The sequence below is a fragment of the Protopterus annectens genome, chromosome 10.part0, assembly GCF_019279795.1.
Source record: "Protopterus annectens isolate FY-2018-M chromosome 10.part0, PAN1.0, whole genome shotgun sequence".
NCBI lineage: Eukaryota > Metazoa > Chordata > Ceratodontiformes > Protopteridae > Protopterus > Protopterus annectens.
This window is the reverse complement of record NC_056744.1, coordinates 968,601,972-968,746,150: the sequence shown is the minus strand read 5'-3', so window position 1 is coordinate 968,746,150 and position 144,179 is coordinate 968,601,972. Positions and strand designations below refer to the sequence as shown.

The 144,179-nt window shown below is 42.2% G+C and overlaps 1 protein-coding gene across 1 annotated transcript; it reads right to left on the bottom strand.

Annotated features, from left to right (window-relative positions):
- Nucleotides 1–31,326: 31,326 nt before the first annotated feature.
- On the bottom strand, nt 31,327–133,073 carry IER5 (immediate early response 5). Its single transcript, XM_044086827.1, has 2 exons — nt 131,791–133,073; nt 31,327–32,312 (listed from the first exon to the last, which is right to left on the bottom strand). The coding sequence occupies exons 1-2, from the start codon at nt 132,571–132,573 to the stop codon at nt 31,518–31,520; spliced, it is 1,578 nt and encodes a 525-aa protein (XP_043942762.1). The 5' UTR covers nt 132,574–133,073; the 3' UTR covers nt 31,327–31,517.
- Between the last annotated feature and the right edge of the window lie 11,106 nt (nt 133,074–144,179).

The window sequence follows — 144,179 nt, the reverse complement described above, 5'->3', positions numbered from 1 at the left end:
CTATTGAAATGTACCTCACAAGACATCTGCAGCAGCTGGAAAGGCCGCAGAAGTACATCCCAAAGAGAATTACTGGCCTCAAACAAATACCCTACACTGACCGTCTCAAAAAACTCCAGCTTTACTCCATAGTGTATCGCCTACTCCGAGGTGATCTCTGCCCAACATAAAGCTATGTCAAACCCAGAGCTGTTGGACATGCTACACCTAAAGAAATCCCAATCCCTCCGAGCTACATGCTCTAGAGATCTAAACCTTGTCACCACAATAAACAGTCAAAGCAAAGTTCATTAGCACTCTTCGAGAAAAATCTTGAGTGGATGGGAAATAGGAAATACACCCCGGGGATCACTTCTGTGTCTCTGCTCGACAGTGGCACAGGAAAATAACTTGGCTTACATACGCCCTCGGTCCGATAGCCTAGTACCTACCTATGAACATATGGTTAGCAGATCTTACAGAACCAAAGGAAAATAAGGAAGCTGGCAAGGAGACAGCTAAGGAAGGGACTTCCAAGCCATAAAATAACAGTTTTAAATGATGGGGAGAACCCAGGCATTAGCTGTTGCCAAACAGGAAAGGAGGGTTAGCCTGAGGGACAGAGGGATCTGGCTGAAGGGAAGGGGAGACTGGATGTAAATAGTGGTAGACTTGTCAGGAAAAGAAGGGTTTTGGCTTCCATAACTCCAAGGGGTTTGTCTTAGAAAATACACTTAGGAACCATCTTGCTCAAAGCAGATTATTTAGGCTGTCTATTGAGAAAAGAAGATTTAGATGGACAATTCCTCTGGAACTTGGATACGGGTGAAAAAGATTTGCTTCAGATCTTGCATAACCTACCCTTACCATGTAGAGTTTTAAAACATTCTGTGGCGGCAGTGCAAAACAAGTTCTGGAAAGACCATCTGTACAAAAGTTTAGACAAGCTGTTTCAGTGGCACAGAAGCACTGACGTCCCACTCACCAGGCTGAACAAGGAGAGGGTCACAGTAAGCTGCCTATCTGGCGCTAGAATCCGCCACATAACACAAGCACTCAGGTCACTCCACGGCAAGTACAAATATGACACAGTCATTGTCCATGCTGGTGTGAACAACCTGAGATGTACCTCCCTGGACAACATGAAAAGAGACATAGAGGAGCTCTCTGATTATGTAGCCCAGGCAGGTATGACCATGACCCTGAGCAGTATCCTTCCTTCACCAAGAATGATGCCACAATATAGAGACAAGATGATCAGCTTTAACAATTGGCTTAATGTCTGGTGTCATTCAAAGGGGATCCAGTGTCTGTCTGCCTCGGATGACATGCTTGACAAGCCACGCTGCTTCGCAAGGGACGGCTTGCACCTGTCACCCCTGGGATTCCAGATATTAGCTAAGGCTCTTGCCACCCCCATAGTGCCTTTTTTAGGCAAGGCTCAAATTCTAAACCTACCACCCTAGAAAACAAAAATGGGAAGAAACTTAGGGTAATGCTGCTCAATGCCAGAAGTCTAAATCTCAAAATGCACGCACTCGAGGCCCTTCTCAGTATGGAGAACATCGATGTCTGTGCTGTAACTGAAACCTGGTTCAAGGCTCCTGAGAGCACCCCGGCACTATTAGGTTTTACCTCATATCATGCGTTCCGCTCCCAAAACCTGGACCACACCACAAAAGGAGGGGTGTATCCATATTCATAAAGGATACCCACACCTCCAGGTTGGTGGCAATGCACGAAGCTTCGGAAACCATCCAGGTGCAACTAACCATAGGCAAAACTGCTCTATAAATTGTAGCATGCTACAGGCCACCCTCTCAAACTCAGGAACCCCACACAGCCTTCCTGAAGACACTGGAGGGTATAAATGTATCTCCAAACACCATCATATTGGGTGACTTCAACTACCCGAATATAGACTGGGAACATTACTCAAGCCCTAACTTTCTAGCCCAACGGTTCCTGGAGTTCATAAATTCAAATGCCATGGAACAGCTAGTCACTGTTCCCACGAGAGGAGAAAATATACTAGATCTCGTTATCACAAACATGGGGACATAATGCTCCACACCGGAAGTATGTCCCTCATTGGTGAGATCTGATCATAAACTAATCTCACTGGAAATCCACATCCCGCCCCCACCCCAAACAAAAAAGACCACAGTGAAGAACTTCTCTAAAGCAAACTTCACACTACTCAAGACTGGTTTGGTATCCTTCAAGGCCCCTGAGCCAGTGGAAACCACAACCCAAGCTGAGGAAGCCCTTACAAATGCCCTCTATGAACACCTCCAGGACTGCATGGATCAGGCAATCCCAAATAAAACCAAGACTGTTTCCACAAAGGGCAAATGTCCAGTCTGGTGGACCCCAGCCATTAACAAACTTTACAATAAGAGGAGAAAGCTATTACATGATAGAACAAAATCCATAAAAGGGAAGTCACCCCTGATCATTATTAGTAAAAAAAATACGAGCACTCATAAAAACAACTAAGGCCAATTTTGAGGGAAAAATTGCCATGGATTCAAAGGACAATCATAAGGCCTTTTTCGGCTATGTTAGGAACCTGGGTGGAAACTCCCAGATATGGTCAGAATTAGTCCAAAATGATACAAAAATCACTGAACCCACAGACATTGCCAACATACTGGCAGACAGGTTCAGTGCAAACTTCACCCCCCTCTCCCCCCCTAAAGGAGAGATAACTATCCCAGCGGAGTGTAGCCTCCCAGACATCTCAAATGCACAGGTGAAAGCTGCTCTCTCTAAAGCTAAAAACACAGCATCAATGGGACTGGATGGTGTCCCCGGCTGTGTGCTACACGAGCTAAATGAGGAATTAAACCCGCACATAAGACAGCTGTTTAATCTCAGCCTTACCACAGGATACGTGCCCAAGGAGTGGCGTACGGCAACTGTGGTCCCACTCCACAAAGGCGGTGCCTCTACGGACCCTGGTAATTACCAGCTTAACTTAACAAGTCTAGTCTGCAAAGCTATGGAGAGGATCATAATGGAGCTCATAAACAAAGATATAGGGGACTTGCAGACATTGGACCCGACCCAGTTTGGCTTCGTCAAGGGCAGATCATGCCTTTTGAACTTGGTCGACTTCTTCGAAAGTCACCAAGGCCATTGATGAGGGAAAGGCAGTCCATACAGCCTACCTTGACCTTGCAAAGGCTTTCGACACAATACCCCACTCGGGTATTGTAGAAAAACTTACCAGCTTAAATGTAAACCCATATGTCACAAGATGGGTTGCAAACTGGCTTAAGGACAGAACCCACAGGGTTAGAGTTGCTGGCGCTATGTCAGACTCAAAGCCGGTCACAAGTGGTGTCCCACAGGGCTCGGTCCTTGGCCCCCTATTGTTCGGCATCTACTTCTCAGAAGTACAGGCCAACATGGGAGGACTTTGGCTGACAAAGTTTTCAGACGACTGCAAACTGGGTGCCATAGTGGAAAGTGCATCAGACACGGATATCCTTCAGAAGGGACTCACGGAAACAGATAGCTGGTGCCAGAGCCATGGCCTGAAGTTAAACGCCAAAAAATGTATAGTCATACCCTTCGGGAAAAACAAGGTAACCCCAAGCTACCATATAGGTGACAATCCACTAAGCACAGAAGAGGTTATCAGGGACCTGGGGACCCAGGTTGACAGTGGCCTTTCTTTTGACACTCACGTTGCTAAAGTGGTTAGAAAGACCTTCTACATTGCCCACCTGATCATGAAGGGATTCACATCCAGATCGAGTGAGGTCATTGTTCCCCTGTACTCTTCACTTATCAGACCAATGATAGAGTACAATGCCCCATTCGGGATGTATCTCACCCGACATCTGCAGCAATTGGAGAGACCCCAAAAGTTCCTCACCAAAAGGATAAAGGGACTCCAAAATCTGTCATATGCTGCCAGATTGAAGAAACTCCAGCTCTATTCAGTTGCATACCGTCTGCTCAGAGGTGACATGTGCCTGACATACAAGGCCATGTCCAACCCGGAATTAATGGATGTGCTCCACCTCAAAAAATCCAAATCCACCAAAACCACTAGAGCAAGCGACTTAAACCTTAGCACGGATATAAATAGGACGTGCTGGAGGGATAGATTTATCACTCAGAGACTCCCTATGCTGCGGAATAAAATCCCGGTCCATGTGAGGCTGAGCACCTCACTGGCTCTGTTCAAGAGAAATCTTGACCTGTGGATGGGAGATCGTAGGTTTACCCCAGGAATCATCTCTGTGTCACTGCTGGACAGAGGCACAACAAACTAATGGGCACAGTATTTTTTCATATAAGGGGTGGCGTAAGCCACAAAACTTTAGGCTAGGCTTATAAATGCCTTAGGGCAGATAGCCTAGTATAAACCTATAAACCTATGAACCTAAGAAGGGTAAAATCACGAGACACACTCAATATGGTCCAGGCTGAAACAGATGAACAGGAAAGGTGGGATTAAGTAACTAACACCGGCAGCACATCCTAGGGGTAGAAAGACAGCATGGTCCACTGAAATGCTAGAAGGCAGAAGACTGGTTACTGCAGAGATGCAGCACAGGACCAGAGTGTGCACATTCACCAACATATGCAAGCACGCACAGAAGCAGGCATTCAATATGACCCCCAGGGTAGTGAGAGTTAGGGCAGTTTGGCTATCTGAATGATGGCATCTACAGGTGGCACTTATCCAACAGAATACATCGGTCAACTGGTCACAGCAGGGCTGATGGCTAGTAGGTACAGGAGAAAAACTGCCAAAAAAGGAAGAAAATGCTCTGACAAGCTGCTAAAAATACAGATGCCAATTTCCATTTCTTGTTAGGTAGATCTCTAATCATCATTCAGTAAATCGAGCAATATACAAAATCTACACACACTTTTTTTTTTTTTTTTTTCAAAATACACAAAGAAATAAAACTACTCTGTTCTGTTGTCCATTTTCTTATGCCAGAGAATTTTGCATCTTAAGGCATGACTTTGCATGGAAAATGTAACATCTGTGAATTTTGTTTGAATAGCAAAGATCAGTACACAGTCACAAATGTAAATGAAAATCTACTTGAGAACTGTACAACTGACTGGCCTTAACTGAATGCATAAAGCTATCCTTGACATAGCAGTCACAGCATATCACAAAAAAGAAGCCAGTAAAAGCCAAGCCACTTATGCCCAAGCAAGTTTGTATAATGTAAATTCAAGCCTGTTAGACCAGTAATATTACCACAGTTTTAAAATTCAGTGTGTTAACTGCAGTGGGGGAAGGGCAGACAATGACAATACATCCTCAGGTTTGTGACTTCAGGTGGGGGGGAAGGACAACAGCTTTCAGAACTCCAACGTGCAAGGTTTCAGTTCCTAACCACACACATTGATTAAAACAGAGCCCAGAGCTGTCCGTATTACTAAGTGTTCAAAATCTAACCTTTCAAGTGCATTGGCTGTGTTGTTGCTGAATACAGTTAACTTTGTGGATAACATAAGCTAAGGATAACCCCGAGCCTCATTCCAATATCATTATCTTGTCATCTTTGAGAAGTTCACTGTTCAGGGGCTACATTCTCTTCATGCATCCAATATAATTGGATGTCTGATGGGCTCTAGATTAAACTTGTTCAGTTTGTGATGGCCTAAACCACACCTCCCTCATTCAATGTCTGCACGTTATCAGCTCCTGAACTGTACAACTTCACATATCAGATTCCTTACAAAGCCTCTCTCATTAACTGTTTCTAAGGGAAATCCAACAGTAGAATGTCTGATTTGCTGTGACGATTCTTGCAGGAAATCTCCCCTCCCCCAACTCATTATCCACCCATGTCAGCAGCTTGGAACACAGAAGCATTGTTTTGCCGGCTAGCAGAGGTGGAGTCTGCTTCTAAAAGAAAGGAGGGAGGGACATGGAAAAATTGCCAACAAGGCAGCAGTGACAGCACAAGCTTCATAATATAATGCATGGGAACCTACACAAATCAAACCCAGCCTAAGATTTTACTTTTCAAAACATAACACTAGATACAGATTTCCTGTTATTAGGTTTTGTAAAGGTATAGAATGGTAACCACAGAAACTTGGCTTTCTGCTTACTAAGATTTTAAGCAAAACCCATGTGTCAACTTCTCTGTGTGAAGTGATACTAGAAATTTCCACCACTTGGAAATGAAAGTTAAACCACACTGCATAATTTGCATATGATATCCATGTCTCTCAGCCTAAATGTATGTTACAGCAGTACAACCACCAGGTCTGCAACAGAAAATGTTCCAAGAAGGGAGTTTTACAGCTGAAACAATGGGGTGTGCAGTATAAAATGTTAGTCTCATATTACTGCTAGCTTTTGGTTATAAAGTGTTTGAACTTATTGTATATGTGTTTCAGTTACACAACACTCATTTACACTGTAAATGGGTACCAAATTACCTGAAATAGTGCCTATGTATGTGAAATAAATATATTTGCCTGACAGTACTTCTACAGCTAAGACCCCAAAACAGTAAAATGACTGTCAAACATTATGACCGTGATGAGAAGGAAATTTGTCTGGGAAAGACCATTCATAACTGCCTTTCTCTGATGCACACTTTCTACTGTGGCAGCAGATTAGCACCCCTGGGAGGCCCCAACCAGTGCAAAGGATGATCAAGCCAAGTCTTAAACAGTAGCTTACTTAAATGTTTAGGCAAATCAGTAAGGGCTGATTATAGGTACAACTACAGCAATGCAAGGACACAACACAATGACCAAAGGGTGGTAAAGGACAATCAGACTCAAAGCAAGAAATGAACATAAAAATGCAGAAAAGCATAGGAGTAAGCAAAAAGATCCTGAAAAAAATTACAAATACATGAAGAATAGTCTCAGAGACTATAATGCAAATATTGAGTTGGCAAGTATCTTTATGATGCATAGCTCTCAATCCATTTGTTCAAGAATTAGGGGCAAAACTAAAAATGAGGAATGCCCCCCCCAATCAGGGATGCTTTTAATTATAGATATTAAAGCAAATTCATTTATAATGGATTTCCAAGTTAACATGCATTTTCTGAAGAATGTTATGCCTGTAAATATTACAGCCACTGATTTTTATTCCTAAATCCCTCATCACTTTTGCTACAAAATCAAAACTTTTATGAAGGACAGAGCAAAACTCTGCATCAAAATCAGTGATGTCCCCTAAAATTAAGGGACACTTGATGGCCATATCCCCCCCCCCCCCCAAAATAAAATTTAAAAGAAATGGTGCACAGATGTACACTGCAGTTATCTAAAAGAAACAGCTGGTGCTATACTGTGGGGCACTGACTGGGCAGAAACATTTCTAGTGCTAAAGATCTAAAAGCAAACCAACCTACCAGGGGGAATAAAAAAAATTTAAGGAGAAATCTATTCTAGTCTTGCTATGATGTGCAGAAGTTTCCATTTTTAGGAAACGGATATATATACTCTGTTGGCAGCTAGCTGCTGTTCCAGTTCTAATTCAACATACAGAACGATTTTATATGAAAATAGAACTTAAATACACTTTCACAGCTGATGCTTCTACACTTTCTGATGAGTGTCTGTGATGATCATTACTTTGTGATGTGATATTAGGAGCAGGAGCTTCTGCCTCTTATAGCATTAGTTTTAATAATTTTTATATTGTTACCTGCTGTTTCCATAAACAATCATTTTACTACATTCCTATAACTCACCAGTTACGGGTAGAGGACTCCAGCAACAAATGCAAAGCCACAGAATGGGCACAAAACACCTAATGGATAAGGCTGTCCAACTTGCCCAAGCAAATGTGTAAACATCTGGCAAACTCACAGAAACATGCTTATTAGTTTAAATATAAACTATTAAATACCACAAGGTTTTTATTAAGTATGTATTCTTCCAGTAGAACAACCCTATAAGGGCAGTAAAGTTTCAAGAAGTTTGCCAGGTAGGCTATACCGTTGTATAGTATTTTTAAGTGATGCTATGTACAGTTATTTTTTTAATTTAGTAGCCACCAGATATACCAATTACAGAAGCATTATTAGGTGCCTGCACGCAAATACTAGCTGTTCCCTTAAAATCAGCAGGAAAGAACAAGCACAAAAAATAAAACCTGAACAAATGGGTCAGCATCCTGCAATAATGGGAATACTTGCAATACACATATTAACAAAAGAACTGTACACCAAAATCCTTACCTGCTAGAGAGAGACTTGTTTGTATTCATCATCTTAACTCCCAAGGCTAAACAACACTGCGAAGTAAAGATGCAGGGGCCCAGAATTCTTCAGATCTGTAGCAGCAGTATCTGCATACCATTGACAATTTTGGCTTGGTTAAGGGAGAGCAAATAATTTTCACAGCACTCAGGTGAGTTGTAACGAGGAAGTGTGTTTTTTTTATTTGCAAAGTCAACAGTGGTACAACAGTTTAATATTTAAAGAAAGAACATGATCTTCCACAATGAAGAAATTATGCAGCTCCAAAGGCCACAGGGAGAAAAAAAAACTTGCCTATTATCAAAAACTGCTCCCATTCTGCCCTTGAAAGAATTTTAGACCACTTGTCTAAACACAGACATCTCTCAGGATTATCTTCTGTTATTTTGATACTCATAACAAGGACATACTGAAAATGTACTACACGCTCTTCTAAAACACCTAACAACGAAGCTGTTTGGTTTTGATAACAGTAAAGCTACTGCACAGGCAAAGCCATAAGTCGTACTGGTGAACCCAGCTGAGGGGGATGTGAAATCCCAAAAGACTCAGTGTCCTATAACAAGAGAGGCAGGAGAAGGGTGCACCAGAAAATCTACCTAGCACTTCCAGTCCTGAATTTGCAACCTTATAATCAGTGATGGGCAAGGAAGGAGAAGGGTCTGAGCTCCCTACCTGACTGAGCAGAATTTCTTGAGACCCCTCAATCAAACCTACAAGAATCTACAACTACTGCAGGAAACGCAACAGTTTTGGAGAAGTCAGTGCCCTCAATTACAGCTCGAGCCACTGGTTAGCCTCAGTAACAAATGTCAAAACAGAGAAATGTGATAGAAACCATTTTGAAAGGCATTCTCTTTACAGTAAAGAGGAGGAAGCAGCTCCTCATTCACAAGAGGATATAAACACTTTCTGCTTTTATTTGTATAAAAGAAAGGATGACTAAAGTCCTTTAGACTCAAAATTGTGCTGACAGATTGTTCAAGCAAGCTAATATGTAGTAGAGCATTACAGTCTGAAAGTAGCCTTGCTTAATTTCCACACAAGCCAAAAGCAACTGGCCGTTTATCTCCATTAAGCACTATAAACCCTGGTCTGCCTCTCAGTGGGAAGTATTGCCCTACCACACAGGTAATCTCAGAAAATATGTCAGCGGTATCACAAGGATTGAGGAGAAAGGCCATGGCTGTAAACCTTGGAAAACAAGAAATACTTTTTGAGAGAACATTTTTCAAAGGAATGCAATTCTTGTGATGAGCAGAAAAAGGGCAAATAGAAAGACAAACATTAAGACTCATAACAGCAGCAAACAAACAGCAGTCTGTGCTCTTTTCTGCTTACTGACTGAAGCATGGTAAAGAAGATATGAAGAGAGTCATCATAGATCATTCATGTGTAAGGGGGAGTGGTCCATGTAGCCTGGAAAGGTTTATCTGCTCAGTGCTAATGCCTGCAACATCAGTCCTACTGGCTAAGGTGGATGGATCTGTTATCAGACCCAAAGTTACACATGCTCACTATATTGGGGGGAAAAAAGTGGTAATAGGTCCACCTGCAATACACCTTCAGGACTGATGCCCCAACTATTACAACTACTTGGTAATTAAATTTTCTCAGGCTGCTAGCAGTCCCCCCAATACCATGTCACACCACTTTGCTATCACACCCCAGTTCTGGATCGAACAAAACCTCCAGAAGGTCAGATATTTTCATACAACCCAGATATCTGAGCTACAGATATAACAGGATGGAGACTAGCACATCTGCTATTGACTCTAGCTTCTTTCCCAAAGTATTAATTCACTGATTTAATCCGTACAATGTGTCTCTCTGACGCAAGTTTCCTCAGATTATATAGGTGGAAACTCTGTAGAGCTCTCTAGCGACACACTGCCATACACTCTTCCCTCTCCCAAGATTATCAAGTAATGTGCTCAAACAAATTCTGGCTTATCTCATTCAAGAAAACCTCATCACCCCTACCCCAGCATGGCTCTGGCCCCACCACAGCAAAACTACTGCTCATTTCCTCTTAGATCCCTCCAAAGCCTCTGAAATTCTCTCTCACTCCATCCTCCTCTCCAAACTTTCTCAGCTCAACCTCACCCCAGCAACCATCTCCTGGTTTATCAGGTACCTCAGACAATCTGCCAAATGTCTCTTTGCTCTCCCAGTAAAACTAAGCATTTCACAAGGCTCTATTCTAGGCCCCATTCTTGTTAACATTATTAACCAACTTCACACATCCTGTCCTCAGTCATCCCTCACACAGTATACAGACCATCATCTCCACTGCTGTCAACCCCTCTGACCTACTTACGCTGACTCAAACTTCTTTTACACTCACTGAAACATGGCTTACTAGCAACCAACTCATACTAAAACCTAAAAAGACAAAACATCTCTTCCTACCCAAATCTCTCCACCATCTTAAATCTTCGTTCACCATTTCTTCCCTTACCACCACACTATCTCAGCTGAACCCCACATTAAGCTCCTTCAGGTAACTGATGACCAACAAATTCGACCTCCATGTACACCACTGTATCAAGAAAACCCACCAAAAACACAGCCTTCTGTATTAAAAAAAAAAGCTTTTTACTCCAGAATCTCACTTGCCCAAGCTTTTCTCCCTAACCTCTTCTACAGCTCTTAAATAACCCTAAATAACTTGCAGTTCTCTCTACTTTCCAAACTTGAAACCACTTACAACAAAATAGCTAGATTTGCAGCTAATCTGCCTATAAAGTAACACCACTGTCATGCTCTCTAAACGCTCAGCTGACTAGTTTCCTAATCAAATCTTACTCAACTTCTCAACATACACTACCCTGAACAAGCCCTCCTCTTGCCCTAGTAGATCCTCTCTAGTCTCCCTCTACAACCCATGCTCCCTCAGAAGCTCAGACCAATGTCTACATCAGATTCATACACCTAAAAATCTAGCGGACAAAACCTCTACAGCTACTTCCCTGCCCTTTCATGGAATAAGCTTTCCATGACTCTCAGAAAAATGACATGCTCATTAAATCAAGGAAATTACCTATACAGCACCTGGCCTGTCACTAATAATCCTGCACAAAACTTTTCCTGTGATTATGCTATCTATTCTAACCTCCTGTGCATCACAATAATAATCAACTGCTCTCCATACCCCTTCAATTCCTAGCTTCTTGTAATCTGTTAGGTCTATATTAGAAGAGTGAAGCGACTTGAGTGAATACTCTTTCGTCGACACATAAAACTCAAAATCTGAAAAGAGCAAAGTTACAAAACAGCAATTTGTTCCCCAGGGGAAAAAAATCACTGTTCCACAAAAAAAAAAAATAAGTGGAGGGCTGTGCATAATATAGAACAACTCTGAGATCGCACCACAGTGGAGAAAACAGCAAAGACCCAAGAATGGCCCAACAATTTTTCCCCTTGGGGGGGGGGATCACTGTTCCATAACTTCACTGTTTTCAGACTTCGGGCTTTACGTGTGCATTCACTCTTAAGTCGCTTCCCTCTTCTAATATACACCCAATCCGTTACTTGTATCCTCAATTCTACCTTTCTATTTAATCAAGCCTCACACTGCATCTTAAAATGCAGACTTTTAATAGATCACCAATAGCAATTTTTATGCAGTCACTTGCTTATCTGCCTCAGTACTTGCTTAGTAGAAACATCTTGCTAAAATCATTCTCGTACTGTAATGGACACCTGCTTAACATTTTATTGTATAAACCTTTACTGCTTATTGTATTTCACTTCATCTCAGTGAATTTTTTAGTTGTATAATTTGTGCTGTGGAGCTTTCTCCTCAGGCCTCCACTGAGGAAGGGTGCAAGCCCATTCTGACTATCCCAGTCAACAGATTCTGTAAAAAAAAAAATGTGACTTTAGTCATTTGGTAGCTTTTGTTTGCAAGTCTGGCTGAATTACAGCTGAAGAGGTTTATCTTGTAGACTGTCTTCTACTGATATTATCCTTATATCAGAAATGTAATTACTTTAACCTCTCCCAGTGTGTAAATGGAAACCAAGATAAGGGCTAGTAAATCTGCCAGTTTTCGTAAAATTCAGTTAAGCCAGCATAGAAGAAACAAAGCCCAAAAGAAAAGAAAATAGAAAAAGTGGAGAGAAAACAAGGAAGACTCCCACAGCTATTCAGCAAAAGCAGTTCAAGCTCCAGCTTTGGGACAAGAGATGGCTTCCAGTAATTTATTAGGAAAAAAAAATAAACCAAATGTGCTCTGATAAAAATAAAGCACTGGAGTATATTAACTCAAATAACAAAAAGGATGGAAAATGGATTACCTTGAGCTTGAAACAGAGTCAGATTGGGAAATGTAGATGAACAGGAAAATGTTTATTCGGGGGGAGCAACCAAGCAAAAAAAAAAGTTATGCACTCATAACGTTCCATCCGTATTGTCAATCTTTGTTGACGAATGGGACACTGTTCCAATCTCCGGAACCGGCTTGGCTGTTAAACAGCTTGTCCCAGCCAAGACTCTAGCCAGAATGTCCCTCTCTCCATTACTTCAGATTGAGTCTGCAGACTATGGCAGGAGTGCACACAAGTTGCAAGTAGAAGCCATGTACAAGGTAACCAAAAAAAAAAACACACCCTTAAGGAAACTCAGGACACAAGGGTTCGATTAGATTCCCCAGATACTTCGGTCCCTGGGTGGCCTTATGGAAGGATATTCTTGAGAACCAGAGCGCCAAAGGATGCTCTTACCCTGGAGATCATATCCAATTTGTAATGATGGATATAGGTATGAGGCGTAGCCCAAGTTGCAGCTGCACAAATTTTGTCCATAGGAGCTTTTGAATGAAAAACTGCTGATATGGCAACTGATCTGATTTGAATGCACTTTAACAAGTACAGGTAATTTGTGGTTATGTGCATAATTAAAGGTAATCTCAGCCATTTAGAGAAGGTTACTTTTGATACAGCTTATCCCACTGTTGGAAAGGAAATGAACAATTGATCTAATTTCCTGGTGTCTACTCCTGTTCAGGTGAAAATGTAGTGGCCTATGTACATCCAAGTAAGTGTAAGCAATATTCACCTTTGTTGGAAAACTTGGGAAAGAAAAGTGGCAACTCAATAGTTTGATTAATATTGGATTCAGAGACCAGTTATGAAGAATGGAAGGGTTAGTTCTCAATGACACTGTCTATGAAAAATAGAGGGGTTTTAACACAATGCCTGGATCTCAAAGACTAGTCTGGAAGTGATTGCAGTTTTCCAGGAAAGAATTTGAGATGGCAAGTAGCCACTAGTTCAACCAGTAGTACTAAAGATTGCAAAACAAAGGTTAGATCCCATGGAGTTAAGGGGTCTTCGAATGGAGGTTTTAGATAACAAGGCACCTTTGAGAAAGACCATTCTTAGGCACAATCTATCTTGCTTTTTTAAAAAGTGACTCCAGTGAAACTCTACTTTTTAGACAGGTAAAACTCAAGTTACCTACTTTCACATCTAACTCCTCTAATGCACACTGCAGAGTTTAGGATAAACCATTTTATCTTAACTTTAAGCATGCAAGACCACCAGTTATTGGAGAGCCCACATTCTGCCTCTCATCCATCTTAGGATTAGTACTTCTGTTTTAGCCTGGTGAGAGGAGTGCAGTTACATTCTTTCCTGGAGACTATCATCAGAAAGCTTAATTGCTTTATAGGTGATAGCTTGGAATCTGTGCTCGTATTCTGATCCTGGTGAGAATATGAGTAGAATGCATTGAATCCCGACTCTTTCTGGTTGGAGAGTGTCTGCCTAATGTACCCAATTGGTCTGGTTATTCGAGGCATCTACCAGAAAAAGGCTACAAGCTTGCATACCCTTGCATCATCTGGGATAAGACTGTGGATCACCAAATGGTTTACTATTAGAATATCGAAACGAACTCAGTCGACTGTACTATTGTCGAACACGGAAGTTCAAAAATGGTAATATCGATGACAAAAAAAACCCCTAGGAACAGGTTTTAACATGGGTCGAGATAGGGACTCAAGCAGCCAAGACCAGAGGAGGTGGTCAACACCTGCACCACACGAAAAACACAGCCCTCCAGAACACCCACCATCGCAGCTCTCACAAAAACACACCCACCTTTGTGAAGGCTCTCAACAGAAATCTACCCAAACAGCAGAGACCTCCAAGGCAGAAACGCACTCTACCACAAGGCACACAGCTCACCTACAGAGTATGCTCCTCAACCCAAGCCCCTAAGGCAAAACAGCTTACCCAATACACTAATCATAGGTGACTCAATAGTAAGTCCCACTGAATGACCTGAGACGCACCTCCCTGGACTACATGAAGAGAAATGGTAGAGCTCTCTGATTATGTGGCCCAGGCAGGTATGGCCCTAGCCATGAGCAGCATCCTACCATCGGGCAAAATGATACAGCAGTACAAGCAGAAAATGATTGACTTCAACAACTGGCTAAGTTCCTGGTGTCATTCTAAGGGGATCAGGAATGTCTGATTGGGATGACATGATTGACGGATGTCAATGCTTTGCCAGAGATGGCCTGCATCTGTCACCCCTAGGTTTCTGGATACTGGCTAAGGCTCTTGCCACTCCTATAGTGCCTTTTTAGGTGAAATTCCAAAGACCAAATTACCACCATAACAGCTACAAATGCAATCTGAGGGTGATGCTGCTCAATGCTAGAAGTCTAAATCTCAAGATGCACTTGCTCAAAGCACTCAAAATGGAGAACAGACATTTGTGCTAATGGAGATCGGATAGTAGCAGAAAGCGCAACCAGGCTATAACACCTTGCACACCTTTCGGCCCAAGAATATGGACCGAAGCTCCAAAGGCAGTGGTGTCTATATTCATAAAGAATATGCAGACCTCCAGACCAGTGCCCCAGCACAATGCATCGGAGATGCTTCCAGTACAACATTGGGCAAAACAGCGATCCAGGTTGTAGCCTGCTATAGGCCCCAACCATGTCCCAAGACTCTCATTCCACATTCCTAAGCACCCTAGAAACTATTAGGGTCCAACTCACTCTCATACTAGGAGACTTCAACTAACCATCAACTGGGAAAACTACTCATGCACCAATACACTGGCCCAATGCTTCCTAGAATTCATCAGTTCCAATGCCCTGGACCACCCCATTCTTACCCCCAACAGAGGAAGCAACATCCTTGACCTGGTTATTACAAACATGGGAAACTGTTGCTCTACACCAATAGTCCCTTCCTGCTTGGTTAGACCAGACCACAAACTAATCACCATGTTAATCCACATCTCACCCACACCCCCAGCAAAGGGAACCACCATGAAAAACTTCTCCAATGCTGACTTTGGGCTCCTAAAAAGCAGAGGCAGCTAACTTAATGACATCCATGTCAATGGAAAATAGATACGACTTCCGAATCATACACCAATGCACTGAACAAACACGTACATAAATGCATGGAACTAGTCATACCCAACAGAATCAAGACGCTCTCCTCAAAAAGCCAATATGGTAGTACCCTGCCATTAATAAATTCTACAACAGGAGGAGGAAACTGTTGCAGAAAAAGGTAAAGTCCCAAGCCTGGAAAAACTCCCTTATTAGCCTCAACAAAATGTTGAGATCCCTCATCAAACTACTTGACAGAGGCACTGGGAATTAACGTCGGGTGGCATGACACCAGAGGCACTTCTATGGGCTAGGCTTGTAAAGGCTCCAGGGCCAGCCTAATACACACCCATGAACCTAAGAGAGGTATGAGGGGAAATTGGTGAAACGCATCAAGACCACCAGAGGGCCAACTGAGGACAGCATCTCGGGACTCCAAGGCAGATTTAGGGCAAAGTAGCTGCTGCACTTGTTGGTTGGGGATGCAAAGAGATCCCATCAAGGCTGGCCTCAGAGGAAGGTTTCTTTCGTCACTGGATGAGACAGAATGGACCATTGGGAGACGAGAAGCCATTTAAGTATCCTCATGTGAAATCTAAGTTGATGGCTGCCACCACCATAGATACTAGGGCTTGAAGGACAAGTAGAGGGGGACAGTTTTTTTTTTTATCTTTCGAAGCCTGTGAAAGGGTGGAGAAGCTATACATGAAACTGTGCTGAGACAGGCTCGTATGAATTCTAGGTCCCAAGTGGGAGACAGCTGTAACTTCTCATTGACTGTTATGCCCTGGGCACCAAACAAGTGTATGATGAAGTCTGTGGCTTGAAGCAGTAGAAGCCCAGTAGGGGCAGCGAGGAGCCAGTCATCTAGATAAGGAAACACCCAGAATCTGTGTAGTCTCATGCGAGCCATGACTGCTGCCATGCATTCGATTAACACTGAGGGCTGTGGTGAGGCCAAAGATTAGCACTAACTGATACAGGACCAGCCCCTAGCCAAAAGTGGAGATAGAGTGTTTGCCCATCTTTATGTGGTAATGCGCACCTTGAATGTCTATAAAACATCCATTTTCCCCTAGAAAGGGAAGAGGCTGAACTGACGATCCGAAATTGTGTCTACTGAACAAACTTGTTCAGAAGTCTGAGGTCCAATACAGTCCTCCAATCCCCCCTTCTTTGGTACTAAAAAGAACCTTGAGTAAAATCCGGATCCTTTCTGGTCTGATGGGACTTCTTGGATGACTTTTTACTACCAGCTTACAAACTTCTATGGCTGCTGGATCCCTCTGATTGGCTGGAACATCAGGGATTTTTCCCAGTGATCTTTTGGAAAGGGGTGAAGTGGATATGATAGCCTCTCGTAGTGTGAGATGTTATTAGTCACCTGGCTGAGTGCAGTGACAGTCTTCCCAGACTGCTTCCAGAGGTAAGCAAGCAGGCCTCCCTTTTAGGAGTGCTGGTAGGGTTGTCCAGAGAAAGTCTCTGGAACTCTGGTTTCGCAGGCCACTTCTGCCTCAGTCCGTCTTCCATCTGAGACCCCCCCCCCCGACCCAAGGGGAGCCACCACCATGTGTCTTGGAAAACCTCCTGGGACTTTTTGAACCACATCTTCCCACTTTTCCAATTCCTGGAGTAGGATCTCAGAGTAGAAAAACAGATGCCCACAGCAGAAAGGGTCTTACTATCCTTCTTGCAGCTGGTATGTCCTTCACCTTGGCACCAAAGATAATCCATCAAAAGGAGCACTAACAAGGAAGACTTGAAGGACTCTGAAGTCAGAGAAGCACATCCAAGAGTAGTACCTTATGGCAACACCAGAATCTGCTGATCTGGTCATGCATTCCACTGCATGTGCAATAAGCCAAACAGATGAGTTAGATATAGACTACAGGGTGGCTAGCTGAGAGGCAACCTTATACTGCACCTCTTTAGACAAAGCTCCAGCGAGAGCATCTCACAATTTCTAAATCAGATTGGAGTCTAGCAAAATGTGCCATAAAGTTAAAGGACCAGAGTGCAAAGGTAGACCATGCATAGACCCACTTTCTAAACCTGTTAATCATCCTAGACCCACGGTAAGAGAATGTACAGTAGGACTCTCATTGGCCAGTTCCCTCTTGGTGATAGCCGCCACCACCACCAAGACAGCTATTGCTAAACCCACGGCCCTTCAGCTGAGGAAGAATTTTGTCTGTTCTCTGGGGAATAGACTATGGTGTCTGGAACCTTCCAAGTCCAATGCATAACCAGCTTAAGATAATCAGCGCATGGGGTCACCCAGGAAATAGATGGTTGAGCACCAAATGCTTGCAAGTACATGGATTCCTCAGAAGTCAGGTGTTGGGGGACTTCGTTACCCCCTCTGCTTGAGACCTCTAGGAAGTCTCCAAAGGAGAAGTCTTCAGGGGGTGACTGGTGGGAACCTTCCCCTTCATCGAAATCCAGGTTCAGTGACAGATACTTCCAGTGAATCTCTAGTCACTCCCACTTTCACATCTTACCGGGGTGGGGTCTTCAGCAGAGACTGAGGAAGACTCAGAAGAGGGGCCCTGTGCGGGGATAAAGCTTCAGTGCTTGCTGTCCTGTTGGGGAAATTGGTGTCAGCTCTGGCCCAGAGCACATGTGACACTGATGCAGGCAGAACCAGCTGACAGCCTGCAAAGACTAAATCTCTCTCCATAACCTGGAAGGAAGGACCTCCTGAAGGGGAGTGGGAGCCCAGAACTGAGAAAGACCACATTGGAATAGAGGTCACAGTCCACCCTCCAAATAGGAGCTAGGGAAGATCAAAGTCCCAGAAGTCAAGGTCAGCTTCAAAAGGGAGGACCGGCAGCGGAGTCTCAGCCCAGAGAATTTGTCAGTTCCAAGGCGGGAACCAGAGAAGTCAAAGCAACATCCAGTGCCAAGGTAGGGTTGCCTAATGGCACCAGAACAGCTGGTAGTGGGAGGAATTGAAGTGCTGGGCACTGAAGCTCCACTGAAAGTCAGAGGACTCCTACACAAACACCAGGAAGGAGAGGGGTCTGAGAAGGGGCAGGAATAGCTGGCCTCCAACAGCCGATCTATCAATTTCACATCTACATTAGAGAGAATCCTGGAGGGTTGAACAGGTAATCCTGAAGGAGGCTCAGGTCATTCCAGAAAGGGAATTTGCAACTGGCCGGCAATAGGGCCTATGGAAGGTGAATACACCCTGGGAAAAAGGTCCGGACTTGGTTTCACCACCAAAAGGGTATAGATCAGAATAGTCCAATTAGTCAAGAATGAACAAAGACTGACGGATCAATTTGTTCTAAACAGTATTTATGTATAAACATTTCTTGACATGAATTTGTTAAAGGATTTTCAGCGATTGTATGCAATAAAAATAGTAAATACTTTAAGTTTTAAAAAATGTTGGGATGGGGGTGTAAGTACATGAATTATATTACTTTCGCATAGGTGAATCTCTGGATTAATGCCTTTGACTTGTGTAAGCTTTGGGGTTTTAAAAATAGCATGTAGTGCAAAAGTGCCAGTTGAAAAATCTGCAGCTGTACATTCTGTTCTTATGGTTCCATGGACACAAGTTGGCAGGCAACAAACATCAGGAATTCTGGACACTGCTTGCTGACGAACAGTTAAAAGGGCAAGCAGTTTAGTAAAACTAAAAAAAAAAGCAGCTTGAAATCAGTGGAAGTGAATCAGAGATGGCAGCTTTCCTGCTACCAAATACTTCAACGCATTAACTAGAAGAGTGGATAATTTAAATTTTATTAAAGATGCCAGTGCAAGGTTTGCTGGAAGCATACAAGCAGTTTTTCACATCTTAGAGGAGAACTCGGTAACTCACCTATACAAATCAACTCTGTTGGTCACATCTCTGTTGCACAACACCCACTAAGATCAGACAGCAATTAAGTGTAACTAACAGCACAGGGTGCAACATGCATATTGGTGTGGATAACCCAATGCCTGTGGGCACAGCTATTGATATGGGAGTTTGTCAGGAGGATTAAACTACATAATCTGAAAGTGTACATAGTTGTGTGCATTTAAGTTATGTCCTGGTGTGCCTGCCGCATACTGTTGGGTATGCTGGAACTGGACTCCAAAAACGGGCACACTCCAGGGAATCTAGGATAACAACCCTGTCCTATAGCTGACTCTTTACATACTATTTGGGTATGACCCATCTTGGTATCAATTCAAGGTAGTACATATGTTGTAATGTCATACTGCCAAGCATACCTTTCAACTGTCTGATTTTGACTCAAATGTTAGCTATCCCTCCTAACAGGTGACATTTGGAGGAAGGTTTTGAATTACACAGTAAAAGTGACAGTTAAGGGGTTTAGACTTTTCACTTCAAAAGATGTAAATTAATTCACCTCTTATTCAAGTTAATGTATCAAGTTAATTTAAGTGTCCCCGATTTTCTCTGGATTTGTCCTCTATTCTGTTGACATTTGCCCCCAATTGGTTGAGAGCTATGCTGCCAAGCATCCTCATATATACCCATTTGAATGGCAGTGGTGCAGATTTAAGTCCTGCCCCCTTTGTAGGATTTCAAGTGCATAGCAGTGGTGGGATTCAAACATCACTAAGATCAATCTGAGGAAAGGTTCCACAGGAAAATGGATTTTTAGCCATCACTGATATCCCAGTGAAACTAATCAGGCCAATTTGAGGAGACTCAAATTTTAGCAGTGCACAAATTAGAAAACTACCCAAGATAAGCTAGAATTTTATAATGTAATTACAACCAACACAAAAAAGGAGCACCTGCAGGTGTCATGCAGAGGATCAAAACAGCACAAGCATTTTGGTAAGATTTACCAAGTCAAGTATAGACAAAATTAGAACATTGATGTGAATTAAGCAACATCAGATGGTGATACCTGGCATCTTTGTAATCAAATAGTACAAATACAGAACTGGCTGTCTGATTGGTAAAAGTATATGGTCCTAAAATGCAGCTCTAGTTGTGTTACAAGATGGGGAATAACTACAACCACAGAATGGCACATAGGCTAGCTTAACTGACCTGCATATAGCAGTGGTTCATTCTCAGGACTCAAATTAAAGGTATTTAGTCATGACACTGCATCAACATTTGTAGGTTCTAGACAGATTAACTGCTTTAATGTGTCAAATCAAAGTGAAGGAAACACAGATGAACATGTTTGGAAGCATTAGGTGTACCATTTTGTCTGCATTTCATATAAAGTACATTTCAGAAAGAACCGAGACAGCCTTCAGGAGAAAGGAGTGTATATGTTGGATTGAACCAGAGTCATAATCATGGCGACACTGATGACCACAGAGCTAATATTCCTAGATTAGGGAGCTACACATACATATGGTGGTGCACAAGAGTTACAGGATTAACAGAGGTCTCAACAACCATGTCTAAAATATCACAAGGACATGAATTTACTATCAAGCATCCTTATACATCCCATATGGGTTTTTAATCACATCCTCACTGGAATACCAAGTGCATGCTAATGCTGGAGGTATCCTACTTCAATACGGGCGACAAAATGGGTAACCTACAATTTAACATCCAGTGAAGCAACACACTGAACACTTAGGTTCACTGAATTGCTCTGAATGTCAACCATGGCTAGGTCACACAGTAAGAGCGGTGTTGAAACTTGACAAGACTGACTAGGTGTCATCAATGCTTTCACTGCTTTCTTAGAGTGTGTAGATTTCAGATATGCAAGTGTAAATATACTATATACCATGTCATCTAAACTAGCAAAAAAGGTACATTATAAATGTTTTGATTGCTGGTATGAGGTTGCTTAAAGATGTATAGCAAATATTTATTGTAAGTGTGGGGGTGCAGGGGACTTGCCCCCCTGAAAACACATTTTGGGGTTGGTTGTACAAGTTGCATTTTAGATGAAATCATGTACACTCATTTTTATCACATATGTATATATTATGCATATACACACATACAAAAATCAATGCGTGTGCAGACACTATTACATACATATACACAAACAAATCTTAGTTCAGGGTGGGGTCCGCCTGAATCAGCCTTATGACCTTGGGCACGTTTCTGCTTTGCCTTGTGACCTCAACATAATAGATGCATCACAGAAATCCCAAGGAAGATGCCTTGCAACCATATAAATCTTGCCAGTACCCACTCTCAGACCATACCCACTTTATTCGGAAGGGCTAGGCCAGTCATTCCTAGTGTGAATTTGCCGACACTTACTAACCAGCCTAATCAATACTGCAAATAAGGTATTTGGCCTCTAGATCTGGACATTATCTCCTGTAACAACTCGCTGTAATCAGTACAAGGATTTTCTGACTACTGTCGTCACCAGTAATACCTTCAGTTAAAGTCTACTGTACTGATCTCGGTTTTGACAACTGCTGCAAATGTTATTTTACTTATTTACATTTGTTCTACTGTGGTGCTTGTACTTCGGTAGCGTTGTCACCTCCCAGTAAGATGCTGTCAGGTTCAATACTCAGCTAGAGTGTCTTCTGCGTGGAGACATGCGTGAATGGGCGCACCTTCGTTGAAGGTTGTGCGTCAGAGCTGGCAACTCGTCATGTAATAATCTGCCAATCATTAGCGGACCAGAGTTCCACTGTGGCGACCCCTAAAAGCCGAAAGACACAACTTATTTACATTTGTTGATGGGGAAAGTCTAACTGGACTCCTGTCCATTTTCAGTGAATGGCCCAGGGAGAAAAGCTCCACAATTAACATATTACAGACAGTTACAGATAAACATAGTACATTCAGTAGACAACTAGAATCTGTCATCCTTGAAGTAAATAGCAGTCATTAACTGCTACAATAAGAAATTACTGCTGTATAATAAGTAGCTAGGCATACAAGCATCAGAACTTGTTGCAATCAAAGGCAGTTAGTGTGGTGGAAGAGAGGTACAGGGTAAATAGAGTGGGCGAAATTAGAGGGGGGAGTTACAAGGGCATAGCCAGCATGTTTTTAGGTGTGCTTTTAGTAAAGCTTTGAAATGGGTTAATCACACTACCAAAGGAACTTCTACAGCTGAATTCCACCTTCAGTTACACAAGTACAAAGCAATACCTTCAGTTAATCTATGCAAGGGTAGCTTCCAGGAATCAAATTACACTTTGTTTTCCTTTTCTGGACCAGCGTCTCCTGTACTGTGGTGCTGAAGGGACACCCCCACCCACAGGGCTTACACTGATGAATGTGAAGCATTCTTTTTTTACCATAGCAGTGTAAAATTTCCCCTGAAAAGGCAATAAAAACCCTTAATAAAATTTAAATGCTGTGACTCATCAGGTATTTAGAATTCAAAGACCTCTTTGCATCCATAAACATTCTACCTCACTGACTGTATATGGTGATAAACCACTCCAGTCCATTGAAGTACTCGATTGATCCCCCCCCCCCCCATCATCTCAGTTCAACAACTTTTGCCTTTGGCTGGGGGGAGGGGAGGTAAATAACCACAGTCCATTGAAGTACCTGAATTGGTCCTCCCCTCAGTTCTATTTTTGCAGTTTACCCCATGACCCAAGTGAACTCTTCTCCATCCAGCTACTTGTACAGCACACTGCATTTTTGATTTTTTTTTAACAAATGGTCCATTATAAATGTTGAGTGCTGTACTACTGCATTATATGCATTAACCACCAACATTCTTACAATCACAGACTAAGTCCTGCCCAGCTTATGAAAATTCAACAGTACTGAACAAAAATCAAACACCTTTTCCATCTAAAAGTAGTCCAACTTTCATTGACCTAAACGCTAACATTTGTAATAATCACACAACCCAATGGATTTGACATCTGATCAAAACCACAGTACTCCAGCCATAACAAAAACATGACTACAGCCAAATATTACCACCAAACTACAGCAATCAAGAATGACAGAACAGAGGAAATACAGTGATGTAGCAATATACCCAGATAGCCTCAACCTGTCCCATTATAACACCACCCTCCAACAATATAAAATCTTCATAACCAGGCCCGAAATACACCATCTCTGACAAAGGTGATAGTTCTACAGACATCAGTAATTTTAAGACCAATAAAATGCATACATAAGCAAACATTAACCAAGAAAAACTTACAACAAACCCGGCATGGTTTGTGACCCCCCCCCCATTGCACAAATACAGCGAACAAAGCCAGAGACAGTGATTAAATGGTCTCTGCCATGGTCTTTGACCAAAGGCCTTTGATACAGTCAGACTTACTAAACTACTACAGCAAATGTCAGCCTTAGGTCAACACCAAACACCATAAACTGGGTCAAGAGTTCATTGAGAGATACCAACCAATAAAACTGCAAACAGTGCTTGCATCTTTTCACCTGGTCAACATTGGTATCCCTCTGCTCCTCTAATATCCTTAAAAATTCTCTTCATGCTTGCAGACTGCTTCTCATACAGTATGCCGCTGGTGCAACACTTATGTTCTTCCAACAAATCATACATACCTCAACCAAATTACACAATTACTACTCAATGCCACAGAAAAATGGTTACAGAACTCCCAACTCCCCAAAGACCAAACTTATCCTAAATCTGAAAAAACACTTTAAAATATATGCCCTCAATACCATGACAGGAGTGGTCAATACAAATCATACCTCTCAACCTCTTACAAGAAAAAAAAAAAAATAAAAAATTGGGGGAGTATTTAAATATTACTCTTACAGATTCGTAAGTGTATGAAGTCTGAAATTCAAATGTAATTTTGACAGTTCTCACTTTGCCAGATTTGTAAGAAAACAAAATTTTACGAGAATCAGACTGAATATGGGTATTCTGCAAATATCTGAACATCTGAGGTGTATGATACAAATCTAAGACATGACCACAGACTACCTTAAATTTGAATTACACATACAAAATGCCAAAAAAAATTCCACCAAAAACTAGACATCTACAGAGATTAAAACTTCACAGCCTGGCAAATAAGTTAACTTCTGCCTTCTGTCCTTTATGGAGGAGCCCTCATATAATATTCAGACCTCACTTACTCAAAAATAGCCAGATTTGAATCAAATTATTACCGCCACCTACCAATGCACTGCAATGAAAACACTTAACTGGCTAGAACTATCCACCTACCTAAAATATATCCAGTCAATCACCACACACAATTCATTACCCAGCCACCGGCCCAACCTTAAATTCTATACTAGAAAAAACTCCCCTAAATGGCCCCTGTGATCAAGTAACCAAGATTAAGTCACTGGTCATAAATCAACTAAAGCAGGGTATTCTCACCCCGTAGCCAAAAATATGGAAGAATATTGCCCACATCTACAAAGGGCAAACACTCCCCTAAAACTCCTCTCACAAAATAAAATACAAAACAAATACATGGATTTGCTCATGTTCTACATCAGATCAAATAGCTCCTTAAATACAGCATTAACCTCCACCTCGCTATTCATACAATTTGTAATTTCTTGCCTCTTTTACCTATACTTTACACATCACTAAACAGCCCCCTAACTTTTTTTGCTTCCCTATCCATACCCCACAGTTTAACACAAGTTCCTCCTACTTTCTCTCTCCTCCTGACTCACTACAACACATGTCCAAGTACATTGCAATAAAACAAATCAGTTATCAAGCAGAATCGTATCAATTGTAAAGACCACTAGTCTCGTATAGTTCTCCTTAGTAATATCCAATGTAATTAGTGTGCAAGTATGTTTCATCTAACATGAAAAAAATGTGCATGTATATTTTTTTGCATGTGAAAACGTTCATTGCTACGATATAAACAAACTAATATGCTAATTGTGTCTGGAGCTTTTCTCCCTGGGCCTCCACTGAAAATGGGCATCCACCCAGTTGGGCTTTCCCAGTAAACAATTGTCAAATATAGCATATTCCATTAAATCTGAGCCCTTTTCAATACAGCAGACAAGTATGTGCATCTTTAATGAAGACAAGGCATCAGCGGGAAACCTGAGAAAAAAATCCCAGTCCGCAGTCAATTTCCACAGATCATCTGCCGCTGTATATTTAATTAACTGCTGTGTTCTTTCATATTTCTGCCAAGTACTCTACAGCACATTTGGACTACTCTAGGTAACATAGGATTACCAAATTGCCTGCAACCACCTACCAGCAAGCACCAGAGTCAAGATTTTGGATAGTGTCATACTACTGGATCTTGTTAGGGGGAACTGAAACCTGTGAGGTTTGCTGTGCTTATTCACAAGAAAATTCTATTGGCCATGGAACTTTTTTCTTAATTATTCTGCAGCCCTCAATGCTACAACAAACACACCTGGCACTTTGGATTAATAGACTGTTACACTCTGAAAAGCTGGTATTCCCCTCCCCGCAAGGAGTGTAAACATAGCAAATGAAGTGTTATTCAGCATTCCAGTCATGGACTAAAATGGAATAGGCACAAAATAAAAAAAGAAAGGAAACCCAGTCTTTAAAGAAATATAACTCAGACATTCTACTTGTCAAGACAGCCTTCTGGGGGAGCATCTCATAAAAGAAAAACTCTGCAAAGAACGAGGGCTCAAACAGGTGTGATCTACTTCTCCAATACAAAAGTTCAGATCCTAAGGGAGACCTAGGTTTCCCCAGTCATCTCTGCAAAATATTTGTGAAAAGGATGCACATACCATCCAAAGAAGCCAAAAAGGTCAGTGAGGAAGACATTGCACCAGAGTGAACTTTTTAAAAGTGGACATGGATATTCCAAACACGAGTTAAGCAAAGGGAACAAAGTTCCATATAATGTCTGCATAATGGACAACAAACGGGACCTGGAAAGCCTTGATAAAGCTGCAACAGGTAAAACAGAAGGGAAAACCCTAGCAGTTGACAGTGGTGTATAGCTACAAGAATGGTTCTATGCATAAACCTAAAAGAAACTGGAGAAGGGGGAATAAGACGTAGCACTTACGAAAAATTGCAAACAAATATGGTAAGCTCAAAGCCACAATCAGCAAGGATGGTTCACCAATTTTTTTTGGGAAGGGGGTCCTCTTGCATCCAAAACTCTGTGAATAGAGTATGACCTTTGGAGTGCCCAACACATCATTTTAATACCTTGCCATCGCTCCTAGACCTTTAATTAAAATGCAGAAAACTAGATTCTCAGTTTTGATAAGTCTTCCCCACATCCTTTCTCCTAATAAAATGTAGATACCTGCTCACTCATCCTGTCAGATTAAAAAACATTGCACACGTAAATCCATGCCTTGGACTTTTAGTTTAGCACTTCACAGGTTTCACTGCTTACCTCTCCTGATAAACAAATCCTCACCACAGCCAGGCAGTGCTGCAGATGTGCCTTTCCTGATTTGGGGCGTTTTAACCAGTTTGTCTTGGACTTTGGCACTTACCTCTCCTGGTATTTAATGTAATTGCTAGAAAATGAAAATCGAAGTCTAATCCAACTGCACCAGAAGCGGTGAATGTAACATACAAAAACAGAAGTGGGGTCTTTAACATGGTCTGCTTTTATATAAATGCAAATTTGTCTATGCCACTAGGGGTTAAAAATACACTCCTAGCTTTTATACAATCGTCAACGTTCGTCTGAACTGAAATAAATATGTACGTATGTTTGGTGCCAGCTTTGTTTTTATGTCAGTCACTGTCTGTACACATTTATTCTATCATTCGCATTTCATCAATACCTGTTCTACCTATTTTCCAACCCCTTCTCATCTTCCTCTTACTACCACCACCCACTTAGTGGACATAATCTGGTCAAGACTGAGCACAAACAGTACTATTTACTAAATTTTTTTATAAAGATTGCAAGAAATCTGGTGCAGCAGTTAGAGTTGTCACCTCACAGCAAAAGGTTATCTGGTTAGTTTCTCGGCTGGAGCACCTTCTGTGTGGAGTCTGCATGTCCTCCCTGTGGTCGAGTGACGTTAAACACATGCAGGTAGGTGCGTGAATGGGTGTGCCTTCTTTGAAGGTTGGGCGTCGGGCTGGCACCTCAGCACCACAAAATCTGCCAGTCCCTTTAATCAGGAAAAGCTGAAAGACATTACAAGAAATCATAAGAATCAGGGACAAATCCAGTAATAACCAAGACCACCAGACAAGGATCAGAGTTTCTTGTAGTTACAGAATTAGACTGCTCTTGATTTGCTGTCTGCAAATACAGCCTGGAGTCATGCCTCAATAGACCTTAGGCACTGCATTTATCAAGATTAACAAATTAAAGTACCAATTATGGAAAGCTTTGAGCCACTCAGAGCTCACACAGCTGCCAAGGAAATTTCCACGTGCCAAAAGACACTAATACGCTTCAAAACTGACCACATTAGAACACACCCAATATTCAACACATCAGTGTCACCACATGCACACTTCTATTCTAGCTCACCATTATACTTCCCAAAGTAGCCAGGCAGAAATTGCTCAACAATTTCAATCATAGTAATTGGCTTAATTGGGAAGATATCAGGTACTCTGAAATGGCATAAAACTGGCCGGCACAATTTGCTGTCTTGGGGTCAGTGTGATTTCCTTGACGGACTAAGAACTACCACTGCACAAGTCATATTACTAAACACTTACTACAATCAAAACTTGTCTACTTTCACAATGAAATGACCAGACACGTACAACACCTGTAGAGACCACAAGTAACAAACAGGATCCTAGGCCTTACACACATTCTACATGGACACTCAAACTTCAGCCGTTCTGTCTATTGTCTACCTAGAGGTGATCTCTGCTCGACTTACAAAGCTATATCCTACCCAACCCCTACCTGAAATGCTACACCTAAAGAAATCTCAATCCCCTCACGTCATGCTCCAGAGATCACAACCTCATTACCACAATTAACAGAACATGCTGGAGGTTAATCTCCCAAAGACTGCCCATACTTCCCATTCATGTCAAAGAGCATCTCGCTGGCCCTCTTCAAGAGAGATCTTGAGTGGATGGGTAAAAGTTCACTCCAGTTGCCCTATTTGATAAGGCACTGTAAACTAACATTGGGTGGTACGGTGCCTGGGCAATTTTTTTCAGGCTAGGCCTGTAAAGGCTCCAGGGACATTAGCCTAATACACACCTATGAAACTACTGCACCTTATCTTTAGTCTCCAGCTGAAATTCACATACATAACCACATTCTCCACTATAATAGTTCGGTAATTTCCAAGTGTAGTACCTCGCAGGATGCACAGTAGCAAAACCCGCCCGAAACACACCTCCAGCCCCATGGAGGCAACAGTGGTATGACTATTCAACAGTATGCGGACTGAAAGTCAATATTCAGTACCTGTGCAGAAAGCAACTCAAATAAGTTGTTGCATCAGGGACAAAGCTTCATTCAGTACCAAAAAACAAATTTTCTTAGGGGCACAAAACTAAAATGCCTGCAGTAAATCACATTTCAGTCAACTGGGCAGAGTTCACACCATTTCTCTAAATAATACTATTACATTGTAATGGCTTTAAGATCATGCGCCAACAAGGCAGCAGGGGGTGGGGCGCAGCACTCCCCACAAGGGGATGCAGGGGGGGCTTGCCTCCCTGAAAAAGGCAAAAAGTACGAATTTATCATAGGATGGAGTTTGTTGCGATACTGAATATTTAGCAGTTTACACAAAGTGACATGCGAATTTACATACATGTCAGTCTTCCTGGATATGCCCCAACCATTTGGCGTGCCAATCAATGATGGCACACCCAAAGCTGCGCAGAACTAACTGAGGTACTACACTTGGAGATTACCCTATATTCTACTTGGAAATCTCAATTACGTGCAACCATTTGTTGACTTGTGAAAACACGAGTCAGAATCCTCTTTTTAGGAGCGATGCATGAGAATTGCACCCTAGCCTAACACAGCTGCTCAGAACTGTTGACAAATTGAAACCAAGGAAAAATAAAAGTATGGATGAACCTCATCAGCAAAGTTTGTTCTAACTTTTTTTCATGTTTCTAACTATACATTCTATTACAATTTTTTTTAACAGTAATAATATCACAGTTTCCAATGTTAAAGTTACCTAAAACATTCTTACCCACCCATTCATTTAAAAGAAAAATGTGAATCCTTGAATAAAACTACCCCTTAGCAGTTAGCCTAAAACCTTCCGTCTGTACTTATCTCAATGCCTTTGCTCAAGGAGTCTGGAACAAGCCAAAATAATGGATATATAAAAGGACAAGTATTACTTTAACTCATTTGTATCAGCATGCGCTTTCTAAAGAAAACAAACTCTTATCAAATCCCATCGCTCCGCTAGGCCCCCAAGATCAAGCAACAAAATCAACTAACTTATCAAACCCCAAAACTCAGCAGGAGAAGCCATATTTTCATGTACCACATTCAAACTTTGGAACAATATTCCACCCTTTAACTACTCTACCTTCCAGCATTTTCAAGACTACGCTCAAATTCCACTTAAATTTGCACTGGATTTGTCTTTGTTCTAATCCAAACACCCCCAAACCTTACCCCCCCCAGACTCAACCCAACTCTATACTACCTCCACTACTAACCAGTCAGTTAGCTAGTTTGTCTTTACATACATTAAAAAATAGTCCGACAACGTTGTTGCTATTACCAACGACATGAAACTCTTAACTTGCAACATTTACTGTACATACTGTGCCGAAAGACACAAAAACTTGATTAATACAGTAACAAGTTATTGATATAATCAGCAACTGGTAATGTTTACTATTGCTGCAACTTTGTATCCATCATGTGGAGCTTTTCTCCCCGGGCATCCACTGAAAAAGGACCTGCGTCCAGTCGGAATTTCCCTGTAAACAAATAAAATCTGGTTTTATCAGACTACAATCTTCAACACCCCAAACAGACAAGACGACCTGAATTATGCCACCACGTGTGAACGTGCGAAACAGTCCGCAAAAGTAAAGTACTTGCAATACCACAACTTATTACTAGTATGAAAATTGCAGCCGATCTCAAAAAAAATTGCCACCACTCAACCTATAAACTACGAAGGCAAAATTAGAATACAAATGAGAGACACAATGTTACACTGACTTATACAACGACGCAACAGAAAAGTGAAAAAACGCATTTACCGATGCGGTGTAAACACTATGCAGACGTTATGCTATAAACAGATTAATTGCATCCTCTTTCCAAAACAATACTGTTCCCAACATCAGTGACTGCAAAGAATAGGATTAGCCTAACCATGGCTTGACCCGTCCCAGACGTACGGAGATTGAAGGAGTTCCACGACCCCTCAAAAATGCAAAATATGAAGTGACAATGGATACGCCCCAACCCCGTACACATCACAGACCAAGAAAATAAACGGGTGCCTGATGGTTTCCATTTAATTCCGTTCCTAACATCACAACCCTTCCATCCACTCACCCACATAAAGAATGCATGCGTTAAACTCACCACGCTGGCAAAAATCGTTTGTGAAAGAGAAAGTCACAGCCGAGATATAAGCTTCAAAACTGCCCAGAACTGTCTTTTTTTTGGGGGGGGGGGGGGTTACTTACAAAACGTTCACTTAATACACAGCAATTCGCATGCCCTTGCCTTCTAGGTTGGGGTTAACTGTACACGTAACAAAAAAAAAACTGGTCACTCATTTTTGTTATTAGCAGCACTTTCCTATTTGCTGGATCACCAACAAAGCAGAATTAAACAATACAGCTGAACAATTTTAACTCCATTAAATCGAAAGGTTACCGAGTGCATCCCGGTATTTTAACAGACCTACATTAAAAGTTAAGAATCCCTCCTCCCAGACCACGCATTTTGAGACAAGAAATACAAGCCGTATGACTTTAATGTTCTTTTACTGCATGTAAAACACATTAAGCAACATCAAAATACATTAGAACACAAAAAACGAAACTCTTACACGTCTTTATACAACAAAGACCCACTGCATACTCTGCTTCAAAAAGAAGCGAACAGACCTCATTTTCACGTGAGATCAATAAGTCACTGTCCTAAGGTGAAGATAAAAGTCAGAAGGCCACAATAGCCGTGTTCCAGGGATTCACGGTCTGTAAAACTGCGTCACAGCACAATGGCGCAGAGTCCGGATCTCTGTCTGCCGCTGTCACAGGCTCCTCCAACTGTTGTGTAGACTCGACGCCAGACAGCGAATGCGGGACATCTTTAGTCAAGAGTCCGGAGAAACTGGAACCGAAAATATTTATAAGATTAGACACATTGTTCGTATCCATATCCTCGACGCCAGATTCCCCAGCGTCCTCCTCCTCCTCCGTACGAGACTTCTTCAAATCTGTGGGAGAAGACTGGTGGGGCTCACCCCTCCTCTTTCTGGAGCTAGGCGGGGATAGTACAATCTCCTCCTTAGTCCTTAAACAAACTTCACCAACTTGTTCCTCACTTGAAGTCAATTCTAATTCCTGAGCTACGTCTTCACAGCCCATTAACCCACTGTCATCAAGTTCGTCCACAACAGCAGGGGCAGATTCACTTCTCCAACCACAAGCCTGGGGAGGCTGGTCCCATTCCACTGGTACCAGACCAGGTGGCTGAGGTGTGTATCCCATCTCTGAGCATGGTGACAAAGGAGGCCCCTCTTGCAAAGGGCCAAGGTCGCTCAAATAAACCTGCCGGGCACTACGCAGAACAAGCGATAACAACAAATTCTTGTGTAACTTAAGGCCTCCCCGCTGAACTCGAGAGTTGTAAATCTTCCCAAGTGAGATACTCACAATGCGATGCGCTTCTAGTTTGAACTCCACAGGATGCACTTCGCCCATATTAGTAGAATACCGGTAATCAGTCTCCTACTCTCCTGAAATTATGAAGAAATAGGAGGGATAGTTAGCTCCTCCCTCAGGCGTGGTGTAACTATTTGAATGAGGTCTCCACTGTACACGGAAATAACTCAAACGAAACAAATTGATTTTAGCCTCTTGATAAAGCTTAATCCACCGTAAAGATATACGTAAGCCGATCCACCGCTATTAAATAATTCCTGGCGCTAAAAAAACACACAAATTAATATCGGTGTTCAGGAAAATTATTCATTTACTGGTAATGATGCCAGAAGCCCACCTGAAATGGTAATTAACAGTATTGCTGGCATTAATTTAGTCCCCAGATTTAATGAGGGAGGAAAGAGAGTGTGTTCAATAGCGTGGCTATTAACAGCGTAGTTTACATTTACTACCCTCCTTTCATGCGGTCAGCCAACAAACAAGAACACCCCGCCTCGTCTTTCGTTATTTATACCAAGTTATCTAGCCCGCCGTAACCAGCCAATCACCTAGCGAGCTACTTTTTTGGTCAATTAGAAGTTATTCTCTCCACCCACTATATATCAACCAATAGTAACAAATGGAAGTCCTGAGACTTTAAACATTTTGAAATTAAAACGGCAATGTTAGTTCATGTATACAATTTGTTGGTATAGTTCAAAACACAGAGAGTACGGATTCGTTGCAAGACCTTCCTACGCGGGAATTTTTTAGCCGGGGGAGATGACGTAAAGTTACTCGTGCAAGAATGAACTCTTACCTTCGTATTTACAATTCGTTGCAGTTTATAAACAAGTGGCACTTATTTGCATTCATTTACCAGGAAAAACAGACCAGACGCGTGTGTAGATAGATCTATACATAACTCTCAATTATAGACGCTTCTAAAATATTAGTTATGTTAATTTGAGAGGTTAACAGAGTAAGAGAATATGAATTCGTATACATTTTCTTGAAGTGGATTACTGATGTATAATTCACCATCTTTCCTCCAAAGGGCACCAGTGTTAGGAGGGATTAAGAGGGACAGAGGTCGAAAGCTAGACTCCTGGACATTTGAGCGGTATGTATAGATTAAAAATAAAACATTTAATTAGAAACTGGTTTGAGAGTCGGTCTTTTTATTATTTATATATATTTTTTAGCAAAAAAAGATGTATTGGTGCTTTGTGATTGAAAGGGGCTGGTTTTATTGGGGGATTTGCCCAAAATTTGCGTTATGTTAAATCTGATAGGGTGTTAACTAACATACTGTTTAGTAATAGTACAAAGGTGTGGTAGCTTGTATCTTTGTGGATTGTTGGATCTTTCATGCTTTAAGCCCGTCTCTCAAGAAGTATTGGGTCAGGTGTTCAGAGTTACCCTCGATTGGCTTTTGATTACCAGTAAAATCCTAATGGATATGTGCTCATTTTCAGGACAGGCCCAGGGAAAACAAACCGTTTTAAACGTCTACAGTTTATATAATTATACCAAATTAAATATTTACCGGTTAAGAATAGATGCAACTTGTATGACTATTTGATATTTAGACAAATTTTAGCTAGTTTACTGAGAAATTAGGGTTAAGTTGGGCTTTATGTATCCTATTTGTGTTATACTAACCCCCCCCCCCCCACACACACACACACACACAGTCTCTCTGCATCCATCTGTTGTTAGAGCAGCATGAAAGAAGGTTCAAATAGCCACAGTCCCGTACTTCAAATGATTGTGTGCTGTTACTTTTGAACTGTATTTTTGCTGCTGGCTGCACTTTTCAGCCTAGCACAAACTTGGTTCAGATTTGCTGGACCCAGACTGTTTTACAGTTTCTGAGCACTAATCCAGGTTTCCTCCACAAAAGAGGGCCTCCCCCAGTACCCTTGTGAGAGAAAAGTGTAGCCAAGGACTCACCTGAGTGGTGATGGTTGGCCCAGTGTCATGTGCTATCATTGGTTAGAGCATTTTAAATCCATTTAATTTTGTTGCTATTTATTGCCCGAGGCTATGCAGTGGTGGTTACCATTGGCAGTCAGACGCAAAGTCCCAGACAGATGCATTTTCCCTTAATTATCTGCTTGTGCTCAGTCTGAAGTTTCTCACTGTTATGCTTCACTGGCCAGACAGAGACTCAGCTGAGCCTCTTAGATACGAATACAAGTCTCGCCCAGTAAACCTCTCGCACTACCAAACCTCTACTATTTCCTGGCCATACCCCGGTCCTTCTAGTCCTTTCCACAGTACTATACCTAGTGTCATGGATGGTCAGTTTCCCACAATTTCTCCAGTCAGCCTGGTCGATATGGGCATCCTGAGGCAGTGTAGCAATTACGTTCATAGGTTCATACTAGGCTATCTGCCCAAGGGCATTTATAAGCCTAGCCCATAGTTATTTGGCTTTCGCCACCCCTTTAGTTTGAATAAAACTATGCCTATTATTTTGCTGTGCCTCTGTCAAGCAGTGACACTGAAGTAATCCCTGGGGTATATCTGCGATCTCCCATCCATTGGTCAAGATTCCTCTTGAACAAGGCCAGCGAGGTGCTCTGCCTCACATGTACCGGGATTTTGTTCCACAGCATAGGGAGTCTCTGGGTGATGAATCTGTCCCTCCAGCACGTTCTATTAATAACCGTGTCAAGGTTTAAGTCTCCCGCCCTTGTGGTTCTGAGGGATCTAGATTTTTTGAGGTGAAGCATATTCATCAAATCAGGGTTTGACATGGCCTTATATGTCAGGCACAGGTCACCTCTGAGCAAGCGGTATGAGACTGAATAGAGCTGGAGTTCTTTCAGTCGGGCAGCATAAGACATATTTTTGAGACCCTTTATCCTTTTGGTGAGGAACTTTTGGGGCCTTTCCAGCTGCTGCAGGTGTCGGGTCAGATACATTCCGAATGGGGCATTGTACTCAATCATAGGTCTAATACAGGGGGACGATGACCTCCCTTGATCTAGATGTGAATCCCTTCATGATCAGGTGGGCAATGTAGAAGGTTTTCCTAACTACTTTAGCAACATGAGTGTCAAACGAAAGGCTACTGTCAACCTGGGTCCCCAGATCCCTGATGACTTCTTCTGTGCTCAGTGGATTGCCACCTATATGGTAGCTAGGGGTAACCTTGTTTTTCCCGAAGGGTATGACTATGCATTTCTTGGCATTTAACTTTAGGCCATGGCTCTGGCACCAGTTATCCGTTTCTGTGAGGCCCTTCTGAAGGATATCTGTGTCAGATGTGTTTTCGACTATGGCACCCAGTTTGCAGTCATCTGCAAACTTTGTCAGCCATAACCCTCCTACGTTTGCTTGTACTTCAGAAAAGTAGATGCCGAACAAGAGTGGACCCAGGACTGAGCCCTGTGGGACACCACTTGTGACAGGCTTTGAGTCTGACATGGCTCCAGCAACTCTGACCCTGTGGGTTCTGTCACTTAGCCAGTTTGCAACCCATCTTGTGATGTATGGGTTTACATTCAAGCTGATGAGTTTTTCGATGATACCTGAGTGGGGTATTGTGTCGAAGGCCTTTGCCAGGTCAAGGTAGGCTGTATGGACTGCCTTTCCCTCATCAATGGCCTTGGTGACCGTCTCGAAAGTCAACCAAGTTTAAAAGGCATGATCTGCCTTTGACAAAGCCAAACTGGGTTGGATCCAAAGTCTGCAAGTACCCTATGTCTTTATGAGTTCCATTATGATCCTCTCCATGGCTTTGCAGATAAGGCTTGTCAAGCTAATGGGACGGTAATTTCCAGGGTCGGTGGAGGCACCGCCCTTGTGAAGTGGGACCACAGTCGCCGTGCGCCACTCCTTGGGTACGTATCCTGAGGTGAGGCTAAGATTAAACAGCTGTCCTTAACTGCGGGTTTAATTCCTCATTGAGTTCGTGGAGCACACAGCCGGAGATACCATCCAGTCCCATGGATGCTGTGTTTTTTGCTTTGGAGAGAGCAGTTCTCACCTGGGCGTTGGAGATGTTTGGGGGGCTACAATCCTCTGGTATAGATATCTCTCCTTTTGGGGAGAAGTTTGCACTGAACCTGTCAGCCAGTATGTTGGCAATGTGTGTAGGTTCAGTAATCTTCACATCATTTTGAATTAATTCTGAGCATATCTGGGAGTTTCCTCCTAGGTTTCTAACATAGCTAAAGAAGGCCTTATGATTGTCTTTTGAGTCCTTGGCGATTTTTCTCTCAAAATTTGCCTTGGATGATTTTATGAGAGCTCTTAGTTTTTTACTTATAATGATCAAAGGTGTCTTACCTTTCAAGGATTTTGCTCTATCTTGTAGTAGCTTCCTCCTTTTGTTGTAGAGCTTGTTTATGGCTGGGGTCCACCAGACTGGACGCTTGCCTTTGGTACAAAGAGTCTTAGTTTTGTTTGGGATTGCCTGATCCATGCAGTCCTGTAGGTGCTGGTAGAAGGCATTTGTAAGTGATTCAGCGGTTTGAGTAATGTTTACCACTGGCTCAGGGGCCTTAAAGGAGACCACACTAGTTTTTAGAAGTGTGAAGTCAGCTTTTGAGAAGTTTTTCACTGTGGTCTTTTTTATTTCAGGTGGGGGCGGGATGAGGACCTCCAGCGAGATTAGTTTATGATCTGATCTCACCAGTGAGGGGTATACTTCCGGTGTTGAACATTGTGATCCCATGTTCGTGATGATGAGATCAAGTATGTTTTCTCCTCTTGTGGGGATGGTGACTAGTTGTTCCATGGCATTTGAGTTTATGAACTCCAGGAACCTTTGGGCTAGAGTGTTTGGGCTTGAGTAGTGTTCCCAGTCTATATTAGGGTAGTTGAAGTCACCTAGTATGATGGTGTTTGGAGATGCATTTATCCCCTCCATTGTTTTCAGGAAGGCCATGTGAGGTTCCTGAGTTTGAGAGGGTGGCCTGTAACATGCTACAAATTGCAGAGCAGTCTTGCCTATGGTTAATTGCACCTGGATGGTCTCCGATGCATCGTGCGTTGTCACCAACCTTGAGGCGTGGGTGTCCTTTATGAATATGGACACCCCCCCTCCTTTCTTGGTGTTGTCTCCTGTACACTGACAACCCATTACTATATCGCACAAAATCAATGTGAGAGATGCATCTATATTAAGAATCTAGAATCTATACTCTCACTCACAAATCAGCATGCCCGATACTAATACTAAGGGGCTTGTCAACTTGCATAATTCACCTATTGCACACAACATGCACGCAGCACCTAAACCCACATATGCAAAGGTACTCATCAGAAGCCTAAAGATCAGAGACCTCCAAACTTGCTTCACTAATTCACCACCAGCTCACAGTACACAAAAATGCATGCACCAGTGTCTCACCGAACAAGCTCCTTAGGCAGGGGTTTGCAACCTGTGGCTCTTCCAGCCCTCAGCAGTGGCTCCCTGTAGCTTTGAAAAATAATGGCCAGTCTACCGCACCACACACACAGAGTAATGGACTTTAAATATTGCTCTTATAAACTTAGAAACTTGCTAGAATAACACCGTTTCTGTTGCCATGCATTCCACACACACAGAGATTGAGCGATCCCCTGGCAGCAGCATCCCCTGAAAGATTTCCATATCTCTCAATGTCTTATCACAAGAAATCATGATAGAGCCACAAATAAAGGGGGGACACAGGAGCAAAAATAGGGATGGACTAAGTATTGCTCTTATAAACTTACTAAAATAACATGGTTTCTGTTAACATGTATTTTACACACACACTTACCTCTCAACTGTGCAGATTTTTGCAGAATGTCCTGACGTTTGCCTCATATTTTTGGTCTGTTTCTCATAAAATTGTGTTTTTTCTAGCAAATCATTGAGGGCTGAAGTCAGAAAAAAACAGACATTTGAGTTTCAGACTTCATACCCTTAAGAAAATTAATGCTAATGCAAAATCTGTTATTCTATCAACTGTCTTAAGTTTGTAAGAGCAATATTTAAAAAAAAAAAGTGTCTCTATTTTTGGGCCTTTGTGCCCTATTTGTTATAGCTTTGTCCAAATTTCTTGTTTTAAGAGGTCAAGTGATATCACACACACAGAGTGATCAAGCAATCCCAACAAAGGAACAATAATAGGGATGGATTTTAAATAGTGCTCTTATAAACTTAGTTCTTTTATTTGTTTATTTTTTTATTTATTTATTTAACATTTGTTGACCGGGAAAGTCCGACTAGGTTCCACAGATCCTGTTTTCAGCAGAGGCCCAGGGAGAAATGCTCCAGAAACATGTGTTTAGAATGTGGGAGGAAACCAGAGTACCCGGAGGAAACCCACGCGAACACAGTGAGAACATGCAAACTCCACACAGAAGGCGCCCCAGCCGAGAATCGAACCGGAGAACCTCTTGCTGTGAGGCAACAGCATTAACCACTGCGCCGCCCAAATACATTATTTGTATAATAACTATTATATAAAATTTTATACACTGTGTGTTATCTTCATTTTAGAGGTCAACTAGGTTTTGTGGCTCCCAGTGATTTTTCACATGGTTGGAGATGAGCCAAAAATGGCTCTTTTGATAGTGAAGGTTGCAGGCCCCTGTCCCAAGGCAAAACACAAAATCTAATGTTTTGATCACTCCATTGTGAGAAACTCAGATGTCCCACTCACCAGGTTGGATAAGGAAAAAGTAACTGTTAGGTGCCAGGATCTGCCACATTGCACATGCACTCATGTCTGTCAATAACAGTTACTGTTAGGACTCTGTCATAGTCCATGTTGGTGTGAACAACCTGAGACATACCTCTTTGGACTATATGAAGAAAGACGTGACTGAGCTCTTTGAATGTTTGTCCTAGGCGGGTATGTCCCTAACCTTAAGCAGCATTCTACCTTCACCTAGGATGATGCCACAATCCAGACAAAAAATGACTGACCAACAATTTGCATAGGTTCTGGCATCACTCCATGGGGATCCAGTGCCTGTCAGCCTTAGATGCTATGGTTGACAGACCACGATGCTTTGTCAGAGATGGTCTTCACCCGTCACATCTTGGCTTTCGGTTATTGGCTAAGCATTTGCCTCCCCCATAGTGCCTTTTTTAGGCGTCATAAGAACAAAACTTCCAATGTAAAATATCCTTGAAAAACAACCTCAATGTTACGCTGCTAAATACTAGGAGTCTAAATCTGAAACTGTACTCACTGGAAGCATTCCCCACTGATTCCTAGAACGCCTATACTGGGATATACACCAATGCTCTGTATAAACATCTACACACTTGTACTGACTCAGACATATCTGATAGGGCCAAAGCAAGATCTTCTAGGAAGAACAAGCCTGTCTGGTATACATCCTGCCACAAACAAACTATACAACAACAGGAAGAAACTGCTGTCTAAGAACATTAAGGAACAGTCTCAGAATTGGAAGCACACCCTTCTCAGTTTGAACAAGCAAATAAGACTTGTAAAGTCCTCTAAAGCTAACTATGAATCTAAACTAGCATCCATGGCTAAAGATAACCATAAGGCATTCTTTAACTACATCCAAAACCTTAAAGGAAAAGCCCAGATTTATGATGAACTTGTACTATTGTGAATGGTACTACATATACTGAACCTGTAGAAACAGACAACCTACAAGAGGACAGGTTCAGTGAAAACTTCTCCCCCTGTCCCTGCCACTTATACCCTTGAACATTCCTACCACCTGTTCTCCACCTAGTATCACTAAAGAGCAGGTCTTAACCGCTCTCTCCAAAGCCAAAAACACAGCCTGTATCGGACCTGATAACACCCCAGGCTGCATTCTAAATGGTTTAAAACAGGAGTTAGCAACACCTTTTGAGTACTATCTTTAACCACAGCCCAAGTACTGGTTTTGTCCCTGCAGAATGGAAAACTGCTACTGTCATCCCTTTGCACAAAGAGAGAGCATCCACCGACCCTGGGAACTATACACCCAATAAGCCTAAACAGCCTTGTATGCAAGGCCATGGAGAGCATCCTCATGGACCTTATCAACAAAGATATAAGAAGACTTCAAACACTTGACCCAACCCAGTTTGGTTTTGTCAAGGGCAGATCATGCCTGTTGAACCTGGTGGACTTCAAGAATGTCACCAGTGCCCTGGATGAGGCAAATCTGTGCATACGGCCTACCTAGACGTAGCCAAGGCCTTTGACACAATCCCCCACTCAGGCAACTCGCCAATCTGGGGATCAACCCATATACTGTCAGGTGGGTTGCAAACTGGCTCATAGACAACACATACAGTCAAAATAGGGGATTCCATCTCTACCAGCAGACCCATTACCAGTGGTACTCCACAGGGATCAGTGCTGGGGCTCCTACTGTTTGGAATCTACTACGTACAGGCAAAAAAAAGAAGTTATGTACTCACCATAATGTTCCATGTTGGTAGTCCATCTCACCCTTCATTTTTATGTATGGGTTCGGAGCCGATTTATAAGCTTGAAGACTTCTGGTTGGCTCGTGGCTAAGCATGTATTCTATAGTGCATCAGTACAGACCCCAGATCTTGTTTGCTGCTCACTAGAAGAAATAACCATAACAGACAAACCAATAGTAAAGGGTCTCCAACCAAAGATAACCAAAATATTAACATCTCCAGATTCTTCCAGGATGGGGGCAGGAGGGCGGGTTGGTAAAAATGAAGGGTGAGATAGACTACCAACATGGAACGTTATGATGAGTACATAACTTCTTTATGTTGTGTAGTCCAATCTCACCCTCATTTTTACGTATGGGACAGCGTCCCTAGTGCCTTATTCTTGGGTGGCTCACTGGAAAATACTCCTGAGCACTGTGGAGCCAAAGGATGCTCTACCCTTGGAAGCTAAATCCAATTTGTAATGTGTATTAAAAGTGTGAGGGGTAGCCCACGTAGCTGCTGCACAAATATTATCAAGTGGGACCCTGGCATGAAAGGCTGCAGAGGTAGACAGAGACCTGGTAGAATTAGTCTTGATCTTGAAGGATAAAGGTCTGCCCTCCGAACTGTAGACAAAGGCTATGCAACTGGAAATCCAATTAGTGTCACTTTAGAAACTGGTAAGCCCAATCTGGATTCAGAAAAGGAAATGAATAGCTGATCTGATTTCCTAAACTCCTTGGTCCGATGCAAATAAAAACGTAGTTGTCTATGAAGGTCTAGCTGATGAAACAGATATTCAGCTGCATTACGGTGATTAGGGAAGAAAACTGGGAGTTCTATGGATTGATTTAAGCTTGCGTGGGAACAAACGTTGGGGACAAAGGAGGGGTTAGTACACAGTGAGACCCTGTCTTTATGAAAGATCAAATAAGGTGGTTTAACAGACAAGGCTTGTAACTCCGATACTCGTCTAGCTGATGTGAAAGCCACCAAAAACAAAGTCTTCCAAGACAAAAAATTTCAATGAAGAGGAGTGAGAAGGTTCAAACGGGGAAGATGTCAGTTTGGACAACACATAATTTAAATCCCGTGAAGCCACAGGTTCTTAGAGCGGTGGCCTCAACAGAGTGGCTCCTTTCAAAAAGGTCTTGCATAGCTTATGAGACATTAAATTGGTATCTGGAAACCCAAAATGGGAAATAGCCAATTGAACTCTGACAGTGGCAGCAGATCCTTGCTGAAAAAGCTTGGAGAAATTCCAAAATCACAGGGATAGAAGCAGTGTAGGGATCTACATTAATTTTCTATGCCCAAATAGAAAATCTTTTCCATTTACTGCCATATAGTCTCCTAGTTGAAGGTTTATGGGAGGACATAAGAATATGTGACACTGAGGAAGATACATCGTGCAGCCTGACTAGGGATGGAACTGGAGCAGCCACGCTGTCAATTTGAGGGTGTGGACTGAGGGATGTAGCAAACCTGACATGTGGGTCAACAGAACTGGAGCTGGGACCAGAATCCCAAGGATCGTCCAGGAGAAGAGGCTCGAGGAAGGGGAACCAAACCTGACGAGGCCAGTAAGGAGCAATGAGGATTAACTTGCATCCCAGCCATCTGGCTTTCTGAATCACTTTGGAAATGAGAAGGGAAAGCATACAGAAGACCCAGGGGGCAATCGTGAGCTAGAGCATCTCTGGGAGTCTCCCCCAAAGGGGGAATGAGGGAAAAATAGCTGCTGCATTTGGCATTGACTGGACTGACAAAAAGGTCACAACAAGGCTGTCCCCATTTGTGGAAAATCTGTTCCACTGATTCGTGTTTCAGAGACCACTCACGAGGCAGTAGGATCGTTCAGCTGAGCTTGTCGGCTATCACATTTGGTCATCCCTGGAGTCTGCGTTGCAACCAGAAAGCGCTGGGAAGAAATCTCCCGTTCCCAAACTTGCATGACCTCTCAACAGAGTGGGTAAGATCTGGTACCGCCCTGTTTGTTGATATACCAAACTACCGACATGGTCTGATTGTATCGCAATAGTCCCTACAGGAAGAAGGTCTTGAAGTGCTTGCAACGCCAGAAGCCCTCATCTCCAGAACATTGATATGCAGGTGAGCTCGTGTTCTTGCCATGTGCCTTGGACAGTCCTGCCTAGATAATGCCCCCCCACCCGATCTGGGAGGCATCCATGGTCACAGTGGCAATGAGTTGGGCAGGAAAGGGGGGGGTGTCAACTGGTTGGGTGCTATCTGCCAAAGGAGGTCCTCCTTGCATGATTATTTCAGCAGAACAGGGTGATTCAGCAGAAGATATTGGAAGGACCATTGGGAAGACAGAAGCCACTGGAGAACTCTCATGTGCAACCTGGCTAACAGTACTAATAGGATGCTGGATGCCATGCTCCCGAGGAGCAGACAAACTGACTTTGCTTTGACCTTCCGCAAAGGGAGAAAACGTTGAATTTGAAAGATTAAATTTTGTGCCCTTTCAGCAACTTCAAGTTAAACAGAGCCCCTCGTTGACCCTATTTAAGCTTAACCTGGATGACTGGATGGGAAATTGGAAATTCATCCCAGGGGTTTCACACATGTCTCTCTTGGATAGGGGCAGTCAGTGCTGATTTAGATTGGCTTGTAACCACTGCCCATATCTTTAGGCCCTATAGGAAAGAAGGGTTGAACTTGGCTAGGCTTGTAAGGGTCCTAGGGCCATTAGCCAAGTAACCTCCTATGATACATATACACAGCACCCCTCCTTGACCTGACCCCCACCACCTGTATACATTCCCAATCTGTGATTGTGAGGAAAATGGAAAGGAGAAGAAAAAAAGATCACAATGTATTCCAGGTTATTGCTCCTAGTCAGTACAGTGCCTCTACAAAAGCTCTAGTAAAGTTTTATGCACACCTCTTAAGTCTGGAAGAGGAACAATTACCACATTGTCCCCAGCACAAGACATAATGACATCCTATGCACACCTCTGAAGTTTGATTGTGAGGAAATTAAAGTAATGATCATATCATCTTCAGCTCCCCACATAAGCTACAGCAACCTTCTATACACATCTGTGATCGGGGCTAGTTTTATAATAGGTGCAGTTCAGGGCAAAGATTACAACCAAGTACACAAAGATCAATGTATAAAGTCCAGGGTGTACGGGCCACCAGAAACCTAGATCATCTAAGGGCCTGAATGCTCAGTGATGTATTTTATGCTTAACTGCATTTTACTGCTATGAATGGGACTGGCATGGTGTCTGTGCACAAATAAAAATTAGTGATATATTTCACTTTCACGGAAACTGGAGGAATGCCAATCCACCTACTGCATGTCTGTGTTGCGGAAATCAGTACACATATCCAGACTCACCCAGACAGGGCATGCACAGTCCACATAAAAGCCAGAGCCAAAAAGTCAACCAGGACAAAACACTGTTAAATGGCAGTGCTACTCACTTCACCACTCTGGCAATGAGGAGTTACTTTCACACATCTTCCTACCAAACCACCAAAGATAGACAAAAACATGCATAAGGTCTATGTTTGCAATGGTAAATAAAATAATTTATGGCCAACTTATCTTATAGTGCAACCATGTCCCCTCGTACCCAAGTATAATGGCAGAATTGATGGTCTGTGAAAGAAATTTTAGCCAGCTTGCTACGCCTGCACTGTACCCCACGCACACAAGTATAAGCTGTAGCAATACTAGGTTTTACACAGATCTCAAATGGCAGTATATTGTTCAACACTGGTTTTGCCATACCAGATCACGGACTGTTTAGTAGTCCTCAGAAGTAATACATGCCTAATATACGATCCTTGATTTTGCCTCATTTTCTCTGTCCTTCAGAAAAACTTAATTGTTTAAAAAAATGCATGTTGATGCAAATGTCATTCTATTAAACTTAAGCAAATTAGTCATTTATAAAAAGTGATCCTGATTGTGACCATATATTTTGACATTATTTTTGGATTTGGCGAAATTATTGAGCAAAGAGTCTGGTGTCCTGCAACTCACTTAAAAAGAAGACCATTCTTGAAGACTGGAAGCATCTGCTCATCTTAAAGTACCAGGGTAAGCATGGGGATCAAGTCACTCTGGGCTGCCAATCTCTAGCACTTACCTCACTCACATTCATTCTCTGATTGCTTGCTTTATTGTAACAGGGTCATGTCATAACCCAGTTTACAATAAAGAAAGTAACTAGAGAATGAATGGTCTTTTATTCTCCTCATTTTCCCCAACTAACAGCGTTTGTGAGAGCCCCCACATAGTCGAGCATGATGGAGGGGGCTTGTTCGTGGGGATTGGGGGTGCCTAAAGCCCACTATTGTTAGTTGTACTGGGTAAAAATGCCCACCAGCAGTATTTAACTAAGTCAAAGGCACTGTGTCAGTACTAAAACATTTGATGACATTATGAAGCCTGCTGCTTGGCAAATTACTGTTACTACAACCAGAGATGTCACTGAATTTTAAAGGCAGCATGGTGCCAAAGCCTAGGAGTCTTCATCCTTAGTTATGTTTATCCACTTGGTTTATTAATTACACTGCTAGCTTTTGCTGGTTTGACACACATGCAACAAAATATCAGAATAAGATAATTTACTGTTTGTTGGGGGGCCCACAGCAACCTGAGGGTTCACTGGTGCCTAAAACAGACTATGTGACTGAGTACAATAATAGCCCAATAATCTAAGTGTAGTACTAGTACAATCTGTCAAGTCTGGATTAACATTTAATTCTTCAGCTTCTGAGAAGGCTCCATTAACACATTTTTGTTAACTATTCAGAGTTCATACAGACAGTGCAGTGCAGAGTAGCATTCAAAGGCCTCTGAACTGGGTTTCCAAGTGAATTTCCATAAACTTGAGATTATACAAGTGTTAACTAAATTATGGGACTATGCTGAAAACAGTAGTACTGTAAAGTCATGCTATAAAGCCTAGTTCTAAAACCTTTAAGTGAACAGCTAAATGTGACATCTCTGCTCTGGGCCAGTAATCAAGAAGACTTAATCCTTACCACTGACACTGGAGAGGGAAATTCACTTGGAACAAAGATAGATACATACGGTATTTCCAGATATAGCACTCTGCACCAAGCACAATTCCCCTTAAGAGCACACAGGGTACACACAGTCTTGGGGCTGGGTTTCCCTCACTCTCTCTAGACCTCAAATAAGACTCCCCACTGACACAGCTGTAGAGTTGAGTTCCAAGCCAAGTCTAACACCACCCTCTCTGTGAAACCAGTGCTCCAAGTAGCTGACACACATATTGAGATTTGATTTTCAAACACTCACACCTGGGAAAGGCTGCCACAGATCTACCGCCTATTCCTAGACTATAATGTAGGTCCACTGCCAACAGATCACTCCAAAGCCAGCTACTCTAAGGCTCATACCTGGGTGCCCAATTATATGGAGTAAAATTAATACTAATACAAATGGTAGTGTTTGATCAATGCAGCAAGGCGTTTGGTAACAGCCACAGTGTCACCACATAAATATAATACTCTCAAAGGTTAAAATATTCTGTAAAAGATCAGCCATAATGAAAATTTTAAATATATTTAATAATAAAAGGTGAAAATATTTACAATAAACATCAGAGTTTCAATCACAGAAAATATTAAAAATAACACAGATGGAAAGATTCACAGATACGGAAAAACAAGATTTAACTAATCTCATTATATTTTTGTCAAAGGAAAAACTTCAAAGACCAATACACGTAAGGTTCAGTTAAGGCATATTTAATTACTTGCTGCAAGGAGACAAAAACATGCAAATACAAGGATTTGTCTAACTACTAACAGGAAATATGCTTATTCTTATACTGTTTTACAAGACATGGCCTTCTATGGCTGACGTAATCAAACACAACTTTCAGTATTGTTCTACAGCAGATGTTACTCAGAATTTCTGCTGACATGACTAGATTTGTGAGAAACTTTTGAGAAAAACAACCTGGTCTTGGTGGGCACTAATTCGTTTACAGGCTTCTATTGTACAGTGTTACATTTCAAGGTACTCTTCTAACTCAGATACAAGCAAATGCTGATTGCAGTTCATATTTTCAAACAGGCTTTGTCCTAATTATCTATAGTTTCTACAGCTGTGTATTTTCTCACAGCACAAACGGAACTTCTTGTCTAAGCTTCGTACAAGTAGTATTGTTCTATTCATTATTTTCCTAACATAAGCAGGAATCATCTGCTTCTCAGTAAATTTCCAAGGCACAAGCAAGATTTTAGCTAACAATACAAGGTCAGAAAGCATCTGCAGTTTGTACAGATTTATGCAGTATGAAACAGAATAAATGTGTTAACCCTTTTCAAGGTCTAAATGCACTAAGCATATTACTAATACACACATTAATACATATTTTTCTGACATTTCCCCCCTTTTAATACTTTTATTCTACTTTCAAAATAAGCATAAACAGTTTGTTTTATTCTCCTAACCTCTTCCACTTAGGATTTGCAGTTAAGAGAGTCATTCAGTTTATACTCATGAAAGCATTTTCAATCTTTTAACAGTTCTTCAAACGCAGTACTTTGATATAAGGTCTCAGAAACTGACATGTCTATAAAATCTTTAAACAGTCTTTTCATGCAGGGGATGCCACAACAAACACATACTCCTAGTAGGTGCATTCCTACACAAATGGCAATCAGGATGTTCATTAGGATGGTACCCCACCCCCCAAACCATTTCTGGAAAAAAGTCCGTCAGTGGGTTTGGGCCTGATTTGGTCATGGCCGACACTTGCTGAATTACCTCAAGATGATTGTCTATCTCGTGTTTATGGTCAGGAATATACGAACAGCATTCTTCTTGGATTAAAGTGCAAGTACCACCTCTCGCTGCTAGGGTGAAGTCGAGAGCCATACGGTTTTTGAAGCACTGCAGTTCTCATAGTATTCAGTTCCATCAGTCACCAATTCGAGAGCGGAAAAAGTTGCATTATTTCGAGAAGTTGACAGTTTTCTCAGCTCCCAGATCGATTTCACTGCTCCATATGCCGGTAATATGCCTGCCCATGATATAACGCTATCACTCAAGTCCATATGTGTCAGTCCTTTGCCTATGGAATGATGGTCTTTCCAACACGCATTGATTTGCGCCACTGGATTTACAGGTTTCCTGACGACCTCTCAGACATTTCAAATTTTTCCTCGAGGCAAAACTGCAGTGTGTCGTATGGCCGGAACCAGGTAACCCAAAAAACAACTGCCGGACCAATTCTCAGGTAACCATTTGTATGCCTTTCTGCCACACACAAAATAACAGTCCTCCACTTTAGTAGTAACTTTGCTATGAATATACACTCGCCCTGCATGAAACATTTTTCTATCAATTATAGACAGTTGTTTATAAAGAACAGAATTATGTTTTACTTCATCAAGTGTTTTGTCCATCAATCCAAGAAATGAATCATAGTTTGTATTACAATAAAGATCTACATTGTTACCTTTAGTGTAACATTTATAAGGAACAGTCACATTGCAATTGCTCCAACCCACCTGAACAGTATCATTTTTATAAAAACACACAGTTCCCTTTTGTGGAACAGACAAGTGCAATGCTATTTTATCTTGTGATGTAATGGATGAGGTATCATAAATCAAGTTCTCCCAGGTCTCATTGACCCCTAGGGGGACTGTAGTCATTAATAACCCCCCGTATGCTGTCGGCAAAGCTGTGCAAATCCAGCAATTCGAAACACTGAAAGTCTCAGCATACACATATTTAATTGCCTGGTAAGTGTTAAAGTTTGGATGCCAGTCTATGAGTAATGCTTCACGTTTATTCAGTTCAGTCTGTGTGGCTGGGAAAAGGAAAGGCCACAACAAAAAGATTATTGTCACTGGTACAGTTAACAGGATGATTATGCAATACTTCTGAGGAAAGGGTTGTTCTGCATTCCTGTTTCTTCTGGACTCTATCATTTTTGCTCTTGCCACGTGACAAGATGTTTGTCCAGTTCAAAGTTTTTAACTAATTTACAGTGCGTCAGGTGGATCCAGGAAGCACGCTCCGCAATTTTGACTGCAGTGGGTGTCGACAGAAGCACTTGATATGGACCTTCCCACTTTGGTGATGCCCAATTCTTTTTCTTTACTGTCTTCACCCAAATCCAGGTTCCAGGGGACACTGCCACTTCTGACGGTCTGGTTCGTTCTTTATCTGAAACAGAATTTGACTGCAACAAATGTTTAGAATTTAACAAGTTTCTCATATACTCAGGTAGTGTACTGTCAGCTTCCTGGTCTGCGGGCATGAGCGATTTTCACTGAGGTATATAATAAGCCCTTCCAAATAATTTTTCAAAAGGAGTCAATCCTTTTGCATTCGGAACAGTTCTCATGCTCAACAGTGCCAGGGGCAGCAGACAGTACACCCAATTTCTCTGTGTTTTTACTATTAACTTCCTTAGCTTATTCTTTAAAATCCCATTATGCCTCTCTACTAGACCTGCAGATTGTGGGTGATACGCACAATGATTTTTTAAAGAAATACCAAAATGTCTACTTAACTGTTGTATGGTCTGGTTTACGAAGTGTGTGCCGTTGTCACTGTAGATCCTTTCTGGAATGCCGAATCTAGGGATGATTTCTTTAACAAGAACTTTGGCTACAGTTGCCCCGTCTGGATTTTTAGTCGGAAAGGCTTCCACCCATCTGGAAAACATATCTACAATGACAAGACAATACTTATTTTCACATTTATTCAACTCTATGAAATCCATACAGATAATATGAAACTGATACGGTGGTGTAGGAAAACTCCCTTGCTTGGGCTTTAACACCCCTTGTGCATGATGTTTATTACAAACATGGCACATCGAACAGAATTTTTTAGAGTAATTTAAGAATCCATATGTCGTGAACACTTGGTTCACCAGCTGTACCACCCCCCCTGTTGAGACATGGCACTGCCCATAGCTCAACAAAGCTACATATCTAAATAAATTAGACGGCAATATCGGTTTCCCTTCTTTAGAGATGTACAGCCCCTTTTCGAGAATTGCTCCTCGTTTTACCCATTTTTGTTTTTCAACTTGCGTAGTGTCTGCATTGTCTTTAACATTTCTAAGTCAAAAATCTCAGAGGGTTGTAATTCCTCATTCAAAAGAAATATTTCTGAAGCTGCCCGCTTTGCAGCTGTATCAGCTCTCGCATTACCTTTTGAAATCCTGTCCTGTTGCTTGGTATGAGCTGTGCATTTACAAATAGCTACTTTCTGAGGTAACTGAATAGATTCTAAAAGATCCAAATAAACTGTGCATGACTGATTGGTTTGCCAGTAGATGTTATCATTCCTCGATTTTTCCACTGCTGTGCAAAAACATGTACAGTAGAAAAAGCATACTGGCTGTCAGTAAAAATGTTCACACATGTACCCTTTGCTAAGGTACATGCCCGTGTCAAGGCAATCAATTCTGCTGCCTGTGCAGATAAATTGTGTGGCAAAGATTTTGCTTCTATAATGTCAGTATCAGAAACTACTGCATATCCTACTAGGACCTGTCCTGCAGGACCCCTTTTGCATGAGCCATTCACGTAGTATGTTACCTCGGCATCATCCAAGGGAACATCCGTAAGGTAAGTGTCTTTTACTCAATTACCTGCAGGCAGCTGTGTGGTGTGCCATCTGCAGGGGTTGCGGGCAAGGTAGAAGGGTTCAAAGTCGTACATCGCTCAGTTGTCATATGAAGTTGGCTCAACAATATAGTCATACAGGAAAGATGCCTAGCAGGGGAAAGATATGCTACCTTCTCTTGCAGTAAAATAATCGTGACTGCATGAGGCACTCTCAATGTGAGAGGGTGCAACAAAACTACTGAGGCCGAAGCCTGTACTGCCATTGCAGCTGCAACTACTGCTTGTACACAGTGGGGTAAACACCGTGCCACTGGGTCCAGTTGTGATGAATAATAAGCAATATGGCGTTGCTTGTCCCCATGCTGCTGTGTTAACACTGATGTCATATAACCTTGCTTACAATCTACAGTTTGGAAAAAATGTTTATGATAGTTTGGTAATCCCAAAACTAATGAGGGCGCTATTAACTGTTTCAGTTTGCAGAAAGCAAATTCTGCTTCTGGTGTCCATTGTAACAAATCCTGTGCTGCCAAAGGCTTTTTTATAAATCAGGTTAGTCAACGGTGCAGATTCCAAGGCATAGTTTGGAATCCCACTCCGACAAAAATTAGTCGTACCCAGGAAGGACATAATTTCCTTCTTGGTAGTGGGTTTTGGTGCTTGCAAAATCGCTACTTTTCTGTCCTCATCTAATGTCCTACCCTCCTTGGACATTACATATCCTAGTTATTTAACTTGTTTTTTCCTAAGCTGCAGTTTATTTGTTTACTTTATGTCCTTCAGTGGCCAAAAATTGTAATAGCGCTATGGTATCTTCTTTACAGTCTTGCTGGCTGGGGGCTGTCAGCAGGATATCATCAACATAAAGTAAAATCTGGCTACCTCTTGGTGGGGTAAATACCGCCAAGTTGCTTGCCATTTCTTGTGAGAATATTGTTGGACTTTCACAATACCCCTGTGGTAGTCGCGTATATGTATACCTTTTCCCCTGAAATGTGAATGCAAACCAATACTGGCTGTCAGGGTGTATCGGTATCGAGAAGAATGCATTGCTGATATCTACCACAGAAAAATATTTCTGTTGAGGTTTTAAATTATTCAACAGGGTATGTGGGTCTGGCACCGTAGGTGCCCTTGGTATTACTGCATCCTTTACAGCTTGTAAATCTTGGACCATATGCCACTCTCCATTTGCTTTCTTAACAGGAAATAAGGGTGTGTTACATGGTGAATCAGGAGATTCCACCAGCACCCCTTCCTTAAGTAAAGCTGCTATAATAGGTTTGATTCCTACCTCTGCATCTTTTCTTAAGGGATACTGTCTTTTTTGTGGTCTAAATGCTGACTTTGGCGTAATAGTAACTGGTCCCGCTGTACGAATAAGTCCTACATCTGACTTTCCTGTTGACCAGAGAGTTTCTGGTATATTCTGTAAGGCATTCTCTTCCTCCTTCAATAGGAGTACTAATCAGCTGTCCTTGCTAGACTGCAAGTGTACAGCTGGGTGGGTCTGAGTTATCCAATTCAGCTTCTGCATTTGTATTCCCTGATCTGACAGTTCTAACTCTGTTTTTCCCCATCTCGTGACTTTTTCTCCTAAGTCTACCCATTTTACATTCTTGTCCTTAGTTAAGCTAACATGTGGTAATCGATTAGATTTATAAAGTGCAAAGAACTCCTGGGGCAATGAACAGCTGGCTACACTGTTCCCTTCTGTGTCCCAGTACAGATTACGTAACATCAATCTGTTTGCACGATTTCTAAACAATTCTTGCTCATATTCCTTATCAGGTCCTGGTGTGTTACAATAATACAGAGTACAGTGCAACAAATGCTGTTTATCAATGTCAAGGGAGGGGAACTTGCTGATGGCTACGTTCATCAACTCTTCGGTCACTGCCCCTGGGCCAGTCGTAACCAAATCCTGGCTGTACCAATAAAACATTTTACCCTCCATTTGCACTGCAAAGGTATCAATTTGTCGCTGTGCTTCCATACCCTGCATAGTCAGAACTACTGCTATACCAAATAGCTGCATAAGGTCTCTGCCCAAGAGGTTTACTGGGCATTTTGCAGAAACGACAATTTTGCTTTTCTGGGTCAATCCTGAAACGGGATCAGTTATCACAATATTATGGGAGAGGGGCTCCCGATACAGCTGTCCATTAGCTGCTTTCACTAATATGTAATCAGGTGACTCTGAGTTCTTTGGCAGTTTGGAAGGATGTATCAGGGTCCGTGATGCCCCTGAGTCACACAAGAATCTGACTTCCCTCCCTTCTACCAGGAGTGTAACTTCTGGTTTCGTGTCTGCTAAATAGAGCTCTAAGCTCAATAAAGCCAAATCTAATATTTCATTTTCTTCACTATCCGTGACTTCCTGCACTTCCTCTATTTCTTCTGTCACATTCTCTACTCCCTCTATCACATTCTCACTTGTCCTTTCTCTGCTATCCCCTTCTAGTGATTCCTGACTATCATATAGTCAGTCCTCACCCTCCTTATCTTCCGTGGTTGCTTTCTTGTTTTTCTTGCAATCCCTTGCCAAGTGTCCCTTTTTACCTCATTTAAAACATTCACCCCTTTTCTTTCACCCTTCAACGTCCTCTGATCGCTGATCAGATTGTTTATTTCCCTGGGCATTTCTCTTGCCCTTTTTCCCGGACTGTACTACATAAACTTCTACAGAAAATACTTGGGCTTTCTTTTTCTTTTTGCTATTAAAATGCTTTCGGCATGCCTAGCATATTCAAGTAATGACTGTAACCTGCTTGTACGATGATCTACCATGTACTTTGTAATAAAGCTGCTTATGGGTGCAATACTGCCTTTCAAAAATGCATTCTTTAACTGCTGCTCATATGGGGAATCGTGTGTCTGATCTTCAGGAACCTGCATTCCACAGTGGTTATTAAAACATTCTAGTAGTCTGGCATAATATCTGTTAATAGTTTCACCTTTCTGTTGGATGCATTGATTAATGCAAGTCCAGTCTGCCCTAGGCTTCCATTTCTCAGAGATTCGGTCTGTAAGACCTTTCACTCTGTTGTCTAATTCTGCACTGCTATGTGGGTGGGGCCTGAGCGCAGCATCACAGGGATTCCAGTCGCCACTAATCATGTGCCAATCTGGTCCCACAATTTGTCTACTTTTTCCACCTCTTCTCCATTTAAATTATAACTTAGCCTCATTCCTTGCAAATCTTCGAAGAACTTTCTAAAATTAACTTTTGGATGGGGAATTCCCTCAGTGGCTTTCCGGATGTCTTCCGGAGTCCAGGGTCTATACACTAGGATAGTTGGGTCCTGACCTTCTTGTCCTGCCTGAGGATTAGGCATTTCTATAAGTGGGCATATTTCTTCTTTACTCATAGATCGTGAATTTCTACCCATTTGATATAACTACATTTCCCCTTTTGAGTTTCCTGCCCGTGTTCGAGACCTGGTCTCGATGGGATCTCTAATAAATAGTTTCACTTTTGTAGTGTCTCTACTTACAGTGACAGCAGGATATCACAGGGGTGGACTAACTTGTTCACTTGCCTCATATTCTGGTAAGGGAGGCGGAGGGGCTGATGCTATTACTAAGTTATTGTCCTCCTTATCTAAAAACATTGCTTTTGAATTATTATTCTTTTGTTCCCTTTGGTTTACTTCCTCAATCCGCCTGAGGAATTCCTAATTGACGTTGCTTTTTTACCCGACCTTTAGAATCGGTTTTAAGCTGTTCAACAAGTTTGACAAGCGAGGATTTTTCTAATTTACCATCAAATTCATACTTATTAACCCATTTTGAGTAGTATTTAATATTATCAGCACGCTGTGACTGCATGTATTTCGCGTCTTCGGTTAACGGTGGATTTTGGGGTCTTTTTGTACAATTATTACCCATTCTGTCCTACCCTTTTAATCGTTATGTAACTCCTTATTTTTAACTTGGTACCACGGATTTTGTTATAGTCTCTTCAGAATGACTGCCTACCTGCTCTGTTTCCCTGATCTATGACAAGACAGTAATCTTTTTGTCCCTGACTTGTATAAACAAAGTCTTAACAAAATAAATACAAATCTAGTCCTTGATCTAAAACAGAAAAAAAAAAGGTAGATTCACCTTACCTGAGCCTTCGTGATTGATCACCTGGTTCGAGTAAACCCATCCTTCAGTCGCAGATCAGAAAGTGGCTGGCCTCTTTTGTACGACAATTCAGTCGGAGGGTTTTTCAACTAAGAAGAACCGATGTGGTTTCTTCCCCATACGGTTTTAAGCCACCTGGCCTGTCTGATCTGAGATGAAGTGAGGGTTTCCGGTCCGAAGGACCAATCTGTCAAAGGAAAAACTTCAAAGACCAATACACGTAAAGTTCAGTTAAGGCTTATTTAATTACTTGCTGCAAGGAGACAAAAAACATGCAAATACAAGGATTTGTCTAACTACTAACAGGAAGTATGCTTATTCTTATACTGTTTTACAAGACATAGCCTTCTATGGCTGACGTAATCAAACACAACTTTCAGTATTGTTCTACGTCAGATTTTCTGCTGACATGACTAGATTTGTGAGAAACTTTTGAGAAAAACAACCTGGCCTTGGTGGGCACTAATTCGATTACAGGCTTCTATTCTACAGTGTTGCATTTCAAGGTACTCTTCTAACTCAGATACAAGCAAATGCTGATTGCAGTTCATATTTTCAAACAGGCTTTGTCCTAATTATCTATAGCTTCTACAGCTGTGTATTTTCTCACAGCACAAACGGAACTTCTTGTCTAAGCTTCATACAAGTAGTATTGTTCTATTCATTATTTTCCTAACATAAGCAGGAATCATCTGCTTCTCAGTAAATTTCCAAGGCACAAGCAAGATTTTAGCTAACAATACAAGGTCAGAAAGCATCTGCAGTTTCTACAGATTTATGCAGTATGAAATAGAATAAATGTGTTAACCCTTTTCAAGCTCTAAATGTACTAAGCATATTACTAATACACACATTAATACATATTTTTCTGACAATTTTCCTGACTGATCTAAATAATTACTGTCCCTTGTTCAGTTACTAAAGCAAGGCAAGATGAAATGGGTGAGTGGTCTTCCTTCTTTGTCAGGTTTCAAAAATAGACTGCCCCGAGACTTCTGTTTCATCTATTACAGAATGACATTACATACATCTGGTCATCTGACTCTGGTTTCTACACTACCCCCTTTTACTAGAAATTGAACCAGAATCTAGCACATAGGTGTTACCGTACACACAGAGCTTTGGCGACATATGTTATAGCATCTGGAAGCTTTAGAACCATTTCAAAACTTCCACCCTTCCAAGGTAAGCAATTAGTTCACCCCTAATGACAATACAGTAGGATTCATAGTCCTGTTTTTCATAGATGTTTCACTTCCGGCTGCAATTAGCATTGTAAGATGCAATCTTTATGGGCTAAACCAGGTACTTTAACTTCAGACTATTTTTCAAAGTTATATGGACTGAAATTAACCTCTTCTCTTATAGGTTCATAGATTGGTACTAGGCTATTGGCCCTAGGACCTATACAAGCTTAGCCATAATGATTCCCTGGATATTTCTTCCCACACTATTTACTTCCCTGGACCTGTCTAGCAGGGTGACTGATGTGATTCCCTGGGGTGACTTTCCTATCTCCCATCCAATTGTCAAGGTTCCTTTTGAAGAGGGCCAAGGAGGCGCTCTGCTTGACATGTACGGGCAGTCTATTCCAGAGTATGGGGAGTCTCTGGATCAGGAACCTATCCCTCCAGCATGTTTTGTTTATTGTGATGACAAGGTTTAGATACCTGGAGTGTGTGGCTCTGAGGGACTGGGATTTCTTTAAGTGGAGCATGTCTAACAGTTCAGGGTTTGACATGGCCTTATGTTAAGCAGAGATAGCCTCTGAGTAGATAATATGCCACAGAGTATAGCTGGAGTTGTTTTAGCTGATCAGCACAGGGCATCTGCTTTAGGCCTGTGATTCTTTTAGTGAGGTATTTCTGCAGCCTTTTCAGCTGTTGCAGATGTCTTGTGAAGTACATACCAAACAGGGCGCATTGTACTCTATAATGGGTCTAATGAGGGATGAATAGAGTAGGACAATGACCTCATTTTTCTGGATGAAAAGCCCTTAGTGATTAGGTGTGCCACATAGAAGGATTTTCTGACTGTTGTGGTATCCTTTGTTACAATATATTCCTTTCAACAGTTACAATACAGTCTGACATACAGGTATTACTTTTCAGTCCAGCAGGACCCGCTTTTGGTACATTTATGACACAAGCAACTTTACAAATACACTTTCAACACAAGCATCTGTACAAATCAGTTTGATATACAGATGACATATAATTCTTTACAAAACTCCAGCTAGCTATGCTGGCATGTGTTACACATAAACTGCCCTACTTCTCCTGGTATAGCTGGCAATACCTCACGTCACACTACCTCTGTTTTAAGGTAGGTTGCTTCAAAGTCTGAAGCCTAAAGAATGCTATTCCCAGCACAGTTAATGAATTTGTTTGTCTTAGTAGGATTAAAACTTAATTATATTGTGAGGAGAGTTCATAAGAAATAATTGAAAGATGAAATTCCAAGGAATAAGATTAGCAAAAAGGAGTGCACTGAAAAGTGACACAGTGGTATTCGTGGGGTGATAATAGGATGACTGATACAGTTAAGATAAGTAGTCAGAAATGTTTTAGCTGGAAGGGTAGAAAATATTGGAGCTGAGGTTAGAGTATATGCCTTAGGTGACTGCAGCCTGACCCTGGGGGGTGAAGGATCCAGAGTCAACTCTTAATGGTTTTACAGATTTTTTTTTTTTATTTTAGTACACCTATGCGACTAGACACACTGGAGTCAATATAATTTAAAAAGGGTTTTGTTTTACTGCTGTAGAGAGACAAGGGGTTGGAGTAGGATGAGTTTTTAAGCCTTGCAGGGGTACCAAAACTATATATTTTGCTCTGTTGCTGTTTAGCAGGTATTGCTGTGGGGGAAGAAAAATAGTGTTTTCGCTCTCAACATACACAATAAAATCTGAATTGTCAAGGAGTCAGTAGGGTACAGTCCTAGAGGAAAAAGGCAGTAGTAAAGGACAGTACATAGTAAAATGGATGTGAATCTCAAAAGGTACATGTTTGCAACATAGTGAGAGGGAAAGAGCAAGCATTGCTGTGCATTTTTTTTCTTTTTGCTGGGCCAGAGTTCTTAATGTGATGGGTAAGACAACATTAAAAACCTTGAAGTTGTATTCCTAAATAAAATGAATTCAAACCCAATGTGTTCTGCACTGATGAACCTGAATAACAAGTGAAAAATATATGTTTCTTCACACATTGTAGTATATGGATTATATAACGAGGGAAATGTAGCAAGGGAAAAAGACATGCAATCCAGTTTTTTTAAGCAAGTTGATCCCAATAAGCATAGGTTATTCTCTGTAGTGATCTAATGTTGTCATAATGATAAGGGTACAACTTGGGCAGGAGAGTGGGGGATTTTCCCCTACTTTGCAATAAAGACTACGGGATCTTTTGCATTTACCTGAGCCATCAGCAGCTTCTAACATCCTGTCTGAAGAATGGTACTTTAGGAGTACACCCTCCATGCTGCATTAAGCAGTACTGGGACAAGTTAACATGTAGGAAAAGAACCCATAGCCTTCCTGGCATCGAGTGTGTGTGATCCCCATTAAGACACTGAGTATTTAGGATATAGTTCTTCAAGCAATGCTTTGCTAATCATCTTGACAATAAATACTATATATTTTTAATTTATTCATCATATCCATTTTTTGGATGTTAATGATTACCAAGTTCACCCACTGCATTTCAACAATGGCAGTAACACGTCTACAGGTGTTTCTCAATCTTCCAAAAGTGGTGATTAGTCCACCTCTACTGTATTTCCACTTCATAAAAGTTGCAAATTTAAAGATTTATGACATTTAAAATAAAATGACACACTACATATGCAGAATCTCTGGTTATATTGTCTTGAAAGGTATGCAGTAGCACCAATCAAGCACTACAATCGTTAGTTCTCCCTTCCTAGGGATCATTTTAGCCAGGGTGGATTTTTTTAAAGTAGTGCATGGTAAAGAACAGAAGGCACAGTTCTGCTTCTAACTGCTCATACAATTTGTAGGCAACCTTTATAATCTTGTTCATAAAGAAATGCCTAGTAAGACTATCATAATTGCATTTAAGAGACAAGAAAGCAGCAACCAATGTTTTCTAATTTACACACATTTTACAACTGCAGGTAATGAATGGTAAATCAGTGTTCCCTCAGAGTTGTAGTATCCAGCTTAGTCATCATACCTCCTTTACCTTATAATCTCCATGTTTAAATCCTTTAGAAAAAAGATTCTATCCCACTCTCTCAAAGTAAACAGTATCGTGAACAATCTACCACCTAGCCTCAGTATTTCTCTAGCTATCATGTACCTCAGTTTTCATCAATGCTGTACAGTAAACTGTTAACCGGCAGCCATGGGGATTGGTAGATGACAGAGAACTGTAGTTTCTGGTTGCTTGAGAGTTACTGTTAAAAAAACAGGCCTGACTAATACTGTACCCTATACTGTTTTTTTGGTTTGACTTGTTCTCAGGTTGGGGAGAGAGAGAATTTATTCCCATCTTCCTTTTTAAAATGCAAACTCTAAAAACATAAGGTATGTTTCCGCAAGGGGGACAAAGTGCAACACATGAAAATTGTACTGCATTTCTTCGACTTTTTTTTTTTTTTTTTGCTAGTTGCTTGATTTCCAGTTAACTGACTTCTGCTAACGACACATTTTATAGTGGACAAGGGGTGGTATCTGCACACATACTTAGTGAAATGGAGCTATGACATCAGTTTATCCTCACTAGGCCCAAGGCCTGCTTGTAGTTGTGGTCAGAGGTGATATTTACATTGACTTGAGAAACATTTGGCCAGGAGAATTTTGGAGGGGGGGGCTGATAAGGGGCTCAAGAAGTCAGAGTGGCAAAGGCTGCACTGAAATATAAGTGTATCTGTCATAAGGGCCCTGTTAAGCCACATCTGCAATCTGCTGTGTGTATATCCTTACAAGACTAGCAGAGACATTGCCATTTGTTTGCATCTCATGAACTCATTCCATGACTGCTGACCTAATTTAGAAAATCTATATATGTTTTTAGTGCATATACTGTGGAATATTTGTAATCATCCTCATTATCATGATGACTGCCTTCTTTTTGCTATTTCTCAGTGAATTTTTTTTTATTTTTTTATTAATATGTTTCAAACATCTGAACACACCGACTATTACATTATCGGAACTTTAAATGGATAGAAATACTTGAGCACAAAGCACAATACATTTCATACTCCCCATTTTTTAAATGTTTAGTCTTCACTCATTCCCCCATTTGCCAATAAGCCACTTACTATGCTCATTTAACAGATTAAGTGATCTGGTTCTTCTCAGAGCATTTCAGGAATAAAGGTAACAAGGAGAAAGTACAACTGTACAGGAACTTACCATAACAGTAGATGCTGAAGTAAAGCACTGCTGCATTAATCCTTAACTACTGAAACTTCACAGCTAAGTATCCCCAATGTCTGGCCCGACTTAGTCAGGATCCTGCACTCTTTGGAGTAGCGTACAACTAGCTAATGGCACACTTGTAAGTTAATCCACCTACTTTCTTGCCCAAGAAACAAAGGCTAAATCTATAGGATTGTAGTTACAGGCAAAGGATACTTACAGAGGTAGCCAGATGGATAAATACAGCTACTCATGACAGAAAAATAATCACATAAGGAATGAAAGGGGGAAACACTAACAGACCTAACAAGAAAGTGTTGGGTAAGGTTTGAGAGTATCCGATCCCAGTCCAGGATGCCCATAAGAAAGAATAGCAGAGGGGATGGTGGCAGGGAGGGAATACTGCAACAGTGATCTGCTCAACATCAACTGTTATGGTTAAGTTTCTGCACAAATGCACTAGGTTCTTTGTTTAGATCAGAGTTGCAGTAGTCTTTTCTACTGGACTGACCCCCAAAGTAAGATTGTAGCCCGAGAGGTGTGGCTGGAATACAGCATGCGATGCAAGACATCTTAAGCAAAACAAGTCCTTTGTAGTCTTGACCAGGCCTACTAGACTTTTACCACAAGAGTGTAGCAAAGAAGAATACACAGATACAGTTGCTTAAGATTTTTTCATATAAGCAGGTTCAGTTTTTCTTTTTGCAAAAGAGGCAAATAACTGATCTGCTTTCCTAACATCTCTGTTTCTGTGCAGGTAATACCCAAGTTGTCTGAACACTGAAGATGTGTAGGATTCTTCCTCCCTTACTTTAAGGTATTTGGGGAAGTTGTATTGGTCTGGCTTGGGGTAAAATTCTGTCACTAGACTCAAAAGGAATTATTTTCAAACTAGCCATCTGTGTGGTAAAACAAAAATACAGTAGAGTCTCAATTATCAGTAACATCAATTATTCAAACCAGCTTTCGGGTAGGAAAAATCACAGTCTGAATATGTAAACATTATATGTATTTGCTTGAGCATGTTTTTTGAGCTTGTAGCCAGCTTGTGTGTGAAAAATATTCTTTACTGTCCACTGAAATCACAGAAAGGTTCAAAACTGTATTCTTGCATGCAGAAAAAAAAAAGATTTTAGAAGTTTTTTTATCCAGTTCAATTATGTGTTTGATTATCCGAACTATCGTAACTCCCAATTAGTTCATTTAATCAACTCACTACTGCATGGGTTTGCAATTCAGACATTCTCCTACCTGATGTAATGGTTATGAGTAGTGTGGAGTTTTCCAAATTAAATATTTAATAGGGGGCAGATGCAGCTGGTTCAAAATTGTCTGCAGTAAGCCTCTCCAGGACCAAGTTCAGAAACTGTTTCATTAGTCTGCTATGGGCAGATTCCATGGTTGACAGGCTGAAATGGCTGATAGTCAAGCTTTAATGCACAAGCAAAGCCTGAACTCACCTGTGCAACTCATTGACATATTGCAGTTGCTGCATTTAGATCCTGCCTATTTGTCTGCCACCAGATGGAAGAGATTCCATTTGTATAGGTAGGATCTCCTCGGGGCTGGCTTCCTAGACTCACTAACAGTGTTGAGTATGTTGCCCAAAAGGCATCAGAATTTAATCATCCAAGCAATGAGAATAAGTGTTAACAGGCTGGGGTGTTATCAAAGATCCTTAGTACTGAGCAAGGAGGTCCACAAGTTGGCAGCACCTGAAATTTCATCCCCATAATCAGGGAGAACCAGTATCACTTGGGCATCAGCTCCTTGGGCCTCTTCTTCCTCATTATATGGATCACCCTGGAACTCAACAGGATCAGACAGTAGGCATACAGAAAAGTACAGTTGTGTACACTTACCATAAATGTAGATGTTCGAGTGTATTCACTGTTGCAGTCATCACATTTGGGTTATCTGCTTGCAGTAGCCCTCAGACGGCCTGATTAGCAAAGTCTTGGGTCCTGCGTCGGTTGCTGTCTCTTCTTCCATGACGTCAGGGATATAAAACATGCAGCCACCATTACATCAGTTTCTTTTCCCCCAGATGTCAGGTGCCCCCTTGATGGGATATATATATATATATATATATATATATATATATATATATATACACACACACACACACACACAAGGATATACCTCCAATAAAAAAGCAAATACACCAAAAAGCTTTTAAGCATAGTAAAGAAGAGTAGAGGTATAGCCAAAAAAAGTCAGGGGGCTGGAGGGAGGGTAACCAGGACTGCAACAGTGAATACACTCGAACATCCAGATTTATGGTAAGTGTACACAACTGTAATATGTTCTTCGTGTTTCACTGTTGCAGTCATCACATTTGGGTAGATTCCCAAAGCTAAGGATGGGAGGAGGAATTTAGATAGCATTAGGACCAGCTATAAGACCCTGCAAGACTGCAGTGGCAAAGCCAGCACTGGATTTAGAGAAAATTGGCGAAAGTATGTACAGAACTCCAGGTAGCAGCTTCTAGGATGTCCTTGGTAGGGACACCTCTGAGAAAGGCTGTAGAGGCAGATGCAGCCCTGGTTGAATGGGGTCTGATCCCCTGTGGGATAGGTTTTCCATGGTGCTTAAAGCAGAAATGAATGCAATGGCCTATACATAGAAATGGTTTGCTTTGAAATAGCCTTCCCCTCTGCCCCTGCAGCAAATGCCACCAAGCAGTTGTTCAGATTTCCTTTGAGGTTTAGTCCTGTTCAAGTAAAATCTAAGTTGTCTGTACACACCTAAGGAGTGCAGTATCCGTCCCCCTTTGTTCTGTGGATTAGGAAAGAAGGTTGACAAATGAATGGACTGATTAAGAGCCACACTAGATACCACCTTGGGTGTGAAGGAGGGATTGGTTCTGAGGGACACCCTGTCCGCATGAAAGATGATGAAAGGGTCCACTGCCATAAGGGCCTGTAATTCAGATACCCTTCTTGCTGAAGTGATTGCTAAAAGGAAATCTGTTTTCCAAGAAAGGAATTTTAAATCTGAACTAGCAGCTGGCTCGAAAGGAGGAAAAGTGAGTTTCTCCAATACAAAGTTAAGGTCCCAGGCTAGAGTTGGGCTCTCCTGGGTGGTCTTAAATTTTTGGCCCCTCTGAGGAACTGCTTGAGCAGTGGATGAGAGAAGAGGGGAGGTTCTGTGTTATGAGCTGAAATGGCTGAGGTGTGAATTTTGATGGAGGAAAAAGAAAGGCCCTTGTGAAGCATCTCAGTTAAGTATTGTAAAATCTGAGGTAAGTTGGGCGCTGCTGTGTTCATCCCCTGAGATTGGTTTCAGGCACAGCCATCAGTGACACATTGCCAGCGTTGGCGTGGCCAGTCTGGTGCAATCAATATTGTCCTTGGTTTGTCCTGTTTGATCTTTAGTAGTACTCTGGAGAGACAGAGGAGGAAAGGCATAAACTGATAGGTTTTTCCAGCTGAAGGACAGAGCATCCACTTTCCAAGCTTGTTTGTGGGGAGTCCTTGTGCAAAATTTGTCTAATTGGTAGTTCTGGGGGGGAGGCAAACAGGTCTATATCTGGGCTCCCCCATTTGTTTGTCAACATGTTGAAAATCTCTGGTTCCAGTTTCCACTCGTGTGGGTCCATGAGGTTTCTGCTTAGTCCGTCTGCCAGTGTATTTAGTTTTCCTGGCAGGAATTGAGCTTGTAGATGCACTTGGTAGCTCAAGGCTGTGTTCCACAATGCCATGGCTAGTCTGCAGGGGGGGTAAGAATGGGTACCCCCCCGCTTATGTACCACATAACAGTGGTGTTGTCCATCTTTACCATTAATTGTGCTGGAAGAATGTGGTCCTTGAAGGCTGTCAGAGCATTGTGTACAGCTAGCATTTCTTTTTGATTGATATGCAGGTGCATTTGACTTGGGTTCCATTTGCCCTGAATGCACATCCTTGCCAGGTGAGCCCCCCCTATGCATAGTCTGATGCATCTGTTGTTAGGGTTTGGGCGGCAGGGGGTAGAGTGAATGGTAATCCCTTGTTTTGGTGGCAGGCATCTGCCCACCAGAGAAACTCTAAGCATAGGCAAGGTATGATAGGAATCATTGCTTCTAGATCCTGAGAATGTTGACACCGTAGGCTTTTTAGATACCATTGTAGTTTCCTCATATGCAGTATTGCATATGGAACTGCATATGGAATTAGAAGAATGCAGGAGGCCATGAACCCCATGGCTTGCAGATAGAGTATTTGCCTTGCAGGTAGAGTTTTTGTGGCGACCAGTTCTAAGTAGGTTGTCAAATGAATTTGTTTCTCTGGTGTGAGGAAAGCCATCTGGAAAGTTGTATTCAAGCTTGCTCCCAGGAATATAATTTTTTGACAGGGTACCAGTTGTGGTTTATTTTTGTTTATGGTGTACCCCAGACAAGTTAGCACCCTTTGTACAAAGGCCAGATGATTCAAAAGTATGTCCTGACTTTCTGCCTGAATTAGACAATCGTCCAGGTATGGGTATATTTCAATATTTCTTTGCTTGCAAAATGCAATGACTGGAGCTAGGCACATTGTGAATACCCTGGGCGCAGTAGATAAGCCAAAGGGCAGTGCAGAGAACTGATAGTGCGTGCAGCCTGCTTTGAAGCGTAGGTATCTTCTGCAAAATTCCCTGATTGGGATGTGCAGGTATGCTTCCTTTAAATTGAGTGTTGCCAACCATGCATCTTTGCCTAGCATAGGAAACAACGGGTGAAGAGTCAGGATCTTGAATTCTGGATTCATCAAAAAGGTGTTTAAAGTAGACAGGTCCAGGATAGGACGCCATGAATCGTCTTTTCTAAAAGTCTTGAGTATAAACCTTGCCCCTTTTCCTCTTCTGGTACAGTTTGAATAGCCTTTATGCTTAAGAGAGAGATTACTTGCTTTTGAGCCTCTGCCCACTGATTTGGGGGTAGATCTGGCCAACCGTTTGGGGTTGGTAACATGTGGAAGTGAAATCTGTATCCTTGGGATACTATATTTAAAGCCCATTTGTCCTGGGTAATGAGTTCCCAGTTTTTTGCATGTAGAGCAATATTTTCTCCCAAAGGGGCAGTCAGTTGAGAAGTGCTTGAAAGTTTTAAAGTTAAGTCATTGAGACAGTTTACCAAAGGGGGGAATTTTACTACTCCAGATTTGGGGCCCCCCACTGCTTAGTCCTGAGCATACCCTGGGACTGAAGCCTGGGAGTTCTGCTGGATCTGGGTTTGGACTGAGAAGGCCTAGAAGAGGCAGTAAAGGACCAGTTCTTAGAAGGCCAATGCCTACTAAATCTTGGAGGTTGTACTTTTAAGAAATCTCTAACAATTTGCATAGATTTAGCTTTTTCCTCCATCTTTTTAAGAACTTCTTCTGCCTTATTGCCAAACAGGTGGTTCTGATTTAAGGGAGCATCCAACAGTTCAGCTTTAACATGATCAGGCAAAGATTGCTCCTTAAGCCAAACATGCCTTCTAAGTACAGACCTAGTGACAGCAGCCCTGCAAGATGCCTGTAGTGATCAAAACCACATTGCAAAGTGTTTTCCAACTTGTTCAGCAGAATGCATTAAATCCTGTAAATCCTTATTTTCAGCACAATCAGGAATCAACATCATGTTCTGTTTAAGCAATCCAATAATATGCTGCTGATACTTTAACATATGAAACTGGCAGTTTTAGGCCCTAATGGCCAAAGTTGCAGAAGTGTATACCTTCTTACCCCATCTATCCAGTGCCCTGGAGTCTCTATCAGAGGGGGTAGGATTTTTGGCAGTAGTAGCTTTAATGCCCCTGGGTCCCTGTGAAATGGTCTCAGGATCCACTGTAGGATTTTTGAAAAGGAACTTGTGAGAGTCAGGAACCCTGTAATATCTATCAGGTTTTCTGGGAGCAGGAGGTAGAGTCAGGGGCCAAGCTAGAAAGGCATCATCAACAATGTCTAGTACAGGAGGGATAGCTAAAGGCCTGTGCTGGGGCAGGAGTAAGAAATCCCTAAGCCTCTTTTTAGAATCAGAGAAATCTTGACTTTCCCAACAAAAATGCTCCCTAAGAGTATGCAAGGTTTCACCAAAAGAGAAATCCTCCGGGGGAGGAGCAGAGGGAATAGAGTCCTCAGCATCAGAATCCTCACAGGTAGACAAGGGTAAATCCTGGTCATCAGAGGAAACAGAAAGTTCAGAATCCTGGTCAGAAGTATCATAAGCAAACTCAGTCCTAGGTCTCTTGGACGGGGAAGGTTGACTTCCCCTGATTAAAGTAATAAGGTCTTCAGCCATTCTTATAATTTGTTTTTTAAGTAATAGAGGCCTGACCATGCAGTCTGGGCGTCAGTTTTGTAGGCATGGTTCAGGTTTTAGGCCTTGAAGAAGATGGCGTTGGTTTAACATGCAAGTCAGTAGGCCTGAATACACCCTCAGAAGCCGGTGCCTGCACAGACCCGGACCCATCCAAGGTAGAGACATCCGCAGGTTCCACAGTTGAAGCATCTCGCGGCATACCGGACTCCAAATGGGTCTCAGTAGAGGCCTGCGAATCTGAAATAGCGGGTATCAGGGGCTGCGAAAGCACCTCACTGAGTACCAGCGAACGGCTTAGAAGCGTTGTCGGCAGCTTTGGACCTAGGCGGCCTGTTTCTGTCTTTATCTTTGCATTTTTTCGGAATGTCATTAGTCGGATGGCTTACTGAAGACATATCTGGATAACTGAACCAAGCACCAAAATATTTAGAAGCGAAAATATACAGATGATGGATAGTTTGTGGTTTAAATAAGGCACAAAACAGACAGCGAGGTATGTCGTGGTCAGGGCCTAGACAAGGACTACAGTACGGATGAAAATCTTTATGAGGTATTTGCTTTCCACAAGAAATGCAATTATTTACTTTTACTGACATCGGTTTAGAGTAAGAAAAAGTTTCTCCAATGGGGTACTTGCCTTTTAGTTGAAGACTTCGGTTCTGAAACTCAAAAACGAAAATTTCAGGAGTCTGCCAACCGGCACTTGGCTTCTGCTTCGGGCACGGCAAGAGAGAATGATGTAATGGCATCAGCTGCATGTTTTATACCCCTGACATCATGGACGAAGAGACAGCAACTGACGCAGGACCCAAGACTTTGTTAATCAGGGCTACTGCAAGCAGATAACCCAAATGTGATGACTGCAACAGTGAAATACGAAGAACATCAGACAAGACCATTCTACAGAAAAAAGTATCCATTGCCAGAGTTCCTTGCAAGGGGTTCATGACAAAAAGTACAGTTTTGTACCTACCATAAATGTAGATGTTCGAGTGTTCACCCTGCTGCAGTCATCACACTTGGGGTTATCCTGTCGTCAGGCGGTCCTGCAGTCGGCCTGAATTCCAAAGTCTTGGTCCGGCATCGGTTGCTGTCTCTTCTTCCCTGACGTCAGTGTGCCAGGGGTATATATAATGCAACCGATGCCATTTTCTTCAGTTTTTCTTGCCCCAGATGTTAGGTGCCCCCAAAAAGGTGGTCAGAATTAGTACCAAATGGAGTGAACACTGCACAAACACAAAATCCCTTCAGCTATAAGCAAATACATCAGTAAGGCAAGGAAGAGATTTTGCCAGTAGATCAGAGGGGATGGAGGGAGGGTAACCTGGACTGCAGCAGGGTGAACACTCGAACATCTACATTTATGGTAGGTACAAAACTGTACTATGTTCATCGTGTTACCCTGCTGAAGTCATCACACTTGGGTTGAATCCCAAAACTAAGGTAGGGGGGAGGTATCATAGAGGGTTAGTGGAGGCAATAAGGCCCTGCAGAACTGCAGTGGCGAAGCCCACCCTGGACTTAGAGTTAAGAGGTAAGTGATGGTGTTTGGTAAAGGTGTGTACTGAACTCCAAGTTGCAGCTTCTAAAATTTCCTTGGTTGGAACCCCCCTGAGAAAGGCTGTAGAGGTAGCTGTTGCCCTGGTAGAGTGGGATCTAATGGTAGCAGGAACTGGTTTCCCATGATGGGTATAGCAGAAACGTATGCAATGACCTATCCATTTATAAATGGTTTGCTTAGATATAGCCTTCTCTTCAGAAGCTGTAGCATAGGATACAAAGAGCTGGTCAGTTTTTCTGAAAGCCTTAGTTTTGTCCAAGTAGTAATGAAGCTGCCTGTGAATGTCTAAGAAATGCAGGAGTCTCTCACCTTTGTTCTGTGGATTGGGGAAGAAGGTGGGTAAGTGGATGGTTTGATTTAAAGCTACACTGGAAACCACCTTAGGCATAAAGGAAGGACTATTTCATAGAGAAACTCTGTCCTGATGAAAAATGAGGAAAGGTTCCACTGCCATTAGTGCCTGTAGCTCTGAGACTCTCCTAGCTGAAGTTATTGCTAGGAGCAGGGCAGTCTTCCATGACAGGAACTGGAGATCTGCAGAGAAAGCTGGTTCAAAGGGAGGTAGTGTTAGTTTTTCCAGAACAAAGTTGAGGTCCCATGTTGGTGTATGAGCTCTCCTGGGTGGTCTAATGTTTTTTTGCCCCTCTGAGGAACTGCCTTAGAAGAGAATGTGAAAATAAAGGTGGATCCGTGTTGTAGTGAGCTGAAATAGCTGAAGCATGGATTTTAATTGAGGAAAAGGAAAGTCCTTTGTGCAACATCTCAGCTAAATACTGTAGAATGTGAGGCTGAATTGTGTCTTGGCCTTTAGATTGGTTCCAGGCACAAACCCTTTTCCATTTGTCCGAATAAACCTTCCTGGTGCTTGGCCTCCTGGCTTCCAGAATAACATCCAGAACTGCTTGTGAAAGAGGAGCTGGTTGGATGTTTAGTTGATTTGCCATGCAGCCAGATTTAAAGTTTTGAGCTGGCTGTGAAGAATCTGTTTGTTTTGTTGTGTGAGCAAATGGGGTATTTGAGGCAATATCCATGGTGGGCTGTGGGCCATATTTTTCAATAGCGGGTACCAGTGCTGGCGTGGCCAGTCTGGGGCTATAAGAATCAGTCATGGTCTCTCCTTTTTGACCTTCAAAAGAACCTTTGTTAGGAGAGGTAATGGAGGGAAGGCATATGCTGTCAGGTTTTTCCAACTGAAAGAGAGTCCACTTTCCAAGCTTGTACAAAATTTTGTCAGTTGGTAGTTTTGAGGACTGGCAAACAGGTCTATGTATGGAAGGCCCCATTTTTGAGTTATTGCAAATATTTGTGGATCTAGTTTCCACTCGTGGGGATCTTTGATGTTTCTGCTGAGGTCGTCTGCCAGTGTGTTCTTCTGTCCTGGCAGGAATTGAGCTTGTAACTGGACTTGGTAGGCCAGAGCTGTGTTCCATAAGATCATTGCTTGCCTGCATAGAGGGTAGGAATGTTTACCCCCTTGTTTGTTTATGTACCACATTACTGTGGTGTTGTCCATCTTTATTGCAAGTTGTCCTGGATGCAATAGATCCTTGAAGGCTGTCAGAACTTTCTGTACAGCTAGCATCTCTTTTTGATTTATGTGCATATTTCTTTGATCTGCAGTCTATAGGCCTTGAATGCATTGTCCTGCCATGTGTGCCCCCCAGGCGTAGTCTGAAGCATCTGTTGTGATCGTCTGCCTGGCTGGGGGCAAGGTGAAAGGCTGACCCTTGAGGTGACATGCCTGTGACCACCATAGAAATTCCTGTTGTAGGCAGGGAATGAGAGATATTGTGTCCAAGCTGTGGCTGTGTTGAGACCATACACTTTTTAGGTACCACTGTAATTTCCTCATATGCAGCTTTGCAAATGGTATTATTAGTATGCAAGATGCCATGAAGCCCAAAGCCTGCAGAATTTTTCTTGCAGTTAATTGGGTCTTTGTTGCCATTGTCTTGAAATATTGAGTCAGTTGTAGTTGCTTGTCTGGCGTAAGATAAGCCTTCTGGGCCGTTGTATTCAAGCTGGCACCCAGGAATGTCATTTTTTGAGAGGGTACTAGTTTTGACTTCTTTTCGTTTACTGTGTACCCCAGGCAGTTTGGTAGATGCTTTACAAAGGCCAGATGATCTAAGAGAATGTCTTTGCTTTCTGAATGGATGAGGCAGTCGTCCAGGTATGGATATATTTGAATTCCTCTTTGTTTGCAGTATGCAATTACTGGTGCCAGGCATTTTGTGAAAACTCTGGGCGCAGTAGATAAGCCAAAGGGCAGTGCAGAGAATTGGTAATGGGTTGAACCTGCAATGAAACGGAGGTATCTTCTGCAACTTTGTCTGATAGGGACATGCAGGTATGCCTCCTTGAGGTCCAACGTTACTAGCCATGCTTCCTTGCCCAACATGGGAAGTAGCTGCTGTAGTGTTAGCATCTTGAATTTGGGTACTTGTAAGTGTTTAGAATTGAAAGGTCCAGAATTGGTCTCCAGGCATTGTCCTTTCTGGGCACTAGAAAGAGTCTTGAGTAAAATCCTTGGCCTTGCTCTCGAGTAGGTACCAGTTGAATGGCTCTCATGTCCATGAGAGCTGTAATTTGCTTTTGTGCCTCTACCCATTGATTTTGTGGCAGGTTTGGCATTCCTCTTTTCATTGGCAAGGTGTGAAAGTGGAATCTGTATCCTCGTAAACTTATGTCTAGGACCCATTTGTCCTTTGTGACTATCTGCCAGTTGTCTGCAAAAAGTGCGAGTTTTCCCCCCAAGGGGGCTGCCAAGAGAGTATTGCTTGGCCAGATGTGGTGCAAGTCATTGAGTTTGCCTTCTGGTGGATTGAGACCGGTCTTAACCTCCCTTCTGTGTTGTAGTGCCCCATTGGCGAGGTTTATACTGGGCTTGTGGTTGTCCTCTGCCCCTTGGGCATCTGTATTTACCCCTCTGCAGTCTGTCACTGGCTGGAAAGTTTCTGCTGAAGCGAGGGGGTTGTACTTGTAGGAAATCTTTGACTGTCTGCATAGATTTTGCCTTATCTTCCATTTTCTTTAAAACTTCTTCTGCTTTAACTCCAAGAAGAACATCCTGCTGTAAGGGAGTATCTAGTAGATGTTCTTCGTTCCACATTGCTGCAGTCCTTACTATTGGGTAGTCCGCTGTCCAGTCGGCCCGAATACCAGAGTATATGGCTGACGTCGGTCAGGGCGCATTAGACTGACGTCAGTACGTCAGGGTACTAATGCGCATGACCGACGTCATATCCTCAGTCTTTTTTGCCGCATGGTCCGATGCAGAAGCAGTTTTGCGAGTGCAGGTTGGCGTTCTGAAATATTTCCGAAACCGGAGTTTCAGACCGAATCAGAGTTGGCTAAGTACCCGTTGGGAACATTTTGGTTTTTCTTGCCTCAGTATTTAACGGATGTCAGAAAAAGTGAATAACTGTATTTCTTGTGGGAAACAGATACCTCATAGGGATTACCATACCTTGTGTATACCTTGTTTAGGGCCTGAGCACGGCGTTGTTGGATGCCGCTCTTGTGCTAGGTTTAACAAACGCACTATTAAGAGGAGGTTAGACTGTGCCAGGTTAGTGTTTGGGAAGCGTTGCAATTATAAAATGCCGTCGGATGCTCCGACGCCCGCTTCGTCCAAGAAGCGCAAGGACAAAACAGCGAAGCCTAGGGTTGATGAACCGGCAGTCCCGGACGTCGGTTCTTTAGAAGGCTCAGTGGAGCCAGAGGTTTTGCCAGGAGTTTCTTTGGAGTCTCAGGCAGAGACTTTACTGTTACAGGATGTGCCTTCTCAGGAGGTAGGCCAGGCTGAGGGGCTTCTCAGGTAACTGTTCTTCCCTCTCTTCCCAAGGTAGTTAGAGCCTCTCCTTCTGTTGCCAAAACTTCTTTGAGAGGTAGGCCAAGTTTAGCTTCAGTGGGGGCTTCTCCTAGCACTTCAGGTTCTGTGCCTAAGAAACATATGCTTAAAATGGCAGAAGATTTGATTACTATGATTAGAGGTTCTATGCCCCCTCCTGATAAGAGGCCTAGGGTGGAACCTGAGTTTGAGTGTTTGGAACAGTATTCAGAGGCTTCAGAGTCTTCTGCGGAAGATTTGCAGGAGTTTCCACCTTATTCTGATTCTGATGTGGATGATTCCTCTCCTACAGCTTCTCCTCCTGAGGATTTCTCATTTTCAGAGACTCTGCATTCCATGAGAGAACACTTTAAATGGGAAAGCCAAGATTACTCTGATTCCAGGAAAAGGCTTAGGGAATTCTTATTTTTACCCCAACATAGGCCCTTAGCTATACCTCCTGTGTTGAATGTGGTGGAAGATGTTTTGCAGAGGCTTCCCTGAACCCTGACTCTTTGCCTCCTGCTCCTGTTAAACCTGATAGGTACTATAGGGTGCCCGAAGCTCATAAGTATTTGTTTAAGAGTCCTAGGGCGGATCCAGAAACTGTTTCTCAGGGGCCTAAAGGTGTTAAGGCCTCTGTGGTTAAAAATCCTGTTCCCACTGATAAAGAGGCAAGGGCTTTGGATAGGTGGGGAAAGAAAGTGTATACTTCTTCCACTCTAGCCATGAGAGCGTTGAATTGTCAGTTTCACATGCTAAAATATCAAAATTATCTCCTTTCACAATTGAAATCTAAGGTGGATGCTTTGGCGGAAGGTATTGAGTGTAAAGAGTTGCTGGATTTAGTTCATGTGTCTGAACAAGTAGGTAAGCATTCTTTGCAATGTGGTTTTGATGCTGTACAGGCCTCCTCGAGGGTGGCTGCTACTAGTTCTGTTCTTCGCAGGCATGCCTGGTTGAGGGATCAGAATTTAGCTGAGCATGTTAAGACAAGGATTTTGGATGCTCCTTTACAGTCTGATGTGTTGTTTGGTTCGCCTGTGGAAGCAGTTTTAAAGAAAATGGAGGACAAAGCTAAGTCTATGCAAACTGTTAAAGATTTTTGCAGGTGCAGCCTCCAGTTTAGTAGAAATTGGCCTGCTAAGGGGAGGACATATCCTGCTGATGATTCTCACTGTACGGGTAGGTCTACCCGTGGTAGGGGCAGAGCTCAAGGTTCTTTTAGGCCTAGAACAGGGAGTTCACCTGCTCAGACTTCTGGTGAGGGCAGGGGTCAGTCCTTTCGTAAACAGACCCAATGACCTGCCTTTTCAGCTGCCAGAAGATTCTCGCCTGGCAGCTCCTTTGGGAGGAAGACTGTCTCTTTTCAAAGAAAATTGGGATTTAATTACTCAAGACAGATGGGTGTTGGATATCATTCACCACGGTTACAGGTTTTATTTCCATACATTGCCCCTTTCAAAGGCATGCCAGACGTTCCTCCTCCACAAAGAAAAGAGGCTCACAAGCAAATTTCTCAGTTACTCCAGATGGGGCCATTCAGCCAGTCCCTGTATCAGAAAGGGGCCTAGGATTTTATTCTCGCCTGTTCCTAGTACCAAAGAAGGGGAACACGTGGAGACCAATTTTGGATTTATCTCTCCTCAACACTTATCTGGACATTCCCAAGTTCAAGATGTTGACGTTACAACAGCTTTTACCTCTGCTGGGCAAAGATCACTGGATGGTAACTTTAGATCTCAAGGAAGCTTACCTTCATGTGCCTATAAGGCTAAGTTGCAGGAAGTATCTGCGGTTTCGAGCTGGAAATTCTCATTATCAGTTCTCTGCATTGCCCTTTGGCTTATCTACTGCGCCCAGAGTATTCACAAAGGTTCTGGCTCCAGTGATAGCTTACTTCAGGCTACAAGGAATTCAAATCTATCCTTACTTGGACGACTGCCTGATTCTGGCTCAAGAAAAGGAAGACCTTCTACAGCATCTGGAATATGTTATAGCAGTGCTAAGATGCCTAGGGTATTCTGTGAACGAAATAAAGTCCAGTCTAGTACCCTCTCAAGACATGTGCTTTCTGGGTGTGAGACTGAATACAGCAGCCCAGATGGCCTTTTAACCCCGGACAAACAAAAGAGTCTATCACATTACTTCCATCAACTATCTCATCAGTCCGTGCTGACTGCAAGGACAGTCCTTCAAGCATTAGGGTTCATGGCATCTTGTATTCTGGTGCTTCCCAATGCCAAACTGCATATGAGGAAGCTACAATGGTATCTCAAAATGTATGGACACAGCACTGCCAGGATTTGGACACTGTCATTCAAATAATACCTTGCCTTCAAAAAGAATTTTTGTGGTGGGCTCAGGAATGTCACCTAAACAAGGGACTCTCTGTGACCCGGCCAGAGGCGAGTCAGATTTTAACGACAGATGCCTCGGACATTGCTTGGGAGCTCATCTAAATGGAAAGTGGATACAAGACAAGTGGCCTGCCAGACTACAGCATCTACATATCAACATGAAGGAGATGTTAGCAGTCCAGTTTGCATTAATGGCTTTCAAGGAGTTACTTCTTCCAGGACAGGTGTTGATTCTAACAGACAACACAACTGTCATGTGGTACATCAACAAACAAGGGGAACACATTCTTACCCATTGTGCAGGCAAGCAATGCTTTTATGGCAGCCTGCGCTCAGCTCGCAATTAACTCTTCAGGCAACGTTTCTGCGCGGAGCACAGAACTCCTTAGCAGATGTGTTAAGCAGACAAATCATGGATCCCCACGAGTGGAAACTGGATCTTCATGTATTTCAAAGGTTGACAGTGTCCTGGGGAACTCCAGACATAGATCTGTTCGCTTCTCCACTAAACCACCAGCTGCCAAAGTTTTGCACAAAGAGGTTACATCACACAGCTTGGAAAGTGGATGCTCTTTCTTTCAGTTGGGAAAATCTTCATGTGTATGCGTTTCCACCTCTGCCTCTTCTTCCAAAGGTGCTTCTAAAGGTCAGACAAGACAAGCCAAGGATGATTTTAATAGCTCCAGATTGGCCTCGGCAGCACTGGTACCCATTACTGAGGAGTCTAGTAAAGAAGCCTCCATGGCCTTTACCCTTGATTCCGCACCTGTTGTCTCAGAGAGAAGGCCACCTGCTCAATGTCAAGCTTTGCTCTCTTCATCTAACAGCATGGCATATTCTGTTTTGAGAGACAGCCGGTCTCAACTTCCTCAACAAGTTTTAAATGTGATTATGGAAGCTAGAAGACCTAGTACAAGGAAAGTGTACGCAGAAAAATGGAAGAGATTTTTATTGTGGAGTGCAGCAAGGAATTTGGATATTTCTGAGCCTAATTTGAGTGTGGCTCTTCAATATCTTACTGAGTTATTGGACAAAGGTTTGTCCTTCTCTTCCATTAAGATTCATGCTGCAGCAATTTCAGCTCACTATGATTGTGACCCACCATTGTTTTCGCATCCTTTGTTCAAGCAGTTTCTCAGAGGGGCAAAGAATATAAGACCCCACGTAGAGCTCCTACTCCTGCTTGGGATCTCAATTTTGTGTTGGAAAAACTTACTCTACAACCTTTTGAGCCTGCGGGTACTGCTGATTTGAAATATTTGTCATGGAAGACTGCTTTTTTGTTGGCTATTACTTCTGCAAGAAGGGTTTCTGAGTTGCAGGCCCTTATGGCAGTAGAGCCCTTTCTGATTTTCCATAAGGATAGGGTATCATTACGTACTAATCCTTCCTTTATGCCTAAGGTGGTTTCTAGTGTGGCTTTAAACCAAACTATTCATTTGCCTACTTTCTATGCAGATCCCCAAAATAAAGGGGAAAAGATTTTGCACACTTTAGATGTACATGGGCAGTTGCGTTATTATTTAAGCAGGACTAAGGATTTCAGGCAGTCTCAGCAGTTGTTTGTTTCTTTTGCTTTGAGTTCTCAGGGCAAGCCTGTGTCTAAGCAAACTATTTCTAAGTGGATTGGGTTTTGCATTTCATTTTGTTATTCCCATCATGGCAAGGAGATTCCAGCTGGGATTAGGCCTCATTCCACTAGGGCTACTGCCACTTCAACAGCATTTCTAAGGGGGGTGGCAACTAAGGATATTTTGGAGGCAGCTACTTGGAGTTCAGTGCATACTTTCTCTAAGCATTATCACCTTCCTCTCTACTCTAAGTCTAGGGCTGGTTTTGCCACAGCTATTTTGCAAGGCATGTTGTCAGCTCCTGCTTCTTTATGATTTGCCAGCCTCCCTTACCTCTGCTTTGGGATTCTACCCAATAGTAAGGACTGCAGCAATGTGGAACGAAGAACATAGTACAGTTTTGTACCTACCATAAATGTAGATGTTCGAGGATCCACATTGCTGCAGTCCAATTTACCCTCCCTCCTTCCCCTCTGTGTTTAGGGGTGGTTGTGTAGGTGAGGTTATATGCTGATATTTTTGTATATATTTTTGTATATATTGTACATATTTTTGGTGCAGGTATTTTGGGCCTTGTCTTTTTAGGGTCTTCTGACATCTGGGGCAAGAAAAGACTGAGGATATGACGTCGGTCATGCGCATTAGTACCCTGACGTACTGACGTCAGTCTAATGCGCCCTGACCGACGTCAGCCATATACTCTGGTATTCGGGCCGACTGGACAGCGGACTACCCAATAGTAAGGACTGCAGCAATGTGGATCCTCGAACATCTACATTTATGGTAGGTACAAAACTGTACTTTTTGCTTTAACATGATCAGGCAGAGTTTGTTCCTTTAACCAAGCATGCCTACGTATAACAGACCCAGTGACGGATTCCAAAATGGTGGTCGACTAGTGAACAGCCTATGCACAGAGCTCCTCACCTCAACTTCTTTTTCTAAGTTACTACACACTTCGAATAGAGCTACCTTACCTTCATTTCTTCGGTAACTGCATCACCTTCGCAGTGGGAAACAACTTATAATAGACTTTCATCATCTCGGGCTTTTCCACAGTGTTATCCTCACAAGTAACTTAGGGAGGCCTGCTCCTACTGGTAACACCTCTAACTCCACATGGCTAAACAGACAAAAACAACAAATGACTCTTTTACAATGGAAACTCAAACAATTAAAGCCAAAGCCTCAGCAATTTTTTCACCTGAAAAAGAAGTCCTTTCAAAAAGGCAGAGAACAAATAAACAAAATGCGGAGCCTATTAAAAATGATGCAATTAGTAAAGAAGACTCCAGCTTCCACATGGATGAGTTGAAGCAGGCCCTCCAGCCCATACAATCTGCCATACAAAACTTCTCGGAACAACTTTCAACTATTGGTAAATCCATCAATCAAATTGTGGACAGAGTAGACACACTCGAGCAAAAAGTACAATCCAATGAACTCCAACTACAATCCTTATCAGATGATCTGCGTACCAAAACAGCCTCTTTATTAGACTTACAAGCAAAATTACAGATCTAGAAGCTAGAAGTAGGCGTAATAACATATTAATAAGAGGTCTTCCAGAGAGCTACGACAGTCAAGGCTTACTTGCTATAACAAAACAAATATTTGAATCACTACTTCACTCAGAAGGGGGAGAAAATGTTACAATTGAGAGAGCCCACCGTGCGCTTTATAAAAGACAAGATGCCTTAGCTCCTCGTCAAATATATACAAGACTACTGAACTTCCAGTCAGCTCAACAGATATTATATGCAGCAAAAAAAAATAAAAACTTCACGTGGAATAATCACAAATTAACTTTTACACAAGATCTACCCAGGTCCATCAAGGAAAACAGACAGAAACTAGCCCCGTTTTGCTCAGACTTAATTAAAAGAAACATCAGATTCCAAATGCTTTACCCAAATACTTTGTCTTTCTCCCAAAATGAAACCAAATATACAGTAACCTCCCAAAAAGAAGCAAAAGAGATCTTCCTCAAAATATTTAACAAGATCCCAGACCTTGGATAAAGTCACTAGCTTCCAGCACAAGCGTTTCAGCAGCTTTACACTTCAGTTATCTAATTCACTCACCGGAGGCTTCAGGGACATCACCGCTCTCAAATTCAGCGCCAACATGGTATTTCTATCAGCTCTGTGACTGTTTAATCTAGCAAAACATCCTTCCATATGTTTGCAGGCAGATCCACGTGTCCAGCAAGGAACACATCGTCGCCGCGAGGTTTCTGGAGGGACTCCTTCTACTGTGACACCTGAAATGCTCGTCTGTTAATTCTGTTCTTCCTCAACCGCGCTTATAGCGCTGATCATCGCAGACAAGTCCTGTTTACTGCAATCAGATCCCCTGTACATGTTACAGGCTTGCAATCGTTTTTTTTTTTTTCTCTTTTTTTTTTTTTCTACTGTTGGGTCACTCTGGTTTCGTGAAGTGCAGACCAGGAAGGTCTGTTTGGGACCCTCGACGCTATGTTGCTAAAACACACCAAGTAATGGCAGAAACATCTTCACTAATACACACACAAATTACATAGGAGCATATAAGATGCCAGGTAGAGCTTTTCACTACATGCTGACTTCCTTGATCCAGTTGTATTGCACAGAAATCAAAACTTCCAGTATGTGTACCATAGTAAGCCAGGTAGTGCTCAACATCAGCTCATGCCTTAACTGTTACTATAAAAAAAATCTTTCTGCCTCAGTCAGATATCGTTTGCTCATACATGCATGTATTTAACACACATATGTGTGTATGTATATATTTATATATATATTTGTGTGTGTGTATATATAATTGCACACATTTATATACCTTCTTAAAAAGAGATAACAAGACTCAAATAGTTTCCAAATATATGTACCATTTTTTCTTTTTGTATTATTTCCTAGTTACACTGTTGAGCCGGGGTTCCCATTATAGATAGAAAGGAATTTCTTATGAATCTTTGTTTGTATTGTCGATGCTTATAAGGAAATAGGGAAGAAATGCATTATTCCGACTGTGATTAATTAAACAAACCCATACCGGACCAAATCTAGTACATTTGTAATAACCAACTCTTAGATACACTTATAATCTTTTTCTGCCTTACTGAACTGACTACAGGTTACAATTAGAGAAGTCCCCTTATAGTGTTGGGAAGTTAAGAAAGAAATAAGGCTATGTGGGTCATTTACTAATGGGGGCAGGGTGGTCATGGAACTTGACATAATGTTGGTTTATAAATGCAATGATTTAACTTAAATCATCGGGCAGATAAAAGATGTACAGGGGTTTTAAAGACTACTTATACCTAAAACAGTAATGCTTAAATATGGTACAGGGTAACCACAGTGAAAGGGAGGTTCTCAACAACGCAACAAGACTCTCAGTTTTAACTAGCTCTGCCATCATCAGAGTCTGATCATTGGTAATACCTTCCCGCCCAAACAACATCAAACAACACCACAACTACATATTTGGTTTAGTTTTTCAACTATCTACAACGTATGCCATAATGACAATCTCACTAGTCTCAGACTCTTGTTTATGGCGAACTTAACAATGCTTTAGGTTTATACCTTTTCTACAGCCTTCCTGCTGTGTGTGATATTCAATAAGAAATGCTTATACTTGTAATAAGTCTGTTATATATAGGATGTATAGATCTACATCTCTCATATATATTAAGCTTAAGAGCTTGACCTACAAGCGCATGTTCTATGTACATAAGGTCATACTTTCATGACAAACTAGTAGGTGTAGCATTTACATACGGTAGCTGTATGTGCATTGTATTAGGGACCTAGTTTGATTACCCTTTGGTTGAGAATGTTTATGTATATATGTATAGAAATGTTAGGGTTTTCTTTTGTTATTTGTTATACTTCTTCGCCTATGGGGTTCAGGTGGGTAGGCACCGGGGCATGTCAGAAGGAGTATTGTGCTACTTCCTCCTCTTCATCCAAACTGCTTACTGATACAGCTATGATACGGTTCTCCATATTCCTCTCAGCCTATTACAGACACAAAGCAGGTTCTAGTAAACACACATTATGTTACCCAAATATTACTTTAAATCTCCAAATATATAATGTCTCCCTACACTTCGGTAGTTTTTAATTCGCATGAGTTGGGCCGTTGACTCTTGGAACATTAAAGGCTTACAAAATACCGCTAAAAGAAAACTGTTTCTTCACCTGCTGTTTAAATCCCAGGCTAATATTAGCTTTCTCCAGGAAACACACTTATCTGAAAAGAATGGGAACACACAAAAATAGAAAATGGATCAGGTCAATAATAAGTGCTGGTGACAGCTCAAACTCGAAGGGGGTGGCCATTATAATTAAGAAACAATTCCAGGAACCTATCAATGAATATAAATCTGATACAAACGGCAGATGGTGCTATTTCACCTCTACACTCCCAGATTCCTCCAAACCAGTTATGTTCATGAACATTTATGGTCCTTGTTCTCAACAACAAACCTTTATCCTAGAAATCTATAACATACTAAACTCATTTCCAAATTACTTATTTATAGTAGGAGGGGACTGGAATGTGGTAATTGATCCTAGTCTAGATCGCACCAGCAAATCCTCCTCCTATAACTTCCAAGCTTCTATAGCCTTAGAGGAACTTATCTCAGATTTTAATCTTGTAGACACTATCACTTTTAGTAATATCTCACCAAAGAAAATCTATATACCTTCTATTCCAACTGTCACAAATCTTGGTCACGACTAGACTTCATTCTGATTTGGACCCCTATCTAAATTTAAAAATACTTTTAATATCGAACCCAGATCTCTCTCCGACCATGCAAAAATCTCTCTTAAAATCAGATTCAACACGCCTGTTTTACATTCGCTAACTGGACCCTTAACAATAACCTACTAAATAATAAAGATATTTTAAATAAAATTAATAATATGTTGTTGGCTCGACACCAATCTTACAAAATCCCTAATCCCCCAGACATTCAATGGGCGGCCTGCAAAGCGAAATGAGAGGTTTTCTGATTAGCAAAGCTTCCTATCTTAAAAACTCAACACTAAAAAGAAAATACTCTATCCCTTAAACTATCATCTTTAGAAAAAGTCAGAGATTATCTCCAGACCCAAAACTGAAGTATTGATCAACTCCACGCAAAAGAATTACTAGAACTGCACTCACAGAATTTTTCCCTACAGGAACAAAATGTATTGCAACATATTCTGAATGGGCCCAAACTCCCTCAAGAACTCTGGCAAGAATATTAAAAATAATAACGGTGCTCCCAGAATATCCACTCTTCAGTATCAAGGAAAATTTATAATTCAGACTCTGAAATAATACACTTATTTTTTGAATTATTTTCAGATATTTATAGTAGCAATAAACAAGATGTTTTAAAACCCCAGAGGGAGTCCTTTCTAAACTCCATTAACTTCCCCTCTCTTGAACCAACTCAAGTCTCAGTCCTCTCTGCGCCAATTACCATCCAAGAAATACATGACATTATAAACAATCTTAAAAGAGGCAAATCTCCGGGCCCTGATGGCTTCACTACTAACTTTTACAAAGCCTTTTGCCCAAAAATATCCTCTATCCTATGGAAGGTCTTTAACTGTATCATTAAGGAGGGTATTACTGACTTACATTGGAACAACTCAAAAACCATCTTACTATTAAAAAACAAACAAGACAGAGCAGACCCGCACAATTACAGACCAATTTCGTTAATAAATGTTGACATTAAGATTCTTGCTGCTATCTTAGCTAATAGATTACAAAAGATACTCCCGTCTTTATTATCCCCTGACCAAGCTGGCTTTATGAGTAATAGACACACATGGGATAATACCCTAACCTTGGATTCCCTTATTCAATTGACCAAAAAAGACAAAAATCCAATCTACGCCCTAACCTTAGATGCCTCTAAAGCTTTCGACAGAGTCAACTGGGACTTTTTGTTTGATACCTTGTCCCATTTCAATATACCTAAATTCTTCTCGGATATAATCAGAACACTTTATACAAAGTCCCACACATACCTCTATATAAACAAACAGAGATCCAAGCCAATATTGATTACTAATGGAACTAGACAGGGTTGCCCACTCTCACCCTTTCTCTTTAACATTTTTATCGAGCCTTTCTTCTTATATATTGCGCAGAATACACACCACAACATCCCTAAAATTCTAAACACACATGTTGCACTATCAGCTTTTGCAGATGACTTAAATTTATACTTCCAATTTCCCAACTCAGACCTACCCAAAATCTTTGATGCCATTAAGTACTTTTCCTCCGCATCTGATTACGTAATTAACAATAAAAAATCACATATTTTCCCAATCAATCCTAACTCCCACAAATCTTTTTATTTCCCAGTCCTCTTTACAAATAACATATAATCTTAAATATCTTGGTATCCATTTTGAACATAATCAAGCTTCCATGCTCCAAAACAATCTACTAAAAACATGGTCCATCATCCAGCAAGATTTACAAAGATGGAAACTTATGAATTTAGCTTTCTTGTCCAAAGTAGCAATAGTGAAAATGAATGTCTTACCCAGACTCTTATATCAATTCAACGCCTCGGATATAGAAGTATTTAATAACTTCTTTTCCAAAATTGAAAAAGATCTAGCTAGGTTCATCTGGTTCCCGAAGTCAGTCAGGATCTCTTACTCTAAATTAACTTATCCTAAGGAGAAAGGGGGGTTGGGCCTTCCAAACTTTCAACTGTACTACAAGATCATCTGCTCAAACAGAGTCTGGTCTATCTCAAACTTTAGCAGCAAAAATCAAACCCACTCTCCAGCATGGTTGAAAATATGGCATCATCATATTATCTCTAACAAAATTAATCCTCAGGCTATTCCATTCCTTTCCACTCTCTCTATAAACAATTGTAATTTAGCACATTCTCTGAAACATAAAATTAGGCTTTTCCAAAAACTCATTAAAGACATCAACATGGAAAATACCCTACCCCTGCTCCAACCACTTCATCAAAATCCAAACATCAAAATCAACAATATGACGTTGGACCTTACTAAATTTCCTCGCATTAAAGACCTCAATGTTTGGGACATCCTCAAACATAGTTCAAAATCTATCCCTGAGCTACGATTAATTCTTGGAACCAATAACAAATACACAGTGATTCTTCGACAACTAAGAGAAGTTTTACTTGCACAACATTTTAATCCTCCCCCTAACCCTCAGGAAATCAACAAATTAATTGAAATCATATCTTAATATCAAGCACTAAAAAACAATCTCATCCTCTTACAAACTATTGAATAAGGTGCTATACAACTCAAACTGTCTCTTTTCCAACTATTGGAACACAGTTGGGTCTCCTATCTCAGAGGACCAAAACTCTCAGCTATAAAATCTACTTTAGAACTCTCCTTTTTAAAAACTCTTATACACCCAACTGATGCTAAACAACAATTCCTACTTCACTCCTGTAATACTCAATAAATTTAACCCCAACTCATCCCCCTCGTGTACATGCTGCTCCCATCCGAGAGCGGATCTACTACACATTATGTGGTATTGCAACCACTCTTACAAACTCTGGTGTTCTCTAAAAGTTCGTTTACAAAAAATGGGTTACTACACCTCAACCCTGTCATGGGAAACAGCCATTCTCCATATCCATACCTCCGTAATACCTAAAGTACAACTTCACATTTTAATTATTCTCTGTTCACTTATTAAGCTATATATCACTAAAAACTGGTTAGATCGCACCAAACTTAGTTGGAATGGTTTTAAAGAGATGGCTTTCAAACACATCTCAGCTCATAAATTCATTATAAAGGGCCCCAAAAAGAGAGCTTATTTTGGCAAATTATGGAAGAAACTTATAGATGTGATTCATACTGAATGACTCCTCATTCACATCTTGTGCACAAAAGCTATCCATATTCCTGTTAATATACCGGAGAACCACAGCCAACCCAATTTTTTATTATACTTCTGCATTACCACTACGGAGGAACGTAGCACTCTTGGTTGTAAATATTGTATATATTTGTTTTTTGGTTTTGGGTAAATGGATTACAATGCTCTCATTGTGCTGTACCTATCATTCTCATATGTATCATTGCTATACTATGTGGCTACTCACTATTTTCTGTAATAATCCAACATTGCATTCTAATGTGTATAACTGTAATGTATTTCCTCACCCAGTTTGCATTGTACCATACTTTGAAAAATAAAAGAATTATTTGAAAAAAAAAAAAAATAACAGACCCAGTGACAGCTGCTATGCAGGAGGCCTCCAAAGAATCAAACCCACATTGTAAGGTATGTTTGCCCACCTGCTTAGTGGCGTGCAACAGATCCTGTACTACTTTCAATTCAGATTGTTGAGGAAGAGTGGTTATTATTTGCTTTAACTGAGAGATTAGAAATTGCTGATACTTAAGCATATGAAATTGACAATTCAGTGCCCTCATAGCTAGTGTGGCTGAGGTGTAAACCTTTTTCCCCCACCTATCTAGTGCTCTGGAATCCCTCTCAGAAGGTACTGGGTTTTTAGCCATAGAAGCCTTAGCCCCCTTGGGACCCTGGGAGATGGTCTCTGGGTCAGCTACTGGGTTTTTGTAAAGAAATTTGTGGGAATCAGGCACTCTGTAGTATCTGTCAGGCTTAGCCGGAGCAGGAGGTAGAGAGTCTGGGTTGAAACTGGATTCTAAATAGACATCATCCACAATGTCCAAAACTGGTGGGATGGCAAGTGGTCTGTGTTGGGGGAGTAAAAGAAACTCTCTGAGCCTTTTCTTTGAATCAGAGTAGTCTTGACCTTCCCAGTGAAAATGTTCCCTCATAGCGTGAAAAGTTTCCCGAAAGGAGTAGTCTTCAGGAGGAGAAGCTGAGGGAATAGAGTCCTCAGCATCAGAATCTTCATAAGGAGAGAAGGAATAGTCTTGGTCCTCGGAGGAGTCTGAAGAAATGGACATTTGCTCAGAGGAAGCAAAATCTTCCTCTTGTCTGGGCCTTTTGTCAGGAGGGGGCTGTGAACCCCTGATTAAAGAAATCAAATCTTCAGCCATTTTGAGCATCTGTTTCTTAGGCATAGGGCCTTGAACAGGAGACTGAAGTGCATTCCTTTTAATTTTAGAAGGAGTCTTCAACTTAGAAAACGTTTTGTCGGTCTGAAAACGCCATCAGAAACTGATGGCGTTTCTGTAGCACTGACATCTTTTGAAGCAAAGTTGTCGTCAGGGCCTGAAGTAAAAGGCTGCGGCGGCCTGGTACATTCCGTCAAAATTTCCATAGCGGTCTCGGGTTCCAGATCTGCGGTAGTCAGGGGTTGCATCGGAGCCTCACTGAGGACCAGAGAACTGCAGACCGGATCAGCCGAGGCCTCGGAATCTGGCTTAGGCCTGGGCTGCCTGTCCTTATCCCTGCGTGTTTTGTGCACGCCGGTAGTCGGTTGCTCCAACGGCATGTTGTCGTTAAATTTCCTACCGAATTAGTGTCGTGCAAAATCAAAGCGTCTTTTAATAGTATGCTTATTAAACCTAGCACAAAACTGACAGAAAGTGACGTTGTGGTCTGGGCTTAGGCAAGGTATGCAATAAGAATGAAAATCCTTATGAGGTATTTGCTTCCCACAAGAAACACAATTGTTAACTTTTTCTGACATCGGTCCGAGGCAAGAAAAGTTTCCCCAATGGGGTACGTAGCTTTATAGAAGACTTCGGTCTGAAATTCGAAAATCTCAGGAATCGGCCGACCGGCACTTGCGAACTGCTTCTGCTTCGGGCACCGCGCGGCAAGAAAGACTGAAGAAAATGGTATCGGTTGCATTATATATACCCCTGGCGCACTGACGTCAGGGAAGAGGCGACGCCGGACCAAGACTTTGGAATTCAGGTCGACTGCGGGACCGCCTGACGACAGGATAACCCCAAGTGTGATGACTGCAGCAGGGTAACACGATGAACATCTGCAACTCTAGGCAACAGGCAGTTAAAACAAACAGGTCTATTTAAGGTGCACCCCCACCTGTACACTAGTTTTGGGAAAACTTCCCTGGAATATCCATTCATGAGGATCTGCTTTTGATCTGTTCAGTTTACCACCAAAGTATTGTCCTGAGAGAGTATGCAGACTACCTTTTCAGTCCATTTTGTACTTTAAGGTTAGGTCCCAAAACAGTATTGGCTAATCTGCAAAAAGTGTACACCACGGTAGTACTTAGCTTATCAATACCTGCAAGGTACCCTCTTTACAAATCTGGTTGAAAGCTTTGAAACGTACATCTCCTTTACATATTTTTCCTTTAGAAAGCATCCTATACTCCCTGTACTTTGAAGATCCAACTGTAGGCTCCCCATGCAATATCTAAGGCACCTCTTGTTAAGGGTCAGGTTGGGTCTTTCTAGGGAGAAAGCCCCCCCCCCCCAAGTTGAAACTGCTCTGTCTGGCCCATTATTTCAATTCTCTGGGTACAGACAGAAAGGAATATTTTTTTCTAATAACTGGGAGTGCTGAGCAAAAGTAGCCCTTGGATATCACTGAAGCTTTTACACAAGTGGTTGAGCTTCAGATACTAGTATAGTGGATGCCATGATTCCTTGAGCCCTGAAGTACTCTCTTGCTGTAGTTTACTTATGTCCTGCCAGATAGTGAAAATAAGACAGAAGGCTCTGCATTTGTTGAGTATGGATGCTATCGGGTAGACTAAAAGGACCACTATTTAGGAAGGCAATAGGATTGACTTCTGAAAGTTTAGGGTGAACCCTGGTCTGTAAAAAAGTTCCATGGTTATGTTCACAGCCCTGCTCACCTCTTCCTGCAAGTGTGTCTGAATAAGGCAGTCAAATGCCCCTGGTTCTACAAAAGGAAATCAATGCAGGCAGGGATTTTGTAAATACTCTTGGTTTAGTGGCTAAACTAAAGGGAAAGGAAGTAAACTGACAGTGACCGCTCCCTATGAAAAATCTGAGATAGTGCCTGTGGTTCTGGTGGATAGGAACATGGATACAAGTATCTAAGTCTAGGAGACTATTAGGGCCTTTAGAAACATGAGAGCGCAGATATGAAGGATCAGAAACATGAATTTCAGTACTTTTAGGAAGGTGTTTAGCTTTGACAAGTCAAAGATGGGCCTCCATATGCCCTCATTTTTGGGTGTTACAAAGAACCTAGAATGAAGCCTTCATTTTGCTCTTGAAGAGTGACCCTTCCTAGGAAGTCCAACAGGATAGGGAAATCGGGAGATTTTAGTCTTGGCACAATATCTTTGCTGTCTTTTTACACTGCAGCTTGTCTCCTTTGGCAATCTGTGGCACCCTTTTGCCCTTTGTTATGGGCTCTCAGACAGAGGCATATAATGCTCCTGCATGTAATTATGGCACTGATGGGGCTGGGGTGAATCATTCTCATGTAGTCATGGTTGTTCCCTGTTAAAAGGCTGGGCCTTAGTGCACACCCATCCCCATGTTTATCCTTTCCATCTACTTGCCATTTTCTCTTGAACTGTTCTCTCTTACTTTTTTGCTGGTTTGCACTCGTCTTACCTACGATAAAAAGGACTAAGCTTGGAAGGGTAATTCCTGTCATACCATGGCATGAGGGATAAAAAATCCAATTTACCCCTTGCATTACCTTACTCCTTTCCTCCATTATTTGAAAATTACTGATGCAGGGCTTCAAAAGTGAAGGTCCATATCAAGAGGGCATCAAGAAGCTGTGCTCATATCTTTGGTAGGCATTGTAACCACAGCCATGCATCTCTTCAGATCAGCATACGTTTCTGCTGCATCCACAGCATAATATCCACATGAACCATTTTGCTCTCAGATCAGCATCAGGCACCTCCACTATTTTCTCTTCTATAAAGTCCAAGGCACCTCCACTATTTTCTCTTCTATAAAGTCTAAGACAGCCTATCTGAAACTTGGTTATACGTACCTTGCTAGTTCTAAAAGCAAGGCATGTATACTTTTCTTCCCAAATCTGTCAAGTCTTATCGTCCATCTTTGGGATGTGTACTGGAAGCAGGACAAGAGCCAATTTAGGCTATTTCAAGGTGAACTTTGTAAACAGTGGAAAAACCACCAGGTGCCTGAAAAAGTGGCCATTTGTATGGTGGCAGGAAACTGAGATAAATATTGTTTTCTGGGTTCTTTTTAAGTGGACATCTCTGGAAGTCCTTTCTTCTTCTCAGGAAAGCTGAACTGCCATACCTAAGCCTTCAGTCTCTTAAATGGAATTCTAGGTATCCCATTTTCTTCTTTAAAACAACCCAGTACTCCACTGCACATGCCCAGGATTGGACATCTGCTGAGTAAAGATTAGTTGTGTAAAATATTACTATAACTATCGATGTCCTTCTCTTCCATGTTGCAGTATTCTCACTTGTGGGATATCCTCAGCCTCAGGAGACCTGAATGTCCGGCTCATATACCAAAGCTTAAGCCTTGCTGCTGTAAGGTACGTGGGATGTCACACACAGGAACCATAAACTGCAGGCCATAAATGCGACATCTACACTCAGACCTCAGAACTGAAAGCCCAGTCGGACAATAGTCTAAGGGTAGCTGAAGGATGCCATCCAGATAGGGAAAAGGTCCTCTAGGGGGAAGGAATACTGCAACATGGAAGAGAAAGACATCTATGGTTATGGTAAGATTTTACACAACTAATCTATGTCCTTCTATTCTCATATTGCAGTATTCTCACTTGTGGGAGAGTACCGCAACTTATGCACAGAAAAAGGTGAAGGAAGAAGAAGCAGTCTCGAGGATGGCTTTTGCAAATCCTGCCCTAGCTCTGGAGAAGTTATCCAATTTCTAGTGTTTATTGAAAGTATGTACAGAAGACCATGTAGCTGCCTCTAGGATAGTGGCTGTTTCAAGGCCTTTAAGAAAGGCCCCTGAAGGACACCGCTCTGGTGGAGTGGGCTCTGTGTGGGGTAATTCTTTATCATGGAAGACTAACAGAAGGAGCACACACACACACTGTCATTTTGTGGCGAAGGAAAGAAGGTAAGTGAATAGATTGACCACTTTGGGCGTGAAGGAGGGGTTAGTACGAAGACAGGCCCTGTCTTTATGGAGAATGGTGTAAGGTGGAGTAGCCATATGTGCTTGTAGCTCTGAGACCCTTTCTGTCTGAAGTGAGGGCTACCAACAAGACAGTTTTCCAGGTAGACATCTTCAAAGTGGAAGCTGAAGGTTCGAAGTGGGAAGAAGTAAATTTTCCTAGAACAAAACTCAAATCCCAAGGGGGCAATAGGTTTCCTTGGTGGTCTGATGGGCAGGACCCCCTTAAGAAACAGCTTCACCTCTAATCTTGATGACAGAGGTGGATCTAGAGGTAAGCAGGCTGAAATGTCTAATAAGTGGACTTTCACTGAAGAGTATGAAAGTTCAGATTTTAGGAACTCACACAAGCCAAAACTAGAGGTACATCTGCATGGAAGGGGTCTACTTGCCTTTGAAGACACCAGGCGGAGAACCTTTTCCATTTTGTTAAATAGGCTCTCCTAGTAGTAGGTTTCCTGGCCTCCTGCAGGACAGATAGCACAATCCTCTGAGTAAAGGTGTCTGAAAGAGATCAGAAGTTTATCACCCACAGGGTAAGGTTGGGGGTTTACAGGTGAGGATGAATGAGAGCTCTTCTGTTGTGAAATGGTCCGCCTTGTGAAGCAACTTGCGGTGACTGCCCCTGGCAAGAGATGATAAAAAAAAGGGGGGAAACCAATGCTGCCTTGGTCAATGGGGGGTCACCAGCAAGACTTTTGGTTTGTCCCACTGAATTTTTCAGCAGGACATTCTGTACAAGAGGGAAGGGGGGAAAGCATACAGGAACATTCCCTTCCAGGAGATTGTGAAGGGAGCCTTGAGAATAGCCAAAGTTGTCTGTTCTGAGGGGAGGAAAACAGATCTGCTCCTTGGCAGGAGTGCCCCACTGGTGGGTAATGTCTAAGAAAACATCTGATCTGCTGAGGGCATCTGCCAGATGTTTGCCTTATGATGGGATGCAGATCGCCTGTAATGTTACATTGGATGGAGTGGACAACTCCCATGCTTGTATGGCCAGCCTGCACAGTAATTAGGATCTGGTTCCCCCCCTGCTTGTTGATGTACCGCATCACTGTGGTATTGCCTGAAGACTTGGAGGGATCATGGGTGTGGGAAGAGGGAGGAGAGTCTTCAGAGCTAGAAGAGCAGCATTCATTTCCCTCACATTGATGCGTTTTTTTTTTTTTCTGGAGGGCAGGCTCCCACTGACCTTATACCTGAAGGCCATTCATTGTGGGGGCCCCCCCATCCCAGATCTATGTACACGTGTTGAACTGTCTTGATGGGCTGTAGTGGGAGTCCTGGATTCTGTAGGATTTGGTGAATCCACCACCTTAACTCTGGTTTCAGACAGAGTAAGAAGGACACCTGAAAGTCCAATGGGTGGTTGCGTTGGGACCAGACATTCAAGTACTAATGGAGCTTCCTCAAGTGTAGTCTGGCAAGGGGCACCATGGGAAAGTGGCTGTCAAACCCAGAAGTCGAAGAAATTCCCATGTGAGTGAGGAGGAGTAAATTTTGGAAATGGCTGGTTAGAGAAAGGCCTTCATCAGATCTGTCATTCTGCAACCAGAGAAGATTTGGTCTTGGGATGGAGTGAGGAAGGACTTTAGTAGGTTGTGTGTGAAACCCAGTCTTCCTAGGAGAGAAACAGTGAATTACAGGTGTCTCTGAAGAGTGTTTTTTTTTCTGCTTGGATGAGGTCAGAGTATGGGAAGATTTTTATGCCTTTTATTCTGCAGAAGGCTACTGCTGGGGCTAGACACTTTGTAAATACCATTGGTGCTGTAAGTAAGCCATAGGGCAAGGCAGTAAATTGATAGTGTGAGGATAGCAGTACAAAACATAGGAGTCTCAAAGTATGGGTGGATAGGGATGTGAAGATGCATCTCTCAGTCCAGAGAGGCCATAAAGGCCCTGGGTATCAAAAGTGGAAGAAGGGTTTGCAGGGATAGCATGCAGAAGGAAGGTACATACAGGAAGGGGTTTAGCGGGGGCAGGTCCAGGACTGGCCTCCATGGGCCATCCTTTTTTGGAACCAGGAAGAGTCTGGAATAAAAACCTTGACCCTCTTGCCTGGTGGAACCCTCTCTATTGTTCCTTGTAATAGCAAATCCTGAATGACTAGGGTATCAGGTGGACCTTTTTTTTTTTTTTTGGACGGTGGGATAATGCCTTTTAGAAAAGGCTTCTCCTGCCAGGTCATGAAATAACCCTTTTTTCACTATTGATAGAACCCAGCAGTCTGAGGCAATCTGTTACCACTGGGGAAGACAGTGAGAGAGGTGGGGAGATGGTGAAGGGTATTTAAGCAGTCACGCGTTGTTAGGTTTGTCTGGAAAAGGCTGCCTGGGAGTAGTGTGAAAGGAGCTAGTTCTAGTGAATGAGGGTTTTCTGGGCCCTTTCCTGGACTTTGAAAAAGAGTAGGGTGTAGGTGCCCTTCTAACAAAGCTCTGTTTTGCCATGCAGTTCCTACAGAATTTAGGAGCTGGGGATACCAGGTGATGCTTTAGATCCTGGAGTTCTTTGCTTTTTTCCTGCAGATTGCTTACCAAAAAGGAACTTGCTGTCCAGGGGGTGTCAAAGATCTTGTTTTTGAAGTCATCTGGCAGAGGTTGAAGTCTGAGCCACTGATACCTATATGCAAGACAGAAGCAGATGCAGCTGACCTGGCTGAGGCTTCAGCAGTATCGTAGCTGCATTTTACTGAATGCCTGGCTACTTGTGTTGCTAAGGAAAGTTTTGAGGCAACTTGCGGCTTAGTTGAGGAGTCATGCATAGTGGAGAGTAGACTAGAGGCCTGGGAAACTAGATCTAGGGCATACTTTAATGTAAGAGTCTGGTAAATGATTGCACTAAAGGCCAGGGTTGAGAAGTGTAAATCTTTCCTAGCCTGTCCATCACCCAACTGTTCTTATCAGATGGCAGCAGAGAAGAGGATGGGATCTGCCTAGACTGTCAGCTGCCACAGCAATCACAGCAGGGTCTGCCATGGGAGGTTTGATGAGGTATTTCTAATCATCAGGTACCTTATAGAACCTGTCTGGCCTTTTTGGAGCTGGTGGCTGAGATTCTGGGGTCTTGGAAGCAGAGGCAAAGGTGAAAAGTACGAGTATGCAGGAATCACAGGAGGAATAGCAGAGGGAGAAGGGGACTCCATCTGTAGATGCTCGAAGCATCTCTTCTGCACTTTTGTTATTTGGGTAGACTCCCACTTGAGACATTCTCTTATTTTGGAGACAGTTTCCCCAAAGGTTGTCTTCTGGTGGGGAGTCCTCATCTGAGGAGCAGTTTTCCAGGGTAGAGGTCAACTGGGAGGCATAAGTGGGAGACAGAGGAGGAGGAAGAATCTTCGAGTCTGTGGAGGTGGTATGGAGCTAGCAGAGGCAGGCCTGCGGCTTAGAGTTGGCAAGGCAGGAGTTTGAGAGGCCTCAGGGCCATAACGACCTGAAAGAGTGACAAAGAAAATGCTGGCCAGTCAGGCTGATCTCCAGGTGGGAGAGAAAAATGCCTAGTCTTGTTTTCTTTTGAGAGAAGGAGTCTTGAGATGTCCGAGTCTCTAAAGGCCTGGTATCAGACATTAGGCCTAGGGTGATAGTAGCTTCCTTGGAAGCAGCTTTCAGCCATACAGGTGAGTCGGGTCCTCCCCCCAACATCGCAGAAACCTCCATAGACATGCTGGCTGGAGAAACAAGGGTGGCTTCTGAAATGGTACCAGCTGAAGTCGCCAAACCTATCGGACGTTCCTCAGCCCCTAGACCTGAAGCTGGCAGGATGTCTGAAGTCGGAGGTGCATTGTCAGGCCTAGAGACCTTGGCCTTTTTAGGCAGCTCCACCTGGACTGCTGATTCAGCATCCATACCGAGGGCAATGTACTTCAGGCGTTGGTTGTCGACAAACAGTTTGAGGGCTGCCAGATAGCTATGAAGGGTCTTGGGGACAAACTGGCAGATTTTACACTCTGCTCATGGAACACCCCTAAGCAAAACAAGCAGAGGTTGTGTGCATCTTTGTGCAGAATTTGCTGACTGCACTTGCATTTTCCCTTCCTAGATGACATGGATGGAATCGGCTAACAGATATACAGCAAACTAAGCTTAAAAAAAAAAAAAAAAAAAAAAATCAGGAAAGATACCCAAACGGGGCACTTATCTTAAGACAGACAGCGCGGAGCAGAATGAACAAGCTGACATTCGACTGTAGCAGGGAAGTTCTGAAGTGTGTGTGTGTGCAGACGTCACATTTATGGCCCACAGTTTATGGTCCCTACATGTGAAGTTCCATGCATCTTACAACAGCCAGGCTTAAGCTTTGGTATACAAGCCAGATGTTCCAGTTGCCTGAAGAAAAGGATATCCTACAAGTAAGAATACTGCAACATGAGAACAGAAAGACAAAATATGTTTGAGTCTGCAGGCACAGCCTCTAAAGGAAATCCCTAGTGCTCTTAATAAAAGTAGGTGTTTGCTCCAGGGGAATGTGAAAGTGTCTAACCAGAACTAACATCCTCAGATAGATTAGAGCACTAGATGCCATGGTTGCCACATCCCTATCTGCCCTCATACTTAGCTTCTTTTTCACCAGGAGGTTTGGCGGAAGATTACTTACCAGCAAGCACCTTAGCTGAACACTAAGGTCTTGAGCCTCCTCCATTCAAGGTATTTCCAGAGGGTGTGCAATCTACTCCAAAATGGTCTTAGGTGTTGATCCCAGGCAAATATTCCTTGACATCACTGTCAGAGCCTGTAACACACAGTGACTGTGACAATCTTTGTGTCTAATCTATCACAGATGAATCTCTAGCTTTTGGACCCAGTCAGAACACTGTGTAAAGACGCAATCAATGAATACAAGACACAAAAATAAGCTATAGTAAAGGTTTCCTACAAGTACTTATTTCTCTTGAGCATTGAAGCTGAACAATCATGTAATTATACTGATACTTAGAACTGGGCACAAGACAAAATGGGGCATCTGCATGAACTGGTGCAAATTACTGAACTGTAGGGTGAATGCCACCTTTACATTACAATGTATGGATGTACCAAATGCTGGCAGTACGCTATCCCATGCTTACAGTTTCGGAGCTCTAGAAGTCAGATCGGACATCACAGATGTGTAGCAGTGAGGTCCCAGTATTAAGAATTACTCCAACAGTGATCTAAACATAGAAAATGGGTAAACATTTATGGACTCATTTATGGACTATTTAGTAGTCAATCAGAATGTTTCATAAGGTAGAGTAAAACCCACACAGACACGAGAACATGCAAAACAAAAACAGTGACTGGAGAGTAAACAGTGAGGTACAGATCACTAAACCACCATTGTGCCCAAAAATGCCTCAGTCATGACCAAAGGCGGATTTACAAGGTAGACATCCTGCCAATAAACCACCACATACCCCTGGGAACCAGGCTTTTCACAAAACACTAGAGACTGACAATTTGGGAATCACTACAGTGCAACTGCTAGGCTTTTTCCTGGAAGGTTGAATCACCAGTGTACTGTGTGTTTTCCTTTAAGTACAGTAGAGCGACTTTGTAGTTAACAGTAGTATTTAAGGAGTCCAGCCTCTCAATTAAGGCTGAAGGGGGACTTCTTCCCTGCATACAGCAAAACATTTTTGATAACTTTGTTTTCAAATGCTTTTTGCATTCTTGTGCTGTTGCACATCTGTGATCACAAGTGAAGCGATCAGTTGCCCTGCTTCCAAACCTTTCAGTATCAAGCTCGTATTATCTTAAGAGCAGCCAACACCCCTTCAATGGCCTCCAACAGCCATCAACTTACACAATCTTCCCAACACCCTTTTCCTATACTGTTATCTTTTACAACTGACCTTTGTTCCAGTTCTCTGTCATCACTACCCTTCATCCATCAGCAGCACAACAAACTGACTAGCCTAACAGTAACTCCCATGAGATGAAAAGAAAAAAATACTAAACCTTAACCTCCTTCCCACTTGTCCTACGTCACCTTTCTCATACCTTCTCTCACAAAGCCACATCCCTGAACCCAGTGGTCCACAACTCCAACATATATACTCTTTGCAGCAGCCCCCCTCAAGTTTCATCCTGGTCTTCTACCATGTACATCCCAAATGACAGTTTACTCAAGTCCTGCACCATGTCTACACATCTTTTCTATTCTAATTATCCGTCAAATCTCTGACTGATCTAATCTATTTACAAGCAAAGCTCTAGACGTCCCTCCCAACCTACATATTCCATGCACTGCTCTCTTCCCCTTATCCCCTCAATCGCTTCCCAAATCCCAATTCTACCACCCTCTAAATCCACCTATATTTTAACAACTTGCCAGCTCAACCCATATTTCACACTTAATTCTTTTAAACTGCTTAATACTTATACCGCCTTCCTCTATCATTAATGCATTCTCTAATAAATCTACATCTCCAGGTTGCAGTGCAGGATAGCTGAAGCCTATCCTGGCACTAAATGGGCTCTACAAACACTGTAATGTTTTGGTACAGGATAAGGTAAATCTCCAGTCACCTTCTCCTTAATTAGCTTAAATTGCATTGTGCATGTTTACTAAAATACACACATTTATTTTCTATGTAATTAGTCTGAATTACTCTATATTTTTGTCTGCGAAAGGTTTTGTATTTCACCCAGGCTGAGCCTGAAATTGATCAACGCACTACCCTGGCAAACAAATATAAATAAATATGTACATAAACACATCAATTCTGACTTCAGGGGTTTGGGCAGTAAATTTTATAAAGATATGGAAAGAAACTCCTTCCTGGAAAAAAAGCACCTTTCTTAGACCTATGGTTACTATTTTTCTGATCTGTTGCTATTTCCACTGTAGATGAAGCAGACCTTGTAAAAGCATGCTTATTTAAATGATCAGGAGAATGAGAGCTTAGTTGAAAGAATTAACTGAAAGCCTCAATGCAACACCTTTTACTGGTGCAGATGAATCATAAATGGAGTGACTGGAAGTACTGTACTAAGCTGTTACATAGTAAATGCACCATGCGTGCCTGTCATGGCAGGAGTTCAGAGACTCCTGCCATCCCCCTCTCCTCCAAGAATTTATATACTTTTCTATAGCAAAGACCTCAATCACTAGAAATAAATACAGGGAAGGGAATCGTAGCTATAGTTCCTCTACCTGTTGATACTCATCTAAAACTCAACCCCTTTTACCAAAAATACATAGCTTAATTTGTTCATGCACAGATAATGAAGGTTCTGAATCAAACTGTGCTTCAGCAAAGACTTGAACTGCAGTGCACTGAATTATGATGGTCTGTAACAAACGGATTCCTGTAGTCAAGTTTTTGATTTACAATAAAGTCTTTATATCTTCACTGTTACTTCCCCAATTCCTTGTCAAAAATAATGTCTTGTAAAATGGTAAACACAGAATAGCTACATTTACAACTATTTTCCCAACAGCACAGTTATTGGAGAAATTTTCTGATTAAGATGGATGAGTTCTACTGCAACACTACATAACAGTAAGAATTCTCATTTTAGCCAATGAAATAATTTTCTAGTTATATGGATTAAAAACATAAGCACAGTATGTAAAATTCCACCGTTTAATTTTATCTAACTTTACCAGAGCTGTGAGGTGATAACTACCAGTCACAGAGGAGTAAGCAAAGCTACTCATTTGGCAACTCTGACACCAAAGCAAAAGTATGGATGAGGATCTGCAAACTACAATGCAAAGAAATGCATTTTAGTGCCCTTTGGGAAAGTGTCCATCCAATCTAATTACTAAAACATCCCCAACAGTTGACTCCGTAGTTAGGGATCTGGGAACACAGTAGACAATCTAGTGTTTGATGTATTTGCAGCCAAGATAGTAAGAAAATCATTCTATAACACAAAACTCATAAGCAAGGGTATAGCATCCAGGTCTAAGGAAGTAATAGTACCACTCTACTCAGTCCTTATTAGACTGATCATTGAGTACAATGCCCCCCATTGCCATGCACTTAGCCAGGCACTTGCAACAGATGGAATGCCTCCAAATGTTCCTCACTACAAGAATCCTGGATAGGAGTACCCTGCCTACACAGATCACCTTAAGGTTCTTCCCCTCTGTGCTCAGCCTCCAAGAGGTTACTGAGAGGCAATCTATGCCTAACAAAATGGATCACTTGGCCATCCAAAAAACAAACACTAGATCCAAGGACCTGAACTTTGTCTGCATCATAAAAGAATGTTGCTGGAGGGACCAAATTGTCTCAAAGGATCCCCAAACTTTGGAATAAGATCACCATCCATGTGAAACAGTTCAACCCCGACACTGTTCAAAAGAAACCTTGATCACTGGATGGGAAATCTCAAATTCACCCTGTCTGGCCCTCATGTCTCTGATGGACAGAGTATTAACATATCCCAAAATACAGGCGTCCTAGGAACTCTGGGACAAAACTGGGTTAGATTTTATCAAATAAAAAGGGCCATACACAACCAAGATAACCACCATTTTAGTCTTTTACTACTGACTTTTGGCAAATGCAAACTGCATAAGTTTTAAGGATAAAGCCACAGCAGCAACTCATAGCCTGGTTTTGATTACAAGGCCTGGGTACTGGATAAATCATCCTGCCCATCTTAAAGTGGGTTGATGTGAAAATCTGCTGCCATACCAACTTGTAACAGAGGTAGGTAATGCTAAAACAATAAGTACCATGTTTGTGGCCATGCCAAGCAATTATAGTAGCCAAATTTAGAGGCACACTCAGTAATGCACATCACAGTATACTGCTGCTAAATAGCATTTTTTCTACCCTGAACACCAGAATATTTGGGGTGGGGTATCAGGCAAAAAAAAAAACCTATTGCTTCCTGGATTGTGGGCCCTCTACCTTTCAGCTTTCACCTCCATCACCAGACATCAGCACAGGTCAATGGACGACGGCCAGCAAACAAAATTAAAGCTCTGAATTGTTAATGAACTATTTTCTGCAGTCCAGGATACAGAGTTCCATCTCTCACCACCTGCAGCACTTGACACCAGCAGAGATCAAATGATGACAGCTAGTACACAGGATTAACGCTTTGAACAGTTAATGAGCTGTTTTTGCTATCTAGGTTAGAGTTCCTTATCTCCTTTGCTACTGTATGACTAAGCAAGTCACTTAACCAAACAGTCCTCTTGGGTTACACCTGAAAAGGTACAATAGTGTCCGTCCAGAGCACTAACCTGCTTAACAAATGGACAGCAACAATAATAAATGAAATGCTCCTGAATGACAAGGGTGATGGGAGGTATGCTGCATGGTGTGATCACAGGAACAAAATGGATCATTTGATCAGGTCAGGGCCCGATAGCAGGCAGTCACGGGGAAGGTCTGGTGGAACAGCACCTACAAAAAAAATTAATTACTTTTCCATCCTATTTTAATATTCTTGCACACTACAAATACGTCAGATTCACCCAAAATGGAGTCCCTGTAACACAGCAGATATCATAAAGGAGTTTCGCCCTCCATTTAGAGTGATAGCGCTGCAAGTCACTGCCCATTTCAGATGGTCTATGGAAGCAGTCTTTTTTTTTTTTTTTTTTTAATTGAATAGCTCTGATCTGTACCCTAATGAAGGATGCCCTTCTTACCACTGTGGAGACATGATGGTGAAAGGTAAGGGTGCTGACCAAATGTGTGCCCAGGTGTCTCAGCACTGAGTGCGTACTTAAAGGTCTTGCTATGGATGTGGTAGTTAGCAGAACATCGCCCTTACGGAAAGGGACATTTTTTTTGCATTGAGTTTTAGGCCATGACTTTGGCACCAATCATTTAAGACTCTTGTAGGACACTGACATTTGTAGATTCTATGACTGCTCCCAGTTTGAGGTCAAACTGTCAGCCACAGACAGTTTTTGCTTGTGCTACAGAGAAACAAATTCCACACAATACAGGTCCCAGGACTGACACTGGTTACAGGTCTGCTATTGGAGGTGGATTCCACTACTCTGACTATACGGGCTCTGTCAGTGAGCCAGTTAGCGACCCATCTAACGATATAAAGGCTTGTACCTAGTTGGGTGAGTTTATCAATGATGCCCAAGTGTGGGATAGTGTCAAAAGCCTTGGCTAAGTCTAGGTAGGCTGTACGCACAGATTTCCCCTCCTCCAGGGCTTTGGTGACTGTCTCATAGATGTTCTCCAGGTTTAACAGGCATGATCTCCCTTTGACAAATCTAAACTGAGTAGGGTCAAGTGTTTGGAGATTACATCTTTGCGAAGGTCCATGATTCGGTCTATGGCCTTGCAGATAAGGCTAGAAGGTCTATAGTTCCTGGGGTCAGCGGAAGCACCACCTTTGTGCAACAGAATAATGGTGGCTATTTTCCATTCACCTAGGATGACGCCAGTGCTTAGATTACGATTGAAAGAGTACCCAACAGTGTTGCTAATTCTTGTTGGAGCCCATGTAGGATGCAGCCTAGGATGTTATCAGGTCCCATAAATGCTTTTTCTTTTACCTGAGGGGGCATCTATGACCTGCTGTTTAGAGATACAAGGTAGGGGGGGGACAGGAGGTAGGGATGTCATGGGGTATGCATGGCAGGGACAAGGGAGTGAAGTTTTCACAGAACCTGTAGGCCAACAGGTTAGCTATATCTATAGGCCCAGTATATGTGGTATCATTACAAGTTTGGCACAAATCTGAGCCTTTCCTTTTAGGTTAAGGATGTAAATAAAAGAATGCCTTATGGTTGTCTTTAGTTGAGGAAGCTAATTTGGATTCATAGAATGCTTTGGAGGACTTCACAAAAAGTCTTATTTGCTTATGTTGAGGAGGGAGGGTTTCCAGTTTAAGGCTCAATCTTAGGATAGCAATTTCTTCCACTTATTGTAAAGCCTGTTAATGGCAATTGTCCACCAGGTAGGTTTGCTTTTCCTTAACGAGCTTGTTTTGGTCCTGTCGGGTACGGCCAAGTCAATGCAGTTATGGGTGTTTGTATAAAGCATCGGTGTACAACAATGCATAGTTGCCTGTTTCTTTGGGAGGAGCTGTAGTGGTGCTATTTATACCATATTGTAACAGGTTATAATTTGCTTTGGAGAATTTTTTTGTTTAGTTGCTGCTGGGGGTGGGGGTCGGGGGGTGGGGGTCAGGTGTGAAAGTTACTTCAAATGAAACAGATTTGTGGTCAGATCTCACCACAGAAGACAACAGTGGGGGTGCTACAGTGGTCTGCCACATTGGTAAGCACCAGATCCAGGATGTTGACATACCTTAGGGGGTGTCAACCAGATAGTCTATGGCACTGCAGTTAAAGTTGAGGAACCTTTGAGCATGAGTAATTTACCCAGTCAATGTATGGGTAAGTTAGTCACCCAAAACCATGGTGTTTGGGTGCATCTTGATAGACTCAAGTAGATCCAAACAGGCAGAGTGGGTGTTCTGATTCATGAAGGGGCCCTGTACCTAGCAAACAGGTGTCCTACCAACAAGTTAATTGCACCTGAAGCATCTCCAGGGAATCGTACCGTTTAACCAATCTGGAGGTGTAATCATCTTTAATGAATATTGATACACCGCCTCCTTTAGTTTACACGCCTTCAGTTTGTGGTCTGAATGTGTGGAAAGAGGTGTAAACCCAGTATGGCTGGGGTGTTCTCCACAGCCTTGAACCATGACTGCAAACGTTGGCATCTTTCAAGGTGAGGACTGCTTCCATTGAGTGCAGTTTCATGTTAAGACTCCTAGCATTTAGCAGCATAACCTTGAGGTTTTTAGATGGAGTTTTTACACCGGGAATTTTGTCCTTGCGACACTGCCTAAAAAAGGCACTATGGGGGTGGCAAGTGCCTTAGCCAGTAGCCAAAATCCCAGGGGTGACAGATGAAGACAATCTCTGGCAAAGCATTGAGGTCTGTCGATCATGTCATCCCAAGTTGACAGATACTGGAGCCCCTCAGAATGACACCAGACACTAAAGCCTTACTGAAGTTAATTTTGTTTGTACTGAGGCATCATCCTAGGTGAAGGTAAAATGCTGCTCAAGACTAGAGACATACTTGCCTGAGAGACACAGTCAAAGAGCTCAGTCATGTCTCTCTCCATATAGTCCAGAGAGGTACATCTGAAGTAATTCACACCAACATGGACTATGACGAAGTCATAACAGTACCTGTTGAGACTTGAGTGCGTGTGATGTGGGGGTATCATGGGACTTGACAGAGGACTGTGACCTTTTCCTTATTCAGCCTGGTGAGGGATGTGTCTCTCACGATGGAATCCCCTATAACTGTCTCGTTTTGTGGTTTGCCTTAAGGTCTTAACAGTTGAGACACTAGTGCATGAGCTATTATGTGTATTGTGTTCAGCAGAGGAAGTGTGTGTAGCATGTTTGTTTTTGGGAGGTCTCTCGTGTTTAGGTAGGTTTCTGGTGAGGACCTCCACATATGTAGTATGTGTGACATGGGTTTAGGTGGAGTAGGAGGTGAGGTATGCATGATGACAACCTGCTTGTCATATATGTACTGACTTGGTGTGAGACAGCATGGATTCAAGGTTCTTGATTAGTTGCATCTCTCTTGCCGAGTTTGTGTGGACTAGGAGTAGAGGGCTGTCAGTGAACATGAGGCAGTTGCTACACTGCCTCAGGATGCCCAAGTTGACCAAGCTAGCTGGAGATCTCACACAGTTTGTAGCATGTTGCAGAGGTATTCAGAGATGTCAATATAGTAGCAAGCAGCCACAACAATGTCATCTAGACAAGTGTGCATGAAGATTGTAAAATATCAGCAACCCTAGCAAAACATTCTGAATTTGGCAAGGATGTCACATTTTTTACAGCAAAGTTTTACACAAGCCAAAGGATTGACATCAGAACTCATTTTTCTTAGAAAAATGAGAACTGATATCCAACAGTTGTCTGTATACATACAACAAATTAGTATTTTCTAAGGATGTAGTAATGTAGGAAGAATATTAGAGGTCAACTGGCTGAGGTCAGCCTCTGCAACCACTTTCAGGATAAAAGGAACTGTTCATTCTCATGCAGGCACTATTTGGAAAATCAGAAATAGAGGACTGGCACACAAGGCTTGAATTTTTAAGATCCTACTATCTGAGATTACAGCAAAAATGTGTTTTCCATGTAGAATGCTTCAGTTCTGCAGAAGAAACTGCTTTAAAATGAAAGAGGTAGCTTCTCCAAAGCAAAGTTAAGGCCACAAGTGGGAACCAGAGACTCAAAAGGGAGGATGAAGCAAGAAAAGTACCCACAGGAAGGTTTTGCAACCAATAACAGTGGCACAAGAAACTGAATTTGCACCTTGATAAATGTCTGGAACAGCTGCTAGATATATACCTTGATAGAAAATCCAAAATTCAAATAAAAAAATCTGTGCCCGATATGCCAAAATGCTGGGTATGTCATTTGTACAAGTGAACTTACCATAATAGATATTCAGACAGATCACTGATGCAGAAGCATATAGCTACATGTAATGTATTCTGTCAAGGATACTGGACATTGTCACTCTACTAAAGCTTTGGGCACATTCCTTGCACACCTTTGGCTAGTTCCAAGAGTCAGAACTTTTCTGCCTTAAAGAGGGAGACTGAAGCCTAGTGCTCCAGAAGTACAGCAAGTACAAATGTCATGTCAGAAAAATAAACCAGTATGATTGGGAACCACCCCACCCAGAGGAAAACAGGAGAATAAAATGGGGCAAATGAGGGAGTGTTAGCACTGCAGTAATCTTATTTGAACGTATACTACTATAGGAAGCAGAGTTACCCAACTGCACTATGATCATTAGAGCACTGTTGCAGTAATGCATAGCTATATGGGACTACTGACTATGCTTTGGAAGCAAGGGTGAAGGTAACAGGGCCACGGTCTTGAAGATCCTGGAAAGTAGATCTAGCAAATATGCTCTAGCTCTGAAAAGTTTTCAGTTTTATAGTGCTTAACTGAAATGTACTGATTACCAAGATGCTGCCTCAGAGAAGATCTAGATTCCACTCCTTTCCCAAAGGCCCAAGAAGTTGCTATAGTTCTGACAGAGTGAGCCTTGACATTCTGAGGGGACTTTTCCTAGGATGAGAACAGAACAGAATAGCATGAGACAGCCAGCTACAAACTTTTTACCATCAAAGAAAATGTTGGCCTGACATCCTGTAGTCTTTAGTCTTGTGCAGGTAATACCAGAGTCATCTGTGTATCTTCATTCAAGGTATGAAGAACTCATTCCTCTCAATTTTTGAGGTCATTTGAAAGAAAAAAAAAAAAAGGCTGAGAAGACACCAATTCAGACACTCGTCTAACTGAAGTCAGAGCAATAAATAAAGCTGTCTTAAGTATAAAGTTTCAGTTTCAAAGGGAGAAAGTCAGCTTTTCTAATACAAACATTGCAAGTTTTCTAGCTGCTCTAATACATAAAACTTCTTTCAAGGACCATAGCTTGAAAAAAAAAAAAGTGGAAAGGGGGATCTAATGACAGACTAGCAGAAATGGCCAAAAGGTGCACCTATTAGAAGTGTAGGAAAAACCTGACCAGAGTAATTTTTAAAACAGGTACTGAAGAATCAAGGGAACCCCCCCACAAGCTACATCCCGGTCTCCTAACATGGCAATTAGAAAATCTCTATTTGGCTAAATAAGATTTCCAAAAGTAGCAATTTAAGCTTCCTTTAATGCTTCCTGCATACCCTCAAACAGGTGTCAAAATGTGAAACACACCTATCTATGCATTCAGATGGAGGCTAACAATGCTGGGTGGATGACAGATCCCTTGTCCTGTGAGAGTAGGTCTACTCTAGTGAGGTACTTTTTAGCAACTGCCCCAAGCAGGGTGCAAGAGAAGTGAGAACCAATGTAGTTTGGGCTAAAACAGGGTTACCAGAAGCATCTTTGGAGAGTCTTACTGGTTATCAAATGAAAAGAGGGAAGGCATAAAGGAAGTCTCATCCTTGAGAAAGAAAAGGCATCCGTTTTCTAGGCTTCTTTGCCAGGGAGCATGGCACAGAACTGCAACTGTCTGTTGGGACTGAAGGCAACAGCTCTAGAAGTTCCCCAAAGGTGGGTAATCTCTTGGAAATTCACTGGGTGTAACATCCATTTATTAGGGTTTGTTCTGGATCCGCTCAGTTAAGTCTGCTGTTGTATTCTGCTCTGATAGAATTTAAGTTGCTTGTACAGATAGTGCCAAGTTGCCAGCACCCAGACTACCATAGCTAGTCTGCATAACAGGCAGGACCCTCCCCTATTATTGTACCACAATTGTTGTGGCATAGGTTATGACCAGTGATCCAGGTAACCACAGCTGATTCAGTACTTTGATGGACTTTATTGGGGGCCCATTTCTTTGAGGCATGTATCTGAAATGAGACTCCCGCTTGCCCTGGATTTTGAACACTGAGAAACTGCCCCCATGCATAATTGAGTTATCAGTTGTAGCCAAGTCAGAATGGGAGGAACACAGGTAGACCTGGATTCTAATGCACATGACTGGCCCTTCAGGAGTTCTTTTCTGAACAATTCTAGGACTGGAATAGGTAAGGGTAGGGAGATGTTGTTGCTGTCACCACTCTGACTTGAGACCAGGAAAGACTTGCAAATTTAACCTGAAAACTAGAATACAGCCAGAATTACGCAATCATCCAGATATGGATACATTCCCTGAAGTCTGCAGAAGGCAATGATGGGACTCAAACATTTTGCTAATACCCTTGGAGAGGCAGAAAGATCAAGTAGCAAAGATATAAATTGAAAGTGAAACCCCAAAATAAAGAATCTTCTTTTTGAATGGGAAAGTAAAGCTAGGCGTCTGAGGTCCAGAGTGACTAAGCAGGCATTGGAAGGAATAAGGGGAAACAGACTGCAAGGTTAATATTTTGAACTTTGGAGCCATGAGAAAGTTTAGAACTAATATGTACAGAACTGTGCCTTTGTCCCGTACTTGAAAAATTCTTGACTAGAAGTCTTCACTGCTGGGATGGAGGAACAGCCTGTCCTGATAGGATGTTGGAAATAAGTGAGATCGCTTCATTAGTGAAGGATCTCTGTACAGGGAGAGGTGCCCACTGCATTTTGTAGCCATGTTGAACGTAACTATTTTTTAGTACTACAGAACCTGATGCGGACTCCAGAAACATGAGTAGGCAAGACTGCCTGCCAACTTGGAAGGATGTGGGAAGGGGAATAAGTCTAAAGATAATTAGGAATTTCTCTTATAAAGGAAGGACCCTTGGGATCCATTCCATTTCTTTTGAGTCTCCCTCCCACTTTCTCAAATTATTTTTCTGATCTCTGTTGGGCAGGTTTGAAGGGCTTCCAGAAAGGCCTAGAACTGTTGAGGTCACACAGTCAAGGCCAACAGCTTCTGCACAAAATCAAAGCCGTAGTCAGTGTAGATAGAGCTTCAATAGGCGGAGGTCAAGGAGTGGCCACATTGGGTTTGCATCATGTATAAGGTTTAAAGAGGTGAACCTTGGACAAGGAGCAGAAAGATTACGAAAGGTGGAGGCCAGGGATCGCACATTCAGTATACTCTATGTATCATGGTTTCTTATGACCAAGTTTTACAGACAGTTCTGACAAAAAATGCACTGCCTCAGTGGTGGGGATAGGAGATTCCTTTAATATGACTAAGAAACAAGCAGCACCTAACACTTAAGACTCTCCTGACTTGTCCTTAGGAGGTGGTGGTGAAAGGTCTCCAGAGATGAGCAGCATGTTTTAACCTCACTGACTTGTAGGGCACAGAAAATGGTTCAGATACGCAGCAGACCCTGAATTTGGGTAACAGACTTCAATTTTTCAACTCCAGCCTACTGTGCCCCCTCTAAGGGCAAAGGGTTTAAACCCTATACAAATTTCAGTCTTAAAAAAAAAGTTGTCTTACCATAACGTTCCATCTGTATTGCTGATCTTCATTCCATTCATCACTGATGGGAAAGAGTCCCCAGCTACCTTATAGCTATGGGTAGCCCTAAGGAAGAACATTCCTGAGCACCACTGAACCAAAGGACACCCTTCCCCTGGAGACCAGATCCAACTTGTAAGTGATAAAGGTATGGGGGGGGAAGCCCAGGTAGCTGCTGCACAGATGTTGTCCAGTGAAGCTCTGGAATGGAACGCCACAGAAGTTGCCACTGACCTAGTGGAGTGAGCCCTGATGTTCAGCGGAACAGATTTCTTTTCTAGGTTATAAATGAAAGTCAAGTGTCTGAGCCATTTGAACAGAGTCACTTTAGAGACGGACTTTCCCATTTTTGGACCAGAAAAGGAAATAACTGGTCTGATTTCCTTATAGTTTTTGTTTTGTCTAGGTAAAACTTCAATTGTCTGAACATCCAGTAAATGTAAATACTCTCCCTTGTTGGAAAATTAAGAAAAAACATAGGCAAATCAATTGTCTGATTAATGGAGAGCTCAGAAATTACTTTGGGGAGGAAGGAAGAATTGGTCCATAGTGATCCTTATGGAAAATCAAATAAGGACGATTGGTACAAAGAGCTTGGTGCTCGGAAATGCATCTGGCCTAATTAATAGCCACCAGAAAGAGGGAATTCCAAGATAGAAACTTGATGTCATATGTGGCTGCTGGCTCGAAGGGGGACCATGTCAAAGATTGCAAGATAAGAATGAGACTCCATGGTTCTATGGGCTGCTTAACTGGAGGTCTTGAATGATAGATTCCTTTGGAAAAAGGTTTTGCTCCGGTGGTGAGAAATTGAGTCACCGAAACCATTATGAAAATTCAAAATGGCAGCTAAATGGACAGGAATAGTGGAAGCTGCAGCACCCTCCTCAAATAAATTAGGTAATGTAGTACAGCAGGGATGGGTGCAGAGAAAGGATCTAATTCTATCTAGATCCAATCAAAAATCTTTTTCATTTGTCAGCATAAAGTTTTCTGGTGGATGGTTTATGTGAAGCCAGAATAAGATCTCATACTGGAGAGGAAAGATTCCAAAATGCCTGGCAATCATTGGAAGGGGAGACACCAAGCTGAGAGCTAGAAGCTGAAAAGGTTTGGGTGGCTCAGCCCTTGAGAGCGAGATATCAAATCTGGAGCTGGATCCAAGATCCACGGTCTGCAAAGAAGAGGAGGCCAGAGAAAGGGGAACCCCACCTGTTGAGGCCAAAAAGGGGCTATAAGGATGATTTTGCTTTTCAACCGAAGAGCTTTCTTCAGAACTATTGGAATCAGAGGAATGGGAGGATAAGCAATAAAGTAGTCCCGTGGGCCATTCATGGGTAACTGCGTCCCTCAGGGACTCCCGCTGCAGGGGAATTATGGCAAAATAGTTGCTGCACTTGTAGTTGGACGGAGAGGCGAATAGGTCGCAGCAAGGCTGTCCCCAATAGCAGAAGACCTTCGCCACTAAGTTGGGGTCAAGGGACCACTCGTGAAACAAGAGAATGCACCTGCTCAATTTGTCTGCAATCACGTTGGAAATCCCTGGGATATGCGTTGCTATCAGAAAGCAGTTGGAAGCTATCGCCCATTGCCAAACTCTCATGGCTTCTTAACATAGGGGATAGGACTTGGTTCCTCCTCGTTTGTTGATGTACCAAACTGACATGTCAGATTGGATAGTGACCGTTCCCAGAGGGATGGAAAGGTTGGCTCCAAAGTGCTGTGTCTGGCTTAATCCACCAAGGTTCGTCTTTTCAGCTTTTCCCGGTTAGGGGTCACCACAGTGGAACTCTGGTCTGATGATTGGCAGTCTATTTTTATGGTGCCGAGTTGCCAGCCCGACACCCAACCTTCAGCAAAGGCACGCCCATTCACGCACGTCTTTCAGAGGCAACTCAACCGCTGGGAGGACATGCAGACTCCACATAGAAGGCACTCCAGCCAAAAATCGAACAGAAGAATCTCTTGCTGTGAGGCAACGCTACCGCGGTACCACCGCAGATTTTGGCCTCATCTACCAATAAAGATCTAATCTGCACCGATTTGCTATACAAAATCCAGGAAGAAAACTGTTGGTTCAGATACCATTGGGTCAACAGAAGCCACTGTAAGAGTCTCATGTGAAATCTTGCTAGGGGTACTAAACGTATAGATGCTGTCATTGACCCTAGCAACTGCAGGACCTGTCAAGCCGGGACCAAGTCATGACAGCATCACTCGGAAATGTATCCTTAGTCTTTGAAGCCTGTGATCTGAGAGAGATCAAGAGCAGGTACTGAACGTTACCCATATAAACTCCAGGGTCTGGGGGTTGGAGTTAGATTGGGCTTTTTCCAGTTTACGGATATTCCCAGGCAATGCACCAGAAAGAGGGTGTAATGCAAGGCTGTTACCATTAGATGCTTGGTGAGAAGCCAATTGTCCAGATATGGAAACACCCAGAATCCTTGCAGTCTCAAGTGAGCTGTCACTGCTGCCATGCATTTGGTGAACACTGGGGGCTGTAGAGAGTCCGAAGGGCAGGGCACGAAATTGGAAATGATTGGCTCCCACCCAGAAGCAAAGGAACCTTCTAGATCATTTGTCCATCTTGATGTGGTAATACACATTCCGAAGGTCTATAACGCACATCCAATCGCCTTCCTCCAGAAAAGGGAGAATGGACTGAACCGCGACCATACAGAATTTTATCTGGCTGACTAACTTGTTTAAACAGCTGAGGTCCAAAATTGGCCTCCAGTCCTGTCTTTTTTGGCACCAAAGAGAGCCTTGAGTAAAATCTGATCCCATCTGGTCTGGTGGGACTTTCTGGACGACTAAGTACAGCTGTTCTATTTGTAGAGCTGTTTCTTCCCTTAGACTGGGTGGAACGTCTGTGATTCGCTTTGGAGGTTTTGGGTAGGAGTCGAATGGGACTTGGTACCCTCTGGACATCTTCTACACCCAAGAGTCAGTGGCAATAGATACCCAGGCATTGGGGTGCAGAGAAAGGTGTCCCCCGATTGCTTCCAGGGGAAAGCAATCGGGCTGCTCTTCAGGACTGCTGATAGGGCTGTCCAGAAGAGTAGTCTCTGGAACCCTGATTACAGACCCCCTCTGCCTCTGCAGGGGCGTCTTCTGGAAGAGTTGCTCCCTCCGCCTCTTGCCACGAAAGAACCCCAATACTTTTTGGGCCACAATCTCCCACTTCTCTGGTTCCTGGAAAAAGGACACTGAGGATTGGAGAAACTTACACCAACCGCAGACAGGGTCTTACCTTCCTGCTCACACCTGGCCGTGTCCATTTTGGGGCCAAACAAGGAAAACGCTTCCACTGAAGCGTTACAGAAGACGTAAAAGGATCCACAAAGTCACAGGTGCAACGTCTCAACTATGCCTGAACCCGCAGCTCTAGCCACCCCTTCGGTTGCATGTGAAAAATCAACCTCATGGACGAATTAGAAATAGAATCCAGGGTCGCTAGATGCAAGGCTACCTTGTCACTAACCTCGTCAGACACCTTTCCTGAGTACCAGAGACTTCAGAGAGGAGGTATCTTTGGAGTCTGGTGAAATATGCCAGGTAGTTCAAAGACTGAATAGCAAAGGTCAATGAAGCAAAAACTCGCGTCCCCAGTCTGTCCACTGCTCAGGACTCCCCGTTAGGCATATGAACAGTGTGCCTCTCAGCGAGCTCTTTCTTGGTCGCTGCCACCACCATAGCATCTACCGGTAGACCTTTTAAACAATGAGTATGTTCTTCAGGGGAGATGGGCTTGTCTGGTCTTGGGGATTGCTTCAACCACGTCAGGGTTCTTCCAGGAGCACTACACCACAAGCTGAACCAACTCGTCTGCAGGCAGAGTCACCCAGGAGGTAGATGGTTCAGCACGAAAGGCCTGCAGGAAAACTGATTCCTCCAAGGAAGGGTTTTTGGGCTTCCATTCACCCCTCTGTTTCAAGATCTGCAGGATGTCTCCAAAGGAGTGATCACTGGGGCCATTCCTCATCGTAATCAGTATCCTTGGTGAGGGACTTCTCAGGGGAGTCCACGCGCTTCCTTTTGCACGATTTCTTCCTAGGAATCTCTTCAGTGGGAGCTTCTGAAGACCCAGAAAAAGGGGCACCCTGCAATAGGGTCTCCTGCATCTCCCTTGCTCGATCCGGGAGGGAGGCCTGCGACAGCTACAGCACAAGGAGGACATGGGGGTTCTGACGCCGAAGGCTTGCTCATAAAGGCAAGAGCCTCCTCCCTCACCTGGAAAGCAGGCCTACCGAAAAAGGGATAGGCACACAGAGCCGAGAAAGAACCTCAGAACCAGGGTCGCACCCCGCTCCATTGAGCCCACTCCCAGGAGTGGAGCCTCAAGCTGGATACCGAGACACTGTTCCTGGAGCAGTGGACAGCACAGTAGAAAAGGCTGGTGCTGAACTCTGAACAGAGGAGCCCGCAGGCCTGAGGAAGACCCAGTTCCATCGAAGGCCAAAGGGTCAAATTCCACAGCCAAAGTGAGGTCCACTATCTGCACCGAAGCGGAGGATGCCAAGAGTGGCATTGGTGCCCAGGACTTCAGAAACTGCAAGGATGACGGAGGAGATTAAGATAAAGTCTGTGAAGCAGAAAACAAGTCCTAGAAGGGACTGGGGTTTAGAATCAGAAGGAATCCCCCTGGCTGTCAGCAGCTGGTCTACAAGGCGCACCACAGAGTTCGGAGAGGCGGAGTGGGTCTAGTGGATATCCCCAAAGGGGATTCTGGACTCTCTAAAAAGGGATAAGCCTGTCCCAAGAAGGGGTCCACAGATGGGGAATAAGTCCATGCTTGTACGTCTAATGACACCACCATCTCCAATTTTGAGATGACAGGAGCAGCAATGTCAATCTGAGTTAGAGCCGTGGAAGGACAGAGTCGTAATCGGGGTTGAGGTCAAAATTTTTGCATCAGTCACATTTGGTGCTGTAGATGTCTGTGCCACGGGGGTCAGCGTTGATTCGCTAGACAGACTATACCACAGATAGTGCCACAGGTGAAGACTTCTGCTCTGCTGCAGAAAGCTTTGGAATTTTTGGTTTGGGCGGTCTTTCCATCTCACCAGAGGGTGATATGGGAACAGAATGTGGCCTCTTTCTAGGAGGGGGTGAACCCTCAGACGCAGACAGCCTCTGAGAAGGGCGATTTGAGAAGGCCCTTCAAAATTAATTTTTACACTCCGTGTACAAGAGCTAAACCCGAGACAGGAGCAGCAAGGGGGTTGTACCGAGAGAGGAGGCGCTCCCAAACAGTAAGCAATCATGAAGGTCACTATTAGGCATTTTTCTCCCACACTCCAGGCACTGTTTGAAGCTTAACGTGCGATATGAAAGGCACTTCAACACCAACAAATCAGCAATACATGAGAAACCAACAGATTACCACAACTTGGCACACAACTAAAGCTAGCTAGAGAAGAAAGAAAATACCAACAATGGTATAAAAGAATTACCACAGCGGGTAGAGAGAGAAGGAGAGTACCAGCGATTGTACAAAGATTACCAACCGGTAGTTCACAGGAAAGTTGGGAAATAGACTAGCAATACACAAATACACAGGTACAGGAAGTAACACTATCTAGAAACTATTTAGCAGTATCAAGTTATCAAAATATTCAAAAAATATTAAAGACTTAGGTGAGAGCTGGCTTGAACGTGGCTTTACAGCAAATGAGATCTTAACAGGGAGAAGGGGGTTATGGGTAAAATCTTAGCTCAAGGGTTTCTGCCTGGCGTGAGCTTTGGTATAAGGCCGACTGTTTCGAGGGCTCTGAACCAAACCCATCAGTGATGAATGGAATTAAGGTTATCAGATAAGCAAGTTCCCTAAAATATTTTTAAAAAAGGAAATGTTTACAAGTTTACTCCTGCAGCTGCACTTTCTAGACAGAGATCCCACCCCCCCCCAAATGCCCCACAAAACAGCAGCTACCAAGCTGCGCACACAAAACAAAAAATAAAATTTAAAAAATTCAGCCCGGGGGGGGCAAGAAATGCATGGAAGACCCAAAGGGGTGAATTGACACTTGCAACAGGAAATAAAGAAATAAAAGAATGATCTGACGAACATTCAGTGAATGGGATCAACAAATGAAAACACATTCTAAGCAAAATCAGTATCGGTAACAGAAACAAAAACAAAGTCATCCAAGGCTTTGCAATTGTAAACAACTTTCACATGTGGCAATGCAGATTTGGAGAAAACATTCCAGATTAAGGGGAGAGGCAGTGGTAAGCCTGTGAAAGTGTCAAGTTATATTGTCTCCAAGTCAGCCTTAGTCCTTGTGATGGAACTTGCAATCTCTGATTTACTTTACCTTGTTGGTAGCAGCTTTCATTGGCACATATCAGGGTCATTCATTGGAGGAAAAAAATGAACACCGCTTCCAAAGGCTAAGATGCCACTGGGTCACAGCAGTGTCACTGTTGAGGAAAACACTTTCACACCTAGCATGTAGGAAGACAAATTCATATCAAAATGGGAGGCCTCATTACTTCTACTTAAGTGTTAGGGATTCTGTTGCATTAGCACTGCGTCAAATATGAAGACATTGCAAGAACATTTTGAAGTTTCCCTAGATCACTATTTTAAACAGCTTTAATGTCCCATGGATGTACACAAATATTTGTACATTTTAAAAAAGACCAAGGGAGACAGCTGGTTTACCTGAAGTGGACAAAACTGTTCAAAACGTGCAAAGTTTTGAAAGTCTGCTATACATATCTGCAAATCGAAATTCGCAAAGACACCTAGAATGAAAGTTTTACTTAGACCATGCTCTACTTCGGCTGAAGACTTTTCAAGTGAATAAATTAAAGACAGCAGCTAACAGCATTACCATCCCTAGAGTCAGTCCAGGAATCCCATGTTCCCTCTATAGAAAGTCTTTATTCCTTTGCATAAAATAAAAACACAGACATTACTAACTTTAGACCTGTAGCAATATTATCCCCCCTCCAAAATACTTGAAAAATGTATTCAATAACAATTGCTAAACCATTTCATGTGGAGGAACACCTGTCCCCCACACAACACAGCTTATATCCTTCCCAAAACGTACTAACCTGCATAATCAATAAAGATGGAGAACAACAAACTAGTCTCATTTCTGCACTTTCTAAAGCCTCCAACAATTTGTCACAGCAAACTTCAACTTCAAATGTCCTCATTAGATCTCTAAGCCCACCCTTCTATGGTTCAAAAGCTACCTAGCCAATAGGAGTCAGTAAAATGACAAAAAACCCTTTCACCATACCTCAGTCTCACCACAAGGTTCTAATCCTTGGTCCTCTTCTCCAACATGCTCACCAACATCCCAAGCAGACCTCCCCAATTCAGTAGTACTCAGATGACTCCACTCATCTGCATATCTGACAATGTGGCACACCTCCAAAAAAATTACTCTGGAAGATTCAAGAGCAACTGAAACCGCTTTGTAGTAACTCAACACATACTCAACCTTAAAAAAAAAATATACACCACTTCCACCCCACTCCCTCCAAATCCCTCTCCCATGAAAAAACTAAATTTAAAGTCTGCTCTCAATAATACAACCACTGAAGACACTTCTCATAGGAAACTATTAGGAATGATAGTGGATGATCATCTTTAATTCTACCGGTATATACAAAATTACATAAACTCATCAAAAACTAGGGATACTTTATGAAGCCAAAACAGACGCAACTGAAAGCTCCACTTGCCACTAATCTCCTCCATACACTTTTGGATGCTTCCATCCTTACTAACATTCAGGCATCACAAAAATCAAAACCTGAATGCTGCAACAAAGTTGCTAATTTTGCAAATACTCCTTTCAGAACCCACCACAGTATAGCCCTAAAAGCCTAAATCTGTTAGGACTACCCTATCAACATATACTCAAGCTTAGCTATAAAATTATCCAGAATATCTGCTTGCCCAGGACTAAACATTATATACAACTATGTTCCCAGTCAGTCATTACAATCCAATGACCAAAAACTCCTGTCTTTCCACAAACCTATCTAATCTGCCAGGCACTGTCTGTACTTGTATCATGTTGCAAAGGCTTGGAACTGCTCAGCTCTATCAGGTCAATACCCTCCCATCACTCAAAACCATTCTGAAAGACTTCCTAATCAAAGGATGGCTTTGTTCTTACTCAGAACAGAGAATCTATATCCCTAAATGTGGACAAATACCTATTCATATCTTACATTTCCTTGCTCTCCCTTCCTTACTTCTACCAAATCTCTCCCCCCTGGCTTTAAGTATACCATAAGCTTGCTTTTCACTTTTACTGCAATTCATGTTTGTATTATACTAAATTTATCTATAAACTTGCTAAAGTGTTCAGTTTCCCTTCTCTATCTGGCTAAAGTTTCCTTATTACATCACTTTTACATTTTCATATAGTCTAATCTGGTATAATTTAAAATTTGCTTTTTGTATTATTTTAAAGACCAATTATTCTTAAAATTATTAATACTTTGGAAGAGAGTAAAACAACGAGCACAGGAACTCTACCTCAGATACTGACTTGGATGAAAAGTGAACCCCCCCTCCCCCAAGGATGTCACATTTGGCGACATCCTAGAATTGAAGAAAGGGATCCTGGTCATCTGACTCCTCAGAAAGATGAGGTGCTGTTTAAAGCAAGTCTGTCCCGTGCAACTCTTAGGTTATTTCTCATATGGACCATGATTTGGTCACCAGGAGGGCAGGAAAGGAAACAGATAAGGTCTTGTCCCCCCTAAATATAGTTTTGGTCTAAAGGTCCTCTGGCGGACTCTATTTACAGCAGCTGCCAGAAGGAACTCCTGGATGAATCTTCTGCTCTCCATCCCCTGAATAAGGAGTCCAGTACAACCAACAATGGGGAAGTGCATTTATGCCTCTAGCATGTTCTCCTTGAAAGTATTAATTACCTGATCCATGTGAACACATTACAAAGGCACCTAGCTAAGTTATGGATACTTTGGGTCAACCCATGACTCAGGAACTAGCAAACAATTGCAAACCTACCCTGAATACCATGCTAATCAACAAATCTCTCCATGTGTCTATCACAGTGCAGCCAATAAGACAACCAGGGCAGCAGGAACAGACAGTCTTTGTTGCCATGCCCAGCTCAGTTGGACTCAACAGCTTTAAAGTGTTGACTTACCCCCCCTCCCCCAGATCTTCTCTTTATATCATTGATTAAAGTGAAGTTGACGGTGTGTGCAAGATGGGCAAATGCTGACTGCTGTGCAAGTCAAACCTGAGAGCCCCAAGATCACTCAGTAGAATTCAAAAGGATCAAAATCACTGTGGCCAACAGAATCCCAGCATCAGCCCTACGATGACTCCAACAGGGACCATGTGGTTGAAAAGGTCCACAAAACCAGGGGTAACGAGAACCTGTTTCCAGAAGACAGAATCAGTACCAAAAGCTTGCCAGACTGTTCATTTCTGAATGATAATCACATGGGACAACTGATGAGATTACAGCCACAGCCTATACCATACCATTTTGCCAAAGACCACCACTCCAGAAGCTGCTGTTGTCAAACATTCTACCCTGAATTATTTGGTGAGCTCTATAAGGAGTGTTGCCTCTAAAAAGAATGCCATCCAGTAGATACCACTAGACTAGAGATGGTCAAAAATCTGCCAAGGACACATTCTAAAGAGTAATTAAATCAGGTCAAGACGATTTCACTGGCCTGTTCATACAAGAGACCCTATTCAATATGGGCAGTAACAGCAGTTTCTGCCCTGCCTCCAGGCAAATGACTAGACACATTCCTTAGACCTAAAGGACTCATCACCACAAAGATTAAATGAATCCACAAGGCTTATGCATTTTTTTGATAGGCAATCATTACCAGTTTGCAGCCTTGCTCTTTGGTCTCACCATAGCCCCTTGGGTGTTAACCAAGGGCATGGTAGTAGATGCAGCTCACATACAACTAAGGGATCTGTGTGTTCCCCATACATTAGATGGGCAGCATACAGCCACAATTACTCTGAGCCAAGACACTATTTAGCTCCGCCTTTAGGCATGCCAAGTCACCTCTAGTCTCTAGAGATGAAATTGCGTCCAGGTGGCATCCAGTGAACTTGTCAAGTGTCTAAGACTGCCCTGTCTCAGCATTGCTGAATTTTACACCATCAAAACCCCCTAGTGCCAGTGGTGCTCTTACAGTTCTTGGCCTCATGGCATCCACAATTTTCAAGTTATGCTACCAGATTTCATAAAAGGATCCTCCGGTAGGTAATGTCCACACAGTGGTCACAAACAGTCTTCCATTCAGCCACCATTCTTTTGATTTGGTCTTGGAGAACCCATTTAAACTGGTCTCAACCCCCCCCCCTTCTTGCTGATAGGAAACTATTCCGCTTGTAGGAAACTATTCCGCTTGTTCCAACAGGGATGGTATCCACTGCTGCCATCTGGGGATGGGGTGCTTTGAGTAGAGGATTGTCCAAGGACTTTGAATCATTTGGAGGCTAGTCTTAAATCAGCAACTTAAAAAAGGAGGAGGATTCTCCTTATGTTGCAGGATTTTTGGGATATCCTGCCATCAGGAATGATGGCCATTGAAATGGATGGTGTCAGACTGGTACAAGTGGGGGGGGCCATTTGCATGGACAGTGTGAGAATATGACAATGGGCTTTGGATACAGGTCACCCAGTGACAACACATTCCAGAGAAGTACAACTAAGCTTGCCATCAGGCTCAACAGACCTGTCCTACTGCATCACGTGTTCCCCCAGTCAGTAGCTGAAGAAATTTTTCACTGGGGTCAGCATAGCTGCAACTTGTCTGCCTGTCCATACAACACTAAGTGCAGTAGCTACTTTGCCTTATCCCCCAGAGGAACAGTTGCCCAGGGATGCTCCAGCCTGCCAGTGGCCCCCAGTCTTTTGTACACCTTTCTTCCTCTCTGCCCAATAATTTGCTTAATGTTAAGGTAGTAAGCTATTCTAATATGGCTGATGGATTATGTGCTTTATGGTCAATAGGGTTTGTACATTAGAACTGAAAGCAAAGATCTGAAGCTTTTACTGTTTATAGGAGTTACAGGTAAAGTGAGAGACAGGAGAGTAGTTAATGAGCAGGAGTTGGCATAGTTAGAATATAGCAGAAGGGTAGTGAACTGATCTATCAAGGTACTTTATAGTCAGAAAAAATGAGTTGCTTACATTCTGAATGTCTAAGCCAGGCCTGCAGGAGGAAGAAAATAGCTAAAGCAGAATAGCCCCTTTTTCTTACTGAATCATATAAAGTAGTGTTTACTTGATAATTGCATCACTGTGGTCTTTGCAGGATAGTAATAAAAGTGAATGTCTCTGGATGAACAAGGGTAGTAGCAGTGTTATGCACAATGAGCAGAGAAGGAGCCCAAAGACACCAGAAGAAGTATTAAAGTGGTATTACCCCACTGCTTTTGGTTAATTTTGGAATGCCAGTGGTGAGTTAGTACCAGCCACTCCATATTTCTCAAGCTCCGTCTCCTCTAGGTATCTTGTCAGGTCTTAACATTTGAGTGTGCACATTCAGCCATGGCAACAATCTGGAACTTTTACTTAATTTGTAAAGTATTGTTCAGTCTCTTCTATTGCATCTTTCTTTTTGCCCTGGGGTTAAAAAATGTTAAATGTACTTGGAAGTGGACTGGACAAAACTCAATTGCACTTAATGAATGCATTCTCAAAAAGCAGAATGTGGAATGTGTGTAGACATGTGCATACAAATTTCCCTGGACTTTGTTGCTGTGGGCAGGTCATCTTTGGGGATGCACGGAGCCCTACCTCTCACTTGCAGCAGTATTTATTGACATTTCACTACTGGAAAAGTCCTACCAGTGAGGAACCAATTTTCATGAAAGTCATATCACAGCCGTTTTAAATCTCCAGAGGATACTGCTCTGCTATACCCTTGAGAACAAAGAGCTGAGACACAGAAATCTTGAGAGCCAGCACAGTTGATAGCCTGGAACAGGGACCATCGTGTCCATAGCCTGAAAGGCAGATCCAGAGTCCATATGCATAGAGGGAACCCCTTAAAGCAGACATGGGTGGCTTAGAAGATAGCAACATAGACCAAAAATCCCAGATGGCCTTGAGATGGAAATCTGAATCACTAGTTTGAATGCTTAACACCTCCAACACCAAAAACTGCCCATTTCATGTTGTAGGCAGACTGCTCAGAGGACTCTACGTTCAGTACTCCGTCCAAGACCCAACTGTTGCCAAAAGGGCTGGTGTTAAGTTTTCTGATCTAATTCACTCAACAGTGATGCCTGAAGAGGTGTCTGCACAGAGGAGATTGAATAGTAACTATATAAAAAGAGGATAGGAGCCCACCCATCCACCATAATAAGGGGGGGGTGGATGCCCAGTTCTCTCCATCTTCAGTAGAGCCCCACATCAGCTCCCAACCAGTTTCAAAGTACTTCTAAAGAATTATTCAAATTTAAGTAGGTGGTCTGGAAATCAAAGTGGGAGAACTTCTTAGAATACCCGGTGCCTGACTTAAGAAATTTTGAAGGAGACTAGTCCATATCAATAGTTCCCATCACTGAAAAGTTCAGAAGGCAAAGAATCCTTTCTGGTCACTTTATGAGAGAAAGGATACAGCTCGTCAGCCTTGACACTTTAAATCCCTTTTCTTACTTTTGGTTTGCCTACTTGTTCCAAAGGAAGTCCCTTGGTAAGGAGCTTATTCTTTCCATATAAAAAATAAATCAACCTTAAGGTGCTCTGGCCCAAGTGACAGCAGGTGTGTGCGCTGGTGTGTGCACACATTTTTAGGTTAGCAGATGCCAAGCACCATGCAGGTACTGAAAAAGCTAAGGCTGTAAACAAAAAAATTCCACTAAGTTCAAACTACAAAGTTTGTTCGCCCCAAAATACAAACACTTGGCTACTGATAAATACTAGAGATTCATTCATGATGGCAAATTAGATCTGAAGGGGAAATGCACTGAGTGATATAGGAAAGTCTGAAGGAGTCCGACACATTGGAGTACCAATGGCCACATATGATAAAAGAGCAACTCCACAGCCAATTGTCAAATCAGATGGACTGATGAAATAGAGAATGTGGGAGATCCTATGACATCTGAAGCATGGGAGATTTTGGACAAGAAAATAGGGTTGCCTTCAATCAATAATAACAGATACACAGTCTTAATTCCCAGTGAGGCGCAAGCCAAATTTCCAAAGGGAAAGAAACTACTGAAGTGCATACACTACTAGATGCTCGAGTGGCATATAGCCAGGTCTGGTTCTGCAGGATAAATGCATACACAAAATGCACAAGGCAATGCAATTTCATACAGAATGGACGACAAAGTGTCAGTCACCTCAACCACCCATTTACTGTTGCAAGGACAGTTACAGCAGCAACATAAAACTAAAGATAAGAAAGCTACCAACTATGTTGACAAAGGATGGTAGTTAGGGCTATTGTCCGCTCAGATATCAATACACTAGAAACAATGGCCAAAAATTAGCACGTTTATATATGTTGCGGAATGAAAAACTCTTGGCAGGACATTTAAATGCCCATCCTCAGATGTGGAATCAGGAGTTACTGCTAAGACTACATACTTGTGCTAGTCTAAAGGCTGTATAAAAGTTAGAAGTTCTACCATACTACAATCACTAGAAATAGTAGGACCTGAAAAAGAAAGCTAAAAATAGGACCACTAAAATAAACAAACCTGTATCTAGCTACAGTTAATTTCTATTTATAGAAACATTTACATCATTTATTGCATACATGCATATTTCATAAATATAAAACATTTACAAACTATATATCAAGTGTACAGACATGTACATACCAATTCATGTTTACACATTATAAAAAGGCCTCAACACCTCATTAACAGAAGAAAGGTGGTAGAAGGCTGAAAAGGTTTCAGCCTAGGGAACTAAGAGGGTGTGAAACTGTGTTGGCTTAACAGAGATTAAAGGAAAAATGGCATGAACTATTTGTAGGACTAGCAGCTAACTTGGGAAAACTCATAAGCTAGTGCTATCTTTGATATAAGGGACAAATGACGTCATAGGTTCCATGCAAGTTTGTCAGGAAGGAGAATGAAGCACTTGGATTAAAATGGAATGATAAATTCATGTGAAACCGATGCAATGATTCATAACCACGTTCCATGGAGTGCTGAAGATGCCATACAAGCTGACAGAATGTGAAAGGGATACATTCATCTGAAAGCAAATACACAACAAAAATCCACCTGCAGCCCAACCATGGAAGTCTCAAAAATGTTGTTCTACCTCCAGTCAGTACAGGAAGGAGGGTGAGCAGTTGTATAGGGTGGCACAATGTCAGAGTAATTAAACTAAAACAGCATCAGTACTAGTACTGTTCAAAAAACAAAACAAACCAGAGCAAAGAGGAGTCCAATTAAAGCTGCTGGTGCTGTCAAAAAGGGTACTAATTTTGAATTGAAAAAAGTCATTCAGAACTTAAATTGATCCCTAAAGCCTAACCCTTTTAGCAGAGGGGTCAAGGTCAGTCTTTACTGTTAAAGGAGTCAGAAGACTCCTCTATGAAAGTAGTTTTTCAAGTTGAACTTACCATAATAGTAAGTTAAAATGATCACTGCTGCCTTCGCTACATGGGTTATATCCTGCCAAGGATATAAGCCACCCAAGCTTCCAAAGATGTCAAGCAGCTCAAGCTGAGCTAACTAAAGAGACAAGTTTAAGCAGAAAGCCCTTCAGAGCTTTCCTGCCCGCAGACAGGGAGGCTGAGCCCTGAAAAGAATGTTAACACACAAAAAGTGCTCATGCTCTGGCATAACACCAAAAAAACAATGATGGAGGGAAAGGCTACTGCAGCAGTGATCATTCAAACATCTGTTAAAGTACAACTTACACAACTGTACTACCTTCATCATAGTAATCACTGCTGCAACAGCCTTAACTATACTGGTAAATTACCATAGCAAACTACAGAGAAACCCCTGGAGAATGGTCATAGCAAAGCTTGAGCTGGCATGGAGAAGGAATCATGCTTACTGTGCTTTGAGAATACGCAGAGTACCAAGTAGCAGCTTTTAGAATCCAACCCTTCGAAAGTCACGGATGACGCCAAAGCCCAGAATGGCTCTTGGTCCAGTCTGAACTAGATCTGTTAGTGAGTATAAAAATTTAATAGCCTTAAACAATTTGGAAATGGTCTGTTTTGACACAGGTTGCCTCTTCTACTTACATACACAATAAATACCAGAGTAGTCTGCTCATTTTTAGGCTCAAGAACGATAACAGGGAAATGGAAGGTTTGGCTTACACTAAACAGATACCATTTTAGGTATAAAAGGATCAACTCTCAAAGAAATCCAGTCCCTATGGAAAATGAGATGCCGTGATTGCCATAGGAACCTGCAATTCAGACATCCTGGAAGACTTTAGAGCAATCAGTAAAACTGCTTTCCATGCCAAGAAGCTAGTCAGCCAGATTAGCTGGCTCAAATGGAGCAAGCATTAGCTTTTCTAACAAAAGATCAAGGAGAGGCCACTGGTTTTCTTGGACGCCTGTTACCCAACCCCCCTTTCAAGAACATTTGGATGTAAAATTGCCTCAGGAGGATGATCCATGGGCAGACATGCTGAAAGAACCACTATATGAACCTTGCGAGAGGAATAAAAGCCATAGGATAACCCTGAATGGGTGCTGGGTATGTTGGCACCCATTAGAAAGCCTTTTCCATTTGCCAGTATATGGTTTCCTAGTATTAGGCTCTTCCCTCCATAAGAGCCTGCTGCATGTCCTCAGTAAACAGGTGCCAAAAAAACAGATTAAGACCCTATCATCCAGGTAGTCAACTGAAGACTATTTCTATGTTTGAGTGTATCAAACGCCCCTGTTGTGTGAGCAATCCAGTCAGAGGAAGCTTGTGGTACTTGCCCATTTCCAAAAGGGAGAACCACAGTTGCCTGGGCAGAAGGGAGTCATCACCATGATATGGAAGTTTCCTTTTGAATCTTCAGATGTATCCTGGCTATCAATGGAAAAGCCCCAGGAACACTCCTGCCCAAAGAAAAAAAATCATTCTTCCAGGCCTTCTTTCACAAGTTCTGGAACAATGCCAGTTGATTGTTCAAGGAAACAAACCGGTCTAATTGAATTCCCCACAAATGGACCTGATCTAGTTTCCATTTGTGAGAGTCTACCTTTGTCCTATCAGCCTGTCTGCCCCACAATTTCTCTAACAGAATACAGGATGTGTAGAATTGACAGTGCTGTGAAGCTATATCCCAAGCCAACATGGGTAAACTAAGGGGGGCATGCCCATGTTCCCACTTGACTAGTGTACTATGACTGGTCCTGGGGAACAAAAATGGTTCAGAAAGTTGTCTTGATCAAGTCAAGCATCCTTTTGATACCTTTTGGGAGTCTATCCTTGTTCTTCCACACCACTGAACTTTTAATCCCTCCTAAAACTGCTCCCCAAGCAAAGTCCGAAGTATCTATGGAGCAGGCAGGGAGAAGGGGAGACCTGGATTCAAGGATCTGCAGTCTCCACCAAACAACCCCTTCCTCCAAACACCAGCACTGGGATTTGAAAAGATAAAGGGCGTAGACAATGGAACGAGATGTCAGATACCACATTCTTGAGTCTTGCCATGGTATGAGAACCAGCAATTCCTTAATACCCAAAAATTACTGAGGTAATACTTCGACCCATGTCTGAAGACCTTAGAAATAGATATATTTGTTTTCCTGTGGAAGAAATGTTCTTTGAACTGAGGTTATCTAGCAGATACCCCTAGACCACAATCTTGTGATGACAAAAGTACAGTCAAGATTTTTGAATGTTCTCTTGGAATCCCAACTTCGGAGCTCACACAAGAGAGACCCCTTAGTTTGAAAATACTCTAAAGATAAGATAAGTTGTCCAAACATGAAAAACTGGATACCCTGTAGCCTGCATCACTACAGCTAGACACTGAACTCTTGGTGCATTGCAATGGATTAGTCCAAAGGGTAAGGCACAGAACAGATGGTGATTCAGACAAATTCTTATAAAGCATCTGAAGTATGGATGAATATGGAAAAGGAGGCAACAGGTTGTGAAATGCCATAAATACTTTAGCCTAATCTATGCACATTTAGTGCTCAATGGTGCTAGGGCCTTTACAAGCCTAGCAGTGTAAAAATCCCATGTACCGTAATTAGCCATAGTTAGATGGTAGTCAGAGATTCTATCAGCACAGACTGCCCCTGTCCATGAGAGACATAGGTACCACCCCCAGGTGAATTTATGGTCACCCATCCAATTGTCAAGGTTTTAAATGCTCTACTTCACAAGTGGCAGCCTATTCCAGAGAAAGCAATTTCTGGGAGATATTTCTCTCCAACATGTTCAATGTCACAGGCTAGGTTGGGCTCCCTGGAGCGAGTGACTTGTCCCATTTGATTTGCAGATGTGAGCACTTCCATTAGACCATGGTCAGACACTGCTCTGTAGGCCAGGCACAGATTGCCTCTCAGCAGCCACAATCTGTATAAAATGACAGAGACCAATATGAACCGAGCATTTTCTTTGGCATAACATCCCTGAATAAAACCCTTCCCCACCTGCAAAGGAGGAACTGGTTCTATCACTCCCTGGGACAACATAATGAACATGCATGCAGAAACAAGTCTGATATGCAGAATGAGAAATGATCCTCCGGAAAGGAAGAATTTTTGCCCACAGCTATCTAGAACCTAAAATGATTTTCAAAACCCATTTGTCTGAAAATCTATTACCAAAAAGAAAGATACAGATTCTGAAAGAAAAAAAGGGGCCAAAGTGGAAGGAAAGACTTTTTGGGAGCCCCTTGCCATTTTTTCAATGAGACCCCTTTCCCCCAAAATAGATAGACTTCCTGATCAGCTTGCTCTTCTCATCACTGCAAGCGGTGGCAAACATGAAATCTTTATCAGAGAGAATCTACATTTTATCATCTGAAAGATTCTGTGAATACAGCCATGCAAACCTCAACAGTAGCAGCAACAGTAGCAGTAACCATAGCCCTTGTAGTATCAAACAAGGATAGTGACATGTGCAATAGAAGGGAAAAAAAAAAGTTATGTACTCACCTTAACATTCCATCTGTGCTGTTCATTTTCCTTCCACTGTTGAGTTTGGATAGGAACTGAATGCCCTTTCTTCCAGCTCATGGAAAACGCTCAAGCAACTCCCTTTTTCATAATGCCCTAGTCACTTAGCATACCTCAGATCTTGTTTGTTGCCCCTTAGATGCAATTAGAAAATGATAAAAACAGAATCTGGAACTCAAACAGCAGTTCCTCTGGCATCTTTCAATCCTTCCAAAAGGAAAATGAGGGGGTTGGAGAGAGAAGGTGAGGAAGAATAAAAATGAACACAGATGGAACATGGGGAGTAAATAGCAGGCATCATTTTCATTTAACTTTTGGGATAGAGTCCCCAGCTACCTAAATCCCAGGAGGACTCAAGGATATTCCACAGCACCACTGGGCAAAGGCTACTCTTCCTCTACAGACCAGATCCAATTTGTAAAGAATAGAAGAGGATTAGCCCAGCTGCACAAACATCCAATGAAGAACAGGATAAAAAGGTTGAAGTAGTCACAGACTTGGTGGAATGTGCTTTTGGTAAGGACAAGCCCAAGTTTTCATAAACTGTGGTAATACAATCGGTTAATCATTTAGCCAAAGTCACTTCCGAAACCAGTTTGCCTAATTTTGATTCCAAGACACAAAACTATTTTGATTCTATGTAGATAACACTAAAGTCTAAATGTGCAACATACTCAAAACTTGGAAAGACTAACGCTGGTGTCAGAATACAATATTAACCAAACTACCTTAGAAGAAAGGATTGGTCCGCAAGGATACTTCATCCTTTGACAGGGCCTGTAATTCTGATACTCTTCCAGCACAGGTAATGGTCACTAAAGACAGTTTTCCAGGTCAAAAATTTTAGCTCACACTCAGCTGATAGTTCAGACTTAAGTCACCATAGCAGTCACCAACCTGCGGCCAAGGCAAACTGCTAGCCTAAGGTGGCAAAGGTGGTTTGCTTAACTTTGTGGCTGGAAGGACCAACTGTGGAACCATCATCATCTGTCATGGTCAAGCCTAAAAGTGCTTCTTTCCCCAGGAAGACAAAACTGCCAGTAAACACTACCAGTCCACAAGTTACTTTTCAACAGAAGTTTTTTTTTTTTTTTTTAAACTGACAAAGGGCTTAGTTTGAATCTCAAAACAGTCCATTAAACACTCCTAGCTTGAAAAGAATTAGTTTTGCTGCAGAGGAAAGCAAACACGCTCCCTTTGAGGGGGTGGGTGAAAACCATTTTCTTATCTGCCCAGCAAATGACAACACAAGCAGATGGTCAAATCATCAAAAGCCCCAAGAGTGTTCCCTTCCACAGCAGTAAACCCAAGGAGTTTGCACCCTAACTTGGTCTTATTCAGTTCAGCTCAAGCTGCTCGACAGTTTGGGCATGTGGAAGGCATCTTGAAGCTTTGAAAGCTAGCTGGCCATTATATCCTTGGCAGGATATAGCCATATAGCAAAGGCTGCTGCAACAGTGACAAATATGAAGGTCTTCTCTAGAATATGTGCTAGGGTTGAAGGTGCAGACCCCATAGAACTCCAGCAAACAAGATTAAGATCGGTGTCTGATCTTGAGAAAAATCTTCATGAGTAGAGCTTGAGGTATAAACCTCAAACCAAAAATGAAATCTTACTGGGAGCAATGCAAAACACCAAACCGTAAGACCTAAGGTCAGTTTCATAGACCTCAGAAACTCTGCCAAATTAAGCTTGAAGTCTCCAGCTACAAAGTAAATCTACTTTGATAAAGGTTTAATAGTAAAATGTTGATACAGAGACAGGCCTTGACCTTTTTCAAGGCCTGAATTGTACTCTAGACCTGATGGATCATGGTCAAGATTGTGGTTGAGATCTGACTCAACACAAGCTAGTAACAAGACCCTTGACCAAAGATGAAACGGTACTAACCTTCAGAAAAAATGAATACCAGAGCCAAACACTTTACTACAACTAGCAAAATATAAACAAAGATAGTGAGAAGGCATTAAAAAGTGTAACATTTATATCTACAGTAATTATATTAGCTGCTTAACGTGTGTATTCTTGTCTCAAGTAAAACTCGGTAGAAAATGAGAATTAACAATCTTTTTACAGGGATCAAACATTCCCATGCTCAAAACACAACTACAAACCTGCTTGTCTAAATTTCAGTTAAAGCTGAACAAAATACCAAGTTACTAAAACACTGCACAGCAACAAACTAGTAATAAATATCTACAAAACAAAGAGGGCACCAAAAAGGGAAACCCTGCTCTCAAATATTCTAAATGGTATACCAATGTAACATAGCACCTTTGCAGAAAAAAAAAGCAAGTAGAAATACCAAGAAGAGGGGAAGCAGACAAGCCAAATTGAACCAAAGACAAAGTTTGGGTGGAAATAACCAGACTAGATGGAAGGAAATCAAAACCCTCTAACAAAACACTGAAAGTGTGCCCAAAACCACTGTTGGCAGCCAGGGACCATTTACAGATGTGACCCTAACATGCAAAGGGCAAGAGATTTTGAGATGGGACCTTAGGCACACAGCTCTATCAAAGAAGCATATAGGCTGGGAAAGAAATGCTAGGCTGGGCTGACCAAGTCCCGATAGAATGGGAGTTCATCTTCAGGGCTAAGGCTTAGATTTTGGAATCTGGCACTGAAGAACTGCTCTGCACTGTTCTCTCCGTTTTGCCATCACATCTAAACTTTTACCACCAGGTATGCCTATCCAGTAACAAGCATAACCTTCAATGCTGTGTGCTATACATGAATGACAATCAAGACAGGAACTTTAGTACTTGCCATATTAAATGTGGAACTGAGTTCCATGCTTTAGTACTACAACTTGCAGGTGTTACTGACTGCCTGAAGTAAAGCAGTCCCAGACCACCAGGGACCATCCCTCATATGCCATAATGTACCATGACAGCTATCCTCACCAGATCAGAGATGGGCGACCTATTAGCAAGAGGAAAATTAAGGCTCAAAACCTAGAGGTGGGCACATCCGCAGAAATGAAAAAGTTAACACAGTAACATACCAAGACATGCAGGACTTAAAACCTCAGAACTTTTATCCAAAATACTGAGGTCCACCCTTATGCTAAAGGATCAATCCTTTCAGCAAATCCTAAGCCCTGACAAGTTGGGAGCTCTAATTTACATAGCACATCAACTATTCAAAACCAACAAGGCCCACAAGGATCTGGGATGGGGAAATTGTGATCAATAAGGAATCTACACTCCATGCTTAACATATTATGCAACTTTCATATCTAGGAGTATACTACAAAAGTAATCTTCTGAACTGAATCTATCCTTTTGGGTAGGGCCACAAAATATTCTGAGCAGTGTCAACAAGGACAACCTGGATCTAGTGTGCACATCTGGCTTACTGTCTTGCAAAATCAATGGTGCTCACCTAGCTGCCTGCTCCACAATCAGTTCTACATCTGAGAAGTTGCCACAGTGCTCACCAATTTGAGCCCTAGACTCCTAATGTTCAGATTTCATAAAATTTAAATGTAATTTTTAAACTCATCTTCTACAGTTTAAAATGTTATTCTAGGCTGACTACAAATACCAGAGACTTTTCAGGCTACTTTTGTTCTACCCATCTCAAATCCACCTTGCTATTAATCTGTAGTGCAACAGGTTCTCTCGCAATTCTGAAAACTGGAAAATTTTACCCAATTCAAAGGAGTTACTGTTTGTGGCATGAGGGATGAATTTCAGTTTAAAGGAATACAAAGGGAACACTTTAGCTGGGGGCAGAAGCAGCAGACTCAAAAGAATGCAGAGTCAGATTTTCTAGCACAAGATATAAAATCTCCCATAGGAACAGGATATTTGGCTGGAAGATGAAAAGTACCTTTGAAGATAGTTCTTCAGACAATTACAGATGTCAGAGATAATAGGCATATGGAGAAAAAATGACAGCAAAGAGATGGGCTATGATTTAAGAGCAACTGACAAGATTTAGATTTGTGGATAAGCTTTTCCAGAATAGCTAGAACCAGAGCTCTGAAAAATCTAAACTCTGGCCCATAACTTAAATGGATTAGGTCCCTGAACAGAAGTACCTAAACTACCCTTCCCCATCAATGGGAATGAAACACACATTTGGTCAGGCATCAGTATTAAAGTCCAGACAGACTGCTAAACAGGTACTAAAGTATATGGATTTGCCTCAGATGGGGGACAGGTCCAAAAGGTGCCAACATGGTAAAGGAAACTTAAGCAACTTAGCTTTCCCCAGAACTCAAAATAAGGGAATGGGAGAACCACAGGGTCACCTCTACATAACTACATCCCAGAATAAAGTAAAAAGTTACCCTACTTGGAAATTTAAGCAGGTTGAAAGGCTACTCCCAACACCACAGAGTTCTGGCTACAAAACTTGAAACCACAACTGAGACAAGAGTTTGTAACCCAATCTAAGTTAACTTGACCCTTGTACATGGCTGGCTAAAAGAAAAAAAGTGGGCAAAGGCCCACTCAAATTCATAGCCTCCAAAGGGGATAGGAACATGGGTGGGAGACCTAAAGGGGATAGGAACATGGGTGGGAGACTTCACAAATGCAGCTGCAGCCACGATTAACTCAACCAATGGGGTGCAAACTTGGGTTTTTTGGAGGCAAGAGGATCCTGTCCAGCTTCTTATGGAAAGCACTACACTGGGCTTCTTTCATGCTGACCCTGCCTTCAATCATACCATTCATGCTGACAACAACCTGGGTGACATCCAATATGAGCCTGGATCCTGAAGAGCTATCCTTCACCCATGTGGCTTTAACTCAGGTCATCTCTGATCTCCCCAAACTTCAGGTCATCTGATTGACAGTCCAGGTGCTTCTTACTTAGGTTTTCCTCTGGGCTACCAGTGAGAAGACCAGCACAATGGCAACTGAACATGGGGGGCTGTCGGTCCTGATACAGCAGAGAAGCATGTAAAGCAGAAAAGCATGCAACACCAGGGTTAACACCTGGCAGAGTCAAAAGGGTAGAAAGAGTTCAATTGCCAACTTAAAAATAACATCAACCACCTAGTGGGGAGTTAAGGCCACACAGAAACTGGGATTACAAAACTAACCACTTGTTCATACAAATGCATTTTTACTGTACTTCATCTAGTAAATAGAAACATCACCTGTTCAGAATGGAAACAAGTTGTCCAGAGTACAAACTCAAAATGAAATACACAGCAATAGCAGGTAAGCCAGGGGCCACCAACAGATGTTATCCAAACCAGATCTGGAGAGGGGTCCTAGTAAGAAGGCTTAATAACCCATGATGTTCCAAGTCACGCTTGTCTGCTGTCCAAACACAAGCTCTGGAACTCTCACCAAGGTCATTAAGCAAAGAATGAATCTTGTATAAAGTAGACACTCAGACATTCACACTTAGGGCAGCAACGTTAATACAAAGGTTGTAGTTACTTCCGACTAGCACCTTCAGACAGAAGGTAACTACACAGTAACCCAGCACCACCTATACTGTGCTTTTTCACCTGAGGAAAGTGTCAATGTTTTCTTGCCTACCTTTTATGCCACAGCATGTAGCACATGGCCCTGGAAAACAATTTGATACAAGAGCAAATTGATATCCCTTTATTCCTTTTGTCTTTACTAAGCAAACGTTGTCAAAGACAGACATGCGCCCTCAGTGACCTCACCACACACATTTTTCAGCAAGTTAGACAAAGCAAGTATGAATACCAAATAAACAAAAATTCAAGGTTGTCTTTACCCAATACATTTGAGGAACTCCATGTTCTACTTCCAACCATAACTAAAACTATCACACTAACATCAGCCAGTCTTTCTTGGGACTACAGCACCACTCTGCCCACCACACATCACTAGTACTTAAATTTGGTCCTTCCTTAAATGAGTTTAACAATACCACTTCCCTGAGCCACCTACTTCAGTGTGACCAATTCACACCCATTTTCAACTCACTTCCTAAACACATGCAACTGGCCTTTGTTTAAAAAAAAAATGTTACGCAATATACACAGCACAAGTGTTTTTTCCTACTATGTACATCTGATCAAAAATAGTAAAACATGTGCAGAGCTACTCCTTGGTAGCTGTGAAAAGGGGGTTACTAGCTCAGATCATCCCCGTCAAGATATCCTTTGAAGTGTGACCAGTAAAAATCTGAAAGGCATACTTGGCCTTCAAAAAACTCAGAAAATCATTTGGCTTCAAGTGAACTGCTTTATCTTAAGAGTTTTCACAAACGTACTCTTACTGGAATGTACTCGTACATTTGTAAATAAGAAATTAACTTGGTTTACAGCACTCTACAGATCCAGAGTTTACTATAGCTGCATACTTAAGGGCAATATCTATTTATCATTCCTCTACCTTTTGGCCCAGGTTGAGCCTGAAACGGGTCTTTGGACCAAATAAGCAGAGTTATCAAGTAGTCAGTATACAATGGTTGAGCCTAAAACAGGTCTTTGGACTAAAATAACCATCCCAGTTAGAGTGGCACAATGGCAAATGCTTGTGTACACTTAGATGAAGTGTGCCTTAGTAAACTTACAATATGCCCCTGTACTCCATATAACCAAAGTTACTGAGTAACCTCATTGCCACATCTTACATTCTGTATTTTGCAAGTTCACAGTACTCAGATTTATACAGGTTTATAACTCCCAGGGCAGAAAAGAATGCAGCTGTAAAACAGAGAACCTTAAAAGCCAAATAGTGACAGTGAGTGTAGACAGAACTACAGATCTCATCATACTTGTACACCCCCCCCCCCCCCCCCCCGCAATGCATGCTTCATTAGCAAGATCAGTATCTGATTTTATGCAGTTTAAGAAAGCTGGCTAGTATAGAAATATCTATGAAAACCAGGAAAAAGAAACTCTTGGGACAGAGATTTTGTGCGGAAAAAAGTTTCATACAACTATGGAGGAATGACAAAGAAATGTTGACAATGCCCTTTAAGTGTAGCTTCTGAAGAAAAAGGATCTACTCTGCCCCTACCTGACCCAGAGCAAATTACAAGTGTTCTGCAGCACTAGGGATAATGGACCAGGCTGCTCAATGGTCTCCTGGACAGTATTTTATACTGGGAAAATGGACCATGCAATAACGTGTATACATTCCTCACTGCATCGCCTTGTCTGACCAAATGATACAACCCAAGCCTAATTTCATAACATGTTATCAGCCTTACCAGAATAACCTAATTTTTGCATTACAATTATATGATGCAGTTTGATGGCTTACAATTTAAAGAAAAAAAATTGCTCCTCTAATTCCAGCCTTCTTACAAAAACTGGTTTCCAACAGCAGTATTTTAAGTGTACCTGCTTTACAAAATGCTTATTGGTAAGAAAAGCTGCCAAACATTAAAAAGCATATCAGTTGCTTTATGTCATACCCTTTACACCGAGAAGGCTATTAGCACAAAAACTCTGGACAAAACCTAACTGGGGAGAAAGTATTTAAAAATCGCTCTTTGATCCTATTTTTAGGAACTCAGAAAGTTGACAATATGATGTGCTAGCCTGCACCGTCTTAAGCATATGAACTCCAAGGTGCCATTTAGCGACTTTAACCCTCAGTGATTTGCCCGGAAAAATCATTCTATGAGGGAAGGCCGACTATACGAGTCTTACTTGGCCGCTTACAGTTTTTAAAAAATACGGTATCAATTTAAAATTAAAGCGGTGAGTTAAAGGACTATCGCCACTGCAGCTTTTTTTAAAGACATACGCAAGACTTATGTTTTCGAAGGGATTAAATAGTTTGGGGGATATAAACATCTGCAACACGAAAAACTACAGCTTTAACTCCCGTTTTACTTGTAATGTCCGCTGTCAAAACGGGAGATGTCAAGTAACTAGATCCACGCTAACGAGCAGTAACAAGATTTGGCAGCTTGCAAGTCAGGTCAACACAAACTGGCCTGTAGGGCCACTCAGGCCTTCGTGATGTGGCTGTACCAGTCTAATGGCGTCATAAAACATTAATCATGCTAACGCAACCCGTACGCACTGCAAACACTACGATGAAGTTCGTTCTTTTGAGACTAGAGCCGCAGAAAGTACAGCAACTACTCGGCAATGAAGGGCCAAAACTAGTATACCATAAACCCAAGCCAAGTTTTAAATCAGTCCCAGCCCTTCTAATCCAGTGCGAACAGTAACTGTAGCTTCTTCCAACAAAATATACCATCTCCAAGTGTAAACTAGTATACCCACACCAAATTACTGTACCAGACACATTAAATTTCACTTTACGTGTCAGACACGTAAACATTTAATAACGCAATTATCAAAACACAGTACTACAACACAAGTACAAAAGCAAATTCCTACACGTCTTTATAGAACAAAGACTTTGCAATTCGTGCTCTCCTGCAAAGGGGAGAACTAGTCAGGCCTCGTTTACCTACGTGATTAATAAATCCCAGTCCCAATATGCACATACAAAAGTCAGAAGGCCACAATGGCCGTGCTCCATGGAGTTACTGTCTTCATTACACCATCATAGAAAAGGGTAGCAGAGTCTGAATCCCTTTCTTGCACTGTCACAGCCTCCACCTGCTGGTTTGACTCAACGCTAACCAACGAATGGTCTTTAGTCAAGAGTCCCGAAAAGCTAGAACCGAAAATCCTTACAAGATTTGACACATTATTAGTGTCCATGTCCTCTACCTCCGCTCGTTCTTCCAGCGCTCCAGACACGGTATTAATGTCCTCCCCTGTTACTGCAGTCTCTTCCTCCATTCGGGCCTTCTTCGGATAACCGGTGGGCGGTACCTCATTGCACCGCCTCTTTCGGCTGCTAGGCGGGGATACTAGCGTCTCTCCTTCAGGTATTACACAAACTTCATCAGATGGCTCCTCGGGTGCCTTTAGTTCTAATTCTTGACTTCCGTCTTTGGGAAAAGTAAGCCCGTATTCAAGACTCCATTCATTCTGTGTAGCAGGACACTGTTCACTTCTCCAATCAAAATCTGTAGCAGGTTGAACCCATTCTGTTATTGGAAGGGGTGGCTGCGGGGGGCTTTCTATACCAAAGCCCGATGGCGTCTGGGGCTCCTCTGGCAATGGACCAAGGTCGCTAAAATAAACCTGGCGGGCACTACGCAACACCAGAGACAGCAATAAATTCTTATGTAGTTTAAGGCCTCCCCGCTGGACCTGCGAGTTGTAAATCTTCGCCAGAGAGATGCTCACGATACGATGGGCTTCTAACGCTTTTAACTTGAACTCCATAGGTTACACTTTATATATACCAGTCAAATGCCGAGATTTGATTTTCTGGTGTCTCAAACGCTCAAGAAACCGTAGGACTGTTGGCCCCTTCAAACGTTATAAACAGGCAGCTCAATAACGGACTCCTAAAGCGTACCTCTCGAACACACGCGGAAATCACAAAGCTTGGCGACTTCCACACACGGTTTCGACGAAGGGCAACAGTCAACTCTCAATTTTGTGAAATAATTTGCGGTTGCTGATATTGTTCAGCACTGCACAGTCCATGATATAACAATGCAATGATAATATTTTAGATTGTTGGACGTATTGTTACCAACAACCAGATTCCAGCCTGGATGTTTTAAATCGATAATCGTGTACTCACTCGAGATCTATGGGCTTGGCTTGCAGAATAAACATCTAAAATAAAACAGCATTAGCTATAATAGAGCGAATACTGGATTTTTTTATACCTAAATTATATGCCTCACGCTAATAGACTACGCTCACCGCCTTTCGTCGATGGGTATTTATACCCCTTACGAAACCCCCACCGTAACTAACCAATCAGAGAACGGACTGTTTTTTTCAGTTAATTAAATTATCAACCCCACCTACTACATTTCAACCAATGGCAAAATGAAAAAAACAAGTACTGGGAGTTTAAATCTTCCTGATATTAAAACGGCAATGGTGGGTGAGTTATGTGATTTGTAATCTACAGTAGATTTGGGGCAGTTTTCTGTCTTTTTTTGGACAGCTTTTTAAATTAGAGATAAAGGGATTGGGAGGAAATGAGTTTAATTCTTGCTTGGCGTGTTTCCAAAAACTAGTAGAATTTGTAGTTGAGTTTATAGTATATCGGGTATCCAAGGGCATTTCAAGTGACATTACGGTAGTGTAAGTGTCCGCGATAATTGAGAGCATTCTGCGCGTTAGTGCAAATCCATAATGCCGTGTGACATGGTTATGGGAAGTTCAGTGTTCTCCGTTATTTATTGATATTTGATTACTGGGAAAGTCAGCCTGGGGTAGAACTACGTTTTCAGCGGAGGCCTGGGGAGAAAAACTTCCACTTGTTATAAATGCAACTGGCAGTGGTGGGATTCAAACCCCCCCCCCCCCCCGAAGAAACTGGAACTGTTATCCCCTGAAATTGTTTACTTCCACTAAATTAGATAAAAGTAAACAAAAAAAAAAAAAAAGTTTCATTACTGCTGAGCATATCTCTCGGCTATCCGTGACATTAATTTGAAAAAATCTTATCGATAAATGCTTAATGTGCCCTTCATATGTGGGGAATGGACTTTTTAAGACTCAAAATGAGGAACATTCATTACAACGAGGTCACTTGAGAGGTATGAGCAACAATAATGGGTTTTCTATTTTTAGTTTTGTCTCTGTTTATTGAGTAAAGAAGTTCAGCGCTGAGGTGAAACGCAGCGGCCTGTACGTGTCACGCAACTGCCCTAGCCTTCTGAGAACTACGCAAAAACACTGGTGCGGTCTCCATTATCACCTATAAGTCCAATTGAGAGAGTTGGGAGAAGCAACACTAAAATATGCAGTTTTAAGTAGTAACATGGTAAGATAGTCGCAGTCTCTTACCGCAAGATGCTGTGCCTAACCTTTGGTTAAATGCATTGTCATCCTTGCACTGTGATTTACCCTGTAGTAAAAAATTATTTACAGGTACACCGGCAAATGCATTGGACTGGCTAACAATAAGGAAAACAATACTTAAAAGTGAACCTACAGATCATACCAAGAATTATTTCATATTTGTTTACCGGGAATGTCGGACTGGACACAAGTCTTTTTTTGTTTCCCAGCAGAGTATCCGGCCTTAGGCATAGGCCAACTAGGTGGCTGCCTAGGGCGCTGCCCTAGCAAGGGGCACTTCCAATATTTGGTGTAAGTAGACCAGGATGGGGGCACCAGGTTTTGTGGGGGGCTGCTGTGGAGCCCTTTTGCCTAGGGCACCAGTTGACCTAAGGCCACTCCTGACCCTGGGGAAAAAAGCTCCATAAGAACAAAAGTACAAATATAAATAAGTTGACAGTACACAATTTGAGTGAAGGGTACATTTGGATTATATACAGATACCAATAACCCTTCTCCCAACAACATACAGCTATAAAGGGTAACTGATGAAGATAAGTGTGTACAGTCATTTAGTTAAAAATCAATCATTACTATAGAACAGAAGGAAGATAAAAGAAATTCATATGGAAGGATCATTTAATGCTAAATAATGCAAGGATAAATGAAAGCACTCGACTTCGTGTGAGTGCAAATCCAGAATAGTGTGTGAGATGTGATGCCCCTGCACTGGCCCAGTAATCAAGGAGCCTCAATCCTCACCACTGGTAACAGTGAGGGCATACACAATAGGAGAATGACAAGTACACACACAGTAAAGTGGGATTTCCCTTAAGAGCATACATAGATCACAGTCAGTCTGTGGCTGGTTTCTCCCTCTTTCTCCAGATCCCCAATAAGACTCCCCACTAGCACATCTATATATTTTACTATCTATATCTAAAATAGAAACTATGCCCTAAATCTTACTTATAGCAAGGCAAGTGCAGAAAGTGATGATGAGTGGATGTTTCCAGGTCAAAGACAAAAATACAAAATGCCCAGTCTCTCTCTCTCTCTGAGAGAGTTCTTAAATCAATATCAAGTATTACTGCTGGGTTAGCTTGGATGACATCACTTTTTGTCACCTGACTTCAGTTCCCAGGCTAAAACAGAAACTAACAGAATTTAACATCTCTGTGTTAAAATACATATCTCTCAGAACTGTGCAGCTGCTAGGAAGTCATAAAGCAATAAAAGACAGTTTACATTTTAAACCTAGTAATTACTTCTCTTTCAAGACAATATAAAAACTTCTAGCTCTAGACATTGTGTCTGCTACCTTTTAACAAGGCCAAAATGGGACATGGGGGTGTGGCCAGTAGGACGAGTGTGTGACCAATATGACACTGGCCACACCCCCACCATGACATCACCAGAGGTGTTAAAGGAGATGCAGTATTACAGTTATGGGTACAACACTGTGTATTATTACCATATATCTATATAACCATTACAGCATACTGAAAACTCAAACCATTTAATAAAGTGAAGCATTACTGCAAAAACACATGACTCAGTTGTAACAGTAAGTAAACTTTAAAGGAAAAAAACACTACTCATTAAACAGACACTTGTTTATTTAAAAAAGTAAAACAAATCATAAACCAACCATGAGTATTCTTAAAGAAAACTAAAAAAATCTACATACCACACGCAAGCTAAATGTGTATAATAAAGACTGTTTTTATTGGAAATTAAAGCTAAAGCAAAGAAAAACACAAAACTACATACTGCACACTGATGCACTAAATCACTTTTTTTTTAAAGTGTATTTTGAATTTGATGTTATGGCATGAAGAAGGGCCTGGTTTGATACAATATTTGAATAAAAGTCACTGCATTTCATCCAGTAATTTATAGTCATCATTAGTTCGGCTTTTAACAAGTCCACACTACATCAATTTGCACATCTGCCCATTTACTTTTCACCAAAGAAAAAACTCTCTGCAAATGCATTTGATGTTGGTATAGATAATACCCCAGCAATTACTGGGTATAGTGCAGTCAGCTGAGGCCCTTCTCTGAAAAGCTTCAGCCACTTTTCTCCTGGGGTCAAGCTTGTGTTACATAACTGTTCAAGAAAGGGCCTAATTGCCAAGTAGTCCCTGAAAAGATGGTCTTCATCTACATCCTGCAGACTCAGGGCAGTGGTCACATTGAGTATGTCACTGAAAGCAAAGGGCTCAGTTAGAGATAATTTAGACAGTTTAAGCAATTAGTTGTTTTCAGTATAATTAAACCATTGTTCTACTTAACTGCTGTCTCCAAGAACACAATATAGTCTCTTTTCAGTTTGTTAACAGAAGTGCTGTCTAATGTGCTCATAAGTGCCCTAAGTTTCCCTTCAAAGAAAGCACCTTCAGCTCTTACCTGCAGTTTTTGCTTCAGAGACCATTACACAAAATGTTTTCATGGCAGTAAGTGTTGATTTTTCTAATGTACTTACATATTCATTGAAATCCACAAGAACAGCACAGAGAAAGTACAAATAGTACTAGGGCAGCATAGGCAATACATTCCCACCATGCTCATTAGCTTAAAAGTACTGCCATATCTGCCGGGGGGGGGTCTCCTCTTCTCGCTGGGAGAGAAAATAGGACTGGAGCACTGGGAGATTTTTCACTACTCTTTCAATGGCTGGCAGAAGTGACAGCCGCCTTGTTGGCACATGCCTTAACAGTCTCTCAAATTCCATGCTAAAAAACTCAAAGAAGTCTTTCAAGTCTCTGGTTCTTGTGGCAGAACCCGAGAAATGGCTGAAAAGTTTCATTACAAATATTTCCACATCATACGGTAGTTGTGCTGCAGCTTTTTTGGCTGCATTGTGAATAATGTGGGCAACACAATTAGCCTTCTGGAGTGTTGGGCACTTTTCTTTTAATCTGGTATACACACCGGATTTCTTCCCATAGTTCACACTGGCATTATCAGCCCCATATGCTGAAATGCTGTTCCAGGGCAGGGAGTGCCTTCCCATAATGTTTGAAATTTCTTGTGATATAGCCTGTGCAGATTCATCAGGGTCTTCATAGAAGTCAAAAAGGCTATTCACTACCCCTTCTTCTTTATTAAAATACCTCACAAGTGGAAATAATTTTATGTTCCCCTTGTTGGAAGCATCCGGTGAAACTGCAAATGAAGTGCCAGGTTTTTGAAGGTCATGCAGGAGGCATTCCAATGAGTGCTGTCCCAAAACATTTTCAACTATGGCTTCAGCCTTGGTTCTTCCACGAAATAGTTTCTTTGCAATGCCCGAGTCGCTGTACAACTGGCTGGCCAACTTTACTGCACAGTCCAATCTTTTATAGTAAATGTGCTTAACAGCATGGAACACCTTAGAGGCTTCTGCTGCAATGATCCTAAGTTCTGGTCCCTCAATGTTTGTGTTCCTTGCCCACTTTGTTTTCAGATGACTGGATTTTGCTTGAAGAATAGCAGTCTTATGTTGTTCTGTTGCCTCATGTCATGCAACATAATTTCTTCCATCATGGGTCACTAGAAATTCTTTCTTACAGTACCTGCAGAATGCGTTTACATCACTGCATCTCCCGATCTAGTCAAATTCCGTTTTCCAAACATCCTGCCACTTGCACATTCTTTTGTTGCTGATTGGCTGTGATGACGCTGCTGCTCTCTTCATTGTTGAATCTGTATTTACCTGACATGCAACATATTTAGCAAAACTGTGTTAGTAGAGCGCAGTAACATATTGATACATGAATGAACTGGCTAGAAACACTGGCACATGAAAGAACTGGGTAGAAACACTGGCACACAAAATAACCAGCTAGAAACACTGGCACATGAAATCATTGGTTTGAAAAAGACTGGCACCTGATAACAATCATAAAAAAACATTGGCATATGAAACATGAAGCAGTTTAACATTCTTCTTTGATATAGATTCACTGAAGACCTGAGAATGAACTGGCCTTGGCTCTAGATGATTGCCACTGTTAAATGACGTCCCCGTGTGCAAAAATGGGAAAAAGGGGTTTTAGATGGATGAATACAGAAACTGCCACTTGAAAGAACTGGCTAGAAAAACACTGGTACATGAAAGAACTGGTTAGAAAAACACTGACACATGAAAGAACTGGCTAGAAAAACACTGGCACATGAAATAACTGGCTAGAAAAACACTGCCACTTGAAAGAACTGGCTAGAAAAACACTGGTACATGAAAGAACTGGCTAGAAAAACACTTGCATATGAAAGAACTGGCTAGAAAAACACTGGCATATGAAATAACTGGCTAGAAAAACACTGGCATATGAAAGACCTGGCTTGAAAAACATTGGCATATGAAAGACCTGAGGAATGAAGCAGAAGAGAATTGACATTACAAACCATTTGAAAAGGGTAAAATAGTAAATGAGGTAATGTAGGGAGTATTTTGCAAGTGACAACTTTGACCATTAATACAGCTTGTAGAAAACAAAATGCATTTTTTCCGCCGAACATGCCCCCACCCCTCAAGAAAATAAAGTTAAACACATCTTCACAGTACCAAAAAGCCACTCTAAAATGAATGAGAATGCACAGCGGACACCTTAGACCTGATTTACCATTTGACCACAGCAGTTAAGAAAAAAGAAATAAACGTATAGCACTAATTTACACAGCACAATTATTTATTAACGAACAGGCCCAACAGCAGCACTGGGCGTAATCAGAGTATAATGAAAGCAGTACATTGTAAATTTATTGTAGACATCACTAAAAGCAAAATACAAACTTTGCTACTTATAAAAGCAAACTATCCTGAAATGATTACATGTTTTAGCACAATCCCAAATGCACTGCATTAACTTCTGAACATGCATCCACAAAAAAAAAGGAAAAAAGTATGTAAATATTTTACCTTTTAAAAGTACTTCTTGCAAGAGCAGCTAAAATAAACTACAATGCACGGCAGACCCCATGGATCCCTTTTACCTCAAAAATAGCAATTTAGAGAAATAAAAATAAACCTTTAACAGTAATTTACCCAGCACAACGATGCAATAAACAGGCCCAAGTAAAAGCAGCACACCCATATTCACATTACAAGCAAAGCAGGGCATTTTAACATTATGAAAGACAGCATAAAAAATAAAATGCACACATTTATAACTATAAATGAAAACGATTTTGAAACAGCTTCGGCAGGTTGGCAACATGTACCTACTAGAATAATAAATGCACTTCATTACCTATTAACATTCCCTCAAAAGGTAGACTTATACCACATGCACATTGACTTGCAAGAACTTACAGGAAAAATTACCCAAACAGTATATCCTAACTTCTTGAAAACAGCATTAAATAGCACACATTTCCACACAAAAAAGTGCAAAGTATGCGCGAACATTTCCTATTTGTAAACAGAAAGTACCCTGAAAAAGCTACGACAATAGAAATATATTACAGTATTTATCTTTAAGACCGCCCCCCACCAGAAATAAACAAAACTTCTATACACAGGTTTCAGCCTTTAAAAACTAACACTTCCAAATCATACCCCAACAACCACAACAATTATAATTACATATACATACACACATTTTCTATACCTTTAAAAACTGCTACTTGAAAATCTCAAAATAACCACTGCACAGATGTAAAAACTGTGTACTGCACCCCCATTTACCTAAACATTAAAAACTTAAATTTAAATAAAGCGCAATATTCCCATTTTAAGCTACTACTTGAAAATCTCAAAATTACCACTGCACAGGTTTAAATACTGCGTACTGCACCCCCATTTACCTTTAAATATTAAAAACTTAAATTTAAATAAAGCACAATATTCCCATTTTAAATAACTAGAGCCACAAAATACTATATATTTACCACTATCACAGTCTTCACTGGGCTAGCTGGCTTCCTTCCTGCTGGAATGGCTGGCTGGATGACTGGCTCCCTGCCTGCTGGACTGGCTGGCTAGCAGGCTTCCTACCTGCTGGACTGGTTGGTTGGCTAGCAGGCTCCCTACCTGCTGGACTGGCTTGCTGGCTAGCAGGCTTCCTACTCATTGGACTGGCTGGCTGGCTAGCAGACTCCCTACCTGCTGGACTGGCTGGCTAACAGGCTCCCTAGCTGGCTTCCTAGCTGGCTTGCTTGCTTACTTGCTGGCTGGCTGACAAAAAATCTCAGTCCTTTAATCAAATTAGCAGCTGTAGAAGTGCTAATACAACACCATTCTACAGCTGCGACCTTTGTAGGGCTCTTCCGAGTGGAATCCCCACCCCCTTCAATTCTTGCAGCCAATTACTGCATTATTTACAGCACCCGGACCTAACAGGAATACCTCTGCCTGCAGGTCCGGGTTGGTGACATAGCCACATTGCTGTGGAATAACCAGAAGTGTTTTTGGCTTTTCCACGGCAATTCAGTATATATTGGAAAACGGGACATTTAAAGTCACACTGCTTGACAGTGGGGGCAACAGGATGACAAGGCTCAACCAGTGAGTGTCCCACTGACAACGGGAAAGGTGATAACTGTAGCTATACTGAAACTGAGAGAGAACTTTTATAGCACAATCGTAAAGCAATCTAATTTCAACTTCTTTTCTGTTCTAAGTGAGCAGGGCATCCTGTGGTTACATTTTAGCTCAGTACATAATATACAGTTCTGTATAAATCATACCAATATTCACAAATGACATAGAATTATTTACAAAATTCCAGATATTTGGGTTGGCAATATTTCCTTATATCACATCCTTCCCTAAAAACTTAAGCTAGTTTTTCAAGTGACCCTTCAGAAACGTTGCTTGAGAGGGTTAGGCTATCTGGGAATACCTTACCCCATTCCCTGTCTTGAGATCCCATCTGCGTTGGCACTGCTAACCCCACTGTGGTTCTGCACTGTCATATCATATGCTTGCAACCCTAGGCTCCATCTTAGTAACTTGGCATTTTGTTGGCTGGCTCAATGTAGCCATGTTAAGGGATTGTGGTCTGTAACTACAGTGAATTTCCTTGCATACAGATAAGGCTGATATTTCTGCAGTGCCCACACTATGGCTAAGCATTCCTTTTTTACAGCTGCATAGCATTCCTCCCTGGGTTGGAGCCTACAACTGAGATATACTACTGGGTGTTCTTCCTCCTCTGAGGAAACCTGGCTAAGTACAGCCCCCACCCCATGGTTTGAAGCATCCACCTGCACAACAAATTCTTTGCTGTAATCTGGACTGGCTAACACAGGAGGTCCTCCCAAAGCTTCTTTAAGCTTCTGAAATGCCTGTGCACATGATGGGGTCTACACTACCTTATCTGGCCTGTTTTTCCTTGTCAGGTCTGTGAAGGGAGCAGCTATGGTACTATAACTGGGGACAAACTTTCTGTAATACCTTGTTGTCCTTAAGCATGCCCTTGAATGCTTTTTGGTAACAGGGGCAGGCCATGCCTGAATGGCTTCCACTTTGGCAGATGCTGGCCTGATCTTATCACTCCCCACTCTATGTCCCAGGTAGGAGATCTCTGTCATACCCACCTGACACTTACTGGGCTTAATGGTCAGCCCTGCCCTCTGTAGTCTGCCCAGCACCTCCCTGACATGCTGAAAGTGCTCTTGCCAGTAATGGCTGTAGATGGCAATATCATCTATGTAAGCAAGGGCAAACTCTCCTGCTCCTGCTAGGATATGATCTACCAGTCTCTGGAAAGTCACTGGGGCATTTTACATCCCAAAGGGCATCTTCTTGAACTCATACAACCCAAAATGAGTCACAAAGCCTGCCCTATCTCTAGCACCGGGAGTCAAGGGCACCTGCCAGTAACCCTTGGTAAGATCAATGGTGGTATGATACTTAGGCCCACCCACCTGCTCTTGAGCTTCATCTGTCCTAGGCATGGGGTAAGCATCTGACTCTGTGTGACTATTTAATTTCCTGTAATCCACACAGAACCTTGTGCTGCCATCTTTCTTTGGTACCAGCACCACTGGGAGACCCAGGGACTTCTGAATTACCCCTAGTTCCAACATTTCCTATATCTCCTCCCTCAGAGTCTGTTTGACTCTCTCAGGCACCCTATAAGGGGCCTGCTTAATAGGCCTTTGGGGTCCTGTATCCACATGGTGCTGCACCAGGTGGGTGCACCCTGGTTTCCCAGTAAACATGCTCCCAAACCGCTGTAACACTGCTCGGATTTCTCGAACTTGGGTAGGGGATAGCTGCTGGGACATTGCTACCCCTTCCACTGAGGCATCAGTCCGAGCCTCATTGAGGAGGTCAGTCACCAGATTCCCCTCAGACTCCTCCTGCCATCCAGTGCAAATACTCAGCACAAGGGCCTCCCTATTATGGTAAGGTTTCATCATGTTAGCATGTTGCAATTTGTGCCCCTGCCTAGCAGTTCTACCATGTAGTTAACATCACTGTCCTTCCTTACCACTTTATAGGGTCCCTCCCAAGCTGCCTGCAGCTTGTTGTGTCTGACCGGAATGAGAGCCATTACCTGCTACCCTACAGCATACTCTCTAGCTCAAGCATTCCTGTCATACCAGATCTTTTTCTGCTGTTGGGCTTCTGCCAGGTTATCCTTGGCCAACCCCATGAGTTCCCTGAGCTTTGTCCTAAGGTTTAGGACATATGCCACAACAGACCCATTGAAGGATTCACACTCACATTCCCACTCATCTCAAATCAAATCTAGAGGTCCCCTCACCCTATACCTACACAACAACTCAAAGGGTGAAAACCTATGGATTCCTGGGGCACCTCTCTGTAAGCAAACAGATGGGGCAAATATTTGTCCCACTCCCTCTTAAACTGATCTGCAAATGCCCGTAGCATGGGCTTGAGTGTAGAGTTTAACCTCTCAACAAGACCATTAGTCTGGGGATGGTAGGGGTGGTCTTTAGGTGCTTCATCCCACAGTGCTTCCACAGACAAGTCAGCAAGTCTGACATGAAATCAGCACCTCTGACAGTCAGTATGTCTTTTGGAAAACCTACCCTGCTGAAAATCTCTTAACAAAGCATTTGCCACCTTTTCTGCCTCAATGGAGGACAGATCCGCCACTTTAGGGTATCTGGTAGCATAATCTACTACCACTAGGATATACTTTTTCCCTGTGGAACTTGGGGTACACAGAGGCCCCACAATATCCATAGCTACCCTCTGAAATGACTCCTTAATCACCGACAAAGGCATCAAAAGAGCTTTTACCTTGTCTCCTGCCTTGTCTAACTTTTGGCACTGCTCACAGATCCTGAAGTACCCTGTTACATCTCTGGAAATCCCAGGTCAATAAAAGTTCCGCATAATACGTCTCTTTGTACGTTTTATGCCCATATGACCTGCAAAGGGAATATCATGGGCTAATGCTAGAAGTGCCAGATGGTAGGCTATGGGCACTACCAACTGCTATATTCTGTCACCCTCTAGCCCTCCCTCAGGGGTCCACTTGCTTTACAGTAACCCTTTGTCCCAGTATACAGATTACCCCTTCTCTGCTACCTCTCTCAGGCCTTGTAATGTAGGGTCTGAGAGCTGAACCTGTCTCAACTCTTTCTTAGTAACCCTTCCCAGCTCCCCTTCCACAGGAAGTCTGGTATTCTCTGACAGCAGTGCCTCACTGCCAGCCTGGGTACTACTACTCATCTCTGCCCTTGCAGTCACTCTGTCCAAGGGAACATCAGTACCCACAAGCAGCAGTGGTTCACCTTCAGTCTCACTGCTACAGGGTAGCTCCCTCCCTGAAGTAACCACCTCACCAGTCTTGGCTGCAAGTGTGAGGTCTGTCTGGGTCTCCCCCAGGCTACCAGGTTCATATGCTTGCCAGATTCATATGCTTGCCTCCAAGACTGACTGTTTGTAATTGCATGCACACACGGTACTACATTATCAAAGTCATTCTGTATCAGGACATCTGCAGGGATATCCACAAACACACCTACTTGCTTGTTTCCTTTTCCACCCACCCAGTCAAGGTGAACCCTAGCCAAAGGTGTTTGGAATGAGGTCCCTCCTAAAGCTCTGACTG

Excerpts from the sequence above, each read along its gene's own strand:
- IER5 (XM_044086827.1), bottom strand. The coding sequence starts at position 132,573 with ATGGAGTTCAAGTTAAAAGCGTTAGAAGCCCATCGTATCGTGAGCATC. Across the intron at positions 32,313-131,790 it reads GCACGGCCATTGTGGCCTTC|GAGACTGATTACCGGTATTC; the intron begins TGACTTTTGTAT and ends TCAGGAGAGTAG.